Raw genomic sequence first — 144179 nt, forward strand, 5'->3', positions numbered from 1 at the left:
ATTCAAACACTACATGCATATACTTAGATACAAACTTACTACAACTTTCATTTGAATTAATCAACCTTCATTTTCATTCATTAGAAGTAAAAATAACTCAAGCTTAACAAAGGTTCATGGCTGCCCAAAAATGAAGCAACAACACAAATCTCCAATAATTGTTTCAAACCATAATTTAAATTTCTCAATTTAAAACAATTCAAGTCCTATCACTTCCCATACATATACCCATATCAAACATCATCTTTAAACTCATCTACATCATTTAAATACATCAAAATCCCATGAATTTCTTGGCTGCCAAAATGAAGTGCTCACAAAATATACATTAATTTATTCAATTTCTTCACAAATCAACTCACCCAAAGCTCAAAACAAGATCTAATGAAAGAAAATGGGGAGATTAAGCACTAACCTTAATTCAAGAACTTCCCAAGCTTGTGAAACTTCAAAATTTTCCTTTATTTTTGCTACCTACAGCTTTCCCATGATGTGAGGACCAATTTTGATGAAGGGAGTCTTGAGTTTTAAGTTGAAAATGATAAGTTTGGTGAGCTTGCATGGAACTCATCCATGGAGGAAAGGAAGAGCTCCATTTCAGCATTTTAGAGAATTGGAGAAGATGAAGTGAGTTAGTGGATTGTTCCTTGTCATCTTATGTGTTTTATATGCCCACTAACTTAGGTTTATTATTATTATAATTCAAAGTTTCAATCTTTGCAAATTCATCCCCCACTTTTCCTTTAATTGCATTTCATATTTAATTTCATTTTTCATTAAATTTTCAAAATATAATACAACTTATTTTTCATGGACATTTAAGTCAAAAGTCAACTCTAGGTTTCAATTGACCAAAATGCCCCTCTTCGGGTCAAGTTCGGACTTTTTCGGTAACACCAATTTACTCCTTGTACCGCTGATTTCTTTAATTTTTATTTTTCGTTTATACTAACTTTCTAATTTTTCTTTGACATTTTCTAAGTGTAATATCATTTATTTTTAATGGGGATTGAAGTCAAAAGGCAACACTATGTGTCAAATGACCAAAATAACCCACTTCGGGTTATATTCCCGATTTTTTGGTAACACCGATTTTTGTCTATTTCTCGATTTTTCATTTTTCTTTGTACTAATCTATTAATTTTTCTTTGATATTTCTAGTGTCAATTACATCTCAGAAAACCTTTAATTATGTCCCGAAAATATTTCTCGGGGTTCCCCGCATCCAAGGTTAGTCAACGATCCTCGCCGTAACTTCCCGGTGCGGTCACCCATCGCTACGGATTTGGATCGTTTAACTTAGTCACTTTTTCTCTCTTTCATTTTTGTTTGATTTTTCTTGTATTTTCTTTTTATTTATTTCATCATTATATGTCTGTTCACTATCACTCAAATGTAGTTCCAGACATCCTGACTTGCCTAGACTGTTATTTGACTACTGGAGCAATAGAACGTACAGAATACGTACAGTGGGGATGTTACATGAAAAATACAAGTTTATACCATTGAATTCAAAAATTTTCACCTAGGGTCACATGCATCATGCAAGATTTATTTTTATCTATTTGATTTCAATGATAAACAACATATTAAAACTTTTTTGATATGTTTTTGGATCTGTATTTGCCATTTAAGATTTTAAAATTAATTAGATTAATTTAAGAACCCTAGATTAAATCAAGAACGATTACACTAACCTCTTGATGCACTGTAGCGTGTCTGCGCCTTTGAGATTTGTCTTCAGGATACCAGATGTTGTCCCTCTAGTTTGTCCACACCAAGAACACCTATGGCAGCCCTTGAACAGCTTCTAAAGCTTTTTCTATTAATTAGAAATTTAAGTTCTGCCTTTTAAGAGATTAGAGATGTAAACAGGACACTAGAAATAATTTCTAGTGTTCTTAATTCAAGAGATTGATGGCTAATCTCTTTGAATTGATGCGAGATGAAGAAGAATAGATGGAGAGCCTAAAAATGGCGTGACAAAGGAGAGGAGTGGCTGCTGGTTGTTTTTCCTTTTCATAACAACACTTATATAGGTAGGTTAACACATTAAACCCTTGCCACATGTCACCCTTTGATTAGCTCTAGGTTTAAGTGACCCAATCACATTGTGCCACGTTTCAAACCTATATTTAATCTTGATTTTAATCATCTTACATGATTAAAAAACATTTGGCAAGCTTATGTGTAATCCCATGTGTCACCATCTCATGGTGCCACGTGTCACACTGTGAAATGACCAAAATGCCCATGTGTCTTAATTTTGAGTTCTTAACCCAAAATAATTATTTTTCTTCTTCTAATTTATATCAGATATAAATTAATTAATTAATCTCTATTAACTAATTTCTCATTAGTTAAATTCATATTTAAACACTTTAAATATAAATTTAACTTATACTATACATCTAATAATCTAGATTTGGTTTCAAGTCATGCTAGGGACTTTGCAATTTAATTGCAAACCAAACATATTTAATTAATCAATTAAACTCTTTAATTAATTAATTAAATCATATTTAAATAGGTGATAACTTGTGTATGTGTGTGACTTACTAGGCTCATCACTAATTGGCAATGAGATATGATATCAACTCTTAATATCATCAGAACTCTTTCTTACCATAAATGATTTCTCTAAATCATTTTATAAACCTCATAAACCATGGTTAACACCTAATATAGCATGCCATAGCCACCCAATTAGTAATAAGGTTTACCTTAAATGAACCTATAATCATATGTTACCATGCACTAGAATCTCTCTATTATAAAATCCCAACTCAAGCTAGAGTCATGGTTTATGTCAAACTCCATTTGCTATGAATATGATGTTCTCTTTTAATTCTAGTTCTTAATTAAAAAGATTTTCTCATCAGAAACTCTTTTCTGAATAAATCTATCTGTCCTAGCAAGGAACTTGAAACATCAAGAACAATTAAATGAACATAGGATTTTATCTCTATTTACTTAGAGGAACAGATTCCATCTTGATCAACACCTACCTCCATATATAACTAGTAGGAGCCAACAGATGCCCATATACCCATACACAGTACAAGTATGAAAGCAGTATCAAACTCAAACTACCTATATACAATATAACTATGCTATCTCAAGTCTAAAGATTATATACACTGATATAATTTATGACAAAACATTGATAAGAGTAAACTCCATGTGCTTGTCATAAGTGTCACTGGTTCGGCCTACTTATCATTTATAAGTGCCTATCATGTTTGTCATATGGCATGAGACTCACCATTCCATCTTATTTATATCTCATATAACTAACTTAGTAACAAACATGAATACAATCTTTCTGGATAAGTCATGTCCTTATTATTAAGTATCCTCGATTGTGAACCTGTTTATGATACTTTGTACTAGAAATATTATCACTCATATTCTTAACAACCTAAGAATAATATTTTTAACAAAATATCAATGGACCTTTTCTAATACACATAAATATATTATGTAAACGGAAAAGTGGAAATGCATTTTATTAATAAAAATATGTACAAGATACATACTAAATGATATGCTCTAGGGCATACTACTAACAATCTCCCACTAGCACTAGAGCCATTCATTACAATATCTTAGACCTATCTTCTCAAGATGTCGGTCTAGCTGAGTCTGTGACATAGGCTTAGTGAATGGATTAGTTGGATTTTCAGCTGATTCTATTTTCTACATGGCTACATTGCTTCGCCCAACTATTTCTCTGATAATGTGGTAGCGCCTTCTATGTGTTTGGATTTCTGGTGAGACCTTGGTTCCTTAGCTTGTATGACTGCTCCATTGTTGTCACAGTGTAGTGGAACTGCCAACTCAATGGAAGAAACTACTGTAAGTTCTGTCACAAACTTCTTTATCCAAACAGCTTCTTTTGCAGCATCTGATGCAGCAATATACTCAGCCTTTATAGTGGAATCTGCAGTCATGCTCTGTTTGGAACTCTTCCAACTGACTGCACCTCCATTACAAATGAACACATATCCAGAGGTAGACTTTCTATCATCGATATCTGCTTGGAAATCAGAATCAGTATAACCATCTAATTGCAAGTCTCCACCTCCATAAATCAAGAATAAATCCTTAGTTCTTCTCAAGTACTTAAGGATATTCTTGACAGCTAGCCATTGTTCCAAACCTGGATTGGATTGATACCTGCTAGTCAAACTAACAGCATATGTGATATCCGGCCTAGTACACAACATTGCATACATTAAACTTCCAATAGCCGAAGCATATGGAATCCTGGCCATCTTATCTCTTTCTTCAGGTGTCTTTGGAGACATCTCTTTAGAAAGGTGGATACCATGTCTCGCTGGTAACAATCCTCTCTTGGAATCAAGCATGTTAAACCTCTTTAACACCTTTTTCAAGTATAGACTTTGGGATAAAACAATTATTCTTTTCGCTCTATCTCTATAGATGCGAATCCCAAGAATATAGGTTGCCTCCCCTAAGTCTTTCATGGAGAATGTATTTGACAACCATACCTTTATAGTTGTCAACATACCTGTGTCATTACCCATCAACAGTATGTCATCCACATATAAGACAAGGAAAGTGATAGCACTGTCACTAACCTTCTTATATACATATGGCTCATCCTCATTTTTGATAAAACTAAAGGATTTAATGGCTTCATCAAAACGGATGTTCCAACTCCTCGAAGCTTGTTTCAACCCATAAATGGACCGCTTTAGCTTGCATACCTTGGAACCATCTTGGGAATCAAAACCCCTAGGTTGTTCCATGAAAATGTTTTCTTCAATGTATCCATTGAGAAAAGTTATTTTGACATCCATCTGCCAAATCTCATAATCATAGTATGCAGCTATTGCTAATAAAATCCTAATTGATTTAAGCATGGCAACAGGCGAGAAAGTCTCCTCATAGTCGACTCTTTGCCTTTGGCAAAACCCTTTCGCTACTAGCCTTGCCTTATAGGTCTCTACCTTTCCATCAGAACCAATTTTCTTCTTGAAAACCCATTTGTTCCCTCTAGGTACAATACCTTCAGGTGGGTTAATAAGATTCCAAACTTGATTTTTATACATCGAATCAATCTCGGATTTCATAGCATTAATCCATTTTGAAGAGTCTATATCTGATATAGATTCTTCATAGGTAAGTGGATCATCTCTATGATCTACTTCTTCATGAGTAGACAACTCTTGTTCTTCTTCATGAAGAAAACCATATCTCACTGGTGGGTGAGATACCCTGGTTGTTCTACGAGGAACAGCTGTAGATGTTTCATCAATGGGTATAGGTTGACTAGATGGATCTATATCTATCTGATCTGTTGGTTGGTCAGAATTCTCCAATTCTAATTCTATTTGCCTTCCTTTGCTTCCTTCTTGAACAAACTATTGTTCAAGAAATGTGGCATCTCTACTTATCACAACCTTTTGTGAAGTAGGCAAATAAAAATAATATCCAAAACTGTCTTTTGGATATCCAACAAATCGACCTTTTTCTAATCTGGTCTCCAATTTATCAGTGTTCAACTTTTTGATATAAGCTGGACAACCCCAAATCTTAACATGCTTAAGACTTGGTTTTCTTCCATGCCATATCTCATAAGGTGTGAAAGAAACTGATTTTGATGGAATCCTATTCAGAATATACAAAGCTGATTCTAATGCAAATCTTCAAAAGAAGATTGGCATATCAGTATAGCTCATCATACTACGTACCATATCCAATAGGGTACGATTTCTCCTTTCAGATACACCATTTAGCTGTGGCGTTCCTGGAGGAGTCAGCTGAGAAACAATGCCATGCTCTCTCAAGTATTCATCAAATTCAGTACTCAAATATTCACCTCCAAGATCTGATCGAAGAGCTTTAATACTCTTTCCAGTTTGATTTTCTACTTCAGATTTAAATTCTTTAAACTTTTCAAAGGATTCATGTTTGTATTTCATCAAATACAAATATCCAAATCTTGATTTATCATCAGTAAAGGTAATAAAATAATGAAAGCCCCCTCTAGCCATTTCTTTATTAGCTCCAAAATATTTTCAGCTTTTTACCCTTGTCCAACAAAGGGTGATCTAGTCATTTTTCCCTGAAGGCAAGATTCACAAGTTGGAGTAGGCTCAGAGCCCAATGAGGATAGAATCCCCATTTTCTCCAGTTTTGCAATCCTATCTTCTGCAACATGACATAACCTTAAGTGCCAAATATATTTTGAATTTGAGTTGGTTTTCACCATGGCATTGCATTCTTTTAGATCACTTGCATTCAATTTGTGTTTGTCATTATTATCCAAATAATAAAGACCATCATTCATATAACCCGAACCAACATATTTATTTCCAAAATAAATATTGCAAACATCATCTGTGAACTAAAATTTGTAGCCATTTCTAGTCAAACTAGATATAGAAATGATGTTCTTAAAAGCATCAGGTGCATATAAAATATTATCCAAACACAAAACATGTCTAAACATGTAAAAAGATTTAGATCATATGGCTAAAGCTTCAACAGTTGAGCCATTGCCAATCAAGACTCTAATATCTTGAGAACGCAAGTTGCTACTATTTGCTAGTTCCTGCATATCATTAGAAATGTGAGAACTGGCACCAGTATCTAAAACCCATGCTGTAGATGAACTATGAGTATCATAAGAATCTAAATAACAAGATGTGGACATACCTTCCGAAGGTGTATCCTTCTTGTCCTTCAGAGAAGCAAGATACTCTGGGCAGTTCCTTTTCCAGTGCCCATCCTTTTGGCTGTGGAAATACTTTCCTTTGCCTCCATCAGCTTTAGTCTTCCTTTTCTATTTAGCTATTTTTTTGGAAGGACCAGGAATCTAAGGTTTCTTTTTCTTATTGCCCTTTTTCTTGTTGGACTTTCCAGCAGAAGAAGATGCAATCAAAGCTACCACTTTTCCTTTCTTGCCCGGCATATTCTTTTGGGCAATAACCAGCATGTTGAGTAAACCAGCTAAGGTGCATTTGAAGGAACGGAAGCGTGAAAAACACAAGATTATACCATTGAATTCAAAAATTTTCACCTAGGGTCACATGCACCATGCAAGATTTATTTTTATCTATTTGATTTCAATGATAAACAACATATTAAAACTCTTTTAATATGTTTTTGGATCTGTATTTGCCATTTAAGATTTTAAAATTAATCAAATTAATTTTAGAACCCTAGATTAAATCAAGAACGATTACACTAACCTCTTGATGCCTCGCAATGTTCTGCGCCTTTGAGATTCATCTTCAGGACACCAAATGTTGTCCCTCTAGCTTGTCCACACCAAGAACACCTATGGCAGCCCTTGAACAGCCTCTAAAGCTGTTTCTATTAATTAGAAATTCAAGTTCTGCCTTTTAAGATATTAGAGATGTAAACAGGACACTAGAAACAATTTCTAGTGTTCTTAATTCAAGAGATTGATGGCTAATCTCTTTGAATTGATGAGAGATGAAGAGAAATAGCTGGAGAGGCTCAAAGTGGCGTGACAAAGGAGAGGAGAGGCTGCTGGTTATTTTTTCTTTTCATAACCACACTTAAATAGCTAGGTTAACATATTAAACCCTTGCCACATGTCACCGTTTGATTAGCTCTAGGTTTAAGTGACCCAATCAAATTGTGCCAAGTGTCAAACCTATATTTAATCATGATTTTAATCATCTTACATGATTAAAAAACATTTGGCAAGCTTATGTGTTATGCCATGTGTCACCATCTCATGATGCCACGTGTCACACTGCAAAATGACCAAAATGCCCCTGTGTCTTAATTTTGAGTTCTCAACCAAAAATAATTATTTTTCTTCTTCTAATTAATTTATATCAAATATAAATTAATTAATTAATCTCTATTAATTAATTTCTCATTAATTAAATTCATATTTAAACACTTTAAATATAAATTTAACTTATATTATACATCCAATAATCTAGATTTGGTTTCAAGTCATGCTAGGGACTTTGCAATCTAATTGCAAACCAAACCTATTTAATTAATCAATTAAACTCTTTAATTAATTAATTAAATCATATTTAATTAGGTGATAACTTGTGTATGTGTGTGACTTACTAGGCTCATCACTAATTGGCAATGAGAAATGATATCAACTCTTAATATCATCAGAACTCTTTCTTACCATAAATAATTTCTCTAAATCATTTTATGAACCTCATAGACCATGGTTAACACCTAGCATAGCATGCCATGGCTACCCAATTAGTAATAAGGTTTACCTTAAATGAACCTATAATCATATGTTACCATGCACTAGAATCTCTCTGTTACAAAATCCCAACTCAAGCTGGAGTCATGGTTTATGTCAAACTCTATTTGCTATGAATATTATGTTCTCTTTTAATTCCAGTTCTTGATTAAAAAGATTTTCTCATCAGAAACTCTTTTCTGAATAAATCTATCTGTCCTGGCCAGGAACTTGAAACATCAAGAATAATTAAATGAACATAGGATTTTATCTCTATTTACTTAGAGGAACAGATTCCATCTTGATCAACACCTACCTCCATATATAACTAGTAGGAGCCAACACATGCCCATATACCCATACATAGTACAAGTATGAAAGCAGTATCAAACTCAAACTACCTATATACAAGATAACTGTGCTATCTCAGGTCTAAAGATTATATGCACTGATATGATTTATGACAAAACATTGACAAGAGTAAACTCCATGTGCTTGTCATAAGCGTCACTGGTTCGGCCTACTTATCATTTATAAGTGCCTATCATGTTTGTTTTATGGCATGAGACTCACCATTCCATCTTATTTATATCTCATATAAATAACTTGGGAACAAACATGAATACAATCTTTCTGGATAAGTCATGTCCTTATTATGAAGTATCCTCGATTGTGAACCTATTTATGATACTTTGTGCTAGAAATATTGTCACTCATATTCTTAACAACTTAAGAATAATATTTCTAACAAAATATCAATGGACCTTTTCTATTACACATAAATATATTATGTAAACGGAAAAGTGGAAATGCCTTTTATTAATAAAATTATGTACAAGATACATACTAAATGATATGCTCTAGGGCATACTACTAACAGCATTCCTGTTTAGTCATATGGAAATTTGTCATAAAATTCCCAAAAGACTCAGAAAGGGACTGAAGGATCAAATCTGTCTGTAGTTAGAAATCCATGTTGAAGTCAAGATGTTCCAACTGCTCAATCAGCCGAATCATCTTGTGGACATGATCCCCAACATTCTGTCACTCAGACATCCTCATACGGAATAGCTGTCCAGATATCTCATACCTAGCATTCCTGCTGTGCTCACCATACAACTCTTGTTGGTGAAGGATGATCTCACTCGCACTCAACATGTTCTCATGCTGCTTTTGTAACTCATTACTCATGGAAGCAAGCATGTAACACTTAGCTCTCATATCATGCTCCTTCCACTTATCCAAAGTTTCATGTTCCTCTTATGTGGCCTCTGGAGGTAAGGGACCAGGAACATTTGAATCTAGAACATATCCTATATGTTCAAGGTTCAGGACAAGTTTCAAATTTCTTAGCCAATCAGACAGATTAGGTCCTGTCAACCTATTGTGATCAAGTATGCTTGCAAGGATATTGGATGGTGGTGGTTGTTCTGTGCTCATTTTTATCAGAAAATTAACTGCAAAAAATAGCCAGATTAATTAGTAAATGTATCATGTAATTAACCAAAATGATTATGGTCTTTTAATCAATTTGTTCCTCCCACTAACTTAGCAAATCCTACACTTCCAAAGTAGAAAACGGAAATCCTAGTTGGATGGATTTCTAGTGGGTGATTGAATTCTTATAATTCTATTGATCATCCTCAGGTACATCCATTATTGGAATTACAATAAACTATAAGTGAGCAACTCCTTGCCCATTATATCTTATGTGAGGTTCAATCCTTTACCTAGCCCCTAATGCTCAAAATCTCAGGTACATCCATTATTGACTTATCTTGCATTAGTTAAGTTGATCCCATTGAGCTAGTAATTATGAAAATAATTTTAATGTCCTCAGGTACATTCAATATTGGCCACCAAACCATTTACATATTTACAATATCTCATACTTAACAATTATTCTTAAGAAAATCTCTTAAATTAATTGCATCTTATGCAACTATTTAAAATTTCTTAAAATAATTGCCCCAATGGATGACCTATGTTATAATTACTTTAATTATAGCATTTCCAATTTAATTTCCAACTTAATCATTTGTTTGGAAGATTTTATGGTCGTTCTAATTACTATTAAGGTCTCACTTTGCACATTATCCATTTAGCATGCATATATCATATAATTGCATACATTCCCATATATCTCATGCATTCATGGATAAGCAGTAAATATGGTATGATTATGGACTTTCTAAGGGATTCAATTTTGAGCCACCAAGAATTGAATCAGGGCATTCCTAGGTGCATTTCATTCATTCATTTTACAAGAGTTGCTGAAGGAGTACATAATCAACACTTGATCTTGAATTCCTCCCACTGGTCCCACCAATGCTCTTGACCTCCTTGAACTTCTTGCAATCCAATATTACATAGTAATCCTTGGCATACCAAGGCGAATTTACAAGAACTTAAATAAATGAAATTACAACCCAAAAATTATTACAAACTTAATAATACATGCCCAAAATAAATTAATTAATTTACAATCCCAAAGAAACATAAAAGAAATAAATCCAATCACATTGGTCTTTTATAGTCCATGATCATCCATCATGCATATCACTATTTAACAATTAAATAAAATATACATACTTAAATTAAATTGAATATCTCATATTCAAATTAAAAATCTAGATTTGAATATGATTCAAATAAATTTAAAAATTCAGATTTGAATCTCATTCAAATAAATTTAAAAATTCAAATTTGAATCACATTCAAACAACTTTAAAAATTTAGATTTGAATCACATTTAAACATTTTTAAAAAAATCAGATTTGAATCACATTCAAATATTTTTTAAAAAATCAGATCTGAATTTTATTCAATCAATTTTAAAAAATCAGATTTAAATATGATTCAAACAACTTTAAAAATTCAAATTTGAATCACATTCAAACAACTTTTAAAATTCAGATTTGAAACACATTTAAACAAATTTTAAAATTCTGATTTAAATTATAATTTAATTGTGTGATAAAAATTCTAATTAAAAAATTTAATTAGACATAAAATGGATCTTAGATCATACAACAATTACACATTCACCATCCATTTACCTTTGAACACTATTATGGTGCATCAACCATGCGCACCATGGTGTTCATCATTTGTGCCGCCACGTTGGCTTTGCAACCAGAAATGAACTTTTGATCTCATAATCAAACACACAATTAAATCAAATAAACATCAATCTAAATGGAAAATATAGTGGCTCTGATACCAATTGAAAGAACGGAAGCGTGAAAAATACAAGTTTACACCATTGAATTAAAAAATTTTCACCTAGGGTCACATGCATCATGCAAGATTTATTTTTATCTATTTGATTTCAACGATAAACAACATATTAAAACTCTTTTAATATGTTTTTGGATCTGTAGTTGCCATTTAAGATTTTAAAATTAATCAGATTAATTTTAGAACCCTAGATTAAATCAAGAACGATTACACTAACCTCTTGATGCCTTCGCAGTGTTGCGTGCCTTTGAGATTTGTCTTCAGGACACCAGATGTTGTCCCTCTAGTTTGTCCACACCAAGAACACCTATGGCAGCCCTTGAACAGCTTCTAAAGTTTTTTCTATTAATTAGAAATTCAAGTTCTGCCTTTTAAGAGATTAGAGATGTAAACAGGACACTAGAAACAATTTCTAGTGTTCTTAATTCAAGAGATTGATGGCTAATCTCTTTGAATTGATGAGAGATAAAGAAGAATAGATGGAGAGCCTAAAAATGGCGTGACAAAGGAGAGGAGTGGCTGCTGGTTGTTTTTCCTTTTCATAACAACACTTATATAGGTAGGTTAACACATTAAACCCTTTCTACATGTCACCCTTTGATTAGCTCTAGGTTTAAGTGACCCAATCACATTGTGCCACGTTTCAAACCTATATTTAATCTTGATTTTAATCATCTTACATGATTAAAAAACATTTGGCAAGCTTATGTGTAATCCCATGTGTCACCATCTCATGGTGCCATGTGTCACACTGTGAAATGACCAAAATGCCCATGTGTTTTAATTTTGAGTTCTTAACCCAAAATAATTACTTTTCTTCTTCTAATTTATATCAAATATAAATTAATTAATTAATCTCTATTAACTAATTTCTCATTAATTAAATTCATATTTAAACACTTTAAATATAAATTTAACTTATACTATACATCCAATAATCTAGATTTGGTTTCAAGTCATGCTAGGGACTTTGCAATTTAATTACAAACCAAACCTATTTAATTAATCAATTAAACTCTTTAATTAATTAATTAAATCATATTTAAATAGGTGATAACTTGTGTATGTGTGTGACTTACTAGGCTCATCACTAATTGGCAATGAGACATGATATCAACTCTTAATATCATCAGAACACTTTCTTACCATAAATGATTTCTCTAAATCATTTTATGAACGTCATAGACCACGGTTAACACCTAGCATAGCATGCCATGGCCACCCAATTAGTAATAAGGTTTACCTTAAATGAACTTATAATCATATGTTACCATGCACTAGAATCTCTCTGTTACAAAATTCGAACTCAAGCTGGAGACATGGTTTATGTCAAACTCCATTTGCTATGAATATTATGTTCTCTTTTAATTCCAGTTCTTAATTAAAAAGATTTTCTCATCAGAAACTCTTTTCTGAATAAATCTATCTGTCCTGGCCAGGAACTTAAAACATGAAGAACAATTAAATGAACATAGGATTTTATCTCTATTTACTTAGAGGAACAGATTCCATCTTGATCAACACTTACCTCCATATATAACTAGTAGGAGCCAACAGATGCCCATATACCCATACACAGTACAAGTATAAAAGCAGTATCAAACTCAGACTACCTATATATAAGATAACTGTGCTATCTCAGGTCTAAAGATTATATGCACTGATATGATTTATGACAAAACATTGACAAGAGTAAACTCCATGTGCTTGTCATAAATGTCACTGGTTCGGCCTACTTATCATTTATAAGTGCCTATCATGTTTGTCATATGGCATGAGACTAACCATTCCATCTTATTTATATCTCATATAAAAAACTTGGTAACAAACATGAACACAATCTTTCTGGATAAGTCATGTCCTTATTATGAAGTATCCTCGATTTTGAACCTATTTATGATACTTTGTGCTAGAAATATTGTCACTCTTATTCTTAACAATTTAAGAATAATATTTCTAACAAAATATCAATGGACCTTTTCTATTACACATAAATATATTATGCAAATGGAAAAGTGGAAATGCCTTTTATTAATAAAAATATGTACAAGATACATTCTAAATGATATGCTCTAGGGCATACTACTAACAACAATTAGATTGCAAAGTCCCTAGCATGACTTGAAACTAAATCTAGATTATTGGATGTATAGTATAAGTTAAATTTATATTTAAAATGTTTAAATATGAATTTAATTAATGAGAAATTAATTAATAGAGATTAATCAATTAATTTATATTTGATATAAATTGATTAGAAGAAGAGAAATAATTATTTTGGGTTAAGAACTCAAAATTAAGATATAGGGGCATTTTGGTCATTTCACAGGGTGACATGTGGCACCATGAGATGGTGACACATGGAATTACACATAAGCTTGCCAAATGCCTTTCAATTATGTAAGATGATTAAAATTAAGATTAAATATAAGTTTGACACTTGGCACAATGTGATTGGGTCAATTAAACCTAGAACCAATTAAAGGGTGACATGTGGCAAGGGTTTAATGTGTTGACCTAGCTATATAAATGTTATTATGATAAGAAAGTATAACAACCAGCTGCTACTCTCATTGGTGCCGCCACCCAAGGCTCTCCCCTCTCTTCTTCTTCATCTCTCATCAATTCAAAGAGATTAGCCATCAATCTCTTGAATTAAAAATGCTAGAAATTGTTTTCTAGTGTCCTGTTTACATCTTTAATCTCTTAAAAGGCAGAACTTGATTTTTTAATTCATATAAAAAGCTTTAAAAGCTGTTCAAGGGATGTCATAGGTGTTCTTAGTGTGGACAAGCCAGAGGGACAACATCTGGTGTCCTGAAGACGAATCTCGAAGGCACAAATACACTGCAGTGCATCAAGAGGTTAGTGTGTTTGTTCTTGATTTTATCTAGGGTTCTGAAATTAATCTGATTAATTTTAAAATCTTAAATGGCAAATACAGATCCAAAAACATATTAAAAGAGTTTTAATATGTTGTTTATCATTGAAATCAAATAGATAAAAATAAATCTTGCATGATGCATGTGACCCTAGGTGAAAATTTTTTAATTCAATGGTATAAACTTGTATTTTTCACGCTTTCGTTCCTTCAAAAAATACCATGAAAATAAGAAATTGGGTATATAAAATAAATAGTGAAAGAATGGTGACAAAATTGCAAATTAAGGGACTTGGATTAATTAAATCTTTAATCCACCTTAGTGGAGCACTATGGGATTATATAAACCTAAGTGGAAAAGTGGATAGCCAAAACACCTTCTTCTTCCTCTCAATTCCATTCTTGGCTAATTGAAAATTCTCCCAAAGAAACCACCATGGATGGCTATGCAAGGAGCTTCACTCCACCATCATCAAGCCCTCATTTCTTCTAAGTTTCTTCGTTAAAGTTGCTCTACACACCTTGGGCAGATTGTAGGGAGCAAAAAGGAAAGGATTAGTTGAGGTTTGATCAAGCTCCATAAAAAGGTTAGTGCTAGTTTCTTTAAGTTTCCGTAAGTAAAAGTTGTGTTAAGCTTGAGACAAGTTAAATGGTTAAGAAATTTTAAGGAAATGCTTGAGTTTTGGTTCACCATGAATTTGGCAGCCATGGTGATGAAAGAGGTTTGATTTATTCTCACATTAAATTAGTGGGAATTGATGTTGAATGAAGTGATTAGAAAGATTAACAAGTTAATTATATGTGTATAATAATGTTAGTGTTGAATTTAGGGGTTTGAAAGGGGAATTAATTACCTTAAACTGCTATGGTTGGTAGCTTGTAAACTCATGATTTTATGTGTAAATTGATGAAAATTATTGATGAATTCTAGTGGTGATGATGTAAGGGCAGTATGTATAATTAATGATGAAAGTTATATGTAATGGTTAGGAGTGTTATGTGTATATAAATTGTTATAAATGGACTTTGTAAATTAGGATTTGTATTTGGTGTATTTAAGGTCATTATATTCTGTCCAAAGTGACTATAATATGAAGTGATAAATGGTTGCGGTATGATACAAATGCAGAATTTGATTTAGGAATGAAGTTATAACTAGTTGAATGTGTGATTGGTTTGGTGCTTAAAAATGTGTTAAGAGCAGTATATGTTTTAGGCTATAAATGGAATTGTGTGACTCCAATTGGTATGAAGCCAATTGGAGGAGAAAATAGGAACTAAATGTGCCAACTTTTATGTTGGAAGCCTATCTAAATTCTATCCAGAAGGTGACATGAAAATTGGCCAAATCTAGATTGGTGACATTGCAAACCTGAAAATTGACCATTTGAACAGCTGTCAGCATATTGGCCATAACTCACTCAAAACAGGTCCAAATGACCTGCAATTTATACCATGAAAATCTTAGACATAGAGCTACAACTCTTATGAAGACACCAAAGCCCAAAAATGACCAGAACCAAGTCAAAATGCTTGCACAATTTGGGTTATAAAAACTGGCCGAATTGACTTTGACCTAAAAATGACCTAGACTTTGCAATATAAGTGTAACTTGACCAGCATTAGTAAAATGACCATAACATGGTCCATAGAACTCTAAATGACATGAAATCAGTCCCAAAATTTCAATAAGACATAGATCTACAATATTGGTAATTTGACCAAAAGCCAAAAATCAAGGAAACTAGGTCAATTAACTTGATTAAGTTGGCACACTAAATCTGAAATTAGCACATTTGACCATAAAATCCAAAAAATTCAAATAAGCATATCTCCCACCAAAAGTTTCTAATTTAAATGAGCTATACCATTCTGGAAAGCTAAGAAAGAAACCTAAAACATTATTTCAGACAACTTCCTTAAATTATAAATGTATAAGGTTAGAATTTCAGGTCAAAGCCATTGACCTAATTGAAGACCATGCCAATATAGGACCTTTGAGTCCAAGTTAACAATTTGTCTATAAAGAATTCTATAAGACTTGAAAAATGGTACGCAAAATTTTTGGTTGTCCTTAAGACATAGGGCTACAATACATATGAAGAATGCTAGACCTCAATGTGATTACAAATAGTCCAAATGAATTAGTAAAATCAGAACCAAAAATGCCTAAAAAGGAAACTAAAACTTATATTTCACCTAGTTATGGTTAATTAACCATAACTTGAGCTATACAACTCTAAATGGAGTGATTCAAAAAGGAAATTAAAGAAGACACAATCAGAAACAATTTAATTAAGAGAAATCTGTTAAATTTACATTGTAGCCCGGTCCAATAGATAGTAAACATTGGCCATGAAATCTAGAAAATGGCAATAAAATGCAATAAGCTTTAAAATAAAATTGGTAACATATACCAACACTTAGAGACTATAAAATGTGACAAATTGGGAACATTAAAATTAATTCACCTAGTGTGTATTAATGGTCAACATTGCAGGTTGACTAATGAGATGAATTGAAGGGAATACTACCAAGAAAATTTAGATAATGGATTTTATTGTTAGAAACAATTTAACTGAGTACTAAAACACTTTAAATTGTGTGTTTTAGTTGAAAAGGATATTGAAAAGCATAAGGAACATTGAGTCAACGCCTAGAGGCGACTCAAATCAGGTCTGTGCACAATAATTTTTATATTCACTGCTTTTACTAGAAACTTTATTTGGAGAAATGAGTTATGAATAATTTTTTATTGTTTTGGCTTTGGGAATTTTATTTGAGAATTATTGTATTGCCTACTTTGTAAATAGAAATTTTGAGATAAAATGTGTTTATTGGCATTAGAACAAAGTAAGGACAATGATACGTAATGCCTATGATTTTTGGGAACTCTCACGCATGAACTATGGCGAAGCGTGGCTCTCCGCCCAGGAGCTTGCAGGGACGGCGATACGTAACGCCTGCAAGTGCTTTGATAAGTACACTATATTCCTCTTCCATTTATGGGATGAGTATGACTATATTCCTCCCTCTTTGACTTATCAGTCTGAGGTGAGTATGGATGTTCATTAGCTAGCTAGCCACCTCCCTCATTGATTTCGATTAGTGGGGTGAGTTTGCCTTATCGTGGTGTACAACACGACATGTTCGGAAAAGTTTGTGTTATGACCTAAGTTGTGTTATTGATTGGCAACACTGTGTTATTCAATTGTTTGATCAAATTTGTGTTATATGAGCTTCGAAAATTGTGAATTATTTGAATTGTAAATTATCAATAAAAGTTTTATATACCGCATTTTAAATTGTTATTATGCACCACTGAGTAAATTTTACTCAGCGATAGCTTTTTCATTACTGTCGCAGGTAGATAGACAGACAGAGCAGCAGAATAGGCTGCTTGTGCTACACTTTGGGATTTTGCCAGGTATATTGAGTATACCACCTTTTTATAATTTTTGTTGTAATGTATGTGCACAGTATGTATATATTGTACTTGGTCTTGAGTGGTTGTAAACTAAAGTTATAAATTGTTTTGCCCTGTAAAAAAGTTGTACTATAATTTTCTTACCTCAGCTTTGAAATACTTAGTCATTTTGCATTCTATTTTTGAAACTACTAAAAGTGATGTTGAATTGAGTTTGACTTATGTTTGAGAAATTTGATTTTTGTTGAGCCATATTGGAGTTTGGGACTGAAACAAATATGTTGGAAGTGTTTTCTATAGGTTTTTGAAGAACTGTTTTACTCATAATATAGACGGCACTCTGCCCAAATTTTTATAAAATTTGTGGCTATTTCAGACCCAATGTGTGATTTAACTTCGATTAAAAAGTTTTAATACCTGTCAAAAGTGCTCACCACTTTAAAAAGAATTAAGAAATTGTTTAAAATCTCTTGTAGTGTATTTAATGGGTTATCGGTAGGCGAAGTATGGTAATTCATTAGTTATACTACGGGATCATGTTACATCTTATGGAGGCATAGGGTGTGATAGTTTAACTGCCAGTAGTCAACACATAACCTCAGTGTCCCATCTTTCTTCTTTACAAACAGTACCAGAGCTCCCCACGGTGACACACTGGGGTGTATGAACCACTTGTCTAGTAATTCTTACAGCTGGATTTTTAACTCTTTCAATTCAGCAGGTGCCATCCTATACGGAGTAATTGAAATCGGAGCTGTACCCAACATAATCTCAATAGCAAATTCAACTTTCCTTTCTGGTGGCAAACTAGGCAATTTCTCAGGAAATATCTCAGAGAAATCCCTTACTATGGGTATGTCAGAAAAGTTAAGTTTACCCTGCCTAGTGTCAACCACGTGTGCCAGATAGGCTTCACACCCTTTTCTCAACCATCTCCTTACAACTGTAGCTGAGATGACATTGGACAAGAAATCTGTCTTTTCACCCATAACTGTTATTTCTTTGTTCTCAGCAGTTTTCAGAGAGATTCTCTTCAATTTACAATCTACTATTGCCTGATGATGGGATAACCAATCCATTCCCAAAATCACATTAAACTCATGGAAAGGCAATTCAATTAAGTCTACTGAGACCTCTTTCCCTTGAATCTTCAATGGACAACCCTTATATACCTTGTTTACTACCACACTGTGGCCTAACGGATTTGTGACCAGGATGTCTTGATCACTCTCCTCTACTGATATTCCCTTTTTTACGGGTAGCTTGATACAAATATATGAATGAGTAGATCCAGGATCCACTAATGCATGCACAAAAGTATTATAGAGGAGGAATGTACCCTTGATGACATATGGAGCATCCTGTTCCTCCTGTACCCTTATAGCATAGGCTCTGGCTGGTTTTCTACCTTCTGCTCTCCCCACAGACTCTGATACAGGTTTCTGTGAAGTACTGGCTACCTCAACCTTACCCGGCTTTCTACCCCTTAGAGCTGGAGGGGCAGGCCTATCAGTTGATACTAGAGTAGATGTAGTAGTTCTTGCATGGACAATCTCGGATTAGGTGGTCTATAGACTCACACCATAAACAAGCACCTATCATCCTCCAACATTCACCCTTATGCTATTTTGGAAATGTGAGCAAGAAACAAATACTATTGGGGCTGGTCCCCTGAACCCTGTCCCTGGAGAGCTAGCCATTGAAGGTGTGGACTGGCCTCTCCTCAGTGCAAACTGAGATTTGGGCCTCTGTGACTAACCCTGACTTGGTGCTTTACTGAAACTTTGAGTAGGCGAACCTCTAAATTTCTTACTAGGGGCAGAAGATGTACTCGTCTGACCCTGACCTCTTTTCTGTTGTCTGTCCCTTCAGTTCTTCTCATTCATTCTAACTTTTTCAACCTTTAATGCGGCTTCCACTAACTTGGCAAACTCTGTAACCCCCAAGGCTGTAATCATTACTTTAATGTTATCATTGAGTCCTTCCTCAAATCTCTTGCATCTCTCAGCCTCATTAGGGACTATTTCCCACCCATAGCGGCTCAGTCTGACAAATTCTCTTTCATATTCAGCCTCTGTCAACTGTCTCTGGCGTAGGGTAACAAACTCCCTTCTCTTTTCTTCCAGGTATACACTGTCCACATGCTTCTTTTCAAACTCAGTGAGAAAGAAATCCCAAGTTATTTATTCTGGTGACACCTCACTAGTCATTGTATCTCACCATTGGTATGCATCATCTTGTAGTAGTGATACAACAGCTTCCAAATTCTGCTCTGGAGTACAATGAAGTTGTTTCAAGACTCTTCCAGTTCTGTCCAACTAGTTTTCAACTGTGACAGAATCATCATCCCTTTTGCCCGAAAAATCCACTGCTCCAAACTTCCTGAGTTTCTCCATATGAGATTTTTGATGTGGAGGTGGTGGTGGTGGCATAACTCCTACCATCTATCTAAAGAACTCAACCATTTGCTGAAATGTGGTTGGTGCATCTGGTACTGGTGGAGCAGGTTCCCTCCTGTCTCTTGGTTCAGTCATAGATGGAGCATGACTCTCCACATCCTCATCGACCGCTTTCTGTGATGTGGAGTCCATATTTTGATCAAAACAATAAATCAAAAGATCTGCATTAGAGTCATTTTAACACTTACAATGCAATGCATGATATGCAATCTATCTAGGTCCAGAAATGCCTAAACTGTGTTCTAATACCACTAAATGTAACACCCCACGCCCGTCTACAGTATAGCTGAGCAAGGCGTGCTACACGGCATGCCGGAGCACCTAGTCTGTAATCAACTCATTTCCTAAAATCAATTTGATTTTAAGAAGTCTTTTATGTAATATTCATATTATGCTGATACTATTTTTATACTTTAATAAAATCAGTGTTTCAAAAATGGTAATAAAAATTTGGCAAGGTGCCGTCTATATTTCGGACAAACTGTCCTTCCAAACCTATTAAAAATAGTTCAATATGATAATATCAAAATCTCAACTATTTCACAGTCTCAATATTTCAACACAGTCTATTAATTTTTACAATATTTAAATAGTTTTAAAATACAATCCATTATAACTTAAATACATCCAGATATTCTCCATATAAAGTTATATGTAAAAATTATTACAAACCTTAAAGTTTTAGAATATATAAAATTACATAACAAAATGTCAAAATACAACTGATAATCATTACACAAGATTGTAAGTCCTACCATGTATGCAGTGTAGTGCAGATGACTCTGGACTCCTGTGTAGATCTGATGTCTCACCCGGTCATAGGTCTGTTGGGCTCCCCAACTGTGTGTCCAATACCTATGCGTTAAAAAAGCAATGCGCTAAGCAATTTTGCTTAGTGGTGCCAAATATAAAGAAATATACACTAAAATAAAGTAAATGAATTGTTTATGAATTTATGACATCGACATTCTTTGCAGTTGCTATTTCTACTTTTATTTGCTAACATTTCAATTTTTACTAATTTTGGTAGTGTTATATGTTAGTAGACTGGATTTAGCTATTTGAATTTAGTAGTGCTTAAATTAACTGCCCGTGTAACCTACACACTGACCAGACTGGATAAATGGATATACTGGCACTGGGTATCTAGTACCTTAGGCCGTTACACCATCGGTCACAAAGTGTCTCCCGGTGAGCAAATAGTGTGGCTAAAATGCCATATAGTCAATCTGGCGATAAGCCAAGTATAATAACACAATACGTATAGCCATAGGCTATTAAAGTCACAGTGCGGCATAATATGCCGTAAAAACACAGTATGATGTAAAGCCATTTACAGAACAGCTGTCAGAATCCTATTCGCATGCCAACCTATCCAAACTAGTCAACTAGGCAAACTAGGGCACATTACAAATCAATTGATTAATTCTTCATTTTTTTGGAGTTTACTAGTTATCATATAATTCACAAGCTAATGTAAATGTTGACCTTTCTAGGTAAAATGGATAAGTTGATTCTAGTATCAACATGTCACAAATTTTAATTCAATATGCTGCAAATATAGTGCAATTTACCATTTTTACAAGTTGGTGTTCAATGCCAAATTACTTCAAGCATTATTGTATATAAATGTTAAATTTTCAGTTTTAGTGTGCTAGATTGGTCTAGCTTAATGTCATATTCTCTTGGTTTTTAGCTTCTAGTCAAAGAAGAAAAAATGTAGCTCTATGTCTTATTCAAATTTTTGGCTAAATTTCAGGTCATTCTGATTTGTATAGTCCAAGATATGGTCAATTTACTAAAGCTTGACAGATTGCACCTTTAGTGCAAAATTTGGTCAATTTTAGGTCACATTTAGTTCTGGCAGTTTTGGTACCCGAACTTGTGCAAGCTAGTTGACTTGGTTATGGCCATTTATGGGCTTTGCTGTCTTCATAAGAATTGTAGCTCTATGTCTAAGCTATCCATGGTAAAAATTTCAGTTCAATTGGACCTGTTGTGAGTGAGTTATGGTCATCATAATGACTACTATTCATATAGTCAAAAATCTGGGTTTGTAAGGTTGTCATTCCGGATTTGGTCATTTTTAAGGTCAGTTTCTAGGCAGAATTTTGATAACATTTCTACATGAAAGTTGGCCTATTTGGTGTCTAGTTTCACCCTACATTGGCCTCATACCAATTGGGTTCACAGTTTTGCACTTATAACCTAATTTATGTACTGCCAACACACACAACCTGCATTTGAACATTACACTTTCAATTTTGACATTCCTCCTCCTCCCAATACTTCAACATTCAATCATGGCACTTCTATATATATTGTAGACAATTCCAGCAAAGTATTTTGAACAGAACACTCAAGTGCTCAATGCACACAATACACCATTCAAGTTCAACATTTACTTCCACCAAAATTCAATATACCTCAATATCAATATTACACATACACTTCCATGGCAACTACACATGCTGCCCACAATTTAACACCATGACATCTCATCAACAAATTACATAAACTCACATACAATTTCATGATATTATAGGCTGCCAAACATGGTAGTTTACCAAAGCATCAAAGTCCCATTTTCAAACCCTTAATTCAAGCATTAACATGCACATACTTGGACATTAACCTACTACAACTTCTATTTGAGTTAATCAACCTTAATTCTCATCCATTAGAGGTAAGAAAAACTCAAACACAACAAACCTTCATGGCTACCAAAAACAGACAAGTTCATATCTCAATATTTTCTTCCTTTCTCTTCACCAAATTACTCACCTCAACCTAAACACAAGGTTTACTAAAGCAAGGGAGAGGATTTGGACACTTACCACTTTTGCTGCTTATTAAAAACTTGATACTTTCTCTCCTTTTTGCTGCCTAGGTATTTCCCATGAAGTATAGACCAAGTTTAATGAAGAAACTTATAAGAAATTATGGCTTGATCATGCACCAATAGAGCTTTGCATAGGCGGCAATGGTGGAAACGGGAGGATCTTCATTTTGGCTGGTTGTTTGGGAGGAAGAAGATGGACTGAATTTCTATCCAAAATGACTTCAATAGGTGTCCCAAGACTTGATTTAGTGGAGCACAAACTTTAATTTAAATGTTTAAGTATTCAAAGTTTCCTAATTTGCACATTTATCTCAATTCTTTCACTATTTACATAATGTATCTTATTTTAATTTTTCATGACATTTTCAAAGTGTAATATCATTTATTTTTAATGGAAATTGAGGTCAAAAGGCAACTCTAGGTGTCAAATGACCAAAATGCCCCTCTTTGGGTTGTATTCCCAATTTTTCAATAATACCGATTTTTGTCTGTTTCTCTATTTTTCATTTTTCTTTGTACTAATTTATTAATTTTTCTTTGATATTTCTAGTGTCAATTATATTTCAATAAACCTTTACTTACATCCTAAAATTTAATTTTGAGGGTTCCCTGCGGTTCTAGGGTCAGTAACGGCTTTCCCGATGCAGTCACCCATCGTTGCGGTGCCTGCTCATTTAACATAGTTTCATTTTCTCTCTTTTATTTTTCTTTAATTTTTCTTGTATTTTCTTTTTATTTATTTCATCATTATATGTCTATTCACTGTCACCAAAGTGTAGTTCCAAACATCTTGACTTGCTTGGACTGATATTAGGCCACTAGAGCAACAGAACATACAGAATACGTACAGGGAGGATGTTACACAAACGATATGCCAAAGGACCCACTTTCTCCAGAACCTCATATGGCCCGATGAAACGAGGACTCAGTTTCCCATTTCTATCAAATCTCATAATTTTCTTCCAAAGGGAAACCTTGACGAATACGTTCTCACCCACTGCATACTCAATATCCCTTCTCTTTTAATCAATATAGGACTTCTGACGGTTTGATGCAGCTCTGAGTCGATCTCTGATCACCCTGATCTTCTTCTTGGTCTGCTGAACAATTTCGGGCCCAATCATCTTCCTTTCACCTACTTCATCCCAACACAGGGGAGTTCTACACTTTCTGCCATACAAAGCTTCATATGAAGGCATCCCAATGCTTGATTGGTAGTTGTTGTTGTAAGAAAACTCAATCAAAGGCAAGTGTGTGTCCCAACTACCCTCAAACTCAATCACACAAGCCCATAGCATGTCCTCCAAGATCTGAATTACCCTCTCACACTGGCCGTCTGTCTGTGGGTGGAATTCCGTGTTGAAGTTCAATCTAGTTCCTAGGGCTTTCTGAAGACTACCCCAGAATCTAGAAGTGAACCTAGGATCTCTGTCTGATACAATGGATTCTGGCACTCCATGTAGTCTCACAATCTCATCAATGTATAACTTGGCCAATCTTTCTAAATTGTAGTCCATCCGGACTAGCAGAAAATGAGTAGACTTAGTCAGTCTATCAATAATGACCCATACTGCATCATGACTCTTCTGTGTCCTTGGAAGTCTCATCACAAAATCCATAGATATTCTCTCCCATTTTCATTCCGGTATTGGTAGTGGATGTAACAAACCAGCTGGTACTTGATGCTCTGCCTTCACTTGCTGACAAGTTAGGCATTTGGAAACAAATTCTGCCACATCTCTTTTCATACCCATCCACCAGTAATGCTCCTTTAGCCCTCTATACATTTTTGTGCCACCAGGGTGCATAGCAAAAGGAAACTCATGTGCTTCCTTCAAAATGATCTGTTTCAAGTCAACATCATCAGGAACGCATATTCTGCCCTGGTGAAGCAATAGACTGTCATCTCTTATTAAGAATTCAGGTTTGTTGCCCTATCAGACTTCTTCTAACAGCTTCTGATACTTCTAATCATTATGAGCAACCATTCTGATCTGATCAATCAACACTGGCTGTACATGCCATGCAATTGCTGTCTGCCCCTCATCATTAATCTCTAAGCTGGCATGTAATGATCTCAAGTCATGTACCATAGACAAATGAGTAACCCGTAGACTTGCTATACTCTTGCGACTTAAGGCGTCAGCCACAACATTAGCTTTCCATGGCTGATGGTCTATCAGACAATCATAGTCTTTTATCAACTTTAACCATCTCCTCTGTCTCAAATTCAACTCTTTTCTGAGTGCCCAAATACTTCAAACTCTTATGATATATGTAGATGTAACACTTTTTGTCACACCTTATCCCTTGTAAGGCATGACATGTTCCCGTAGCATACCTAATGAATCACCGAACTCCACCTACTGATAACCCATTAGTTATGCTATAAAGGATTTTAAAACAAACCATAGCTTTTTATCTTATCAATTCTTTTGCGGAAAACTGTATGAGAATAGTTAAAATTCCATGTAAACATTCATTGGAAATATTGATAGACTAAATATTGCAAAAGTTATATTTTCATAAGTCTCAAAGTAAAATACAAAATAGTTATAAACTCAAAATGTGATAGCAATGCAATGCTTTTAAATACAAACTGCTCAATGTCCGTACATCAATGCATATAGGTGCAAAATACATCAAAAGGAAATTACAGGGGTATAACTACAACATATACCCACAAACAATACCAAAATGCTGCTTCCAAGTCTCTCACTCGGCAGCCTTCTCCTTTCCCTTACCTGCGACAGCATAAAGAAGCTATCGCTGAGTATATAACTCAGTGGTGTACAACTAATAACTTTAAAACTTAAGGTAAAACACAATTTTTCAAAGCATAATAAATCACATTTTTCTTAAGCATGAAAACTTTACAATAGTTCTAAGTTCATAAGAGCCATTTATTGGAATAACATTTCAAATGAGAAATCATACTTCATAAATCACAATTCGCAAAGCATTAGTGTTGCCAACATCAACACACAGTTCAGGCCATGACACAAAATTTCACGATCAGTGTCATGTTGTACACCACGATAAAGCAATCTCAACCTCACTAACCGTTATTAATGAGGGAAGGGCTAGCTAGCTAATGAGTACTCATGTAGTCTTACCCCACTAATCATTATTAATGGGAGATATGATCAATATCAATTATCAACCCCAAGTAGCAGTTACTACTGGGGAGTTTCGAAAGGGACTGTCATGCTAACTGTGGTTTCAAAATAGTTTCCAAAAATTTTTCACTCAACAATCACTTTTATAAACCAATAAACACATTTAAATTCATCATAATATCCAAATAAAGGTGGCAACACCCAAATTTCTTAAATACAAGACAAAAACCATATTTCAGTCAAAGTAAACTTGTTCAAAGCAAACTCATTCAAATAAATGCATTCCAAGCAATTTACAAGTTTAAAAATGAAGAAAATGTTAGTTGTGCACAAACCTTCAATGCTCTCCTTTCTTGTTACCTACTTCTCCTTGTCCGTTCCAACTTCTTTTTCTACTAAAAATACACAAATAGAATACCTCAATACCAATCTCAATTGCTGCCAAGAACTCATTACATGCACGTCTAATGCATCCTAAGTTAGCTTTGAAAATTTTAGAATATTTTAGTTTTGGGACAGCTTGGTGCCCCGATCTTCATTAACTTGTCATATTGTCTGGCTGGGGATGGTGGTTGCACTAGAGGTGCTTGCACAGGAGCTTGGACTGGTATATTACCAGCTATTTGCGGAAGTAGTGCACCATCTCACGAGCAACCGAGCAAGAAATCAGATGGGTGGGATGGGTGCACTGATCCATCGGCATTACGAGGAGCCGGGCTTGCCTCGCACCTCAGCTGCTACTAATTGCTCCACTGTGTGATCCCCCTCTTCCATATTGAATCACAAGGAATTCTACTGCCTGAACAACCAACACAAGGAGATTTCCCTCCATTAGTCCATATTTATGATGTAATGCACTTTATGTATCAATAATGACAATTGAGCAGTTGTACTTATAAAAAATTTTAAAACATGCAATTTTAAAACTTGTATAAAAACCAAAGCTCTGATACCACTAAAACATATCACACCCTACTCCCCCGTAAGATGTAACATGATCCCGTAGTATACCTAATGAATTACCGTACTTCACCTACCGATAACCTATTAGATATACTACAAGGAATTTTAAAACAATTTTCGTGAAATTTAAATCATCAATTAAAATCTGGTGTTATAAATTTTTTTTGCAAAATTTCGGCAAAGTGTCGGCTATATTTTGAGAAAATAGTTCTTCAAACCTAAAAAGGAAAACACTCCCTATATGTTTTCTCAAATACAACTCCAATAACTTCATTTCAACTCACAATTCAAATCTCAATAATCAAATCAATTCATTTTCAAACCAATCTCATCATAAAGAACATTTCATTGATTACAGGACTCAACATTTATATCATAATAATTTACATTTAATTATATGCCAAAATATTTTACAAGAGTTTTTATACAACTGCTCAAATAATTTACATATATATTATTATATGCATACATCAAAATTTGTGCACATGGGTAAACCTGGAGCTGATCTGAATGTGTCTTCAAAGAAGCTTACTCAATTACTCTATGCTCTTTTCACCTGCGACAGCATACAAAGCTATCGCTGAGTGGTGAACTCAGTGATGCACAACTATAATTTAAAATATAGTACAATATACATTGACAAAATTTACAGCAAATAATTTGGAAATCTGAATACTCATCAAATTCTAAAACTCAAAATATTCATTGCCAATAATATAAATCATTTGTATAAAATGACTTTAATCACGAAATTCAATTTATCAAATCATAACTGACCATTTAAGGTAATTCCAACAAAATCAATTATACATAAATCATAATTGAAATCACAAATCTTTACTATTAAAAAACCATTCTTTATCTCAAAAGCTATTCTTTATCTCAAAAACCATTCTTTATATCAAAAGCCATTCTTTATCTCAAAAGCTATTCTTTATCTCAAAAACCATTCTTTATCTCGAAAACCATTCTTTATCTCACTAACTATGCAAGACTAATATGAAAGAGCCATCTTCGGGGTGATTCAAACTCCCTATGGTCGGGAAGGTTGAATCAGATTCTAACTCCCTATGGTCGGGGAGGTCAAATCATCATGCACAGTACACAGACAATAATGAATCTTTCGAAAGGGCCATAACATAAAACTTAGATCTAACCTCTAATAATTGGAGAATCTAAGCCTATGCACGTACCATGGTAATCAAAACACAACTAACTCCATTGTCTTCTCGACAAATGAGAGAGACGGGTAATAACCTAGTTAAGCATCTATAGTGAGATATAAAACAATATCGCAATCCTTTTAGTGAGCATAAATCACAATACAATTTGATTCAAAGTCAATTCTAATATCCAATAATTTTTATGCTCATCACAATTCAAATCATAAATTTGCATTTTTCCATGCAAATTGCCCATCACAATTCAAAACATGTTCTATCACAATTTTCCAAAACATAATTTATTCAATTCACAACAATGCTTAATACTTGTGGAAATACCATTTCACAAAGCTAAATTCATACATACTATAACAATTTCAATAATCATTGAATTAAATCCAATGCTTATTAAACATAATACATAAGAAAAATATGTCATTTAATCATGTGAAATATTCAGAACAAAATTAGTTAAAAACTAGTTGTGCACAAACCTGATTTGAGTCGCTGCTAGGCCTTGACTCAATGTTCTTTATGCTTCTCAATATCCTTATTAACTGAAACACACAATTTAAAGTGTTTCAGTACTCAATGAATTTGTTTCCAACCATAAAATCCAATATCTAAATTTTATTGGTACTATTCCCTTCAATTCATTTCATTAGTCAACTTATAATGTTGACCCTTTATGCACTTTAAGTAAGTCAATTCTAATGTTACTAATATGTCACATTTTATAGCCCTTTAGTGTTGGTATATGTTACCAAATTCATTTTCAAGTGTATTGCATTTTATTGCAATTTACCGGATTTCGATGTACTATTTTGACCTAGCCGGACGACTTAGTTCTCTTGGTTTTCGGGTTTCGGTCCAAACTAAAAACTTGTAGACCTATATCTTATTGCACGCAGGGCAAAATTTCAAGTCATTCTGAGTTGTGTAGACCAAGATATGGTCAATTTACCAATGTTGGACAGAATACACTAAAATGGTAAGCTTAGGTCATTTTTAGGTCACTTTTGGTTCGGCCAGTTTTGGTACCCGAACTTGTGCAAGCTATTTGGCTTGGTTCTGGCCATTTCTGAGCTTTAGTGTCTTCATAAGAATTGTAGATATATGTCTAAAATATTCATGGTAAAACTTTCAGGCCATTTGGACCTGTTTTGAGTAAGTTATGGTCAAAATACTAACTACTACTCAAATGGTCAATTTTCAGGCTTTCAAGTCACTAATCCGGATTTGGTCATTTTTTAAGTTACTTTTTGGACAGAATTTAGGTAGGCTTTCTTCATGAAAGTTGGCACATTTTGTGCCTAATTTCACCTCCAATTGGCCTCATACCAATTGGAGCCACACACTTAGGGTTATAGGTCCATTTGCACACTGCCCTCTAAATGCTTTTCAAACACCAAACCAAACACATGTTTACCAATTACATTTTCACTTCCTATACCATTCTGCATTTGGCACTAACCAAAACCATTCCATTCTCTACATTTAGGTCAACTTAGACAGAATATAATCACTTCAAATACACCAAATTCAGTCACCATTCACAAAGTTCAATCCCAACAATATATACACATAAATACTTCTAATTATCACACAAACTTCCATCATCAAATTACATACCTATCACCACTATTCCACACACATATATGCTGCCATTCTTTTGTACAATATTTCAACAATAGTTCATGAATTTGAACCTTACCAATTTCCATTTTGAGGCTGCCCAAAAATTACACATACACATCAACTTCCATTTTCACTTTTCAAGCTTACAAATCAAACTTTATACATGGAATTCAACTTCAATACAAATTAAAAATTAAATCAACAGCCCAAATCACCAATTACATGAAGAAAACAAGTTACATATTAAACTTCCATGGCTGCCAAAGTGGAGCAGCACCCTAACTTACCAAACTTCAACTTTTCTTCCATATATCAACTTATCTCAACACCCACACAAACTTTAACAAAGAAAAGTTGAAGAAATGGATACTTACCCCTTGTGAGCTTGACCAAACTTCACCTATTCCTCTTGAAATTACTATCAAATTCTTGCTTGCAAGGTGGGGATAAACTTTAATGAAGACAAGTTGTGGAAAGCATGGCTTGATCATGGAGATTTGAGCTTGGGAAGTGGGTGGCCATAGATTGCATGGGAGGATTTTCGGCTGGTTTGTTTGGGAGGTTGAAGATGACAAATTTTTTGTCCCAATATACTATATTATATGTCCATTAACTTCACTTAGTAGAGCACTAAGTATGGTTAAAGTATTAATTAATCTAAAGTTTCCAATTTCCCACATTTTCCTCATATCTTTTACTAGTTAGATTATGTACCACCATTTTAATTTTTCATGACATTTTCCAAGTGCAATATCATTTATTTTTAATGGAAATTTAGGTTAAAAGGCAACTCAGGATGTCAAATGATCACAATGCCCCTATTCGGGTTGCATTCCCGATTTTTCGATAACACCGAGTTTTGTCGTTTTCTTGATTTTTCGTTTTTCTTTGTACTAATTAATTAATTTTTCTTTGATATTTCTAATAACATTTATACTTTAATAGACGTTTATTTATTTCTTAAAAATATTTTTCAGGGTTCTCCACAGTCCAAGGCTAGTCAATGGTCCACGCCGCAACTTCCCGGTGCGGTCACCTATCGTTATGGTTCTCGGCTCGTTTAACTTGGTTACATTTCATTGCTATTATTTTTCCTTTGTTTTCTTTTGTATTTTCTTTTCTTGTATTTCATTATTTTATATCTCCTCACTAACAATTAAATGTAGTTCTAGGCATCCTAGTATTAATCGACAGTCATCGGAACAAAGAGAACGCACTACCGAACATAGGGGTGTTACACTTTTCCCCATACAAATAGTGTCTCCAGATCTTAAGAGTGAACACAATAGCTGCAAGCTCCAAGTCATGTGTCGGATAATTCCTCTCATGCGGTGTCAACTGGCGTGATGCATAGGCAATGACATTCCAATCTTGCATTAGTACACAACCTAACCCATTATGAGAAGCATCACTATATACTATGCATTCTTTACCTGGGGTAGGTAAAGTAAGGACTGGATCCTCAGTCAAAAACCTCTTCAATTCATCAAAACTCTATTGGCATTTATCTGTCCACTCACATCTTTTCAAAGTAGCTTAGTCAATGGAGATGCCAACATGGAGAACCCTTTCACAAATTGATGGTAGTATCCAGCTAAACCTAGAAAACTGCGAATCTCCATGATATTTCTGGGTGGTCTCCAATTAAGGACAACTTCTATCTTACTTGGATCTACCTTGATGCCCTCTACCGATACTACGTGTCCCAAGAAGGATATTTTCTTTAGCCAAAATTCACACTTCGACAATTTGGCGTATAGCTGTTTCTCCCTCAAAGTCTGCAGTATAATCCGCAGATGTCTATCATGCTCTTCTGTACTCCTCGAATAGACCAATATATCATCTATGAATACCACAACAAACTGGTCGAGGTATGGTCTGAAGATAGTGTTCATCAGATCCATAAAAGCAGCTGGAGCATTAGTTAACCGGAATGGCATGACCAAGAACTCATAATTGCCATAGCGGGTTCTAAAGGTAGTTTTAGGAATACTCTGCTCTTGTACTTTCAGCTGATAATAACCTGACCTCAGGTCAATTTTAGAGAACACAGCTGCACCCCTCAATTGATCAAATAAGTCATCAATGTGGGGTAATGGGTAATTGTTTTTTATTGTCACCTTATTCAACTGCCGATAGTCGATACATAAGCGGAGAGTGCCATCTTTTTTTTTTAACAAACAATATTGGCACTCCCCAGGGTGACACACTAGGGTGGATAAAGCCCTTGTTGAGCAGCTCTTGCAACTGCACTTTCAACTCTTTCAATTCTGCTGGTGCTATTCTATATGGTGTTATGGAAATTGGATCCACACCAGGCATGACATCAATCTCAAATTACACTTCTCTTTCTGGAGGTAATCCTGGTAATTCATCAGGAAACACATCTGGAAAGTCACATACTGTAGGGATGTCCCTTAGTGTTGAACTCCCCACTTGGGTGTCTATCACATGTGCCAAGTATGCTTCACACTCCTTACTGATCATCCTTCCAGCTAGTGCAGCCGAAAAGATGTTTGATGGCAGTAAATGCCTCTCCTCATGTATTACCACATCACCATACAGAGGCAGACCAAAAGTGACTGTCTTCAGTCTACAGTCAATCATGGCGTAATGCCTGGCTAACCAATCCATGCCCAAGATAATATCATAATCTCTGAAGGGCATTTCAATCAAATCTGATAGAAAAATATGTCCTTGGATCACCAAAGGACAGTCTCTATAGATTCTGTTGACCCAAACCTCTTGTCTTAACAAACTAGTTACTAACACTTCAAAACCCATTTTGACACACGGAACAGCAAGTGAACTGACTATGCTAGCACTAACATACGAGTGGGTTGAACCCGGATCAAACAGTACAAATACATCTTGATCAGAGATAGAGAATGTACCGGCTATAACATCGAAAGACTCAGCCTCTTCTAGCTATCTCATCGTATAAACCCTGGCTGAAACACTTCCTTGTGCTGACTGGCTAACAATACCCTAACTGCTAGAAGCATTGCCTCTACCTCTGCCTCTTCCTTTGCTAACCGGTTGTGAACCTCTGATAGCAGGACTGTGAACAAACCCTTCTATAGTTGTAGGAGCTGGCCCAAATCTAGGGGTACTGGTGCAGTCCTTAGCATGATGGCCCTTACCTCCACAGTTAAAGCAAGCTCCTATTGCCCAATAACATTCTCCCCCATGAATTTTGCCACATGTCTTACAAAGGGGGGGGGGGGGGGGCCGGATATGAACCCCTGTCCACTGCTGACCACATCTAGGGGGTCTCTGTCCAAAGAATCTACCCCTTCCAAACCTTCCACCTCCACCTCTGCTTGGTCCCCTAAATTTTTTCTTTTTTCCAGATGTACCATTGGGATTTTGCTCTACTGATTTTTCCCCTTTTTCTCTCTCTGATTTCTTAATCTTTTTTGATTTCTCTTTTGCTGGTGTCACTTCTAATTCAATCCTTTCTAGCTCAAGTGCCTGCGAGATGAGCTCAGAGAACTTACTGTGTCTGAATCCCACTACTTCCATCCGCAGACTGGGCTTCAAACTGGTCTCAAATCTGTTGCACCTTTCCTTGCTGGTAGAAAGCAGACTCCCAGCATAGTGGCTTAAGCGGGAGAACTCCCTCTCATACTCTGCCACTGATCTGTTGCCTTGTTTCAGACTTAGAAATTCTTACAGTTTCTGTGAAGGAGCAGAAGCATGAAAAACACAAGTTTATACCATTGAATTCAAAAATTTTCACCTAGAGTCACATGCATCATGCAATATTTATTTTTATCTATTTGATTTCAATGATAAACAATATATTAAAACTCTTTTAATGTGTTTTTGGATCTGTATTTGCCATTTAAGATTTTAAAATTAATCAGATTAATTTTAGAACCCTAGATTAGATCAAGAACAAATACACTAACCTCATGGTGCACTGCAGTATATTCGTGCCTTTGGGATGCGTCTTCAGGACACCAGGTCTTGTTCCTCTAGCTTGTCCACACCAAGTTCACCTATGGTAGCCCTTAAACAGCTTCTAAAGCTTTTGCTATTAATTAGAAAAACAAGTTTTGCCTTTTAAGAGATTAAATATGTAAACAGGACACTAGAAACAATTTCTAGTATTTTTAATTCAAGAGATTGTTTGCTAATCTCTTGGAATTGATGAGAGATGAAGAAGAATAGAGAATGGGAGCTTCAAGGGTGGAGGCACAAAGAGGAGGCAGCAGCTTGTGTTATTTTTCTTTTCATAACAACACTTATATAGCTAGGTCACCACTTAAAACCCTTGCCACATGTCACCTTTTAATTAGCTCTAGGTTTAATTGACCTAATCACATTGTGCTAAGTGTCAAACCTATATTTAATCTTAATTTTAATCATCTTACATGATTAAAAGACATTTGGCAAGCTTATGTGTAGTGCCATGTGTCACCATCACATGGTGTCACATGTCACCCTGTGAAATGACCTAAATGCCCCCGTGTCTTAATTTTGAGTTCTCAACCCAAAATAATTATTTCTCTTCTTCTAATCAATTTATATAAAATATAAATCAATTAATTAATCTCTATTAATTAATTTCTCATTATTTAAATTCATATTTAAATACTGTAAATATAAAGTTAACTTATACTATACATCCAATAATCTAGATTTGGTTTCAAGCCATGCTAGGGACTTTGCAATCTAATTGCAAACCAAACCTATTTAATTAATCAATTAAACTCCGTAATTAATTAATTAAATCATATTTAAGTTGGTGATTACTTGTGTATGTGTATAACTTACTAGGCTCATCACTAATTGGTAATGAGACATGATATCAACTCTTAATATCATCAGAACTCTTTCTTACCATAAATGATTTCTCTAAATCATTTTATGTACCTCATAAACCATGGTTAACACCTAGTATAGCATGCCATGGCTGCCTAATTAGTAATAAGGTTTACCTTAAATGAACCTATAATCATATGTTACCATGCACTAGAATCTCTCTGTTACAAAATCCCAACACAAGTTGGAGTCGTGGTTTATGTCAAACCCCATTTGCTATGAATATTATGTTCTCTTTTAATTCCAGTTCTTGTTTAAAAAAATTTTCTCATCAAAAACTCTTTTCTGATTAAATCTATCTGTCCTGGCTAAGAACTTGAAACATCAAGAATAATTAAATGAACATAGGATTCAATCCATATTTACTTAGAGGAACAAATTCCATCTTGATCAACACCTACCTCCATATATAACTAGTAGGAGCCAACACATGCCCATATACCCATACACAGTACAAGTATGAAAGCAGTATCAAACTCAAACCACCTATATACAAGATAAATGTGCTATCTCAGGTCTAAAGATTATATGCACTGATATGATTTATGACAATACATTGACAAGAGTAAACTCCATGTGCTTGTCATAAGTGTCACTGGTTCGGCCTACTTATCATGTATAAGTGCCTATCATGTTTGTCATATGGCATGAGACTCACCACTCCATCTTATTTATATCTCATATAAATAACTGGGGAACAAACATGAATATAATCTTTCTGGATAAGTCATGTCCTTATTGTGAAGTATCATCGATTGTGAACCTATTTATGATACTTTCTACTAAAATACTGTCACTCATATTCTTAACAACTTAAGAATAAAATTTCTAACAAAATATCAATGGACCTTTTCTATTACACATAAATATATTATGTAAACGAAAAAGTGAAAATGCCTTTTATTAATAAAAACATGTACAAGATACGTACTAAATGATATGCTCTAGGGCATACTACTAACAATCTTTCACTAGCACTAGAGCCATTCATTACAATATCTTAGACCTATCTTCTGAAGATGTCGATCTAGCTGAGTCTGTGACATAGGCTTAGTGAATAGATCAGTTGGATTTTCAACTGATGCTATTTTCTGCATGGCTACATCGCCGCGTCTAACTATTTTTCTGATAATGTGATAACGCCTTTCTATGTGTTTGGATTTCTAGTGAGACCGAGGTTCCTTAGCCTGTATGACTGCTCCATTATTGTCACAGTGTAGTGGAACTACTGACTCAATGGAAGGAACTACTGCAAGTTCTGTCATGAACTTCTTTATCCAAACAGCTTCCTTTGCGACATCGATGCGACAATATACTCGACCTCGATGAGTGGAATCTGTAGTCGTACTCTATTTGGAACTCTTCCAACTGACTGCACCTCCATTACAAATGAACACATACCCAGAGGTAGACTTTCTATCATCGATATCTTATTGGAAATCAGAATCACTATAACCATCCAATTGCAAGTCTCCACCTCCATAAATCAAGAATAAATCCTTAGTTCTTCTCAATTACTTAAGGATATTCTTGACAGCTATCCAGTGTTCCAAACTTGGATTGAATTAATACCTATTAGTCAAACTAACAGCATATACGATATCTAGCCTAGTACATAACATTGCATACATTAAACTTCTAGTAGCCGAAGCATATGGAATCCTGGCCATTTTATCTCTTTCTTTAGGTGTCTTTGGAGACATCTCTTTAGAAAGGTGGATACCATGTCTCACTGGCAACAATCCTCTTTTGGAATCAAGCATGTTAAACCTCTTTAACACATTTTCCAAGTATAGACTTGGACAAACCAATTATTCTTTTCGCTCTATCTCTATAGATGTAAATCCCAATAATATAGGTTGCCTCCTCTAAGTCTTTCATGGAGAATGTATTTGACAACCATACCTTTACAGTTGTCAACATACATGTGTCATTACCCATCAACAGTATATTATCCACATATAAGACAAGGAAAGTAATAGCACTGTCACTAACCTTCTTATATTCACATGGCTCATCCTCATTTTTGATAAAATTAAATAATTTAATGGCTTCATCAAAACGGAGGTTTCAACTCCTCGAAGCTTGCTTCAACCCATAAATGGATCGCTTTAGCTTGCATACCTTGGAACCATTTTGGGATTCAAAACCCCTAGGTTATTTCATGAAAATGTTTTCTTTAATATATCCATTGAGAAATGTTGTTTTAACATCCATCTGCCAAAGCTCATAATCATAGTATGCAGCTATTGCTAATAGAATCCTAATTGATTTAAGCATGGCAACAGGAGGGAAAGTCTCCTCATAGTCGATTCCTTGCCTTTGGTGAAACCCTTTCACTACTAGCCTTGCCTTATAGGTCTCTACCTTTCCATCAGAACCAATTTTCTTCTTGAAAACCCATTTGTTCCCTATAGGTACAATACCTTTAAGTGGGTCAATAAGATCCCAAACTTGATTCTTATACATAGAATCAATCTCGGATTTCATAGCATCAATCCATTTTGAAGAGTTTATATCTGATATAGCTTCTTCATAGGTAAGTGGATCATCTCTATGATCTACTTCTTTATGAGTAGACAACTCTTATTCTTCTTCATGAAAGAAACCATATCTCACTGGTGGGTGAGATACCCTAGTTGTTCTACGAGGAATAGCTGTAGATGTTTCATCAATGGGTGTAGGTTGACTAGATGGATCTATATCCATCTGATCTATTGGTTGGTCAGAATTCTCCAATTCTAACTCTATTTGCCTCCCTTTGCCTCATTCTTGAATAAACAATTGTTCAAGAAATGTGGCATCTCTACTTATCACAACCATTTGTGAAGTAGGCAAATAAAAATAATATCCAAAACTATCTTTTGGATATCTAACAAATCGACCTTTTTCAGATCTGGTTTCCAATTTATCAGTGTTTAGCTTTTTGATATAAGCTGGACAACCCCAAATCTTAACATGCTTAAAACTTGGTTTTCTTCCATGCCATATCTCATAAGGTGTGGAATAAACTGATTTTGATGGAATCCTATTCAGAATATACAAAGCTGATTCTACTGTAAATCCCCAAAAAGAGATTGGCATATTAGTACAGCTCATCATACTACGTACCATATCCAATAGGGTACGATTTCTCCTTTTAGATACACCATTCAGCTATGGTGTTCTTGGATGAGTCAGCTGAGAAACAATGCCGTGTTCTCTCAAGTATTCATCAAATTCAGTACTCAAATATTCATCTCCACGATCTGATTGAAGAGCTTTAATACTCTTTTCTATTTGATTTTCTACTTCAGATTTAAATTCTTTGAACTTTTCAAAGGATTCATGTTTGTATTTCATCAACTACAAATACCCAAACCTAGATTTATCATCAGTAAAGGTAATAAAGTAATGAAAACCGCCTCTAGCCATTTCCTTAAATGGACCACATACATCACTATGTATTAGCTCCAAAATATTTTTAACCCTTAGCCCTTGCCCAACAAAGGGTGATCTAGTCATTTTGCCCTGAAGGCAAGATTCACAAGTTGGAGTAGGCTCAGAGCCCAATAAGGATAGAATTCCCATTTTCTCTAATTTTGCAATCCTATCTTTTGCAACATGACATAACCTTAAGTGTCAAATGTATTTTGAACTTGAGTTGGTTTTCACCATGGCATTGCATTCATTTAGATCACTTGCATTCATTTTGTGTTTGTCATTATTATCCAAATTATAAAGACCATCATTCATATAACCTGAACCAACATATTTATTTCCAAAATAAATATTGCAAACATCATTTGTGAACTGAAATTCATAACCATTTCTAGTCAAACTAGATATAGAAATGATGTTCTTAAAAGTATCAGGTACATATAAAATATTATCCAAACACAAAACATGTCCAAACATGTAAAAAGATTTAGATCCTATGGCTAAAGCTTCAACAGTTGAGCCATTGCCAATCCGAACTCTAACATCTTGAGAACGCAAGCTGTTACTATTTGCTAGTTCATGCATATCATGAGAAATGTGAGAACTAGCACCAGTATCTAAAATCCAAGTTGTAGATGAACTATGAGTATCATCAGAATCTAAATAGCAAGATATGGACATACCTTCAGAAGGTTTATCCTTCTTGTCCTTCAGAGAAGCAAGATACTCTGGGCAGTTCCTTTTCCAGTACCCATCCTTCTGGTAGTGGAAACACTTTTCTTTTCCTCCATCAGCTTTAGTCTTCCCTTTCTATTTAGCTATTTTCTTGGAAGGACCAGGAATGTGAGGTTTCTTTTTCTTATTGCCCTTCTTCTTGTTGGACTTTCCAGTAGAAGAAGATGCAATCAAAGCTACCTCTTTTCCTTTATTGCCCGGCATATTCTTTTGGGCAATAACCAGCATGTTGAGTAAACCAGCCAAGGTGCATTCCTATTTAGTCATATAGAAATTTGTCACAAAATTCCCAAAAGACTCAGGAAGGGACTGAAGGATCAAATCCGTCTACAGTTGGTAATCCATGTTAAAGTCAAGATGTTCCAGCTGCTCAATCTGCCGAATCATCTTGTGAACATGATCCCCAATATTCTGTCCCTCAGACATCCTCATGCGGAACAGCTGCCTAGATATCTCATACCTAGCATTCCTACTGTGCTCACCATATAACTCTTGTAGGTGAAGGAGGATCTCATTCGCACTCTGCATGTTTTCACGCTGCTTCTGTAACTCATTACTCATAGAAGCAAGCATGTAACACTTAGCTCTCATATCATACTCCTTCCACTTGTCCAAAGTTTCATGTTCCTCTTAGGTGGCCTCTGGAGGTAAGGGACCAGGAACATTTGAGTCTAGAACATATCCTATATGTTCAAGGTTCAGGACAAGTTTTAAATTTCTTAGCCAATCAGAAAGATTAGGTCCTGTCAACCTATTATGATCAAGTATGCTTGCAAGGATATTGGATGGTGGTGGTTGTTCTGTACTCATTATTATCAGAAATTAACTGCAGAAATAACCAGATTTATTAGTAAATGTATCATGTAATTAACCAAAATGATTATGGTCTTTTAATCAAATTGGTCCTCCCACTAACTTAGCGAATCCTACACTTCCAAAGTAGAAAACGAAAATCCTAGTTGGATGGATTTCTAGTGGGTGATTGAATTCTTATAATTCTATTGATCATCCTCAGGTACATCCATTATTGGAATTATAATAAACTATAAGTGAGCAACTCCTTGCCCATCATGTGTGGTTCAATCCTTTACCTAGCCCCTAATGCTCAAAATCTCAGGTACATCCATTATTGACTTATCTTGCATTAGTTAAGTTGATCCCATTGAGCCAGTAATTATACAAATAATTTTAATGTCCTCAGGTACATCCAATATTGGCCACCAAATTTACATATTTACAACATCTCATGCTTAATAATTATTCTTAAAAAAATCTCTTAAATTAATTGTATCTTATGCAAGTATTTAAAATTTCTTAAAATAATTACCTCAATGGAGGGCCCATGTTATAATTACTTTAATTATAGCATTTCCAACTTAATCATTTGTTTGAAAGATTTTATAGTCATCCTAATTACTATTAAGGTCTCACTTTGCACATCATCCATTTAGCATGCATATATCACATACTTGCATACATTCCCATACATCTCATGCATTAATGGATAAACAGTAAATATGGTATGATCATGGACTTTCTAAGGGATTTAATTCTGAGCCACCAAGAATTGAATCAGGGCATTCCTAGGTGCATTTCATTCATTCATATTACAAGAGTTGCTGAAGGAGTACATAATTAACACTTGATATTGAATTCCTCCCACTAGTCCCACCAATGCTCTTGACCTCCTTGATTTTCTTGCAATCCATTTACAAGAACTTAAATAAATGAAATTACAACCCAAAATTATTACAACATTAATAATACATGCCCAAAATAAATTAAAATAAATTAATTAATTTACAATCCCAAAGAAACATAAAAGAAATAAATCTAATCACATTGGTCTTTTATAGTCTATGATCATCCATCATGCATATTACTATTTAACAATTAAATAAAACATACATACTTAAATTAAATTTAATATCTCATATTCAACTTAAAAATCCAGATTTAAATATGATTCAAACAAATTTAAAAATTCATATTTGAATCACATTCAAACAAATTTAAAAAATTCATATTTGAATCACATTCAAATAACCTTAAAAATTCAGATTTGAATCACATTCAAACAATTTTTAAAAAATTCAAATTTGAATCACATTCAAACAATTTTTAAAAATTCAGATTTGAATATTATTCAAACAAATTTAAAAATTCAAATTTGAATCACATTCAAACAACTTATAAAATTCAGATTTGAATCACATTCAAACAATTTTTAAAATTTTGATTTGAATCAAAATTTAATTGTGTGATCAAAACTCTAATTAAACAATTTCATTAGACATAGGATGAGCTTTTAGATCATACAACAATTGCAAATTAAAAAGCCAAACCTTGCACCACCCATGAAGGCCAAAGATGGCGCACCAATGAAAGTGCTCTTCAAGCATGCCGCCACACATCCATTGCAACCAGCAATGGATAAATCATCTCATGATCAAAACACACAATTAAATCATATAATCAACAATCTAAATGGCAAATATAGTGGCTCTGATACCAATTGAAGGAGCGGAAGTATGAAAAACACAAGTTTATACCATTGAATTCAAAAATTTTCACCTAGGGTCACATTATCATGCAAGATTTATTTTTATCTATTTGATTTCAATGATAAAAAACATATTAAAACTCTTTTAAAATATTTTTGGATTTGTATTTTCCATCTAAGATTTTAAAATTAATCAGATTAATTTTAGAACCCTAGATTAGATCAAGAACAAATACACTAACCTCTTGATGCACTGTAGCGTATTCGTGCCTTTGGGATGCATCTTCAGGACACCAGATGTTGTCCCACTAGCTTGTCCACACCAAGTTCACCTATGGTAGCCCTTGAATAGCTTCTAAAGCTTTTTCTATTAATTACAAAAACAAGTTTTGCCTTTTAAGAGGTTAAAGATGTAAACAGGACACTAGAAACAATTTCTAGTATTTTTAATTCAAGAGATTATTTGCTAATATCTTGGAATTAATGAGAGATGAAGAAGAAGAGAGAATGGGAGCTTCAAGGGTGGCGGCACAAAGAGAAGGCAGCAGCTTGTGTTATTTTTCTTTTCATAACAACCCTTATATAGCTAGGTCACTACTTAAAACCCTTTCCACATGTCACATTTTGATTAGCTCTAGGATTAATTGACCCAATCACATTATGCCAAGTGTCAAACCTATATTTAATCTTAATTTTAATCATCTTACATGATTAAAAGACATTTGGCAAGCTAATGTGTAGTGCCATGTGTCACCATCACATGGTGTCACATGTCACCCTGTGAAATGACCAAAATACCCCTGTGTCTTAATTTTGAGTTCTCAACCCAAAATAATTATTTTTCTTCTTCTAATCAATTTATATCAAATATAAATCAATTAATTAATCTCTATTAATTAATTTCTCATTATTTAAATTCATATTTAAACACTTTAAATATAAATTTAACTTATACTATACATCCAATAATCTAGATTTGGTTTCAAGCCATGCTAGGGACTTTGTAATCTAATTGCAAATCAAACCTATTTAAATAATCAATTAAACTCTTTAATTAATTAATTAAATCATATTTAAGTTGGTGATTAGTTGTGTATGTGTGTGACTTACTAGGCTCATCACTAATTGGCAATGAGACATGATATCAACTCTTAATATTATCAGAACTCTTTCTTACCATAAATGATTTCTCTAAATCATTTTATATACCTCATAGACCATGGTTAACACCTAGCATAGCATGCCATAGTCACCCAATTAGTAATAAGGTTTACCTTAAATGAACCTATAATCATATGTTACCATGCACTAGAATCTCTCTGTTACAAAATCCCAACTCAAGTTGGAGTCATGGTTTATGCCAAACCCCATTTGCTATGAATATTATGTTCTCTTTTAATTCCAGTTCTTGATTAAAAAGATTTTCTCATCAGAAACTCTTTTGCTTATTAAATCTATATGTCCTGGCTAGGAACTTGAAACATCAAGAACAATTAAATGAATATAGGATTTTATCCCTATTTACTTAGAGGAACAGATTCCATCTTGATCAACACCTACCTCCATATATAACTAGTAGGAGCCAACACATGCCCATATACCCATACACAGTACAAGTGTGAAAGCAGTATCAAACTCAAACCACCTATATACAAGATAAATGTGTTATATCAGGTCTAAAGATTATATGCACTGATATGATTTATGACAATACATTGACAAGAGTAAACTCCATGTGCTTGTCATAAGTGTCACTGGTTCGGCCTACTTATCATGTATAAGTGCCTATCATATTTGTCATATGGCATGAGACTCACCATTCCATCTTATTTATATCTCATATGAATAACTTGGGAACAAACATGAATACAATCTTTCTAGATAAGTCATGTCCTTATTGTGAAGTATCATAGATTATGAACCTATTTATGATACTTTGTACTAGAAATACTGTCACTCATATTCTTAACAACTTAAGAATAGAATTTGTAACAAAATATCAATGGACCTTTTCTATTACACATAAATATATTATGTAAATGGAAAAGTGGAAATGCCTTTTATTAATAAAAACATGTACATGATACATACTAAATGATATGCTCTAGGGCATACTACTAACATTCTGATCCACTTATGCATCTGGGACATATTTCTATCTGAACTCTTTGATGAAGTCGTCCCAGGTCAGTACTGGTGGTTCTACCAAGCTTCGGGGAATAGTCTTCCACCAATCATAAGCATCCCTATGTAGTAGTGACACGGAGTATTTAAACTTCAATTCATCAGAGCAGTGCAATTTCTTGAATACTCTGTCCATTCTTTCTAGCCATTACTCTGCCTTTAGTGGGTCTACTGTACCCTTAAATTCCATGGCCCCATACTTCAACAGCTTGTCATACTATCTGACTGGAGCTTGAGGTTACACCACAGAAGTCTGGGGTGGAGCTTGAGTAGGCATACCCCCAGCCATTTGTTGGAACATCGTAGCCATCTGTTGAGTAAATTGTGCAGGAAACTGTGGCATTTGTGGGGCTGGTGCTACTGACCGACTGACATTTTGTAGAGCTGGGGCTTCCCCTTGTGCCTCAGCTTCAACAAATTGCTCAACAGAGCGATCCCCTTCTTCCATTTCAGTCTGGAGTTAGGATATCTTTTAAACAAATAACACAAGGAGATTTCCCTCCGTTAGTTCATATTCATGATGTAATACAATGTATGTAACAAATAAGGACATTGAGCAGGTATACTTATCAAAGAAAAGACACAAATTCAAAAATCAAAACATACTTAAAAAATTTTGCTCTGATACCACTAAAACATGTCACACCTTACCCCTCTGTAAGGCATAACATGATCCCGTATAATACCTGATGAACTACCGAACTTCACCTGCCGGTAACTCATTAAGTACACTACAAGGGATTTTAAAATCATTTTCTTACTTTTTAGAAGTGGTGAGCATTTTCTAATAGGTATTAAAACATTTAATTATAGTTTGAAAACTAGTTAAAATTTTTATCTCTTTTTATTTGTCCACAAATTTTAGAAAATTTTTGGCAGAGTGCCGTTTGTATTTTAATAAAACAGTTCTTTAAATACCTGTAAAAACACTTCCAATGATTTATTTCATCAACTCAACAACTACCACATCATTTCTCAAACTCCAAAATTCAAATCAATAATTTCCAATTCAAATATCATAAAAAATAATACTAAGTAATTTTGTTCAAATTAAAACAAAATAACTTCATTCATATTTCATTAAAGTTACAACAATTTACATTCATCAATCTAGAATTTACATTAGAAAAATCCAAACTAATATTATTAATATTATTACAAACTTTCTATAACTGCTCATGACCAGTTCTACATGTACATACATCTACATACATCAAAATAATTATTACAATCAGGGTATAAAATATACTAGATAGAACTTCAGAGAAGGTGGCTCCACGATCCTCAGCAGCTCACTTTGCTGCTCCTCTAGTATCTATATCTGTGACAGCAATAACAGCCATTGCTGATTACTATGACTCAGTGGTGCGCAACATACTAAAATACATTTATGCATAATTCAAAACACATTTATTCAAATACTAAACGGAATATGAGAAACAGATACAAAACATGATTTACAACTTTTAGTCCAAATAATTTCATTTAGGAAGTCTCAAAACAAATTTCATAAAAACACACAGTTATATCATGCCATTCGAAATAATAATCATCTCAATAGCCAGAGGCTTATGAGAAATCACATCACAAGGCTAGCTAGCTCAAATATATGGATATCCATTCAATTTCTTCTTCTACTGGCACACCTCAACACTTCAGCCAGAGAAGGAATCAAAATTCGAAACTAATTTCCCCCACTAGTCATGCTAGTGAGGCATTCAAATATATGGTCATGACACTGTGGTTTCAAAACTATCTTAACAATTTATCAAACTTTTATTGTCATTTCAAACACATACAAGTAAACTTTCAATAATTTAAGTCAAAAGCATAATACACATTTTGCAATATAAGTAATTCATTTCATGCACTTTGTAAGTGAATTTTAAATAATATTGATGTTGTTCACAAACCTTATGCGAGTCGCCTCTTGGCTTTGACTCGATGCCTCGGGTTCTTTCTTAGTATTTTTTTAACTGAAACACACAATTTTACAGTGTTTCAGTATCATAATTTATCATAAATCTAAAAATGAATTCAAATCTACTTATACCTAGCTTTAATATGCTAAACTTGACGTTCTTTAAAATTTGTATTTTGGGGTTACTATTCACGATACTATTCAAGTCAATTTGTTGACTTTCTAATGCTTAATAGGTATGGGAATTCTAATTTCACCCACATACCACATTTTGGTTACCCAATTTGTTGGTTTTGGTTGTTTTCTCAAATCTTAAGTCTTTTAGGCACAAATTTCAAATTTTCAATTTTGGTGTCCTTTGGTCATATTGCTGCTAGAATTTGGCTAAGTTTTCTTCATAAAAGTTGTTCCTTATTATCTTAACTTTATTTCCCTCTTTGAATCACTCCATTTAGAGTTTTGTAGCCCAAGTTATAGCCATTTGAACATGGCTGGCCAGATTTGGTTTTACCCAAAATTCTGGACAAATTCTGGGTTTTGGCAATTTTTGTGGTTGATTGCAGGTGGATATACAAATAGGTTATGATCAAAATTTGGGTTTATTTTCTTCATGACAGTTGTAGGGCTATGTCTCAGGTTTCTACTGGTAAAATTTCAGGACATTTGGACCTTTCTAGACCAAGTTATGGTCATTTGCGTAACTACTATTCATTTGGTCATTTTTGTACAGGTCAGTTTGCCTAATCCGGATTTGGCCAATTTGTTCACTAAGTTATGGTCACTTTCTGGGCATGATTCCTAAATGAAAAATGTGTCATTTTGTGTCTAGTTTCATTCCCAATTAGCCTCACACCAATTGGGTTGGTAAATTTTCAGTTTTTGTCCCTGAAAGGGACCAAGGTCATGCTGCCTGCAATTTGACCATAACCAATCCGAATTTAAACTTGGTTCCAACACTTCCTACACACCACAATTGGTCACACATGACCATTTCTCAACTCAAGCAAGGTTAACCACATCATTAGACCATTTCTCAAATTTTTCTTCAATTTTTCACGTAGGTCAAGAGCCCTAATCATGTAATTGATTAATTCATACCCAATTCACTACACTAATCACAAATTCAACCTTAATCAAGTTTAAATTCATGTCTAATTTAAATTGAACATATCAAAACTCCAAGGTATCATGGCTGGCCGAATTTCACTTATAGTCCACACCTTTAGTTTGTTTCAATTTTCTCATACTTTTCAAGCTATTTCACTACCTACACATGAATTAAATCTAGGAAGTGAAGAGTTAAAACACTAACCTTTGCTTTGGATTTCCAAAGCTTCAATTTCCTATCTTTCTTCCTTCTTCTTTCTTCTACTCTTCTTATCTAGGGTTCTTGAGAAGCTTTTTAGGGTTTAGGGTTAGATTTTGTGAATAAACATCAAGTTATTCAAGTTTGAAGAGTTCTTCAATGGTGGACGCACACATGGAGATGAGAGGGAGAGGGTTTAGGTTTTCCAGTGAGGGAACAAGATGAGAGCTTTTCTTTTTTTTTTATGTTATTTTGGTCTTTAATTATGATTTTAACTTAGTCAAAATTGGTAGGAAAAAAATAAATTCAATTATCACATCATAATTGATGTCATCCATGATGTAATATTCTTTTTCTTTTCTCTTTCTTTTTTTTTCATTTATTTTTCCTTAGTTCTTTAATTTAATTCTTGCTTCTGACATTTTCATTTCTCCGATTTTCTTGGACAGTTAGGTCAGGAGTCAGCTCTAGGGGTGAATTGACCAAATTGCCCCTCGGCGGTTCGATCCAGTTTGTAAGTAATTCAATATTTCTTCTGGATCCCTGATCTAATTATTTGACCTACTTAACAATTCTTTTTTGTGATTTTCTCTTTTCCACTATGTTCACAATAGTCCTAAGGACCGCGGTGTCACATTTTACTGTTCAAAATTTGAGTTTAAATCGACCTCGCAGTCTTTCCCGAGAAGGTCACCCATCGCTGTGACTCCTGGCTCATTTAACTTCTTGTGTTCTATTTTTCTTATTTATACTTAACTATTTGACAATTACTAATTATTTGTTTTCAAGGCTTATCTAGTTGTCTTAGATATGATTCTAATCCTCTTAATTGTCCAGATCAACACTGATCACCAGAACAGTGAAATATACTAGGCTATGCAAATAGGGGTGTTACACTATGTGTTTGGATTTCTAGTGAGATTGGGGTTCCATATATCCAAACAAATTCTTTTGCAGCATCTGATACAGTAATATACTCGGCCTCTGTAGTGAAGTCAGTAGTCGTACTCTGTTTGGAACTCTTCCAATTGACTGCACCTCCATTACAAATGAACACATTTCCAGAGGTAGACTTTCTATCATCGATATCTAATTAGAAATTAGAATCAGTATAACCATCCAATTGCAAGTCATCACCTCCATATATCAAGAATAAATTCTTAGTTCTTCTCAAGTTCTCAAGAATGTTCTTGACAGCTGTAACATCCCCATTATACGTGTTCTATACGTTCTGTTGCTATAGCGGCTAAATATTAGTCCAGGAAAGTCAGGATGTCTGGAACTACACTTCGATGATAGTGAACAGAAATATAATGATGAAATAAATAAAAAGAAAAATACAAGAAAAATTAAAGAAAAATGAAAGAGAGAAAATGAAACTAAGTTAAATGAGCCCGCACCGCAACGATGGGTGACCGCACTAGGAAGGCCGTTGCCGACCCCAGGACCACGGGAAAACCTCGGAATTTAATTTTAGGATGTAAGTAAAGGTTTATTGAAATATAATTGACATTAGAATTATGAAAGAAAAATTAATAAATTAGTACAAAGAAAAACGAAAAATCGAGAAAGCCTTTTGACCTCAATGTCCATTAAGAATAAATGATATTACACTTTAGAAATGACATGAATAATAAAAATAGGATATAACGTGTAAATAGTAAAAGAATGGAGCTAAATGAGCAAATAAGGAAACTTTAATTATTTAACCATTAAACCATTACCTAGTGCTCCACTAACTTCAGCCATGGAACACTTATCTAAGCCTTGGGACAACTATGTCATCTTCTTCTTCATCCCACTTCACCTTGCCAAAATGAAACTCACCATGGAAACCACCATGGCCGCCCCACATGCAACCTTCATGGGTGCATGATCAAGCCACCATTTCCACTTGGTTCCCTCATTAAAGCTTGCCTACTTACATTGGGGAAGATATTGGCAACAAGAAAAACAAGATTTGGTGAAGTTTTGATAAGCTTCAAAAGTGATAAGCGTCCAAAACCTCTCCCTTGCTTTAGTAAACCTTGTGTTTAGGTTGAGGTGAGCATTTTGGTGAAGAAAAATGAAGAGAATAGTGAGAAATGAAATGGTCCATTTTTCGCAGCCATGAATATGTGTTGTATTTGAGTTTTTCTTACCTCTAATGGGTGGAAATTAAGGTTGATTAACTCAAATAGAGGATGTAGTAAGTTAAAATCTAAGTATGTGCATGTAGTGCTTGAATTAAGGGTGTGAAATGGAACCTTAATGCTTTGGGCAAACTGCCATGTTTGGCAGCCTATTAAATCATGAAATTGTGTGTGAATATGAAGTTTATTAATGAAATATGCTAGTGTTAAATTGTGGGCAGCATGTGCAATTGATATTGAAGTATGAGTATATTGAAGTGTATGTATAATATTGATATGGAGATATGTTGAATTTTGGTGGAAGTGAATGTTGAACTTAATGATGAATTGTGTGCATTGAGCACTTGAATGTTCTGCTCAAAATTATTTGCTGGAATTGTATACAATATATATATATATATATATATATATATATATATATATATATATATATATATGGAAGTGCCATTGATTGAATATTGAAGTACTGAGGAGGAGAAGGAATATCAAATTGGAAGTGTAAGTATTTTGTGCAGGTTGTATATTGATGGTAGTACATAAATTAAGTCATAAGTGCTAGACTGTAAACCCAATTGGTATGAGACCAATGGAGGGTGAAACTAGACACCAAATAGGCCAACTTTCATGTAGAAATGTTGCCAAAATTCTGCCTAGAAACTGACCTTAAAAATGACCAAATCCGGAATAGCAACCTTGCAACCCAGATTTTTGACCATATGAACAGTAATCATTAGGATGACTATAACTCACTCAAAACTTGTCTAATTGACCTGAAATTTTTCCCATGGATAGCTTAGACATAGAGCTACAATTCTTATGAAGACACCAAATCCCAGAAATGACCAGAACCAAGTCAAATAGCTTGCACAAGTTCGGGTACCAAAACTACCAGAACTAAAAGTGACCTAAAATTGACCAAATTTTGCACTAAAGGTGCAATCTGTCCAGCTTTAGTTAATTGACCATATCTTGGTCTATATAACTCAGAATGACCTAAAATTTTTCCTCGCGTGCAATAAGACATAGAGCTACAATTTTGCTTCTTTGACTAGAAGCTAAAAACCAAGAGAAATAGGACTTTAAGCTAGACCAATCTAGCACACCAAAAATTGAGAATTTAACATTTACATACAATGATGCTTGAAGCAATTTGGCAATGAATGCCAACTTGTAAAAATGGTAAATTGCACTATATTGGTAGCATATTGAATTACAATTTGTGACATGTTAATGCTAGAAACAACTTATCCATAGTACCAAAAAAGGTTAACATATGCATTGACTTATGAATTACATAATAGCTAGTAAACTCAAAAAAATTAATGAATTAAACAATTAATTTATAATGTGCCCTAGTTTGCCTAGTTGACTAGTTTGGATAGGTTGGCATGCCAATAGGATTCTGACAGCTGTTCTGTAAATGGCTTCATACCATAATGTGTTTTTACGGCTCATTATGCTGCACTGGTACTTTAATAGCCTATGGCTATACATATTGTGTATTTATTATTGGCTTATCGCCAAATTGACTATATGGCTTTTTAGCCATGCTATTTGCACAATAGGATACACTTTGTGATCGATGGTGTGACGGCTCGAGGTACTAGGTACCCAGTGCCAGTATATCCGTTTATCCAGTCTAGTCAGTATATAGGCTACACGGGTAGTAATTCAAGTACTATTAAATTCAAATAGCTAAATCCAGTCTACTGACATATAGCACTATCAAAAATTAACAAATATTGAAATGTTAGCAAATAAAAGTAGAATAAGCAACTGCAAAGTATATCGATGTTATAAATTCATAAACACTTTATTTACTTTATTTTAGTGTATATTTCTTTATATTTGGCACCACTAAGCAAAATTGCTTAGCGCGTTGCTTTTGTAACGCGTAAGTATTAGAGACACAGCTGGGGAGCCCAAAAGACCTACGACCGGGAGAGACATCAGATCTGCACAGGAGTCCAGAGTCATCTGCACTACATTACATACATGGTAGGACTTAGAATATCTTATATTTTGTACTTTTGTTGTATTTTTTAAATTCGGCCTTGTACTTTGTAACATTATGAAAGCTCTAAAGTTTGTAATATCTTATACATATTAAATAACATGGAGATTTTCTGGATATATTTAAATTATTATGGACTGTATCGTGGAACTGTTTAATGAATGTAAAAGTCTATTGACTTTACTGAGAAATAGAGACTGTGAAATTGTAACACCCTCACTATAGCAATTCTGCACATTCTCCTGTTCCGATGACCGGTGTTGGTCTGGACAGCTAGAACGTTTGGAAAAATATTTGAACTAAAGTGAGGAACCATAATTAACCCAAATATTAATAAGAAAAATTTTGAAAAGATTTTAGAAATAAAATACAACCAAGTAAATGAGCCTGTGCCCTAGCGATGGGTAACCCAGTTGGAAGTTGCGGTCTTCACAGTTAGGAGCCCTAAACCAGGGAGAAAATTTAATGAAACAATTTTTCAGACTCCAGAGAAGAGTCATTGAGGGTTCTATGGCATTAGAATGCCAAGAAAAGGTTTAGAAAAATTTTTCAATAAGTACAGACAATTTTAGTCTGTTAAGCCAAATGGAGGGCATTTTGGTCATTTCGTCTTTAGAGATGATTTTTGGCCGACTTGTCCAGTTAATTAAATAATTATTATGACATAAAATTTAAATAAATATTGCTAAAAATATAATTGAAAATGAGTAGAAAAGAAAAGAAAAGAAAAGAAAAATGAAAGAAATTAGGAATTATGACATCATGTGATGTCATTAAACACTCTCTACCCAATCACAACTTGACAAACTAATTAAAAGGGATAAAAACTAATTAAAAAGGGACAAAATGAGAAACCAATCTGCACTCCCATCTTCATCCTTTGGGCAGCCAAAACATAGAAAGAGAGAGGAGAGGGTTTCCACCATTGTTTGGTCTTGCAAGCTTGATTTCCCCAAGTTTTTCACCCCAAAACCCTTAGGCCCCTTCACAAAAAATTATTCTACACCTTGAGGAAGTGTTTGGCTGCCAAGAAAAGCCAAGAAAGTGAAGGAAAATTAATGATGGGAAAATTCTGCTCACACAAGGGTTAGTGCCTATTTCTTCTCTTTTTCTTTAGATTTTGTGCTAGTAACATTATTTATGCTAGGAAATTGAGAAAATTGAATAAATATGTGCATGTTTGGGCCTCTACAAATTTTAGCGGCTGTATGGGGGAAGTAGTTATGATTATTTTGATGGATTAAAGTGGATTAGAGGTGGTGTTTGAAGTATATATGCATAGTGATAATGAATTAGTATGTTTAATTGATGTATGTGCATGAATGGACACTTGAGAATTAGGGTTTGTGAAAAATTAGAGTTTTGCTTATGAAATGGTATATTAACCTTGTAATGGTCAATTAGTGACCATTTGAATGTGTGTGAGGAGGAATTGAAGTGAGTAAGGATAATGGAGTTGAGTTTAGGCATGCTGCCCTCGGTGACCTGCGGGACTGGTTGTGAGTCCAGTAGGTTTGGGTAGCCATAAATGGAGTTGTATAGGTTCAATTGGTGCAAGGCTAATTGGACATGAAACTAGACACATAATGGCACAACTTTGGTGAAGAAACCCTGCCCAGAAAACCAAACTAAGTTGACCTAAAAATTGCCCTAATCTGGGTGACTTGCATTCTACCTGGGCAAAATGATCAAATAAATAGTGTTTATTCATTTGGTCATAACTTAGTGTAGAAAGGTCCAATTGACCTGAAATTTAACCAGAAAATAGCTGAGACATATACCTACAACTTTCATGAAGAATAGAAATCCAAATTCTGAACATATCCTAGTCAAATTGCCAACCAAACTTAGGTTACCAAATCTGGCAGAACCAAATTGCCTAGAAAATCTGGGTACAGGTCAATCCGGCCAGTTATAGCAAAATGATCATACCTTGAGATACAAAACTTCAAATGGAGTGATTCAAAAAAGGAAATGTAATTAGACACATTAAGGAACAACTTTCATGAAGACAATTTTGTCAAATTCCTACTTTATAAATGACTAATAGAATAGTAAACTTAGTGCTTGAAATATGAAAATTGTGAATAACTAATACTAAGCTAAGAAATGGTATTGGCAACCAATACCAATAACTTTAGAATGCAAAATATGGTATCTTGGTGAACTTAGGTTCAACAAATTTATTATGTATTAAAAAGTCAATAATTTGAGTGAATAGTAATACAAAGACACAAAGTATAAGAACTAAATTGGTAGAGGAAATTAAGGCATGAAATTTAAAATCCATGAAATGTTCATGGATTACTTGGAATAAGTAATTGAGATTTATACTCCCACACCAATGGAGTTCATAATATATTAGCAATACAACTTGAAGTATGAAATGTACTTGACATGAATAAATTGTTGAATGTATAAATGAGATAAAAGTGTCATTTGGGATTTAGGTTCCCATCAAGAGAGAAAGGAAAGATGATGAATGTAAATGGTACGTGAAACCAAATGAATGTGAATTGAAATTAGTATGAATATTATGATGAATGTATAAATCATGGAATTTGTCATGAAATAATGAAATCATAAAAGACAATATATTAATATTTAATGATATTATGTGCCCTTGTATTGCCTAGACACGTGTGTCAGATTGGATAGATTGGCATGCCAATAGGGTATTATTTTAGCAGTACTGCAAAAGGCTTTATGCCCGTATTCATGGCTTTATGCCCGCACTCATGGCTTTTATGCCTGATTATGTGTTATCATGACTTTTTAGCCATACTGACTGCATACGTGGTTGACGTTCTACGTTCCATGGTATGACAGCCCGAGGCACCGCGGTGTCCAGAGCCAACGACTCATTATCCAGTTTAGTCAACCTGTCATAGGTTACTTGGGCAGTTTAATTTATTAAAATAAGTTATGAATATTAGCAATTAAAAATGCTAGAAAGCCAATAAATGAGTAAGAAGTTCCGAAATAAATCAGATTAGCTCCAAAATTTTATTTCTTAGAATGATCTGAAGTAAATTAAACTAGTTCTAAAGATTTTAAATATTACGAAATGATTGTAAACAACTTAGAAAGTATCAAGGAAGTGATAAAAAGACTAGTAGAAGAATTATAATTTAAATAACATTACAAATGTGACTTTCATAAAAATATAAGTATAAGTATAAATTTTAGATTTATTTGTACATGATATAAATGATTATTGTAAACTTATGAAAGAAGTGATTCTAGAGAGCAACATAAATGACGAAAGATATATTGTATGGAAAATTTCAGATGAACCCAGTAAAATTCTTGAGTATAGAAAATATGCTCTAATTATTTTTCCTTGTTATATTATTGCACCACTAAACAACAATGCTTAGCACGATGGATTTGTTTCCTCGCGCAGGTACTGAAGTTAAAGCCCAGCGAATACCAACCAGAGATTTTGGAGTTCTAATCTGTAGTGTTAAAGGTTGTCACCTCCTCAGTAATGCATGTAGATAGGGCCCATATAGATCTATTATGTACATTATAATTAGTTATTAGTTGTAATGTAAACTATGAATTGTATGTTAAAATATAGATTATGGAACTGTAATTAATTTGTAGATCATGTAAATTATAAATTTATGTAATCAGTCTGTAAATTATGTAAATTAATGAAATTTGAGAATTTATATATATAAATTGTGCATGAATGGAAATGCATGGAAATGAATATGAAATTGAGATATATAAATGAGATGTGAATTATGAAAATAATTGATGAGATTTTTATTGTAAAATATTATCGAAAATTTCAAGCAGGTGAATAGTGAAGTACGCCAATTGATAATAAAATAGGGGAAATCTGCTAGTTTCTCTGTCTAAAAATAATTAACATTAAAATATAACGAGATCAAATTATTAAAGGAATAAAGTAAGATAAGATAGGGTGCTCCGGCACTGAATGTAGCACACCTCGCTCTGCTACACTGTAGTCGGGTGAGGGGTGTTATATTTATTGGTATCAGAGCGCGGTTTAGACGTTTCCATACCTAGATAGACTGCATATCATGCATTGCATTCATAAGAGTCGAGGTAACACTATTGTAGATATGTATTTCCCATTTATTTTAGGTTAAGGTATGGAATAAGAGAGTGAAGAGACAATGAGATAGCGAATGGAGATGAGAAGGAGACTGTATTTAAGATGAAAAAGAATGAGTACAAAACTATTTGAGGATAGGATTGAGACTAAGGAGAAAGTGAAGTATGATAACAAGGAAAGATGAAGAAATAAGGAGGTAGTAGTTCCTCGACTATTTACACCGGGTAAATTTCGAGGACGAAATTTTTATTAGAGGGAAGAGTTGTAACACTCTCACTGTAGTTATTCCGCACATTCTACTATTCCGGTGATCGGTGTTGGTTTGGACAGCTAAAAAGTTTGCAAAAATATTTAAACTAAAGTGAGGAACCATAATTAACTCAAATATTAATAAAAAAAATTTAGGAAAAATTTTAGAAATAAAATACAACCAAGTAAATGAGCTGGTGCCCTAGCGATGGGTAACCCTGTTGGAAGTTGCGGTCTTCGCAGCTAGGAGCCCTAAACCTAGGAGAAAATTCATGAAATAATTTTTGAGACTCCAGAGAAGAGTCATTGAGGGTTCTATGGCATTAGAATGCCAAGAAAAGGTTTAGAAAAATTTTTCAATCGATACAGACAATTTTAGTTTGTTAAGCCAAACAGAGGCCTTTTTGGTCATTTCGTCTTCAGAGATGATTTTTTGCTGACTTGTCCAGTTAATTAAATAATTATTATGACATAAAATTTGAATAAATATTGCTAAAAATTTAATTGAAAATCAGTAGAAAAGAAAAGAAAAATGAAAGAAATTAGGAATTATGACATCATGTGATGTCATTAAACACTCTCCACCAAATCACAACTTGACAAACTAATTAAAAGGGATAAAAACTAATTAAAAAGAGACAAAATGAAAAACCAATCTGCACTCCCATCTTCATCCTTTGGGCAGCCAAAACGTAGAGAGAGAGAGGAGAGGGTTTCTACCATTGTTTGGTCTTGCAAGCTTGATTTCCCTAAGTTTTTCACCCCAAAACCCTTAGGCCCCTTCACAAAAAATTATTCTTACACCTTGAGGAAGTGTTTGGCTGCCAAGAAAAGCCAAGAAAGTGAAGGAAAATTTATGATTGGATGAGAAAAAATTCTGCTCACACAAGGGTTAGTGCCTATTTCTTCTCTTTTTCTTTAGATTTTGTGCTAGTATCATTATTTATGCTAGGAAATTGAGAAAATTGAATAAATATGTGCATGTTTGGGCCTCTACAAATTTTGGCAGCTGTATGGGGGGAAGTAGTTATGATTATTTTGATGGATTAAAGTAGATTAGAGGTGGTGTTTGAAGTGTATATGCAGAGTGATAATGAATTAGTATGTTTAATTGATGTATGTGCATGAATAGACACTTGGGAATTAGGGTTTGTGAAAAATTGGAGTTTTGCTTATGAAATGGTATATTAACCTTGTAATGGTCAATTAGTGACCATTTGAATGTGTGTGAGGAGGAAATGAAGTGAGCAAGGATAATGGAGTTGAGTTTAGGCATGCTGCCCTTGGTGACTTGCAGGACTGGTTGTGAGTCTAGCATGTTTGGGCAGCCATAAATGGAGTTGTATAGGTTCAATTTGTGCAAGGCTAATTGAACATGAAACTAGACACATAATGGCACAACTTTGGTGAGGAAACTCTGCCCAGAAAACCAAACCAAGTTGACCTAAAAATTGCCCTAATCTGGGTGACTTGCATTTTGCCTGGGCAAAATGACCAAATAAACAGTGTTTATTTATTTGGTCATAACTCAGTGTAGAAAGGTCTAATTGACCTAAACTTTTACCAAAAAATAGCTGAGACATAGTCCTACAACTTTCATGAAGAACACAAATCCAAATTCTGACCATAACCTAGGCAAATTGCCAACCAAACTTAGGTCACCAAATCTGGCAGAACCAAATCGCCCAGAAAATCTGGGTACAGGTTAATCCGGCCAGTTATGGAAAAATGATCATAACTTGAGCTATAAAACTCCAAATGGAGTGATTCAAAAAAAGAAATATAACTAGACACAATAAGGAACAACTTTCATGAAGACAATTTTGTCAAATTCCTACTGTACAAATAACGAATGGAACAGTAAACTTAGTGCTTGAAATCTGAAAATTGTGAATAACTAACACTAAGCTAAGAAATGGTATTGGCAATCAATACTAATAACTTTAGAATGCAAAATGTGGTATCTTGGTGAACTTAGGTTTAACAAATTTATTATGTATTAAAAAGTCAATAATTTGAGTGAATAGTAATGTGAATAGTAATGTGAATAGTAATACAAAGACACAAAGTGTAAGAACTAAATTGATAGAGGAAATTAAGGCATGAAATTTGAAATCCATGAAATGTTCATGGATTACTTGGAATAGGTAATTGAGATTTATACTCCCACACCAATGGAGTTCATAATATATTAGCAATACAACTTGAAGTATGAAATGTACTTGACATGAATAAATTGTTGAATGTATAAATGAGATAAAAGTGTCATTTGGGATTTAAGTTCCCATCAAGAGAAAAAGGAAAGATGATGAATGTAAATGTTATGTGAAACCAAATGAATGTGAATTGAAATTAGTATGAATATTATAATGAATATATAAATTATGGGATTTATCATGAAATAATGAAATCATAAGCACAATGTATTAATATTTAATGATATCATGTGCCCTTGTATTGCCTAGACACGTGTGTTAGATTGGATAGATTGGCATGCCAATAGGGTATGTTTTAGCAGTACTGCGAAAGGCTTTAAGCCTTTATTCATGGCTTTATGCCCGTACTTATGGCTTTATGCCCGCACTCATGGCTTTTATGCCCGATTATGTGTTATCATGGCTTTTTAGCCATACTAACTGCATACATGGTTGACGTTCTGCGTCCCATGATATGACGGCCGAGGCACCGCAATGTCCAGAGCCAACGACCTATTATCCAGTTTAGTCAGCCTGTCATAGGTTACTTGGGCAGTTTAATTTATTAAAATGAGTTACGAATATTAGCAATTAAAAATGCTAGAAAGCAAAAAAATGAGTAAGAAGTTCCGAAATAAATCAGATTAGCTCCAAAAATTTATTTCTTAGAATGATCTGAAGTAAATTAAACTAGTTCTAAAAATTTTAAATATTACAAAATGATTGTAAACAACTTAGAAAGTATCAAGGAAGTGATAAGAAGACTAGTGGAAGAATTATAACTTAAATAACATTACAAATGTGATTTTCATAAGAATATAAGTATAAGTATAAATTTTAGATTTATTTGTACATAATATAAATGATTATTGCAAACTTATGAAAGAAGTGATTCTAGAGAGCAACATAAATGACGAAAGATATATGAAAAATTTCAGATGAAACCAGTAAAATTCTTGAATATAGAAAATATGCTCCAATTATTTTTCCTTGTTATATTATTTCCTTGTTATATTGTTGCACCACTAAGCAGCAATGCTTAGAGCAATGAATTTGTTTCCTCGCGCAGGTACTGAAGTTAAAGCCCAGTGAATACCAACCAGAGATTTTGGAGTTCTAATCTGTAGAGTGTTAAAGGTTGTCACCTCCTCAGTAATGCATGTAGATAGGGCCCATATAGATCTATTATGTACATTATAATTAGTTATTAGTTGTAATGTAAACTATGAATTGTATGTTAAAATATAGATTATGGAACTGTAATTAATTTGTAGATCATGTAAATTATAAATTTATGTAATCAGTCTGTAAATTATGTAAATTAATGAAATTTGAGAATTTATATATATAAATTGTGCATGAATGGAAATGCATGGAAATGAATATGAAATTGAGATATATGAATGAGATGTGAATTATGAGAATAATTGATGAGATTTTTATTATAAAATATTATTGAAAATTTCAAGCAGGTGAATAGTGAAGTACGCCAATTGATAATAAAATAGGAGAAACTCTGCTGGTTTCTCTGTCTAAAAATAATTGATATTAAAATATAACGAGATCAAATTATTAAATGAATAAAGTAAGATAAGATAGGGTGCTCCAGCACCGAATGTAGCACGCCTCGCTCGGCTACACTGTAGTCGGGTGAAGGGTGTTACAGAAATATCTGAGATTTTGATATTATCATATTAAACTGTTTTTAACAGGTTTGAAAGGACAGTTTGTCCGAAATACAGACGGCACCTTGCCAAATTTTTATTACCATTTTTTTTAACACTGATTTTATCAAAGTATGAAAATAGTATCAGCATGATATGAATATTACATAAAAGACTTCTTAAAATTAAATTGAGTTTAGGAAATGACTAGGTTCAAGATCCAAGTTAATTTTAATTTTTAGCATTTACTTTCCTGTTGTCAACCTCTAGGTTCAAGATCCAAGTTGATTTTAATTTTTAGCATTTATTTTCCTGTTATCAACCTCTAGGTTCAAGATCCAAGTTGATTTTAATTTTTAGCATTTACTTTCCTGTTATCAACCTCTGGGTTCAAGATCCAAGTTAATTTTAATTTTCAGCATTTATGTTACTGTTATCAACCTCAGAGTTCAAGATCCAAGTTGATTTTAATTTTCAGCATTTAATTTCCTGTCATCAACCTCTGGGTTCAAGATCCAAGTTAATTTTAATTTTTAGCATTTATTTTCCTGTTGTCAACCTCTGGATTCAAGATCCAAGTTGATTTTAATTTTCAGTATTTAATTTCTTGTCATCAACCTCTGGATTCAAGATCTAAGTTGATTTTAATTTTCAGCATTTAATTTCCTGTCATCAACCTTTTGGTTTAAGATCCAAGTTGATTTTAATTTTCAGCATTTATGTTACTGTTATCAACCTCTGAGTTCAAGATCCAAGTTAATTTTAATTTTCAGCATTTAATTTCCTATCATCAACCTCTAGGTTCGAAATTGAAGTTGATTTTAATTTTCGGCATTTAATTTCCTATTATCAACTTCTGGGTTCAAGATCCAAGTTGATTTTAATTTTTAGCATTTAATTTCCTGTCATCAACCTTTAGGTTCAATATCCAAATTGATTTTTGTTTTCAGCATTTAATTTCCTGTTATCAACCTATGGGTTCAAGATCCAAGTTGATTTTAATTTTCAGCATTTATGTTACTGTTATCAATCTCTGGGTTCAAGATCCAAGTTGATTTTAATTTTCAGTATTTAACTTCTTATCATCAACCTCTGGATTCAATATCCAAGTTGATTTTAATTTTCAGCATTTAATTTCTTATCATCAACCTCTGGATTCAAGATCCAAGTTGATTTTAATTTTCAACATTTAATTTCCTGTTATCAACCTCTAGGTTCAAGATCCAAGTTGATTTTAATTTTCAGCATTCAATTTCCCATCATCAACCTCTGCATTCAAGATCCAAGTTGATTTTTATTTTCAGCATTTAATTTCCTATTATCAACCTCTAGGTTTAAGATCCAAGTTGATTTTAATTTTCAGCATTCAATTTCTCGTCATCAACCTCTGTGTTCAAGATCCAAGTTGATTTTTAGCATTTAATTTCTTGTTATCGATCTTTGGTTCTCATATCCCAACCGCTCAAAATATGGTTCTAAATCTTTACATGATTCCTATACAAGTGAATTTCATTCTCTTTAATAGAAATTATGTAAAGAGAGGCAGCTGTCGACACCATATTTGTTAGTAGTATGCCCTAGAGCCTATCATTTAGTATGTATCTTGTACATATTTTTATTAATAAAAGGCATTTCCACTTTTCCATTTACATAATATATTTATGTGTAATAGAAAACATCCATTGATATTTTGTTAGAAATTCTATTCTTAAGTTATTAAGAATATGAGTGATAGTATTTTTAGTACAAAGTATCAGAAATAGGTTCACAATCGAGGATACTTTACAATAAGGACATGACTTATCTAGAAAGATTGTATTCATGTTTGTTCCTAAGTTATTTATATGAGATATAAATAAGATGGAATGGTGAGTCTCATGCCATATGACAAACATGATAGGCACTTATACATGATAAGTAGGTCGAACCAGTGACACTTATGACAAGCACATAGAGTTTACTCTTGTCAATGTATTATCATAAATCATATCAGTGCATATAATATTTAGACCTGAGATAGCATAGTTATCTTGTATATAGGTGGTTTGAGTTTGATACTACTTTAATACTTGTACTGTGTATACCTATATGGGCATGTGTTGGCTCCTACTAGTTATATATGGAGGTAGGTGTTGATCAAGATGGAATCTATTCCTCTAAGTAAACAGGGATAAAATCCTATGTTCATTTAATTGTTCTTAATGTTTCAATTTCCTGGCTAGGACAGATAGATTTAATCAGAAAAGAGTTTCTAACAAGAAAATCATTTTAGTCAAGAACTGGAATTAAAAGAGAACATAATATTCATAGCAAATGGGGTTTGACATAAAATATAACTCCAGCTTGAATTGGGATTTTGTAACAGAGAGATTCTAGTGCATGGTAACATATGATTATAGGTTCATTTAAGGTAAACCTTATTACTAATTGGGTGGCCATAGCATGCTATGCTAGGTGTTAACCATGGTTTATGAGGTGCATAAAATGATTTAGAGAAATCATTTATGGTAAGAAAGAGTTCTGATAATATTAAGAGTTGATATCATGTTTCATTGCCAATTAATGATGAGCCTAGTAAGTCATACACATACATAAGAATCACCAAATTAAATATGATTTAATTAATTAAAGAGTTTAATTGATTAATTAAATAGGTTTGGTTTGCAATTAGATTGCTAAGTCCCTAGCATGACTTGAAACCAAATCTAGGTTATTGGATGTATAGTATAAGTTAAATTTATATTTAAAGTGCTTAAATAGGAATTTAATTAATGAGAAATTAATTAATAGAGATTAATTCATTAATTTATATTTGATATAAATTGATTAGAAGAAGTGAAATAATTATTTTAGGTTAAGAACTCAAAATTAAGATACAGGCGCATTTTGGTCATTTCACAGGGTGACATGTGGCACCATGAGATGGTGACACATGGCACTGCACATAAGCTTGCTAAATGTCTTTTAATCATGTAAGATGATTAAAATTAAGATTAAATATATGTTTAACACTTGGCACAATGTGATTGGGTCAATTAAACCTAGAACTAATCAGAAGGTGATATGTGGCAAGGGTTTTAAGTGATGACCTAACTATATAAGTGTTGTTATGAAAGAACAAATAACACAAGCTGCTGCCTCCTCTTTGTGCCTCCACCCAAAGTCTCCTCTTCCTTCTCTTCATCTTCATCTCTCATCTATTCGAAGAGATTAGCAAACAATCTCTTGAATTAAAAATACTAGAAATCATTTCTAGTGTTCTATTTACATCTGTAATCTTTTAAAAAGAAAAACTTGATTTTCTAATTCATAGAAAAAGCTTTAGAAGCTGTTCAAGGGCTGCCATAGGTGATCTTAGTGTGGAAAAGCTAGAGGGACAACATCTGGTGTCCTAAAAATGCATCCTAAAGGTACATATACACTGCAGTGCATCAAGAGGTTAGTGTATTTGTTCTTTATCTAATCTACAGTTTTAAAATTAATCTGATTAATTCTGAAATCTTAAATGAAAAATATATATCCAAAAACATATTAAAAGAGTTTTAATATGTTGTTTATCATTTAAATAAAATAGATAAAAATAAATCTTGCATGATGCATGTGACCCTATGTAAAAATTTTTGAATTCAATGATATAAACTTGTGCTTTTCATGCTTCCGCTCCTTCAATTGGTATCAGAGCCACTATATTTGCTATTTAGATTGTTGATTATATGATTTAATTATGTTGAATAATCATGAGATGATAGATCCATTACTGGATGGATAAAGAAGTATGGCGGCATGCTTGATCTCACCATTAATGGTACGCCATCTATGGGCATCATGGGTGGCACAAGGTTTGGTTTAAAATTCTGCAATTATTGTATAATCTAAGGCCTATCCTATGACTAATTAAAGTGTTTAATTAGTAGTTTTAATCACACAATTAAATTGTGATTCAAATCAGAATTTTAAAAAATATTTGAATGTGATTCAAATCTGAATTTTAAAAGTTGTTTGAATGTGATTCAAATCTGAATTTTTAAAGTTGTTTGAATCATATTCAAATCTGAATTTTTAAAATTGCTTGAATAACATTCAAATCTGAATTTTAAAAATTGTTTGAATGTGATTCAAATCTGATTTTTAAAAATTGTTTGAATGTGATTCAAATCTGAATTTTTAAATTTGTTTGAATGTGATTCAAATCTGAATTTTTAAATTTTTTTGAATCATATTCAAATCTGGATTTTTAAGTTGAATATGAGATATTCAATTTAATTTAAGTATGTATGTTTTATTTAATTGTTAAATAGTGATATACATGATGGATGATCATGGACTATAAAAGACCAATGTGATTGGATTTATTTCTTTTATGTTTCTTTGGGATTGTAAATTAATTAATTTATTTTAATTTATTTTGGGCATGTATTATTAAGATTGTAATAATTTTGGATTGTAATTTCATATATTTACATTCTTGTAAATTCGCCTTGGTATGCCAAGGATTACTGTGTAATTGGATTGCAAGAAGATCAAAGAGGTCAAGAGCATTGGTGAGACCAGCGGGAGGAATTCAATATCAAGTGTTGATTATATACTCTTTCAGCAACTCTTGTAATATGAATGAATGAAATGCACCTAGGAATGCCCTGATTTAATTCTTGGTGGCTCAGAATTGAATCCCTTAGAAAGTCCATGATCATACCATATTTACTGTTAATCCATGAATGCATGAGATGTATGGGAATGTATGCAAGTATGTGATATATGCATGCTAAATGGATAATGTGCAAAGTGAGACCTTAATAGTAATTAGGATGACCATAAAATCTTCCAAACAAATGATTAAGTTGGATATGCTATAATTAAAGTAATTATAACATGGACCCTCCATTGGGGTAATTAATTTAAGAAATTTTAAATAGTTGCATATGATGCAATTAATTTAAGAGATATTCTTAAGAATTATTGTTAAGCATGAGATGTTGTAAATATGTGAATGGTTTGGTGGCCAATATTGGATGTACCTGAGGACATTAAAATTATTTGCATAATTACTGGCTCAATGGGATCAACTTAACTAATGCAAGATAAGTCAATAATGGATGTACCTGAGATTTTGAACATTAGGGGCTAGGTAAAGGATTGAATCTCACATGAGATGTGATGGGCAAGGAGTTTCTCACTTATAGTTCATTGTAATTCCAATAATGGATGTACCTGAGGATGATCAATAGAATTATAAGAATTCAATCACCCACTAGAAATCCATCCAACTAGGATTTCCATTTTTCACTTTGGAAGTGTAGGATTCGCTAAGTTAGTTGGATGACCAATTTCATTAAAAGACCATAATCATTTTGGTTAATTACATGATACATTTACTAATTAGTCTAGTTATTTTCTACAGTTAATTTTCTGATAATAATGAGCACAGAACAACCACCACCATCCAATATCCTTGCAAGCATACTTGATCACAATAGGTTGACAGGACCTAATTTGTCTGATTGGCTAAGAAATTTGACACTTGTCCTGAACCTTGAACATATAGGATACATTCTAGACTCAAATGTTCCTGGTCCCTTACCTCCAGTGGCCACTCCAGAGGAACATGAAACTTTGGACAAGTGGAAGGAGCATGATATGAGAGCTAAGTGTTACATGTTTGCTTCCATGAGTAATGAGTTACAGAAGCAGCATGAGAACATGCAAAGTGCGGGTGAGATCCTCTTTCACCTACAAGAGTCATATGGTAAGCATAGTAGGAATGCTAGGTATGAGATATCTAGGTAGTTGTTCCGCATGAGAATGTCTGAGGGACAGAATGTTGGGGATCATGTCCATAGGATGATTCGGCTAATTGAGCAGCTAGAACATCTTAACTTTAACATGGATTTCCAACTGCAGACAGATTTGATCCTTCAGTCCCTTCCTGAGTCTTTTGGGAAATTTGTGACAAATTTCCATATGACTAAATAGGAATGCACCTTGGTTGGTTTACTCAACATGCTGGTTATTGCCCAAAAGAATATGCCAGGCAATAAAGGAAAAGAGGTAGCTTTGATTGCATCTTCTTCTACTGGAAAGTCCAATAAGAAGAAGGGCAATAAGAAAAAGAAACCTCAGATTTCTGGTCCTTCCAAGAAAATAGCTAAACAGAAAGGGAAGACTAAAGCTGATGGAAGCAAAGGAAAGTGTTTCCACTGCTAGAAGGATGGGCACTGGAAAAGGAACTGCCCAGAGTATCTTGCTTCTCTGAAGGACAAGAAGGATAGACCTTCGAAAGGTATGTCCATATCTTGTTATTTAGATTCTTATGATACTCATAGTTCATCTACAGCTTGGGTTTTAGATACTGGTGCCAGTTCTCACATTTATTATGATATGCAGGAACTAGCACATATTAGCAGCTTGCGTTCTCGAGATGTTAGAGTCTGAATTGACAATGGCTCAACTTTTGAAGCTTTAGCCATAGGATTTAAATCTTTTTACATGTTTGGACATGTTTTGTGTTTGGATAATATTTTATATGTACCTGATGCTTTTAAGAACATCATTTCTATATCTAGTTTGACTAGAGATGGCTATGAATTTCAGTTCACAGATGATGTTTACAATATTTATTTTGGAAATAAATATGTTGGTTCGAGTTATATGAATGATGGTATTTATTATTTGGATAATAATGACAAACACAAAATGAATGCAAGTGATCTGAATGAATGTAATACCATGGTAAAAATCAACTCAAGTTTATAATATATTTAGCACTTAAGGTTATGTCATGTTGCAGAAGATAGGATTGCAAAACTGGAGAAAATGGGGATTCTATCCTCATTGGGCTCTGAGCCTACTCCAACTTGTGAATCTTACCTTCAGGGCAAAATGACTAGATCACCCTTTGTTGAACAAAGGCTAAGGGCTGAAAATATTTTAGAGCTAATACATAGTGATGTATGTGGTCCATTTAAAGAAATGGCTAGATGTGGTTTTCATTACTTTATTACCTTTACTGATAAATCAATGTTTGGGTATTTGTATTTGATGAAATACAAACATGAATCCTTTGAAAAGTTCAAAGAATTTAAATCTGAAGCAAAAAATCAAATAGGAAAGAGTAGTAAAGCTCTTCGATCAAATCGTGGAAGTGAATATTTGAGTACTGAATTTGATGAATACTTGAGAGAACACGGCATTGTTTCCCAGCTGACTCCTTCAGGAACACCATAGCTGAATGGTGTATCTGAAAGGAGAAATCGTACCCTATTGGCTAAACTGATATGCCAATCTCCTTTTAAGGATTTGCATTAGAATCAGCTTTGTATATTCTGAATAGGATTCCATCAAAATCAGTTTCTTCCATACCTTATGAGATATGGCATGGAAGAAAACCAAGTCTTAAGTATGTTAAGATTTGGGGTTGTCCAGCTTATATCAAAAAGCTGAACACTGATAAATTAGAAGCCAAATCAGAAAAGGGTTGATTTGTTGGATATCCAAAAGATAGTTTTGGATATTATTTTTATTTGCCTGCTTCACAAAAGGTTGTGGTAAGTAGAGATGCCACATTTCTTGAACAACAGTTTGTTTAAGAAGGAGGTAAAGGAAGGCAAATAGAGTTAGAATTGGAGAATTCTGACCAACCAATAAATCAGATGGATATAGATTCATCTAGTCAACCTACACCGATTGATGAAACATCTACAGCTATTCCTCGTAGAACAAGTAGGGTATCTCACCCACCAGTGAGATATGGTTTCCTTCATGAAGAAGAACAAGAGTTGTCTACTCGTGAAGAAGTAGATCATGGAGATGATCCACTTACCTATGAAGAAGCTATATCAGATATAGACTCTTCAAAATGGATTGATGCTATGAAATCCAAAATTGATTTCATGTATAAGAATCAAGTTTGGGATCTTGTTGATCCACCTGAAGGTATTGTACCTATAGGGAATAAATGGATTTTCAAGAAGTTGGAAAGGTAGAGACCTATAAGGCAAGGCTAGTAGCGAAAGGGTTTCGCCAAAGGCAAGGAATCGACTATGAGGAGGCTTTCTCGCCTGTTGCCTTGCTTAAATCAATTAGGATTCTATTAGCAATAGCTGCGTACTATGATTATGAGATTTGGCAGATGGATGTCAAAACAGCTTTTCTCAATGGATACATTGAAGAAAACATTTTCATCGAACAACCTAGGGGTTTTGAAGCCTAAGATGGTTCCAAGGTATGCAAGCTAAAGCGATCCATTTATGGGTTGAAGCAAGCTTCGAGGAGTTGGTACTAGGCCGGATATCGCATATGCTATTAGTTTGACTAGCAGGTATCAATCCAATCCAGGTTTGGAACATTGGATAGCTGTCAAGAATATTCTTAAATACTTGAGAAGAACTAAGGATTTATTCTTGATATATAGAGGTGGAGACTTGCAATTGGATGGTTATACTAATTCTGATTTCCAATCAGATATCGATGATAGAAAGTCTACCTCTAGGTATGTGTTCATTTGTAATAGAGGTGTAGTCAATTGGAAGAGTTCCAAACAGAGTACGACTGCAGATTCCACTACCGAAGCTGAGTATATTGCTGCATAAGATGCTGCAAAGGAAGCTGTTTGGATAAAGAAGTTCGTGATAGAACTTGCAGTAGTTCCTTCCATTGAGTCAGCAGTTCCACTGCACTGTGACAATAATGGAACAGTCATACAAGCTAAGGAAACCCGGTCTCACTAGAAATCCAAACACATAGAAAGGCGCTACCACATTATCAGAGAAATAGTTGGACGAGGCGATGTAGCCATGCAGAAAATAGCATCAGCTGAAAATCCAGCTGATCCATTCACTAAGCCTATGTCACAGACTTAGCTAGACCGACATCTTGAGAAGATGGGTCTAAGATATTGTAATGAATGGCTCTAGTGCTAGTGGGAGATTGTTAGTAGTATGCCCTAGAGCATATCATTTAGTATGTATCTTGTACATGTTTTTATTAATAAAAGGCATTTTCACTTTTCCGTTTATATAATATATTTATGTGTAATAGAAAAGGTGCATTGATATTTTTTTAGAAATTTTATTCCTCAGTTGTTAAGAATATGAGTGACAGTATTTTTAGTATAAAGTATCATAAATAGGTTCACAATTGAGGATACTTCACAATAAGGACATGACTTATCCAGAAAGATTGTATTCATGTTTGTTCCTAAGTTATTTATATGAGATATAAATAAGATAGAATGGTGAGTCTCATGCCATATGACAAACATGATAGGCACTTATACATGATAAGTAGGTTGAACCAGTGACACTTATGACAAGCACATGGAGTTTACTCTTGTCAATGTATTGTCATAAATCATATTAGTGCATATAATCTTTAGACCTGAGATAGCACAGTTATCTTATATATAGGTGGTTTGAGTTTAATACTGCTTTCATACTTGTACTGTGTATGGGTATATGGGCATGTGTTGGCTCCTACTAGTTATATATGGAGGTAGGTGTTGATCAAGATGGAATCTATTCTTCTAAGTAAATAGGAATAAAATCCTATGTTCATTTAATTATTCTTGATGTTTAAGTTCCTGGCCAAGACAGATAGATTTAATTGGAAAAAAGTTTTGATGAGAAAATCTATTTAATCAAGAACTGGAAATAAAAGAGAACATAATATTCATAGCAAATGGGGTTTGACATAAACCATTACTCCAGCTTGAATTGGGATTTTGTAACAGAGAGATTCTAGTGCATGGTAACATATGATTATAGGTTCATTTAAGGTAAACCTTATTACTGATTGGGTAGCCATGGCATGCTATGCTAGGTGTTAACCATGGTTTATGAGGTGCATAAAATGGTTTAGAGAAATCATTTATGGTAAGAAAGAGTTCTGATGATATTAAGAATTGATATCATGTCTCATTGCCAATTAGTGATGAGCCTAGTAAGTCACACACATACATAAGTAATCACCAAATTAAATATGATTTAATTAATTAATTAAAGAGTTTAATTGATTAATTAAATAGGTTTGGTTTGCAATTAGATTGCAAAATCCCTAGCATGACTTGAAACCAAATCTAAGTTATTGGATGTACAGTATAAGTTAAATTTATATTTAAAGTGTTTAAATATGAATTTAATTAATGAGAAATTAATTAATAGAGATTAATTAATTAATTTATATTTTATATAAATTGATTAGAAGAAGAGAAATAATTATTTTGGATTGAGAACTCAAAATTAAGACACAGAGGCACCATGAAATGGTGACACACGATACTACACATAAGCTTGCTAAATGTCTTTTAATCATGTAAGATTATTAAAATTAAGATTAAATATAGGTTTGACATTTGGCACAATGTGATTGGGTCAATTAAACGTAGAACCAATCAGAAGGTGACATGTGGCAAGGGTTTTAAGTGATGACCTAACTATATAAGTGTTGTTATGAAAGAACAAATAACACAAGTTTCTGCCTCCTCTTTGTGCTGCCACCCAAAGGCTCCTCTTCCTTCTCTTCTTCTTCATCTCTCATCTATTCCAATAGATTAGCAAACAATCTCTTGAATTAAAAATACTAGAAATCGTTTCTAGTGTTCTGTTTACATCTGTAATCTCTTAAAAGGCAAAACTTGATTTTCTAATTTATAGAAAAAGCTTTATAAGCTGTTCAAGGGTTGCCATAGGTGATCTTAGTGTGGACAAGCTAGAGTGACAATATTTGATATCCTAAAGACGCATCCCAAAGGTACAAATACACTGCAGTGCATCAAAAGGTTAGTGTATTTGTTCTTTATCTAATCTAGGGTTCTAAAATTAATCTGATTAATTCTAAAATCTTAAATAGAAAATACAGATGCAAAAACATATTAAAAGAGTTTTAATATGTTGTTTATCATTGAAATCAAATAGATAAAAATAAATCTTGAATGATGCATATGACCCTAGGTGAAAATTTTTGAATTCAATAATATAAACTTGTGTTTTTCATGCTTCCGCTCCTTCAATATTTTGGTCGACCTTCGAATGCAAGGTTCTTTTAAAATTGAAACCTCATTGTGTTATCCATTCTCGAACGATGTCCCGATCACAGGTAGCTTTTCTGAACTCACCAACGGCTCGTCTCTGGAACAAATCGATCTCACTCTCAAGTTAGATTGCTTTTTGATCCCTTGGTTTTTACCCGATGAGTTCGAGTCAATATTGAATCTCCAGACCATTCAATCTTGCCCGTTGTTGTTATCTGATCTCTCTATGTACAAATACCGTAAAATTCCATTTGACTAATGTTGTGATCGGATTTCTAGCTTGAATTGCTTAGATATTCCTCAAATGAAGTTAAGGTTTTATCCGGTCTCTAAATAATGGTTCTGACCTTAAAAAGTGTTAGTAGTATGCCCTAAAGCATATCATTTAGTATGTATCTTGTACACGTTTTTATTAATAAAAGGCATTTTTACTTTTTCATTTACATAATATATTTATGTGTAATAGAAAAGATCCATTGATATTTTGTTAGAAATTCTATTCTTAAGTTGTTAAGAATATGAGTGACAGTATTTCTAGCACAAGGTATCATAAATAGGTTCACAATCGAGGATACTTCACAATAACGACATGACTTATCCAGATAGATTGTAATCATGTTTGTTCCTAAGTTATTTATATGAGATGTAAATAAGATAGAATGGTGAGTCTCATGCCATATGACAAACATGATAGGCACTTATACATGATAAGTAGGTCGAACCAGTGATACTTATGACAAGCACATGGAGTTTACTCTTGTTAATATATTGTCATAAATCATATCAGTGCATATAATCTTTAGACTTGAGATAGCACAGTTATCTTGTATACAGGTGGTTTGAGTTTGATACTGCTTTCATACTTATACTGTGTATGGGTACATGGGCATGTGTTGGCTCCTACTAGTTATATATGGAGGTAGGTGTTGATCAAGATGGAATCTATTCCTCTAAGTAAATAGAGATAAAATACTATGTTCATTTAATTGTTCTTGATGCTTCAAGTTCCTAGCCAAAATAGATAGATTTAATCAGAAAAGAGTTTCTGATGAGAAAATCTTTTAATCAAGAACTGAAATTAAAGGAGAACATAATATTCATAGCAAATGGGGTTTGACATAAACCATGACTCCAGCTTGAGTTGGGATTTTGTAATAGAGAGATTCTAGTACATGGTAACATATAATTATAGGTTCATTTAAGGTAAATCCTATTACTAATTGGGTAGCCATGGCATGCTATGCTAGGTATTAACCATGGTCTATGAGGTACATAAAATGATTTGGAGAAATCATTTATGGTAAGAAAGAGTTTTGATGATATTAAGAATTGATATCATATCTCATTGCCAATTAGTGATGAGCCTAGTAAGTCACAAACAAACACAAGTAATCACCAAATTAAATATGATTTAATTAATTAATTAAAGAGTTTAATTGATTAATCAAATAGGTTTAGTTTGCAATTAGATTGCAAAGTCCCTAGCATGGCTTGAAACCAAATCTAGGTTATTGGATGTATAGTATAAATTAAATTTATATTTAAAGTGTTTAAATATGAATTTAATTAATGAGAAATTAATTAATAGAGATTAATTAATTAATTTATATTTAATATTAAATGATTAGAAGAAGAGAAATAATTATTTTGGGTTGAGAACTCAAAATTAAGACACAGGGGTATTTTGGTCATTTCATAAGGTGACATGTGGCACCATGAGATGGTGACACATGGCACTAGACATAAGCTTACCATATGTCTTTTAATCATGTAAGATGATCAAAGTCAAGATTAAATATAGGTTTGACACTTAGTACAATGTAATTGGGTTAATTAAAACCTAGAGCCAATCAGAAGGTGACATGTGGCAAGGGTTTTAAGTGGTGACCTAGCTATATAAGTGAAGGATGAAAGAACAAAATACACAAGCTGCCATTCATCTCTTTATGCCACCACCCTTGGCTGCTCTCCCTTCTCTTCTTCTTCATCTCTCATCAATTCAAAGAGATTAGCAAACAATCTCTTAAATTAAAAATACTAGAAATTGTTTCTAGTGTCCTGTTTACATCTATAATCTCTCAAAAGGAAAAACTTAATTTTCTAATTCATAGAAAAAACTTTAGAAGCTGTTCAAGGGCTGCCATAGGTGATCTTAGTGTGGACAAGCTAGAGGGACAACATCTGATGTCCTAAAGACGCATCCCAAAGGTGCCAAACACACTACAGTGCATCAAAAGGTTAGTGCACTTATTCTTGATCTAATCTAGGGTTCTAATGGATTAATCTATTAATTATAAAATCTTAAATGGCATATGTAGATCCAAAAATATATTAAAAGAGTTTTAATATGCTGTTTATCATTGAAATCAAATAGATAAAAATAAATCTTGCATGATGCATGTGACCCTAGATGAAAAATTTTGAATTTCAATGATCTAAACTTATGTTTTTCATGCTTCTGCTCCTTCAATTGGTATTAGAGCCACTATATTTGCCATTTAGATTGTTGTTTATATGATTTAATTGTGTGGTATGATCATGAGATGATAGATCCATTGTTGGTTGCAAAGAAAGGTGGCGGCTTGGTGATGAACACCATTGGTGCGCATACTTTGTTGTCACCAATGGTGTGCGCAAGGTTTGGGTTTTTAATTTACAATTGTTGTATGATATAAAAGTTCATCCTATGTCTAATTAAATTGTTTAATTAGAGTTTTAATCACACAATTAAATTTTGATTCAAATCAGAATTTTAAAAATTGTTTGAATGTGATTCAAATCTGAATTTTTGAATTTGTTTGAATGTGATTTAAATCTGAATTTTTAAATTTGTTTAAATGTGATTCAAATCTGAATTTTTAAATTTGTTTGAATCATATTCAAATCTAGATTTTTAAGTTGAATATGAGATATTCAATTTAGTTTATACATGTATGTTTTCTTTAATTGTTAAATAGTGATATGAATGATGGATGATCATGAACTATAAAAGACCAATGTGATTAGATTTATTTCTTTTATGTTTCTTTGGGTTATAAATTAATTAATTTATTTTAATTTATTTTTGGACATGCATTATTAAGGTTGTAATAATTTTGGGTTGTAATTTCATTTATTTAGTTCTTGTAAATTCGCCTTGGTATGCCAAGGATTACTATGTAATTGGATTGCAAGAAGATCAAGGAGGTCAAGAGCATTGGTGGGACCAGTGGGAGAAAATCAAGATCAAGTGTTGATTATGTACTCCTTAAGCAACTCTTGTAAAATGAATGAATGAAATGCACCTAGGAATGCCCTGATTCAATTTTTGGTGGCTCATAATTGAATCCCTTAGAAAGTCCATTATCATACCATATTTACTATTTATCCATGAATGCATGAGATGTATGGGAATGTATGCAAGTATATGATATATGCATGCTAGGATGACCACAAAATCTTCCAAACAGATGATTAAGTTGGAAATGGTTTAATTAAAGTAATTGTAACATGGGCCCTCCATTGAGGCAATTATTTTAAGAAATTTTAAATACTTGCATAAGATGCAATTAATTTAAGAGATTTTCTTAAGAATAATTGTTAAGCATGAGATTTATAAATATGTAAATGGTTTGGTGGCTAATATTGGATGTACCTGAGGACATTAAAATTATTTGCATAATTACTCGCTCAATTGGATCAACTTAACTAATGCAAGATAAGTCAATAATGGATGTACCTAAGATTTTGAGCATTAGGGGCTAGGTAAAGGATTGAACCTCACATGAGATGTGATGGGCAAGGGGTTGCTCACTTGTAGTTTATTGTAATTCTAATCATGGATGTACCTGAGGATGATCAATAGAATTATTAGAATTCAATCACCCACTAGAAATCTATCCGACTAGGATTTCCGTTTTCTACTTTGGAAGTGTAGGATTCGCTAAGTTAGCAGGAGGACCAATTTGATTATAAGACCATAATCATTTTGGTTAATTACATGGTACATTTACTAATTAATCTGGTTATTTTCTGCAGTTAATTTTTTATAACAATAAGCACAGAATAACCACCACCATCCAATATCCTTGCAGGCATACTTGATAGAAATAGGTTGACAGGGCCTAATCTATCTAATTGGCTAAGAAATTTGAAACTTGTCCTGAACCTTGAACATATAGGATATGTTCTAGATTCAAAGGTTCCTGGTCCCTTACCTCTAGAGGCTACTCCAGAGGAACATGAAACTTTGGACAAGTGGAAGGAGCATGATATGAGAGCTAAGTGTTACATGCTTACTTCTATGAGTAATAAGTTACAGAAGCAGCATGAAAACATGCAGAGTGCAAGTGAGATCCACCTTCACCTACAATAGTTGTATGGTGAGCACAGCAGGAATGCTAGGTATGAGATATCTAGACAACTGTTCTGCATGAGGATGTCTGAGGGACAGAATATTGGGGATCATGTCTATAAGATGATTCAGCTGATTGAGCAGCTGAAACACCTTGACTTTAACATAGATTTCCAACTGCAGACGGATTTCAACCTTCAATCCCTACCTGAGTTATTTGGGAATTTTGTGATAAATTTTCATATGACTAAACAGGAATGCATCTTAGCTGATTTACTCAACATGCTGGTTATTGCCCAAAAGAATATGCTGGGAAATAAAGAAAAAGAGGTAGCATTAATTGCATCTTCTTCTGCTGGAAAGTCTAACAAGAAGAAGGGCAATAAGAAAAAGAAACCTCAGATTCCTGGTCCTTCTAAGAAAATAGCTAAACAGAAAGGGAAGACTAAAGCTGATGGAGGCAAAGGAAAGTGTTTCCACTGCCAGCAGGATGGGCACTGGAAAAGGAACCGCTCAGAGTATCTTGCTTCTTTGAAGGGCAAGAAGGATACGCCTTCGGAAGGCATGTCCATATCTTGTTATTTCGATTCTGATGATACTCATAGTTCATTTACAGCTTGGGTTTTAGATACTAGTGTTAGTTCTCACATTTCTTATGATATGCAGGAACTAGCAAATAGTAGCAGCTTGCGTTCTCGACATGTTAGAGTCCGGATTGGCGATGGCTCAACAGTTGAAGCTTTAGCCATAGAATCTAAATCTTTTTATATGTCTTGACATGTATTGTGTTTGGATAATATTTTATATGTACCTGATGCTTTTAAGAACATCATTTCTATATCTAGTTTGACTAGAAATGGCAATGAATTTCAGTTCACAGATGATGTTTGCAATATTTATTTTGGAAATAAATATATTGGTTCGGGTTATATGAATAATAGTCTTTATTATTTGGATAATAATAACAAACACAAAATTAATACAAGTGATCTAAATGAATGCAATACTATGGTGAAAATCAACTCTAGTTCAAAATATATTTGGCACTTAAGGTTATGTCATGTTGCAGAAGATAGGATTGCAAAACTAGAGAAAATGGGGATTCTATCCTCATTGGGCTCTGAGCCTACTCCAACTTATGAATCTTGCCTTTAGGGAAAAATGACTAGATCACCCTTTCTAGGACAAGGGTTAAGAGCTGAAAATATTTTTGACCTAATACATAGTGATGTATGTGGTCCATTTAAAGAAATGGCTAGAGGTGGTTTTCATTACTTTATTACCTTTATTTATGATAAATCAAGGTTTGGGTATTTGTATTTGATGAAATACAAACATGAATCCTTTGAAAAGTTCAAAGAATTTAAATCTGAAGTAGAAAATCAAATAGGAAAAAGTATTAAAGTTCTTCGATCATATCATGGAGGCGAATACTTGAGTACTGAATTTGATGAATACTTGAGAGAGTATGGGATTGTTTCCCAGCTAACTCCTCTAAGAACACCACAGCTGAATGGTGTATCTAAAAGGAGAAATCGTACCTTATTAGATATGATACGTAGTATGATGAGCTATACTGATATGCCAATCTCTTTTTGGGGATTTGCATTAGAATCAGCTTTGTATATTCAGAATAGGATTCCATCAAAATTAGTATCTTCCACACCTTATGAGATATGGCATGGAAGAAAACCAAGTCCTAAGCATGTTAAGATTTGGGATTTTCCTGCTTATATCAAAAAGCTGAACACTGATAAATTGGAAACCAGATCAGAAAATGGTCGATTTGTTGGATATCCAAAAGATAGTTTTGGATATTATTTTTATTTGCCTACATCACAAAAGGTTGTGATAATTAGAGATGCCACATTTCTTGAACAACAGTTTGTTCAAGAAGGAGGCAAAGGAAGGCAAATATAGTTAGAATTAGAAAATTCTGACCAACCAACAGATAAGATGGATATAGATCCATCTAGTCAACCTATACCTATTGATGATATATCTACAGCTATTCCTCGTAGAATAACCAGGGAATCTCACCCACCAGTGAGATATGGTTTCCTTCATGAAGAAGAACAAGAGTTGTCTACTCATGAAGAAGTAGATTATGGAGATGATCCACTTACCTATGAAGAAGCTATATCAGATATAAACTCTTCAAAATGGATTGATGCTATTAAATCCGAGATTGATTCCATGTATAAGAATCAAGTTTGGGATCTTGTTGGCCCACCTAAAGGTATTGTACCTATTGGAAACAAATGGGTTTTCAAGAAGAAAATTGGTTCTGATGGCAAGGTAGAGACCTATAAGGCAAGGTTAGTAGCGAAAGGGTTTCGCTAAAGCCAATGAATTGACTATGAGGAGACTTTCTCGCTTGTTGTCATGCTTAAATCAATTAGAATTCTATTAGCAATAGTTGCATACTATGATTATGAGATTTGGCAGATGGATGTCAAAACAGCTTTTCTCAATAGATAGAAGAAAACATTTTTATGGAACAACCTAGGGGTTTTGAATGTTAGTAGTTTGCCTTAGAGCATATCATTTAGTATGTATCTTGTACATGTTTTATTAATAAAAGGCATTTTCACTTTTTTGTTTACATAATATATTTATGTGTAATAGAAAAGGTCCATTGATATTTTGTTAGAAATTCGATTCTTAAGTTGTTAAGAATATGAGTGATAGTATTTCTAGCATAAGGTATCATAAATAGGTTTACAATTGGGGATACTTCACAATGAGGACATGATTTATCCAGAAAAATTATAATCATGTTTGTTCCAAAGTTATTTATATGAGATGTAAATAAGATGGAATGGCGAGTCTCATGTCACACAACAAACATGATAGGCACTTATACATGATAAGTAGGTCGAACCAGTGACATTTATGACAAACACATGGAATTTACTCTTGTCAATGTATTGTCATAAATCATATCAGTGCATATAATCTTTAGACCTGAGATAGCACAGTTATCTTATATATAGGTAGTTTGACTTTGATACTGTTTTCATACTTGTACTGTGTATGGGTATATAGGCATGTGTTGGCTCCTACTAGTTATATATGGAGGTAGGTGTTGATTAAGATGGAATTTATTCCTCTAAGTAAATAAGGATAAAATCCTATATTCATTTAATTGTTCTTGATGTTTCTAGTTCCTGGCCAGAATAGATAGATTTAATCAGAAAAGAGTTTCTGATGAAAAAATCTTTTTAATCAAGAACTAGAATTAAAAGATAACATAATATTCATAGCAAATGGGGTTTGACATAAATCATAACTCCAGCTTGAATTGGGATTTTGTAACAGAGATAAATGTAACACCCCTCACCCGTCTACAGTATATCCGGGTAAGATATGTCACACGGTGTACCGGCACACTTTATTTTTTTCCTTAATTAATTTTTTTGTCATAGTTTTGAATATAGTTTATGGAATATAATTTATTTAAGCCATTTATCAAAATTATTATTTATTTGAGGTTCTGAAAATTTTAAAGAAAATCGTGAGTCTAGGTTAAAAATGGAGAAAACAGTTCTTCGGAACCTGTGAAAAACACTTCCAATATTTATATCTCATCACTCTCAAACTCCAATATCAAATCTCAACATTTTTCAATTTCATTTCTCAATCATTCATCTCATAATTCACTTCTCATTCATATATCTCAATTTCATATTCATTTCCATGCATTATCTATATATTTCAAATCTGTCTTCGAATCCATACAATCTCATTCATGCTCAAATCACATAAGTAACATTTTCAAATTTCTTTAATTTACATAATTTCATAATTTACATGATATATAAATTAGTTACGTATAAAAAAGCTAATTTATTAAATTACATTACATTTCTATTAATTACCTGCTCATAATCTACATTATAATACAATATCTAGCATTTTATACTAAATACAAAATATGATCTATATGGGCCCTATCTACATGCATTGCTGAGGAGGTGACAACCTTGAATACTCCAGCCATTTCTGCAGATCAAAACTCCAAAATCTCTGTTTAGTATTCGCTAGGCTTTAACTTCAGTACCTGCGCGAGGAAACAATTCCATCGCGCTAAGCATTGCTGCTTAGTGGTGCAATAATATAACAAGGAAATAATATATAAATAAAGATAGAAACAAAACATAATTCAAATAAGTAAGGTTTATTTATACTTCACATGCGGTTTCTAAAATTTAATATGGTTTATCCTAATTTAGTCTTTTTTTTGAAAGTGTTTGTTTCGCCAATGTACAGTAATAATGTACAAAGAAAAATGATCTAAAAATAATAAATATATGCTTATTTTATCACGTAAGTCACATTTGCAATATTTATGTGTGTTATAATTTTTAACATTTTCTCAATACTTTCTAGGTTGTCTCAGATTATTTCATAATAAGTAAATTTTGATATCGGTCCAGTTCATTTCGATTCTTTTTAATAAATAACTATTCTAATTTATTTTAGGTCATCTTACTCATTTCTTTTATTTAATATCTAATATTTTTAATCGCTAATATTCTTAACTTATTTCAATAAATTTCACTGCCCAAGTAACCTATGACAGGCTGATTAAACTGGATAACGGGTCGTTGGCACTGGACATCGCGGTGCCTCGGGCCGTCATACTATGGGACGCAGAACGTCAACCACGTATGCAGTCAGTATGGCTAAAAAGCCATGATAACACATAGTGGGGCATAAAAGCCATGAATGTTGGCATAAAGCCATGAATGCGGGCGTATAGCCATGAATACGGGCATAAAGCCATGAATACAGGCATAAAGCCTTTCGCAGTACTGCTAAAACAATACCCTATTGGCATGCCAAACTATCCAATCTGACACACATGTCTAGGCAACACATGGGCACATAATATCATTAAATATTAATATATTGTATTTTATGACTTCCTTATTTCATGATAAATTTCAACTATAATTCATACATTCATTTGATCATTTATATGATCACAATTCACATTAATTATCCTTTTATACCATTGTACTCAAAATACTTCTCCTCTCTACAATAATGAGAACTAATGTCTCATTCATACATTAATATGGTTCATTTATTCAATCATTATGTTATTCATATTAATCACAATTCTAAACAATGGTTCACATGTACCATTGTATTCAAAACCTTTTCCCTTTTCTCATTTATACATTCAAGAATCTACTTATGTAATTACAAATTTTATATTTCAAGTTGAGTTATTAATATTTTATGAATTCTATTTGTGATGGGCATATAAGCCCTAACTAATTATTCACATCAATTTGGTGACTTATTTTTCATGTTTCAAGTAATCCATAAATATTTCATGGATTTCAAATTTATGGCCTTAATTTCTTTTTAACAATTTTGACTAGGATGCATAGTCCACATTTGTCATACAATTCTAAGCAATTAAGCTTAGAATTGGTTCTAGGTCTTCATCTTAATTTACTAATCATTTTGGTTACTATTCACCTTACTAGTCAACCCAAAATGTTGACCTTTTTATACTTAATGGATATATTAATTCTAATTACACCAAGATCCCACATTTTTAGTTTTACATTTGCTAGTATTAATTGCCAATTGCAATTTAAAGTCCCCTAGATGCATTTCTAATATCAAATTTTGAATTTTCAAGTTTTGGTGTCACTATTCACCTTATTGGTCAACAAAAATGTTGACTTTTAGATAGAAAATAGGTACATTGGTTTTAACACACCCAACATACCACATTTTGCATTGAAAACTTGTTGGCATTAAGCATTAATACCATTTCTAAACTTAAACCAAGGGAAGCAGAATTTTCAGTTTTTGAAGCCTAACTTTACTGTTCCATTAAGCATTGTTGCAGTGGGAATTTGAGGAATTAGTAAACATGAAAGTTGTTCCTTATTTTGTCTAGTTGAATTTCCTTTTTTGAATCACTCCATTTGGAGTTTTTTAGCTCCAGATATGGTCCAAAAACCACAGCTGGCCGGATTTCAATTCTGCAGAATTTACCAAATCTGATACCATGAGCGATGGATTGTGACTGCCATTTTGATTAAGTTCTGGTCATAATTTGGGGTAGGTTTCTTCATGAAAGTTGTTTTTCTATGTCTTAACTTGTTGCTGTAAAAATTTCAGGTCAATTAACCAAATATACAGTGAATTATGGCCAAATGAACAGTCATTTGGTCATTTCTGCAGGTGCTGTTGCAGGGTATCCAGATTGGGGCCAACTTTTAGTCCTCTTGCTTTGGTCTTTTGGGCATGGTTTCTTCAGCAAAAATGTGCCATTATAAGCCTAGTTTCATGTCCAATTGGCCAAACACCAATTGAACCTACACAGCCAAAGTTATGGCTGTCCAAGTGGGCTGGAATCACAGCCACCCTGCTGCTGTCACTAGGCAGCCTATCAATTCAGTGTGTAACACTCTAATGCACTTCAATTTATGGTCAACTTCCCTCAAATGGTCACTAATTGACCATTAAAATGTTCACTCACCATTTCACAAGCAAAGTCCAAGTTTCTCTCCCAAAACCCTAGCTCAAATTCAAGGTTCACACAACACACACCAATTAAACATACTAATCACACTTCTCATCATAATCAAGCAAGTTATCCATTTTATTTGCAATAAAACACTTCAAATCCTACTCCTACACAAGCTGGCTGGATTCTTAGTCTAACATATATCCATCAATTTCATCATTTATCATGTAATTCTAGTGTAACTCACTTTATTTTCATCATTTATCATGTAATTCTAGTGTAATTCACTTTATTTTCATCATTATAAGAGGAAGAAGTAAGAATTTAGCACTAACCTTAGGAGGGAAGAATTTTCTCTTAGCCAAACTTTAATTTTCCTTTACTTTCTTAGCAGCCAATCACTTACTCAAGATGTAATATTAAATTTTTATGAAGGAAGGTAGGGATTTTATGGTGAAAAATTCAAAGTTAGCAAGGTGTAATGAAGGATAACAATGGTGGAAATGGGAGAGGTGGCTGCTGGCTGGTTTTGGGAGAGAAGATGCAGATTTTGTTTTCAATTTTTGTCTCAATTATCTCCTTTTTAAAGTGCTTGTTGAAATTTGATTGGTGGAGGGCATTGCAATGACATCATGTGATGTCATTATTCTCAATTTCTTTTATTTTTCTTTTCTTTTCTTTTCTACTCATTTTAATTCAATTTTTAACAATATTTATTCATATTTTAGATTATAATAATTATTTACTTAATTGGACAAGTCGGCCAAAAATCACCTCTGAAGGCGAAATGACCAAAATGCCCTCTGTTTGGCTTAACGGGTCAAAATTGTCTGTACCGATTGAAAAATTTTTCTAAATATTTTCTTGGCATTCTAATGCCATACAAACCTCAATGACCCTTCTCTAGAGTCCCAAAAATTATTTTATGAATTTTTCCCCGGGTCTAGGGCTCCTCGTTGCGAGAACCGCAACTTCACTCTGGTTACCCATCGCTTGGGCACCAGCTCGTTTAACTTGGTTGTATTTTATTTCAAAAATTTTTCCTAAATTTTTCTTATTAATATTTGAGTTAATTATGGTTCCTGACTTTAGTTAAATATTTTTCTGGATGTTCTAGCTGTCCGGACCGACACCGGTCACCGGAACAGTAGAATGTACGGAGTTACTACCGAGAGGGTGTTACAGATATTCCAGTGCATGGTAACATATGATTATAGGTTCATTTAAGGTAAATCTTATTACTAATTGGGTGGCTATGGCATGCTATGCAAGGTGTTAACCATAGTCTATGAGGTGCATAAAATGATTTTGAGAAATCATTTATGGTAAGAAAGAGTTCTGATGATATTAAGAGTTGATATCATGTCTCATTGCCAATTAGTGATGAGCCTAGTAAGTCACACACATACACAAGTAATCACCAACTTAAATATGATTTAATTAATTAATTAAAGAGTTTAATTAATTAATTAAATAGGTTTGGTTTGCAATTAGATTGCAAAGTCCCTAGCATGGCTTGAAACCAAATCTAGCTTATTGGATGTATAGTATAAGTTAAGTTTATATTTAAAGTATTTAAATATGAATTTAATTAATGAGAAATTAATTAATAAAGATTAATTAATTAATTTATATTTGATATAAATTGATTATTTTGCACCCTACCCCTCTGTAAGGCATAACATGATCCCGTAGTATACCTAATGGATTACTAAACTTCATCTACTGACAACCCATTAAATATACTACAAGGGATTTTAAAACTTTTCTTACTTCTTTTTGCAATGGTGAGCACTATTGACAGGTGTTAAAAATTTTCTTTTACTGAAGTGAAATCAAATAACAAATTTGAGTATCAATAATTTCTGTAAAAATTTTGGCAAAGTGCCATCTATATTTTGAATAAAACAGTTATTCAAAAACCTGTAAAAAGCACTTCACATATATAATTCCTCAATCCCAAACTCCAATAATTTGTTCAACACAATAAATTTCTCAACGTTATTAACTCAGTTCAACAATCAATTTTTCAGTGTTTCCAAAAGCTGAGTGTAACACCCCAATTTGCATAGCCTGGTATATTTCACTGTTTCGGTGACCGGAGTAGGTCCGGACAATTAAGGGGATTGGAACCACACTTAAGACAACTAGATAAGCCATAAACACAAATAATTAGTAATTGTCAATTAGTTAAGTATAAATAAGAAAAACAAAACATAAGAAGTTAAATGAGCCGAGAGTCATAGCGATGGGTGACCTTCTCGGGAAGGACTGCGAGGTCGATTTAAACTCAAGTTTCGAACCGCAAAATGTGACACTGTAGTCCTTAGGACCATTACGAACACAGTGGAAAAGAGAAAATCACGAAAAAGAACTGTTAAGTCAATCAAATAATTAGGTTAGGGAGCCGGAGGAAATATTGAATTATTTGCAAACCGGGTTGAACCGGTGAGTGGCAATTTGGTCAATTGACCCCGAGAGCTGAGTCCTGACCTAACTGTCAAATAAAATCGGAGAAAAGAAAATTTCGGGATCAAGAATAAAATTAAAGAATTAATAGAAAAATAAATGTCAAAGAAAAAGAAAATTGAAAAAGTTTATTTATATCACTTGGATGACATCATCATGATGTCAAAATATAATTTTAATTTCCCTACATAATTGACCAAGTCAAAAGCAATTTTTAATGACATAAAATACTTTAAAAAAGGAAAGAAAAATCAATTTTCTTCTTCTTTCTTCATATGTGCCGCCCACTCTCTCTTCCCTTTCTCATCTCTTCCATTTTTTCCACCATGAAATCTTGTTTTAAAGCTTTCTAAACCAAAATTCAGCCATAGATTTTGAGGTTTCCTTGGTTAAAACTTGTCCTTGGGTCTTGATTTGAAAATTGAAAGTGAAAAAGAAAGGAAAATTGGGGAGTTTGAGAAGATAGAAAAAGCTCCATATGAGGTAAATCTCTCTCCTAACTTAAATTGATTTATGCCTATAGAATTAACATTGAACAAGTGAAAATAACTTAGAAATTGTGTAAAATCAAATAGAAAGCAATTGTTGGAGGACTAGAGGAAAATTTGGACAACTAGGGTTTTGATATATGTTTGCATGAATTTGGTGGATTTGAAAGTGTATGTGAGCTTAATTGTGTTGAATAATTATGATTAAATGCATTGAATGGGTTAAATGCAATAATTTAGTGAGTTAGAGTTTTGGACACCTAGGGTTTAGAGGCAAAAATGTGGAGAAATGGTGAAATGATGTGGTTGACTTAGTTTGAGGTGAGAAATGGTCATTTTTGACCAAATGAAGTGTGTTGGAATGGTTGGAGTTAAGGCCAAATTCGGATTGAGTGTGGTCATGCTGCTGGCAGCATGACCAAGGTCCCTTTGAGGGACCAAAAATGAAAATTTACAAGTCCAATTAGTATAAGACCAATTGGGAATGAAAATAGACACTAAATGACACAATTTTCATTTGGGAACTATGCCCAAAAAGTGACCAAAACCTAGTGAACAAATTGACCAAACTTGGAAAATCTCAATCTGCCCTGTACAAACTGACCAAATGAACAGTGTTTGTTTATTTGGCCATAACTTGAGCTAGGCAGGTCTAAATGACATGAAATTTTACCAGTGGACAGATGAGATATAGACCTAAAACTTTTATGACGAACACAAATCCAAATTATGCCATTAACCAAGTCACTTGGCCACCCAAAGTTGGTGACCTAAAACTGCCAGAACCAAAATTTGCCCAGAAATCTGGGTTAAGTCCAATCCGGCAGCCATGGTTCAAATGGCTATAAATTGGGCTACAAAATCTAATTGGAGTGATTCAAAAAGGAGAATAAACTTAAGACAATAGGGAACATTTTCTATGAAGAAAGTTTTGCCAAATTTCAACAGTAAAATGACCAATGGAACAGTGCAACCTTAGACACCAAAACTGAAAATTTATCAAATTTGCCTAAAAGACTTAAGTTTTGAGAAAACAACCAAAACCAACAAATTAGGGAACCAAAATGTGGTATGTGGGTGAAGTTGAAGTTCCCATACCTATTAAGCCTTAGAAAGTCAACAAATTGACTTGAATAGTACCATGAATAGTAACTCCAAAATGAAAATTTCTAAGAATGTTAGTTTAGGCATATTTGGGCTAGAATTAAGTATTTATGAATTAATTATTGGATTTATGGTGAAATAAGATACTGAAAAACTATAAATTTTATGTTTCAGCTAAAAAAGACCCGAAAGGTGTAAGGGACTGAGTCAAGGCCTAAAGGCGACTCACGTCAGGTTTGTGCACAAAAATTTTAAATTATAGTTTTCATAATGGAAATTGATTTATTATACATTGTGAATGTGTTTGTTCATTATGAATTTCGAGAATGTTGTGTTGCCTATTCTACAATGGAAATTTGGAAGGAAAATTAATTATTGATTTGTATGAAATATTTGAACAATATGGTTTTGAATTTAGTTATGGTTTTGAAAATCTTATTTGAAAAATAGTGTGTTGCCTACTTTATAAATGAAAAGTTTGGAATGAAATATGATTTGTAAATTGTATGAAATGTTTGAATAACTTGATTTAAATTATTTTTAATTCACACTTGGCATGGCAATACTAATATGTTCCTCCTCCACTTGTGGGGTGAGTATGATATTTGATCACTTTCCTCCCTCTCTTGTTTTCTAGCATGAGGGGCGAGTTTAGATGAGCACTCATTAGCTAGCTAGTCACCTCTCTCATTGATTTTGATTAGTGGAGTGAGTATGCCTTGTCGTGATATACACACGACATGTTCGGAAATTTTGTGTCATGGCCTAAGTTGTGTTTTTGTTTGGGAACACTATGTTTATTAAATTGTTTGATCAAGTTGTGCTGTATTAAGCTTTGAAAATTATGATTTGTTATAAATGTGATTTGAAAAAAAAAAATTTGTGAAATGCAATTATGAGATTTTTGAATGACGATTTGTTCATAAATGTTTTATATTATGCATTTTATGCTTTATTGTGCATCACTGAGTATTTATATACTTAGCGATAGCTTTAATGTAACACCCCTAAGTTTGGTAGTGCGTTCTACTGTTCCAGTGACCAGTGTTGTCCGGACAGCTAGGATGCCTAGAACTACACTTCAATATGAGTGAGAAGACATAAAATAATGAAATACAAGAAAAGAAAATACAAGAAAAACAAAGGAAAAATAATAGAAAAGAAATGTAACCAAGTTAAGCGAGCCGAGAACCTTAGCAATGGGTGACCGCACCGGGAAGTCACGGCGTGGACCGTTGACTAGCCCTAGACGGTGGGGAACCCTGAAAAATATTTTTAGGACTTAAAGAGACATCAATTGAAGTACAAATACCATTAGAAATATCAAAGAAAAATTAATTAATTAGTACAAAGAAAAGTGAGAAATTGAAAAACAGACAAAACCCGGTGTTACCGAAAAATCGAGAATGCAACCCGAACAGGGGCATTGTGGTCATTTGACATCCCGAGTTGTCTTTTGACCTAAATGTCCATAAAAAATAAATGATATTACACTTAGAAAATTTCATAAAAAAAATAAATTAGTGGTATCTAATGTAAATAGCAAAAATGGAGAGTTAAAAGTGGGAAAATGAAAGTTAAGATTAAATTAATATTAGATTAAGGTTAGTGCTCCACTCACCCATCAAAGTGGACCATTATCTCTTTATTTGGACAGCAGATCACCTTCTTCCTCACTTCTTAAAATTCCAGCCGAAATTCTCTTCCATGGAAGCATCCATGGTGTCCACCATGCAAGGGCAAAAACACCACCTTCAAGCCATGATCTTCACAAGTTGTCTTCATTAAAGTTGCTCTACATAGCTTGGGCAGTAGATAGGCAGCAAGAAGACCAAGTTTTGGAGAGATTTTGAAGAGTTTCCAAAGTGGTAAGTTTGAGTTTTTGGTTAGTGCTTCATTAAAGTTAGTAAGGAGGTTATGAGTACTTGAATTGTGAGAAGAATTTTGGAGTTTAATGTTCTAAGGGAGATGTTTATTTTTGGCAGCCATGAAAACTCTTTAAGGGCAGTTTATTTTTGCTTGTATATGGTGGATTAAAGGATTGATTAAATGTTTATGTGTGTAGGAAATTATTTGGGTGATGTATACTTAGTATATGTGAATGTGTATTGAAATTTGAATGCTTGGAAATTATGGGAATGTAATGCATGAATTGGCAGCCTGGTTAGGTGAACCATAAGGATGTTAATTCATGTTTGGATTATGGAATATTAATGTTGAATTGTGTAACACCCCCGTTTACATAGCCTGGTAGATTTCACTATTCCGCTGACCGGTGTCGGTCCGGACAGTTAAGGGGATTAGAACCACACTTAAGACAACTAGATAAGCCACAAACACAAATAATTAGTAATGTTCAATTAATTAAGTATAAATAAGAAAAACAGAACATAAGAAGTTAAACGAGCCGAGAGTCACAGCGATGAGTGACCTCCTCGGGAACTATTGGAAGTCATTTTAAACTCAAATTTCGAACCGTAAAAAGTGACACTGTGGTCCTTAGGACCCTTATGAACACAGTGGAAAAGAGAAAATCACGAAAAAGAACTGTTAAGCCAGTCAAATAATTAAGTCAGGGAGCCGAAAGAAATATGGAATTATTTGCAAACCGGGATGAACAGGCGAGGGCCAATTTGGTCAATTGACCCCGAGACCTGACTCCTGACCTAACTATCAAATAAAAACGGAGAAAAGAAAATTTTGGAATCGAGAATTAAATTAAAGAACTAATAGAAAAAAATAAATAGAAAAAAAAAGAAAGAAGTTAGAAAAGTCAAAGGTGATGACATCATGAATGATGTCATAAAAGATTAATTAACTTATTTTTATTAATTTGGGAATTTAGGTCTTCAAAAAGGGATAAGATTAAAGGAAACAAAAGAAGAAAAAAAATTAGAAAAAGTCTCCTTCTTCCTTGTTGTGCCGCCCCACCTTCTCCCTCTCTTCTCCATGAAAGTTTCTTCCATTAAACTTACACTTAAGCTTAATTTGCTCCACTTTATCTTCATAAATCCCCTAAAAACCTTGTTAGAACTTGCAATCTCAACTTAAGCACAAGGATTACAAGAAGAAAGAGGAGTTAAAGATAGGGTTTGGAGGATTTAAGAAACGTTAGTGTACTAACTTTCAATTTTCTACTTCAAATGCATGTTTAGGTATTTAAGTGAGCTTAGAACTTGATTAAATAAAACAAATATGGGGAAGGACCATTGCTAAAATTTCGTCCAGCTTAGAGGGAGTATGATTTTGTATGGCTTGAGGGTTTTGAATGAGTTTAGGAACCTTACTTAGTTGATTGATTAGTATTAAAACCATTAGATGTAGTTAATTGCATGAAATGTATGAGTTAGGGTTTGAATGCTAGGGTTTGTGAACCAAATTTTTGAAGAAATGCTTAAATGATATCTTTGACCACTTATGAACTGAAAAATGGTCAATAATGACCAAAGGAAATGTGTGGGAATTGTTGGAATGAAAACCAAATTCGTAGGTCCAATGGTCATGCTGCTGGCAGCATGACCAAACCCACTTTGAAGGACCAAAACTCAAATTTTACAAGTCCAATTGATATGCCACAAATTGGGGATGAAAATAGACATGAAAGAGCACAATTTTCATTAAGGAACCATGCCCAAAAACTGACCAAAACTGGGTGAACAAATTGACCAAAGTGAAATGAGAGCAGGCTGCCACTGCACCAAACTGACCAAATGAATAGTAACTGTTCATTTGGTCATAACTCGAGCTAGGAAGGTCAAATTGACCTGAAATTTTACCTGCAATTAGATAAGGTATAGATCTAAAACTGTTATGAAGAACACCACCCCAAATTATGCCATTAACCCATTCAAATTATTGAGCAAAGTTGAGTTACCAAACCTGCAACTCTGCAGAATTTCTATTGAGCAGTAATGTTTGAAGGGCTATAACTTTCTCTAGGAAACTCGGATTTAGGTGATTCTTGAACCGATGGAAACCTAAGACATATTAGAACATTTTATATGAAGAAAGTTAGACCAAATTATGAACTTAACTTGATCAAATTACTAAACAAAATTGGACAAAAAATCTGCCAGAACCAAAATCTCAGCATGAACAGTGCACGCGAACAGTAATTGTATTTTGGCTATAACTTGAGCTACAAAACTCCAATTGGGGTGATCCAAAAATGAGAATATACTTAAGACAATAAGGAGCATTTTCTATGAAGGAAGTTTTGTCAAATTCCAACAGTAGATTGACCAATGGAATAGTGCAACTTAGAACTCCAAAATCGAAAATTGGCAATTTTGCCAAAATGACCTAAGCTTTGAGAAAATGACCAAAACCAACAAGTTTAATGACCAAAATGTGGTATGTGGGTGAAGTTGGAGTTCCCATACCTATTAAGCCTTAGAAAGTCAACTATTTGACTTGAATAGTGAGTGAATAGTAACCCGAAACACAAAATTTCAAGGACGTCGAAATTAGCACGTTAGAGCTAGGTATAAGTGAAGTTAAATTTATTTTTGGATTTATGTTAAATTATGGTACTGAAACACTATAAAATTGTGTGTTTCAGTGGAAAAGAATACCGGGACAGAACCCGAGGAGTCGAGTTAAGGCCAAAAGGCCACTCATTTGAGGTTTGTGCACAACATCTTCATGCTTTAAAATTCATTGATAAAGTGAACGAAATATGTATTTTACTTGTAATTTGGAATTGTTGAAAGTTTATTTGTGACATTATTTATGATGTTTTGATTAAACTGTGAAAGTTATTATGTATATTTGAAATAGCAATGTTTAGCAAATTGTTAGGATAAGTTTTGAAACCACAGTGTCAAGACTATATGTTTGAACACCTCACTAGCACGACTAGTGGGGGTAATTAGTTTCGAATTTTGATTCCTTCTCTGGAGAAGTGTTGAGGTGTGCCAGTAGAAGAGGATGTGAATGGATATCCATATATTTGAGCTAGCTAGCCTTGTGATATGATTTCTCTTTAGCCTCTGGCTATTGAGATTCTATTTGTTTTGAATGGCATGATCTAACTGTACGTTTTATGAAATGTGTTTTGATACTTTGAAATGAACTTGGTTTGCATTAAAATCTCATAATTCATGTTTTGTGTTTAATGCTTATGTTTAGTCAAATTTTTGAATAAATGTGATTTTATTTTTGCATAAAGATTATTTTAGTATGTTGTGTACCACTGAGTCCTAGTACTCAGCGATAGCTTCTATTCTTGTCATGAGATCTGAGAGACTAGAAGAGCAGCGTGAGTCTTTGAGGTGTGAGGAGCTATCATCTTGAAGTCTTCGGGTATAATTTATACCCTGCCTGTAAATATTTATTTTGATGTATGTATTGCATATAAAGGTATGGACATGTAAATGGGTCTTGAGCAGCTTGTACAAAATTTGTATGAAGTTTGTAATAAAATTTAGTTTGTATTTCTTTTGATGTGAATTTTGTAAGGACGTATATAAATTGTTTTGTCTCAAATGAAATGATTGTGGAATTGTTGAAATTGATAGAGTTTGATTGTGAAATTGAAGTTGTGGTTGAGAAAAATATTTAGAAGTGCTTTTTACAGGTATTTGAAGAACGGTTTTCTCAAAATACAGAGGAAACTCTGTCAAAATTTTTATAAAATTTGCGGAAAAATAAAATGGGCCAAAATTTCCAACTAGCTTTTCACTTAAGTACATGTTTTAAATACTTATTAGAAATGCTCACCACTTACCAAAAGTAAGAAATTGTTTTAAAATCCCTTGTAGGGTGCTTAATGAGTTATCGGTAGGTGAAGTTCGGTAGTTCATTAAGTATTCTACGGGATCATGTTATGCCTTACAGAGGGGTAAAGTGTGACATGTTTTAGTGGTATCAGAGCAAATTTTTGAAGTATGTTTTAACATATAAATTTGTGTCATTCTTGTTAAGTACAGCTGCTTAATGTCCATAATTGTTACATACAGTGCATTACATCATGAATATGAACTAACGGAGGGAAATCTCCATGTGTTACTTGTTCAGGAGATACCCTAACTTCAGCCTAAAATGGAAAAAGGGGATCGCTCAGTTGAGCAGTTTGTTGAAGTTGAGGCACAAGGGGAAGCCCCAGCTTTGCAGAATGTCAGTGGGTCAGCAGCACCAGCCCCACAAATGCCGATTCCTGCCAGATTTGCAATGCAGATGGCGTGATGTTTCAACAAATGGTGAGGTATGCTCGCTCAAGCTCCACCCCAACCACCTGTGGCACAACCACTGCCTCCAGCCAGACAATATGATAAATTACTGAAGTATGGGGCTGCAGAATTTAAGGGTACAGTGGACCCTTTAGAGGCAGAGCAATGGCTTGAAAGAATGGACAGAGTATTTAAGAAGTTGCACTGCCAAGATGAGCTGAACTTTGAGTACTCTGTGTCGATACTGCAAGGGGATGCGTATGATTGGTGGAAGACCATCCCCCACAGCTTGGCTGAACCACCAGTGCTAACCTGGGATGACTTCATCAGAGAGTTTAGACAGAAATACATCTCAGATGCATATGTTGATCAGAAACTGCAATAATTTTTGAGCTTAAAACAAGGAAATTGATCAGTGGCAGAGTATGAGAGGGAGTTCTCCCGCCTGAGTCACTATGCGGGGAGTCTCCTTACTACCAGCAAGGCAAGATGCAAGAGATTTGAGACGGGTTTGAAGCCTAGCATAAGGATGCAAGTTGTGGGATTCCGACACAACAACTTCTCAGAGCTCATGTCTCAAGAACTTGAGTTGGAAAGAATAGAATCAGAAACAACCCCAGTGAAAGAAAAATCAAAGAGAGCTGAGAAATCAGAAAAAGATAAAGGGGAAAAGTCAGTAAAGCCGAATTCTGGTGGGACTTTTGGGAAAAAGAAGAAGTTTAGTGGACCCAGCAGGGGTCGAGGTGGAAGATTTGGTAGGGGCCGATTCTCCGGACAGAGACCCCCTAGGTGCAGTCGTGATCGGCGAGGGTTCACATTCTGCCCGCCCCTGTGAGACTTGTGGTAAGATTCATGGGAGGGAGTGCTACTGGGCCACTGAAGCCTGCTTTAACTGTGGTGGCAAGGGCCATATAGCTAAAGACTGTACTAGTGCTCCGAGATATAGTCCAGCTCCTACTACTGCCGAGGGATCTATTGCAGTCTGCTCTCAGAGGTTCACGATCGGTTAGCGAGAGGAAGAGGTAGAGGTAGAGGCACTACTTGATGATCGAGCCTGATTGGTCAGTCAGGACAAGGAAGTGCTTCAACCAGAATCTACACAATGAGACAGCGAGAAGAGGCTGAGACTTCTGATGTGGTAGCTGGTACATTCTCTATCTCTGATCAAGAAGTATTTGTGTTGTTTGATCCGGGCTCAACCCATTCATATGTTAGTACTAGCATAATTAGTTCACTTGCTGTTCCATGTGTGCGAATGGATTTTGAAGTGCTAGTAACTAGTCCGTTAGGACAAGAGGTCCGAGTCAACAGAATTTATAGAGACTGTCCTTTGGTGATCCAAGGACATATTTTCCTGTCAGACTTGATTGAAATGCCCTTCAAAGAGTATGATATCATCTTGGGCATGGATTGGTTAGCCGGGCATCATGCCATGATTGACTGTAGACTGAAGACAGTCACTTTTGGTTTACCTTTATACGGTGATGTGGTAATACACGGGGAGATTCATTTATTGCCATCAAACATCATTTCGGCTGCACTAGCCAGAAGAATGATCAGAAAGGGGTGTGAAGCATACTTAGCACATGTGATAGACACCCAAGTGGGGAGTCCAATACTAAGGGACATCCCTACTGTATGTGATTTTCCGGATGTGTTTCCTGATGAATTACTAGGATTACCTCCAGAAAGAGAGGTGCAGTTTGATATTGATGTTATGCCTGGTGTGGACCCAATCTCCATAACACCATATAGAATGGCACCAGTGAAATTAAAGAGTTAAAAATACGATTCTGAGGAGTTGCTTGACAAGGGCTTTATCCGCCCTAGTGTGTCACCTTGGGGAGTGCCAGTGTTGTTTGTAAAAAAGAAGGATGGCACTCTCCGATTATGCATTGATTATCGACAGTTGAATAAGGTGACAATAAAGAATAGATATTCATTGCCCCACATTGATGATTTGTTTGATCAGTTGAGGGGTGCAGCTGTATTCTCCAAAATTGACCTAAGATCAGGGTATTATCAGTTGAAAGTACAAGAGCAAAGTATTGCCAAAACTGCTTTCAGAACCCGCTATGGCCATTATGAGTTCCTAGTTATGCCATTCGGGTTAACAAATGCTCCGGCTGCTTTTATGGATATGATGAACACTATCTTCAGACCATACCTCAACCAGTTTGTTGTGGTATTCATAGATGATATATTGGTCTATTCGAGGAATGCAGAAGAGCATGATAGACATCTGCGGATTGTACTACAGACTTTGAGAGAGAAACAGCTATATGCTAATTTTCGAAGTGTGAATTTTGGTTGAAGGAGATATCCTTTTTGGGGCATGTAGTATCCGAAGAGGGCATTAAAGTAGATCCAAGTAAGATTGAAGCTGTCCTTAATTGGAGGCCACCCAAAAATGTCACAGAGATTCGTAGTTTTCTAGGTTTAGCTAGATACTACCATCGATTTGTGAAGGGATTCTCCATGTTGGCATCTCCATTACCAAGCTGCTTAGAAAAGATGTAAAATTTCAGTGGATGGACAAATGCCAGCAGAGTTTTGATGAATTGAAGAAATGTTTGACTGAAGCTCCAGTCCTGACTTTACCTTCTCCGAGTAAAGAATATACAGTATATAGTGATGCTTCTCACAATGGGTTAGGCTGTGTATTGATGCAAGATCGAAATGTTATTGCCTATGCATCACGCCAGCTAAAACCGCATGAGAGGAATTATCCAACACATGATTTGGAGCTTGCAGCTATAGTGTTTGCTCTTAAGATCTGGAGACATTATTTGTATGGGGAGAAGTGTACATCTATACAGATCATAAGAGTTTGAAGTATTTGGGCACCCAGAAAGAGCTGAATTTGAGATAGAGGAGATGGTTAGAGTTGATAAAAGACTACGATTGTCTGATAGACTATCAGCCAGGGAAAGCTAATGTTGTGGCTGACGCCCTAAGTCGCAAGACTATGGCAAGTCTACGGGTTACTCCTTTGTCTTTGGTACATGAGTTAAGATTATTGCATGCCAGCTTAGAGATTAATGATGATGGGCAGACAGCAGTTGCATGGCATGTACAGCCAGTGTTCATTGATCAGATTAGAATGGCTGCTCAGAATGATCAGAAGTATCAGAAGTTGATGGAAGAAGTCCAACAGGGCAAGAAACCAGAGTTCTCAATCAGAGATGATGGTTTACTATTACACCAGGGCAGAATGTGTGTTCCTAATAATGTTGATTTGAGGCAGATTATTTTGAAGGAAGCACATGAATCTCCTTTTACCATGCACCCTGGTAGCACAAAAATGTATAGGGGGCTAAAGGAGCATTACTGGTGGATGGGTATGAAACGAGATGTGGCAGAGTTTGTATCCAAATGCCTAACTTGTTAGCAAGTGAAGGCAGAGCATCAAGTACCTACTGGGTTGTTACATCCACTACCCGATGCGAATGGAAATGGGAGAGAATAACGATGGATTTTGTGATGGGACTTCCGAGGACACAGAAGAGTCAAGATGCAGTTTGGGTCATTGTTGACAGACTGACTAAATCTGCTCATTTTCTGCCAGTCCGGATGGATTATAGTTTGGAAAGATTGGCCAAGTTATACATCGATGAGTTGTGAGACTGCATGGAGTGCCAGTATCCATTGTGTCAGACAGAGATCCTAGGTTCACTTCTAGATTCTGGGGTAGTCTTTAGAGAGCCCTAGGAACCAGATTGAACTTCAGTACTGCATTCCACCCACAGACAGATGGCCAGTCTGAGAGGGTAATTCAGATCTTGGAGGACATGCTACGGGCTTGTGTGATTGAGTTTGCTTACAACAACAGCTACCAATCAAGCATTGGGATGCCTCCACATGAAGCTTTGTATGGCAGAAAATGTAGAACCCCGTTGTGTTGGGATGACGTGGGTGAAAGAAAGATGATTGGACCTGAAATCATTCAGCAAACTGAAGAGAAAATCAGGGTGATTAGAGGTCGACTTAAGACTGCATCAGACCGTTAGAAGTCCTACATTCATCTGAAAAGAAGGGATATTGAGTATGCAATGGGTGAGAAAGTTTTCCTCAAGGTTTCTCCTTGGAAGAGAATTATGAGATTCGGTAGAAAGGGGAAACTGAGTCCTCGTTTCATTGGGCCATATGAGGTATTGGAAAGAGTGGGTCCTTTGGCATATCGGTTGGCACTACCTCTAGAGTTGGAGAAGATACATAATGTTTTCCATGTGTCTATGTTGAGGAGGTACCGATCAGACCCATCTCATGTATTACCAGTAAAGGAAATTGAAGTGAATCCAGACCTCACATATGAAGAAGAACCCATAGAGATTCTGGCTTATGAGGTGAAGCAGCTATGGAACAAGTAGATACCGTTGGTAAAAGTGCTGTGGAACCATCATTCGGGCCAGGAGGCTACTTGGGAACGAGAGGAGGACATGAGGAGACAGCACCCACAGCTGTTCAGAGATTGATACCAGGTAAAATTTCGAGACGAAATTTATTTAAGGGGCGGAGAATTGTAACACCCCCGTTTACATAGCCTGGTAGATTTCACTGTTCCGCTGACCGGTGTCGGTCCGGACAATTAAGGGGATTAGAACCACACTTAAGACAACTAGATAAGCCACAAACACAAATAATTAGTAATGTTCAATTAATTAAGTATAAATAAGAAAAACAGAATATAAGAAGTTAAACGAGCCGAGAGTCACAACGATGGGTGACCTCCTCGGGAACGATTGCGAAGTCATTTTAAACTCAAATTTCGAACCGTAAAAAGTGACGCTGTGGTCCTTAGGACCCTTATGAACACAGTGGAAAAGAGAAAATCACGAAAAGAATCATTAAGCTACCAAATAATTAGGTCAGGGAGCTGGAAGAAATATGGAATTATTTGCAAACCGGGATGAACCGGCGAGGGGCAATTTGGTCAATTGACCCCGAGAGCTAACTCCTCACCTAACTGTCAAATAAAAATGGAGAAAAGAAAATTTCAGAATCGAGAATTAAATTAAAGAACTAATAGAAAAAAATAAATAGAAAAAAAAAAGAAAGAAGTTAGAAAAGTCAGAGGTGATGACATCATGAATGATGTCATAAAAGATTAATTAACTTATTTTATTAATTTGGGAATTTTGGTCTTCAAAAAGGGATAAGATTAAAGGAAACAAAAGAAAAAAAAATTAGAAAAAGTCTTCTTCTTCCTTGTTGTGCCGCCCCACCTTCTCCCTCTCTTCTCCATGAAAGTTTCTTCCATTAAGCTTACACTTAAGCTTAATTTGCTCCACTTAATCTTCATAAATCCCCTAAAAACCTTGTTAGAACTTGCAATCTCAACTTAAGCACAAGGATTACAAGAATAAAGAGGAGTTAAAGATAGGATTTGGAGGATTTAAGAAAGGTTAGTGTGCTAACTTTCAATTTTCTACTTCAAATGCATGTTTAGGTATTTAAGTGAGCTTAGAACTTGATTAAATAAAACAAATATGGGGAAGGACCATTGCTGAAATTTCATCCAGCTTAGAGGGAGTATGATTTTGTATGGCTTGAGGGTTTTGAATGAGTTTAGGAACCTTACTTAGTTGATTGATTAGTATTAAAACCATTAGATGTAGTTAATTGCATGAAATGTATGAGTTAGGGTTTGAATGCTAGGGTTTGTGAACCAAATTTTTGAAGAAATGCATAAATGATATCTTTGACCACTTATGAACTGAAAAATGGTCAATAATGATCAAAGGAAATGTGTGGGAATTGTTGGAATGAAAACCAAATTCGTAGGTCCAATGGTCATGCTACTGGCAGCATGACCAAACCCACTTTGAAGGACCAAAACTCAAATTTTACAAGTCCAATTGATATGCCACAAATTGGGGATGAAAATAGACATAAAAAAGCACAATTTTCATTAAGGAACCATGCCCAAAAACTGACCAAAACTAGGTGAACAAATTGACCAAAGTGAAATGAGAGCAGGCTGCCACTGCACCAAACTGACTAAATGAACAGTAACTGTTCATTTGGTCATAACTCGAGCTAGGAAGGTCAAATTGACCTGAAATTTTACCAGCAATTAGATAAGGTATAGATCTAAAACTGTTATGAAGAACACCATCCCAAATTATGCCATTAACCCATTCAAATTATTGAGCAAAGTTGAGTTACCAAACCTACAACCCTGCAAAATTTCTATTGAGCAGTAATGTTTGAAGGGCTATAACTTTCTCTAGGAAACTCGGATTTAGGTGATTCTTAAACCGATGGAAACCTAAGACATAGTAGAACATTTCATATGAAGAAAGTTAGACCAAATTATGAACTTAACTTGATCAAATTACTGAACAAAGTTGGACCAAAAATCTTCCAGAACCAAAATCTCTGCATGAACAGTACACGCAAACAGTAATTGTATTTTGGCTATAACTTGAGCTAAAAAACTCCAATTGGGGTGATCCAAAAATGAGAATACACTTAAGACAATAAGGAACATTTTCTATGAAGGAAGTTTTGTCAAATTCCAACAGTAGATTGACCAATGGAATAGTGCAACTTAGAACTCCAAAACCGAAAATTGGCAATTTTGCCAAAATGACCTAAGCTTTGAGAAAATGACCAAAACCAACAAGTTTAATGACCAAAATGTGGTATGTGGATGAAGTTGGAGTTCCCATACCTATTAAGCCTTAGAAAGTCAACTATTTGACTTGAATAGTATAGTGAATAGTAACCCGAAACACAAAATTTCAAGGACATTGAAATTAGCACGTTAGAGCTAGGTATAAGTGAAGTTAAATTTATTTTTGGATTTATGTTAAATTATGGTACTGAAACACTATAAAATTGTGTGTTTTAGTGGAAAAGAATACCGGGACAGAACCCGAGGAGTCGAGTTAAGGCCAAAAGGCGACTCATTTGAGGTTTGTGCACAACATCTTCATGCTTTAAAATTCATTGATAAAGTGAACGAAATATGTATTTTACTTGTGATTTGGAATTATTGAAAGTTTATTTGTGACATTATTTATGATGTTTTGATTAAACTATGAAAGTTATTGTGTATATTTGAAATAGCAATGTTTAGCAAATTGTTAAGATAAGTTTTGAAACCTCAGTGTCATGACCATATATTTGAACACCTCACTTGCACGACTAGTGGGGGTAATTAGTTTCGAATTTTTATTCCTTCTCTGGAGAAGTGTTGAGGTGTGCCAGTAGAAGAGGATGTGAATGGATATCCATATATTTGAGCTAGCTAGCCTTGTGATATGATTTCTCTTTAGCCTCTGGCTATTGAGATTCTATTTGTTTCGAATGGCATGATCTAACTGTGGGTTTTATGAAATGTGTTTTGATACTTTGAAATGAACTTGGTTTGCAGTAAAATCTCATAATTCATGTTTTGTGTTTAATGCTTATGTTTAGTCAAATTTTTGAATAAATGTGATTTAATTTTTGCATAAAGATTATTTTAGTATGTTGTGTACCACTGAGTCCTAGTACTCAGTGATAGCTTCTATTGCTGTCGCAGATACAGAGACTAGAAGAGCAGCAGACTAAGCTGTTGAGGTGTGAGGAGCTATCATCTTGAAGTCTTCGGGTATAATTTATACCCTGCCTGTAAATATTTATTTTGATGTATGTATTGCATATAAAGGTATGGACATGTAAATGGGTCTTGAGCAGCTTGTACAAAATTTGTATGAAGTTTGTAATAAAATTTAGTTTGTATTTCTTTTGATGTGAATTTTGTAAGGATGTATATAAATTGTTTTGTCTCAGATGAAATGATTGTGGAATTGTTGAAATTGATAGAGTTTGATTGTGAAATTGAAGTTGTGGTTGAGAAAAATATTTAGAAGTGCTTTTTACAGGTATTTGAAGAACGATTTTCTCAAAATACAGAGGAAACTCTGTCAAAATTTTTATAAAATTTGCGAAAAAATAAAATGGGCCAAAATTTCCAACTAGCTTTTCACTTAAGTACATGTTTTAAATACTTATTAGAAATGCTCACCACTTACCAAAAGTAAGAAATTGTTTTAAAATCCCTTGTAGGGTGCTTAATGAGTTATCGGTAGGTGAAGTTCGGTAGTTCATTAAGTATTCTACGGGATCATGTTATGCCTTACAGAGGGGTAAGGTGTGACAAATTGTGTTAGTTTTGATGGAAGTTTGGGTATATGTGTGATGGTGTGAAGTTGGACATCTAAATGAGCATGAATAGGTGACTAAATTGTTGTAATTGATTTTGACAAATTCTGCACTTAATGGTGTATGTTGAATGTGATTGTAAGCTGCCAAAATGATCAATAAAATGTTGTGAAATATGTTTAGGTTAGGGTACAAACCAGAAATGGCATGAAGGTGCAGTTTGGTAAGGGTTAAAGGTGATCTTTGATGAGTATGAATAAAATGCAATAGGGCAGTTTGTGTTTTGGGCTTAGAACCTTAAGTGTGTGGCTCCAATTGGTATGAGACCAATTGGAGGTGAAACTAGGCATAAAATGTGCCAAATTTCATGAAGCAAGCTTGCCAAAATTCTGCTTGCAATGTAGCTTGAAAAATGACCAAATCCGGATTAAGTGCAAATAAGGTCTGAAAATTGACCATTTCGGCAGCAGTTAGTATTTAGGCCATAACTCACTCAATACAGGTCCAGTTGACCTGAAATTTTGACCATGAATAGTTAAGACCCATATCTACAAGTCTTATGAAGACACCAAAGCCCAGAAATGACCATAAGCAAGTCCAAAAGCTTGCACAAGTTTGGGTCCAAAAACTGGCCGAACCTAAAATGACCTAAAATGACCTAAAGTGACCAATTTTTATGCATTTTGACCAGCAATAGTAAAATGACCATAACTTGGTCTACATAACTCAGAATGACCTGAAATTTTTCCCCGCGTGCAATAAGACATAGATCTACAAGTTTGTAGTTTTGACCGAAACTCAAAAACCGAGGGAACTAGGTCGTCCAGCTAGGTCAAACTAGTATCCCGAAATCCAACAAATTGCAAGAAAATGCAAGATATATAGAAATGAATTTGGTAACGTGTACCAACCCTAAGAGACTATCGAATGTGACATATTAGTAACATTAAAACCTAATTTACCTAGAATGCATCGAGGGTCAACATATTAGGTTGACTAAGGAAATAATAGAATTCGATAAATTAATTATTGAACCTTATTCTTAGAGACTGTTTAAATGAGTACTGAAACACTTCAAATTGTGTTTCTCGATTATAACGACTTCGAGGGAAAGGGAAGGAAACATTGAGTCAGAGCCAAGAGGCATATATCAAAGGTTTGTGCACAATAGTTATTTCTTTTGAATTTTTCAATTGAAATAAATTATGATTATTTGTATGTAATTGTTTTAAATTATGTTTGTGCAAAATAATTTTGACTTCTCATTTTCTACTTAAAAATTTAATTGAACATTATAGTTTTAAATTATGTCCGTGCACAATACTTTTATATTCACTGCTTTTACTAGCAAATTTATTTGGAGAAATGAGTTATGAATAATTTTTGATTGCTTTGGTTTTGGGAATATTATTTGGAACTTATTGTATTGCCAACTTTGCAAATGGAAATTTTGAGATAAAATGTGATTTATGGTTTGTATGAAATATTGTGATTTGAAATTGTTTTGATTCACACTTGGCATGACACTGTTACTATGTTCCTCCTCCATTTATGGGGTGAGTGTGATATATTCCTCACTCTTTGACTTATCAGTCTGAGGTGAGTGTGATTATGTTCCTCCCTCTTTGACTTCCCAGTCTGAGGTGAGTGTGGATGAGTACTCATTATATAGCTAGCTTCCTCCCTCATTGATTTCGATTATTGGGGTGAGTGTGTCTTGTCGTGGTGTACAACACGGCATGTGTGGAAAAATTGTGTCATGGCCTAAATTGTGTTATCGATCGGCAACACTGTATTATTCAGTTATTTGATCAAATTGTGTTAATTCAATTATTTGATCAAATTGTGTTATTGATTGGCAAAACTGTATTATTCAGTTATTTGATCAAATTGTGTTATTGATTGGCAAAACCGTATTATTCAGTTATTTGATCAAATTGTGTTATGGATTGGCAAAACCGTGTTATTCAGTTATTTGATCAAATTGTGTTATGGATTGGCAAAACCGTGTTATTCAGTTATTTGATCAAATTGTGTTATGGATTGGCAAAACTGTGTTACTCAGTTATTTGATCAAATTTATATTATATGAACTTTGTAAATTGTGAAATGGAATTGTGAACTATTTGATTTGTGAATTGTCAATAAAAGATTTATATATCGCATTTCAAATTGTTATTGTGCACCACTGAGTAAATTTTACTCAGCGATAGCTTTTCATTCTTTATCGCCGAGTAGACAGATCGACAGCAGACTAGGCTGCTAGTACTACACTGAGAGATCATCGGGTATATTGAGTATACCATATTCTGCATTTTATATTGTAATGTATGTTCACTGTATGTATATAGTGTTCTTGGTTTTGAGCAGTTGTAAATTAAAATTGTACATTGAAGTTGTAAAATAAATTATGAGTTATTTTGACTTGTAAAATTTGTATTATATTTCTTTTATCTCATTCTTTGAAAAATTATTGCGGATTTGACTTGAAAAATATATTGTGTTGTTTAACTGTTGGAGTCGAGATTGAGAAATCTATTTGAAGTGCTTTTTACAGGTTTTCTGAAGAACTGTTTTGTTCAAAATATAGATGGTACTCCGCCAAAATTTTTACAGATATTATTAATTCTTAAAATGTGTTAGTTGTTTTACTTCAGTTCAAAAATTTTTTTTTAACACCTGTAAATAGTGCTCACCACTATAAAAAGAAGTAAGAAAAGTTTTAAAATCCCTTGTAGTGTATTTAATAAGTTATCAGTAGACGAAGTTGGTAATTCATTAGGTATACTACGGGATCATGTTATGCCTTACAAAGGGGTAGGGTGTGACATGTTTTAGTGGTATCAGAGCTAGTTTTTAAATGCTATTTTCACATGTTATTTGAATATTCTTTCTTCATAGTACAACTACTCAATATCATTGTTTGATACATACAGTACATTACATTATAAATATGCACTAACGGGAGGAAATCTCCTTGTGTTATTTGTTCAGGAGATCTAGGATCCTCGCATTGACCATGGAAGAGGGTGATCATTCAGTCGATCAATCTATAGAGGCTGAGGTGCAAGGGGATGCCCCAGCCCTACACAATGTTAGTGGTTCAGCAGCACCAACCCCTGCAATACCGCAGTTTCCTGCTCAGTTCGCTCAGCAGATGGCTGCAATATTCCAACAAATGGCTGGTAATGCGCCTACTCAAGTCCCAATACAGACACCAGTGGTACAACCATAGTCTTCTGCAAGGCAGCATGATAAATTAATGAAATATGGGGCTACAGAGTTCAAGGGGACAGTATATCCTCTAGAGGCAGAACAATGGTTAGAGATGATGGATAGGGTATTCAAGAAATTGCATTGCACGGAGGAGCTCAGATTTGAATACTCAGTATCTTTGCTACAGGGGGATGCTTATGACTGGTGGAAAACCATTCCCCACAGTCTGGTAGAACCTGCAGTGCTAACATTGAATGACTTTCTCAGGGAATTTAGACAAAAATATGTCCCCAATGCTTATGTAGACCAGAAGCTACAAGAGTTCCTAAGTCTGAAACAGGGGAGTAGATCGGTGGCTGAATATGAAAGGGAATTTTCCCGCCTAAGCCATTATGCAGTAAGTCTACTTTCTACCAGTAGAGAGAGATGTAAGAGGTTTGAAACCAGCTTAAAGCCTAGTATCAGATTACAAGTGGTCGGATTCAAACATAACAACTTCTCTGAACTTATTTCTCAAGCACTAGAATTAGAAAGAATTGAATCTGAAGTGGCTCCTGAGAAAAAGAAATCAAAGAAGATAGAAAAAGAGGGAAAGTCAGTAGAACAGAGTTCTAGTGGTCCTACTGGAAAGAGGAAAAACTTTGGGGGATACAACCGAGGTAATAAGAAGTCCGGTAGAGATAGATCTTCTGGACAGAAACCACCTCGATCCGATCAGCAAACTCAACAGAAACCCAGAAATGCGCTGTCAGATCGACTTTGTGAAACTTGTGGCAAATCACATAGTGGGGTATGTTATAGAGTCGTAGGAGCATGTTTTAATTATGGAGAGACTGGTCATTTTGCTAGGGATTGTGTAAATCCATGTCGTTCTGGATCATTTACTACACCAAAGGGATCAACCTAAGTTTATACCCCAAAGAGTTCACCATCAGTTAGTAGAGGCAGAGGTAGAAGTAGTACACCTAGAAGTCAGAGTACTGTGAATCAGCCAGAACAAGGTGATGCTTCAGCTAGAGTATACACTATACGGCAGAGAGAAGAGGCTGAGACTTTTGACATTGTTGCTAGTACTTTCTCAATTAGTAACTAAGATATATATATATATATATGTATTGTTTGACCTGGAGTTTGCATACTTTTATGTTAGTGTTAGAACTATATGTTCTGTTGTTATTCCTTTACAGGGGGAATAATTTTTGATGCATTAGTGATTAGTCCTTTAAGATAAGGATTGTGATAATAAGTGAAATGAGTTTTGAAAGAGTTTAGCGGCGAAAAGTATGTTCTAACACACCATAAATTATAAAGCTAAACGGCAAGCCTACTTAATGTAAGGCAAGAGGACGTAAAAGTAAGTTACAGTAATAGAATTGCTCTAGATGAGGGCAAGGATGTTACTGTTAGTAATTGTTAATGGATATTGTAATCATAATAAGTTCGAGATATTAGTGAATTCGAAAAGGATAAAAGATAGGAAAGTTTGATCTATTGGGATGTATCGTAGTAACTATGCAATATTCTTGATGTTTATACTATAAGCTGTAGATTACAGTACTGACTTGAGATTATTGTGCAGAGCTACGTACTACTCGATAGTACACCAAGATGAGAATAGTTGCCAACGGCATATGTTTTGGTATAGTTACGCCAGAACATAATTTAATTGTTGGAAATAAGTTTGAAAATCCTACTTAGGGAGTTAAAACTCAAAAGTTAGAATATTGAAAGGTTATAGTTTAATACAAAAGGAAGTAAGTTATAGAATATTAATAGATAAAAAGAATCGGGGAAGTAAAAATTTGAACAGTTGGTTCAGATATAACAAAAAAATGTTACGAATGTGAGGAAGACTATTGACTAGAATGGTCAGAGGACTAACGACTAGGTAAATCATTCTAACATGACCTCAAGGGTCATTCAAGAAGGAACATGAACTGAAATATTAGACAGCACAATAGTAAGAGAAGATTGGTGTTATACAAACAAATTAAATATTGTATTAGATTGTTAAAAGTCTTATACAAATTCGAGAGAAAGAAGATTATACAATCATATAGAAAGGAGAAAATAAACGTATGACTATTGTAAGATGGCTATTAGGTAAAATTTCGCGGACGAAATTTATTTAAGGGGGGGAGAATTGTAACACCCCTAAGTTCGGTAGTGCGTTCTACTGTTCTGGTGACCAGTGTTGTCCGGACAGCTAGGATGCCTAGAACTACACTTCGATATGAGTGAGAAGACATAAAATAATGAAATAGAAGAAAATAAAATACAAGAAAAACAAAGGAAAAATAATAGCAAAGAAATGTAACCAAGTTAAGCGAGCCGAGAACCCTAGCGATGGGTGACCGCACCGGGAAGTCACGGCGTGGACCGTTGACTAGCCCTGGACCGCGGGGAACCCTGGAAAATATTTTTAGGACTTAAAGAGACATCAATTGAAGTACAAATACCATTAGAAATATCAAAGAAAAATTAATTAATTAGTACAAAGAAAAGTGAGAAATCGAAAAACGGACAAAACCCGGTGTTACCGAAAAATCGAGAATGCAACCCGAACAGGGGCATTGTGGTCATTTGACATCCCGAGTTGTCTTTTGACCTAAATGTCCATTAAAAAAAATAATATTACACTTGGAAAATGTCATAAAAAAATAAATTAGTGGTACCTAATGTAAATAGCAAAAATGGAGAGTTAAAGGTGGGAAAATGAAAGTTAAGATTAAATTAATATTAGATTAAGGTTAGTGCTCCACTCACCCATCAAAGTGGACCATTATCTCTTTATTTGGACATCAGATCACCTTCTTCCTCACTTCTTAAAATTCCAGCCGAAATTCTCTTCCATGGAAGCATCCATGGTGTCCACCATGCAAGGGCAAAAACACCACCTTAAAGCCATGATCTTCACAAGTTGTCTTCATTAAAGTTGCTCTACATAGCTTGGGTAGTAGATAGGCAGCAAGAAGACCAAGTTTTGGAGAGATTTTGAAGAGTTTCCAAAGTGGTAAGTTTGAGTTTTTGGTTAGTGCTTCATTAAAGTTAGTACAGAGGTTATGGGTACTTGAATTGTAAGAAGAACTTTGGAGTTTGATGTTCTAAGGGAGATGTTTATTTTTGGCAGCTATGAAAACTCTTTAAGAGCAGTTTATTTTTGCTTGTATATGGTGGATTAAAGGATTGATTAAATGTTTATGTGTGTAGGAAATTATTTGGGTGATGTATACTTAGTATATGTGAATGTGTATTGAAATTTGAATGCTTGGAAATTATGGGAATGTAATGCATGAATCAGCAGCCTGGTTAGGTGAACCATAAGGATGTTAATTCATGTTTGGATTATGGAATATTAATGTTGAATTGTGTTAGTTGTGATGACAGTTTGGGTATATGTGTGATGGTGTGAAGTTGGACATTTAAATGAGCATGAATAGGTGACTAAATTGTTGTAATTGATTTTGACAAAATCTGCACTTAATGGTGTATGTTGAATGTGATTGTAAGCTTCCAAAATGATCAATAAAATGTTGTGAAATATGTTTAGGTTAGGGTACAAACCAGAAATGTCATGAAGGTGAAGTTTGGTAAGGGTTAAAGGTGATCTTTGATGAGTATGAATAAAATGCAATAGGGCAGTTTTTGTTTTGGGCTTAGAACCTTAAGTGTGTGGCTCCAATTGGTATGAGACCAATTGGAGGTGAAACTACGCACAAAATGTGCCAACTTTCATGAAGGAAGCTTGCCAAAATTCTACTTGCAAGGTAGCTTGAAAAATGACCAAATCCGGATTAAGTGCAAATAAGGCTTGAAAATTACAATTTGGGCAGCAGTTAGTGTTTAGGCCATTACTCACTCAATACAGGTCCAATTGACCTGAAATTTTGACCATGAATAGCTAAGACCCATATCTACAAGTCTTATGAAGACACCAAAGCCCAAAAATGACCATAAGCAAGTCCAAAAGCTTGCATAAGTTCGGGTCCAAAAACTGGCCAAACCTAAAATGACCTAAAATGACCTAAAGTGACCAATTTTGATGCATTTTGACCAGCAATAGTAAAATGACCATAACTTGGTTTACATAACTCAGAATGACCTGAAATTTTGCCCCGCGTGCAATAAGACATAGATCTACAAGTTTTTAGCTTTTACCGAAACCTGAAAACTGAGGGAACTAGGTTGTCCGGCTAAGTCAAACTAGTATCCCGGAATCCAGCAAATTGCAAGAAAATGCAAGATACATAGAAATGAATTTGGTAACGTGTACCAACCCTAAGAGACTATCGAATGTGACATATTAGTAATATTAAAACCTAATTTACCTAGAATGCATCGAGGGTCAACATATTAGGTTGACTAAGGAAATAATAGAATTCGATAAATTAATTATTGAACCTTATTCTTAGAGACTGTTTAAATGAGTACTGAAACACTTCAAATTGTGTTTCTCAGTTAGCAACGACTCAGGGAAAGGGAAGGAAACACTGAGTCAGAGCCAAGAGGCATATATCAAAGGTTTGTGCACAATAGTTATTTCTTTTGAATTTTTCAATTGAAATAAATTATGATTATTTGTATGTCATTGTTTTAAATTATGTTTGTGCACAATAATTTTGACTTCTCATTTTCTACTTAAACATTTAATTGAACATTATAGTTTTAAATTATGTCCGTGCACAATACTTTTATATTCACTGCTTTTACTAGCAAATTTATTTGGAGAAATGAGTTATGAATAATTTTTACAGAAATTATTAATTCTTAAAATGTGCTAGTTGTTTTACTTCAGTTCAAAATTTTTTTTTAACACCTGTAAATAGTGCTCACCACTATAAAAAGAAGTAAGAAAAGTTTTAAAATCCCTTGTAGTGTATTTAATGAGTTATCAGTAGACGAAGTTGGTAATTCATTAGGTATACTACGGGATCATGTTTTACCTTACAGAGGGGTAGGGTGTGACATTTAACTTTCTATCGCATATAGGGAAAAGGACATAGCAGCAGAGCGAGCTGCTACAGTTAGAGAAGAGCACAATTGAAGAATTTTTGTACGGGTATTTGTCTATACCCTGGTAGTTTAGTTTGATGTAAATATGATAGTATGCATATGTATCTCTGTAATTTGGGCAGTTGTACAGATAAAATTGTAATAATATTATTTTTGAGATTTTGCATCTGTAAATTAACTTATAATTGTAAATTAATGATTTAAAATGCGATGTGCATGAGTTATGAAATGTTTTGAGATATTCATTCTTGATTTGAAATTTGGATTCTAAATTGAAGTGTTGCTATTGTTGTTGATTTGAAGTTTGGTGGTTGCAAATGGAGTTGTGATTAAGAGATATATTGGGAGTGTTTCTATTTTCAGGTTTTGAAGAACTGTTTTCTCAAAATATAGACGTCACTCTGCCGAAATTTTTGTAAAAATTGCAGAGATTTTAAATAACTAAGAATTTAATTTATGTTGGGACTTTAAATAAAGGTTTTTAAAATTTGAAAAAACATTTTACCCACCAATTCCAAAATGAATGAAAATTGTTTTAAAATCCCTTGTAGTATATTTAATGGGTTACTAGTAGGTGAAGTATGGTAATTCATTAGGTATACTACGGGATCATGTTACATCTTACGAGGAGTAGGGTGTGACATGTTTAGTGGTATCAGAGCAAGGTTTTAAAATAAATTTTGAACTGTGAATTTGAAATATTTTGTCGGTAAATACAACTGTTCAAATGTTTGATATATATGACATATTTACATCATGAATATACACTAACGGAGGTCAACCTCCTTGTGTTTGTTATCAGAGAGTAGAAAATTTCTGGAAAACGGAATGGAAGAGGGAGATCATTTTGTAGAGCAATCTGTCGAGGCTGAGGCCTGAGGAGAAGCCCCAGCACTCCAGAATGTGAGTGGGTCAGCCACTCCAAGTCCTTCTCAAGCACCGCAGTTCTCTGCTCAGTTTGCACAGCAGATGGCTGCATTCTTTCAACAAATGGCGGGAAATGTGCCACCTCAAGCACAGACACAAGCACCTGCTGCACAACCACATCCTCCGGCTTGGCAATACGAGAAACTAACGAAATTTGGGGCTACATAATTCAAAGGAACAGTGGATCCACTAGAAGCAGAACAGTGGTTAGAGAGGATGGAACGGGTTTTGAGAAAACTACAATGTGCTGAAGAGTTGAAGTTTGAATATTCAGTATCACTTCTGCAAGGGGATGCATATGAGTGGTGGAAGACCATCCCCTACAATCTGGTAGAGCCACCAGTCCTCACATGGGTAGACTTTTTAAGGGAATTTCGATAAAAGTGGGTCCCCGATACTTATGTAGACATGAAGCTGCAAGACTTTTTAAGGTTGAAGCAAGGGGATACAACTATAGCAGAGTATGAGCGGGACCTTTCAAGGCTAAGCCATTATGCTGGAAGCTTAGTCTCCACCCCTAGAGATCGGTATAAAAGGTTTGAGGCTAGGTTGAGGCCTAGCTTAAGAATGCAAGTGGTAGGGTTCCGACACCATAATTTTTCTGAATTGATTTCACAAGCCCTAGAACTGGAAAGGATAGAATCAGAATGGGCAGTGAAAATAGTACACAAGAGAAAGAGAAAATTGAAAAGATTACTGGTCAAGCTACTGAGAGTGGCTCTAGGAAAAGAAAATATTTTAGAGGATCTAGCTTGCGTGAATCGGGTAGAGGTATATCTTCTAGACAGAAACCATCCCAATCCGATCAGCAAACTCAACAGAGACGCAGAAATACGCTATCGGATCAACTTTGTGAGACTTGTGGTAAACCGCATAGTGGAGTATGTTATAGAGCTATAGGAGCATGTTTCAATTGTGGAGGAACTGGTCATTTTGCTAAGGATTGTGTAAGTCTACGCCGTTATGGATCATTCACCACGTCAGAAGGATCAGCCCAAGTTTTTACCGCGAAGAGTTTACCAACAGTTGGTAGAGGCAGAGGCAGAGGTAGGGGTAGTACACCTGGAATTCAGAGTATTGTGAATCAACCAGGATAAGATGATGCTCCAGTGAGAGTATACACTATGCGACAGAGGGACGAGGATGAGACTTCTGGTATGGTTGCTGGTATTTTCTCAATTCTTAATTGAGATATGTATATGTGTAGAAAAAAAAATCAATTTTGATATGTTAGTGATTAGTCTTTTTAAAATTAATTTTGGAAGAATTTGTTAGTGAAAAGTATTTGCTAGCACACAAGAATTGGTAAAGTTAATTAGTAAGCCTAATTATGTAAGGAAAGAGAACCTAAAAGTAAGTTATAGTAATATAGCTACCTTAGATGCGGGTAAGAGTATTGCTGCTGATAGATGTCAGTGGGTACCATAATCCAAATAAGTTTAAGATATTAGTGAATTTAAAAGAAATAAGATATAGGGAAGTTTGTTCTATTGGGATGTATCGTAGTAACTATGCAATATTCTTGATGTTTGTGCTGTAAGCTGCAGATTACAGTACTGACTTTGGATTTATTGTGTAGAGCTACGTACTACCCAATAATACACAAGAATAAGAATAGTTGCAAACGGCATCTATTTTGGTACAGTTATGATAAGATAAAGTTTTCTTATTGGAAAGGAGTTTGAAAATCCTAACCTAGGATTTAACACTCTAAAGTTAGAATATTGAAAGGTTATAGTTCAGTACAAAGAAAAATAATGACTACACATCAGTGCAAAATAAGCTATAGAATATCGATAGATAAAAATAAATAGAACAGTAAGAAATGAGAAAAATACTAGATAAGGAATTGCCACCAAGGTAAGCAATTTACTTAAGATGCGTAACGATATTCCGAATTATTTTATCAAGAAAGAAATAAGTTAAACCAAAGCAAACAAGATAGTGCAAAACGGCACATAGACCTTGGTCATAAATGAAGATGGTAAGATAATGGTTATGGACCTATGGCCAAGAAAGAAATGACCACAAAAGAAAATAATTACTAAAACAACAACAAGAAAAGACTAAAATATTCTAAACTAAACTGAAAGTTACATCAAATGATTAAGAGATTTGATAAGAAAAGAGTAAAACTAAGTTCTCACCCATAGGATCACACGAGGTCCTAGAAAAGCGGATCCACTAGTACACGAATTTACTTACCTCTAAAATTGAAATGAATTTGAATCTAACTTATGACAGAAGCTCATAAGAAACTTAGCACACGAGGTAAGCAATCGATGAGTAAATAATATTGGTCAAAGTACTAAGGAACCATCATTCAGGCCAGGAAGCTACTTAGGAGCGTGAATAGGTTATGAGGAGACAGCACCCACAACTGTTCAGAGACTGATACTAGGTAAAATTTCGAGGGTGAAATTATTTTAAGGGAAGAGAATTGTAACACCCCTATTTGCATAGCCTAGTATATTTCACTGTTCCGGTGACCGGAGTAGGTCCGAACAATTAAGGGGATTGGAACCACACTTAAGACAACTAGATAAGCCATAAACACAAATAATTAGTAATTGTCAATTAGTTAAGTATAAATAAGAAAAACAGAACATAAGAAGTTAAATGAGCTGAGAGTCACAGCGATGGGTGACCTTTTTGGGAAGGACTGCGAGGTCAATTTAAACTCAAATTTTGAACCGTAAAATGTGATGCCGTAGTCCTTAGGACCATTACGAACACAGTGGAAAAGAGAAAATCATGAAAAAGAATTGTTAAGTCAGTCAAATAATTAGGTCAGGGAGCTGGAAGAAATATTGAATTATTTGCAAACCGGGTTGAACCGGTGATGGGCAATTTGGTCAATTGACCCCGAGAGCTGACTCCTGACCTAACTGTTAAATAAAATCTGAGAAAAGAAAATTTCGGGATCAAGAATTAAATTAAACAATTAATAGAAAAATAAATGCCAAAGAAAAAGAAAATTGAAAAAGTTTATTTACATCACTTGGATGACATCATCATGATGTCAAAATATAATTTTAATTTCCCTACATAATTGACCAAGTCAAAAGCAATTTTTAATGACATAAAATACTTTAAAAAAGGAAAGAAAAATCATTTTTCTTCTTCTTCCTTCATATGTGCCACCCACTCTCTCTTCCCTTTCTCATCTCTTCCATTTTTTTCCACCATGAAAGCTTGTTTTAAAGCTTTCTAAACCAAAATTCAGCCATAGATTTTGAGGTTTCCTTGGTTAAAACTTGTCCTTGGGTCTTGATTTGAAGATTGAAAGTGAAAAAGAAAGGAAAATTGGGGAATTTGAGAAGATAGAAAAAGCTCCATATGAAGTAAATCTCTCTCCTAACTTAAATTGATTTATGCTTATAGAATTAACATTGAACAAGTGAAAATAACTTAGAAATTGTGTAAAATCAAATAGAAAACAATTATTGGAGGACTAGAGGAAATTTTGGTCAACTAGGGTTTTGATATATGTATGCATGAATTTGGTGGATTTGAAAGTGTATGTGAGCTTAATTGTGTTGAATAATTGTGATTAAATGCATTGAATGGGTTAAATGCAACAATTTAGTGAGTTAGGGTTTTGGACACCTAGGGTTTAGAGGCAAAAATGTGGATAAATGGTGAAATGATGTAGTTGACTTAGTTTGAGTGAGAAATGGTCATTTTTGACTAAATGAAGTGTGTTGGAATGGTTGGAGTTAAGGCCAAATTCGAATTGAGTGTGGTCATGCTGTTGACAACATGACCAAGGTCCCTTTGAGGGACCAAAAATGAAAATTTACAAGTCCAATTGGCATGAGACCAATTTGGAATGAAAATAGACACTAAATGACACAATTTTCATTTAGGAACCATGCCCAAAAAGTGACCAAAACCTAGTGAACAAATTGACCAAACTTGGAAAATCTCAGTCTGCCCTGTACAAACTGACCAAATGAACAGTGTTTGTTCATTTGGCCATAACTTGAGCTAGGCAGGTCTAAATGACCTGAAATTTTACCAATGGACAGATGAGATATAGACCTAAAACTTTCATGAAGAACACAAACCCAAATTATGCCATTAACCAAGTCATTTGACCACCCAAACTTGATGACCTAAAACTGCCAGAACCAAAATTTGCCCAGAAATCTGGGTTAAGTCCAATCTGGCAGCCATGGTTCAAATGGCTATAACTTGAGCTACAAAACTCCAATTGGAGTGATTCAAAAAGCAGAACAAACTTAAGACAATAGGGAACATTTTCTATGAAGAAAGTTTTGCCAATTCCAACAGTAAAATGACCAATGGAACAATGCAATCTTAGACACCAAAACTGAAAATTTATCAAATTTGCCTAAAAGACTTAAGTTTTGAGAAAACAACCAAAACCAACAAATTAGGGAACCGAAATGTGGTATGTGGGTGAAGTTGAAGTTCCCATACCTATTAAGCCTTAGAAAGTCAACAAATTGACATGAATAGTGAAGGAACGGAAGCGTGAAAAACACAAGTTTATACCATTGAATTCAAAAATTTTCACCTAGGGTCACATGCATCATGCAAGATTTATTTTTATCTATTTGATTTCAATGATAAACAATATATTAAAACTCTTTTAATATGTTTTTGGATCTGTATTTGCCATTTAAGATTTTAAAATTAATCAGATTAATTTTAGAACCCTAGATTAAATCAAGAACGATTACACTAACCTCTTGATGCACTGCAGCGTGTCTGCGCCTTTGAGATTCGTCTTCAGGACACCAGATGTTGTCCCTCTAGCTTGTCCACACCAAGAACACCTATGGCAGCCCTTGAACAGCTTCTAAAGCCTTTTCTATTAATTAGAAATTCAAGTTCTGCCTTTTAAGAGATTAGAGATGTAAACAGGACACTAGAAACAATTCCTAGTGTTCTTAATTCAAGAGATTGATGGCTAATCTCTTTGAATTGATAAGAGATGAAGAAGAAGAGATAAAAACCCTCAAAGTGGCGTGACAAAGGAGTGTGGCTGCTGGTTGTGTTTTATTTTCTCATAACAACACTTAAATAGCTAGGTTAACACATTAAACCCTTGCCACATGTCACCCTTTGATTAGCTCTAGGTTTAAGTGACCCAATCACATTGTGCCAAGTGTTAAACCTATATTTAATCTTGATTTTAATCATCTTACATGATTAAAAAAACATTTGGCAAGCTTATGTGTTATGCCATGTGTCACCATCTCATGGCGCCACGTGTCACACTGCAAAATGGCCAAAATGCCCCTGTGTCTTAATTTTGAGTTCTTAACCCAAAATAATTATTTTCTTCTTCTAATTAATTTATATCAAATATAAATTAATTAATTAATCTCTATTAATTAATTTCTCATTAATTAAATTCATATTTAAACACTTTAAATATAAATTTAACTTATATTATACATCCAATAATCTAGATTTAGTTTCAAGTCATGCTAGGGACTTTGCAATCTAATTGCAAACCAAACCTATTTAATTAATCAAACTAACTCTTTAATTAATTAATTAAATCATATTTAAATAGGTGATAACTTGTGTATGTGTGTGACTTACTAGGCTCATCACTACTTGGCAATGAGACATGATATCAACTCTTAATATCATTAGAACTCTTTCTTACCATAAATGATTTCTCTAAATCATTTTATGAACCTCATAGACCATGGTTAACACCTAGCATAACATTCCATGGCCACCCAATTAGTAATAAGGTTTACCTTAAATGAACCTATAATCATATGTTACCATGCACTAGAATCTCTCTGTTACAAAATCCCAACTCAAGCTGAAGTCATGGTTTATGTCCAACTCCATTTGCTATGAATATTATGTTCTCTTTTAATTCCAGTTCTTGATTAAAAAGATTTTCTCATCAGAAACTCTTTTCTGAATAAATCTATCTGTCCTGGCCAGGAACTTGAAACATCAAGAACAATTAAATGAACATAGGATTTTATCTCTATTTACTTAGAGGAACAGATTCCATCTTGATCAACACCTACCTCCATATATAACTAGTAGGAGCCAACACATGCCTATATACCCATACACAGTACAAGTATGAAAGCAGTATCAAACTCAAACTACCTATATACAAGATAACTGTGCTATCTCAAGTCTAAAGATTATATGCACTGATATGATTTATGACAAAACATTGACAAGAGTAAACTCCATGTGCTTGTCATAAGTGTCACTGGTTCGACCTACTTATCATTTATAAGTGCCTATCATATTTGTTATATGGCATGAGACTCACCATTCCATCTTATTTATATCTCATATAAATAACTTGGGAACAAACATGAATACAATCTTTCTGGATAAGTCATGTCCTTATTATGAAGTATCCTCGATTGTGAACCTATTTATGATACTTTGTGCTAGAAATATTGTCACTCATATTCTTAACAACTTAAGAATAATATTTCTAACAAAATATCAATGGACCTTTTCTATTACACATAAATATATTATATAAACAGAAAAGTGGAAATGCCATTTATTAATAAAATATGTACAAGATACATACTAAATGATATGCTCTAGGGCATACTACTAACAATCTCCCACTAGCACTAGAGCCATTCATTACAATATCTTAGACCTATCTTCTCAAGATGTCGGTCTAACTGAGTCTGTGACATAGGCTTAGTGAATGGATTAGCTGGATTTTCAGCTGATGCTATTTTCTGCATGACTAAATCACCTTGCCCAACTACATCTCTGATAATGTGGTAGTGCCTTTCTATGTGTTTGGATTTTGGGTGAGACCTTAGTTCCTTAGCCTGTATGACTACTCCATTGTTGTCACAGTGTAATGGAACTGCTGACTCAATGGAAGGAACTCTGTAAGTTACATCACGAACTTCTTTATCCAAAGCGACTTCCTTTGCAACATCGATGCAAAGAATATACTCACCTCTGTAGTAGAATCTGCGATCGTGCTCGCTTGGAACTCTTCCAACCGATCGCACCTCCATTACAAATGAACACATATTCAGAGGTAGACTTTCTATCATCGATATCGATTGGAAATCGAATCGTATAACCATCCAATTGCAAGTCTCCACCTCCATAAATCAAGAATAAATCCTTAGTTCTTCTCAAGTACTTAAGAATATTCTTGTGACTATCCATGTTCCAAACCTGGATTGGATTGATACCTGCTAGTCAAACTAACAGCATATGCGATATCCGGCCTAGTACACAACATTGCATACATTAAACTTCCAATAGCCGAAGCACATGGAATCCTGGCCATCTTATCTCTTTCTTCAGGTGTCTTTAGAGACATCTCTTTAGAAAGATGGATACCATGTCTCACTGGTAACAATCCTCTCTTGGAATCAAGCATGTTAAACCTCTTTAACACCTTTTCCAAGTATAGACTTTGGGATAAACCAATTATTCGTTTCGCTCTATCTCTATAGATGCGAATCCCAAGAATATAGGTTGCCTCCCCTAAGTCTTTCATAGAGAATGTATTTGACAACCATACCTTTATAGTCGTCAACATACCTGTGTCATTACCCATCAACAGTATGTCATCCACATATAAGACAAGGAAAGTGATAGCACTGTCACTAACCTTCTTATATACACATGGCTCATCTTCATTTTTGATAAAACCAAAGGATTTAATGGCTTCATCAAAACAGATGTTCCAACTCCTCGAAGCTTATTTCAACCCATAAATGGATCGCTTTAGCTTGCATACCTTGGAACCATCTTGGGATTCAAATCCCCTAGGTTGTTCCATGAAAATGTTTTCTTCAATGTATCCATTGAGAAAAGCTGTTTTGACATCCATCTGCCAAATCTCATAATCATAGTACGCAGCTATTTCTAATAAAATCCTAATTGATTTAAGCATGGCAACAGGCGAGAAAGTCTGCTCATAGTCGATTCCTTGCCTTTGGCGAAACCCTTTCGCTACTAGCCTTGCCTTATAGGTCTCTACCTTTCCATCAGAACCAATTTTCTTCTTGAAAACCCATTTGTTCCCTATAGGTACAATACCTTGTGTGGGTCAACAAGATCCCAAACTTGATTCTTATACATGGAATCAATCTCGGATTTCATAGCATCAATCCATTTTGAAGAGTCTATATCTGATATAACTTCTTCATAGGTAAGTGGATCATCTCCATGATCTACTTCTTCATGAGTAGACAACTCTTGTTCTTCTTCATGAAGAAAACCATATCTCACTGGTGGGTGAGATACCCTGGTTGTTCTACGAGGAACAGCTGTAGATGTTTCATCAACGGGTATAGGTTGACTAGATGAATCTATATCCATCTGATCTGTTGGTTGGTCAGAATTCTCCAATTCTAACTCTATTTGCCTTCCTTTGCCTCCTTCTCGAACAAATTGTTGTTCAAGAACTGTGGCATCTCTACTTATCACAACCTTTTGTGAAGTAGGCAAATAAAAATAATATCCAAAACTATCTTTTGGATATCTAGCAAATCGACATTTTTCTGATCTAGTCTCCAATTTATCAGTGTTCAGCTTTTTGATATAAGCTGGACAACCCCAAATCTTAACATGCTTAAGACTTGGTTTTCTTCCATGCCATATCTCATAAGGTGTGGAAGAAACTGATTTTGATGGAATCCTATTCAGAATATACAAAGCTGATTCTAATGCAAATTCCCAAAAGGAGATTGGCATATCAGTATAGCTCATCATACTACGTACCATATCCAATAGGGTACGATTTCTCCTTTCAGATACACCATTCAGTTGTGGTGTTCCTGGAGGAGTCAGCTGAGAAACAATGCCATGCTCTCTCAAGTATTCATCAAATTCAGTACTCAAATATTCACCTCCACGATCTGATCGAAGAGCTTTAATATTCATTCCTGTTTGATTTTCTACTTCAGATTTAAATTCTTTGAACTTTTCAAAAGATTTATGTTTGTATTTCATCAAATACAAATACCCAAACCTTGATTTATCATCAGTAAAGGTAATAAAATAATGAAAGCCCCCTCTAGCCATTTCTTTAAATGGACCACATACATCACTATGTATTAGCTCCAAAATATTTTCACTCTTAGCCTGTCAACAAAGGGTGATCTAGTCATTTTGCCCTGAAGGCAAGATTCACAAGTTGGAGTAGGCTCAGAGTCCAATAAGGATAGAATCCCCATTTTCTCCAATTTTGTAATCCTATCTTCTGTAACATGACATAACCTTAAGTGCCAAATATATTTTGAACTTGAGTTGTTTTTCACCACGGCATTGCTTTCATTTAGATTGCTATACTCTGGCCAGTGGAAACACTTTCTTACTGGTAATGGAAACACTTTCTTATTGGCAATGGAAACACTTTCCTGTTGGCAGTGGAAACATTTTCCTTTGCCTTCATCAGCTTTAATCTTCCTTTTCTGTTTAGCTATTTTCTTAGAAAGACCAGGAATCTGAGGTTTCTTTTTCTTATTGCCCTTCTTCTTATTGGACTTTCCAGTAGAAGAAGATGCAACCAAAGCTACCTCTTTTCCTTTATTGCCTGGCATATTCTTTTGGGCAATAACCAAACATGTTGAGTAAACCAGCTAAGGTGCATTCTGTCTAGTCATATGGAAATTTGTCACAAAATTCCCAAAAGACTCGGGGAAGGGATCAAGGATCAAATCCGTCTGTAGTTGGAAATCCATGTTAAAGTCAAGATGTTCCAACTGCTCAATCATCCGAATCATCTTGTGGACATGATCCCCAACATTCTGTCCCTCAGACTTCCTCATACGGAATAGCTGTCTAGATATCTCATACCTAGCATTCCTGCTGTGCTCACCATACAACTCTTGTAGGTGAAGGAGGATCTCACTCGCACTCTGCATGTTCTCATGTTGCTTCTGTAACTCATTACTCATGGAAGCAAGCATGTAACACTTAGCTCTCATATCATGCTCCTTCCACTTGTCCAAAGTTTCATGTTCCTCTTGTGTGGCCTCTGGAGGTAAGGGACCAGGAACATTTGAATCTAGAACATATCCTATATGTTCAAGGTTCAGGACAAGTTTCAAATTTCTTAGCCAATCAGACAGATTAGGTCCTATCAACCTATTGTGATCAAGTATGCTTGCAAGGATATTGGATGGTGGTGGTTGTTTTGTGCTCATTTTTATCAGAAAATTAACTGCAGAAAATAACCAGATTAATTAGTAAATGTATCATGTAATTAACCAAAATGATTATGGTCTTTTAATCAAATTGGTCCTCCCACTAACTTAGAGAATCCTACACATCCAAAGTAGAAAACGGAAATCCTAGTTGGATGGATTTCTAGTGGGTGATTGAATTCTTATAATTCTATTGATCATCCTCAGGTACATCCATTATTGGAATTACAATAAACTATAAGTGAGCAACTCTTTGCCGATCACATCTCATGTGAGGTTCAATCCTTTACCTAGCCCCTAATGCTCAAAATCTCAGGTACATCCATTATTGACTTATCTTGCATTAGTTAAGTTGATCCCATTGAGCCAGTAATTATGCAAATAATTTTAACGTCCTCAGGTACATCCAATATTGGCCACTAAACCATTTACATATTTACAACATCTCATGCTTAACAATTATTCTTAAGAAAATCTCTTAAATAAATTGCATCTTATGCAACTATTTAAAATTTCTTAAAATAATTGCCCCAATTGAGGGCCTATGTTATAATTACTTTAATTATAGCATTTCCAACTTAATCATTTGTTTGGAAGATTTTATGGTCATTCTATTTACTATTAAGGTCTCACTTTGCACATTATCCATTTAGCATGCATATATCATATAATTGCATACATTCCCATACATCTCATGCATTCATGGATAAGCAGTAAATATGATATGATCATGGACTTTCTAAGGGATTCAATTCTGAGCCACCAAGAATTGAATCAGGGCATTCCTAGGTGCATTTCATTCATTCATTTTACAAGAGTTGCTGAAGGAGTACATAATCAACACTTGATCTTGAATTCCTCCCACTGGTCCCACCAATGCTCTTGACCTCCTTGAACTTCTTGCAATCCAATATTACATAGTAATCCTTGGCATACCAAGGCGAATTTACAAGAACTTAAATAAATGAAATTACAACCCAAAAATTATTACAAACTTAATAATACATGCCCAGAAAAAATTAAAATTAATTAATTAATTTACAATCCCAAAGAAACATAAAAGAAATAAATCCAATCACATTGGTCTTTTATAGTCCATGATCATCCATCATGCATATCACTATTTAACAATTAAATAAAACATACATACTTAAATTAAATTGAATATCTCATATTCAACTTAAAAATCCAGATTTGAATATGATTCAAATAAATTTAAAAATTCAGATTTGAATCTCATTCAAACAAATTTAAAAATTCAGATTTGAATCACATTCAAACAACTTCAAAAATTCAGATTTGAATCACATTCAAACATTTTTTTAAAAAATCAGATTGGAATCACATTCAAACATTTTTTAAAAAATCAGATCTGAATTTTATTCAATCAATTTTAAAAAAATCAGATTTAAATATGATTCAAACAACTTTAAAAATTCAGATTTGAATCACATTCAAACAACTTTTAAAATTCAGATTTGAATCACATTCAAACAATTTTTAAAATTCTGATTTGAATCATAATTTAATTGTGTGATAAAAACTACTAATTAAACACTTTAATTAGTCAAAGAATAGGCCTTAGATCATACAACAATTGCAGAATTAAAAGCCAAACCTTAAACCACCCATGGAAGCTAAACCATGCGCACCATTGATGGTATTTTTTCAAGTATGCCGCCAACTTGCTTTGCAACCAGCAATGAACTTTTGATCTCATGATCAAACACACAATTAAATCATATAATCAACAATCTAAATGGCAAATATAGATGCTCTGATACTAATTGAAGGAACGGAAGCGTGAAAAACACAAGTTTATACCATTGAATTCAAAAATTTTCACCTAGGGTCACATGCATCATGCAAGATTTATTTTTATCTATTTGATTTCAATGATAAACAACATATTAAAACTCTTTTAATATGTTTTTGGATCTGTATTTGCCATTTAAGATTTTAAAATTAATCAGATTAATTTTAGAACCCTAGATTAAATCAAGAACGATTACACTAACCTCTTGATGCACTGCAGCGTGTCTGCGCCTTTGAGATTCTTCTTCAGGACACCAGATGTTGTCCCTCTAGCTTGTCCACACCAAGAACACCTATGGCAGCTCTTGAACAGCTTCTAAAGCCTTTTCTATTAATTAGAAATTCAAGTTCTGCCTTTTAAGTGATTAGAGATGTAAACAGGACACTAGAAACAATTCCTAGTGTTCTTAATTCAAGAGATTGATGGCTAATCTCTTTGAATTGATAAGAGATGAAGAAGAAGAGATAAAAACCCTCAAAGTGGCGTGACAAAGGAGTGTGGCTGCTGGTTGTGTTTTATTTTCTCATAACAACACTTAAATAGCTAGGTTAACACATTAAACCCTTGCCACATGTCACCATTTGATTAGCTCTAGGTTTAAGTGACCCAATCACATTGTGCCAAGTGTCAAACCTATATTTAATCTTGATTTTAATCATCTTACATGATTAAAAAAACATTTGGCAAGCTTATGTGTTATGCCATGTGTCACCATCTCATGGTGCCACGTGTCACACTGCAAAATGACCAAAATGCCCCTGTGTCTTAATTTTGAGTTCTTAGCCCAAAATAATTATTTTCTTCTTCTAATTAATTTATATCAAATATAAATTAATTAATTAATCTCTATTAATTAATTTCTCATTAATTAAATTCATATTTAAACACTTTAAATATAAATTTAACTTATATTATACATCCAATAATCTAGATTTGGTTTCAAGTCATGCTAGGGACTTTGCAATCTAATTGCAAACCAAACCTATTTAATTAATCTATTTAATTAATCAATTAAACTCTTTAATTAATTAATTAAATCATATTTAAATAGGTGATAACTTGTGTATGTGTGTGACTTACTAGGCTCATCACTAATTGGCAATGAGACATGATATCAACTCTTAATATCATCAGAACTCTTTCTTACCATAAATGATTTCTCTAAATCATTTTATGAACCTCATAGACCATGGTTAACACCTAGCATAGATTCCATGGCCACCCAATTAGTAATAAGGTTTACCTTAAATGAACCTATAATCATATGTTACCATGCACTAGAATCTCTCTATTACAAAATCCCAACTCAAGCTGGAGTCATGGTTTATGTCAAACTCCATTTGCTATGAATATTATGTTCTCTTTTAATTCCAGTTCTTGATTAAAAAGATTTTCTCATCAGAAACTCTTTTCTGAATAAATCTATCTGTCTGGCCAGAACTTGAAACATCAAGAACAATTAAATGAACATAGGATTTTATCTCTATTTACTTAGAGGAACAGATTCCATCTTGATCAACACCTACCTCCATATATAACTAGTAGGAGCCAACACATGCCCATATACCCATACACAGTACAAGTATGAAAGCAGTATCAAACTCAAACTACCTATATATAAGATAACTGTGCTATCTCAGGTCTAAAGATTATATGTACTGATATGATTTATGACAAAACATTGACAAGAGTAAACTCCATGTGCTTGTCATAAGTGTCACTGGTTCGGCCTACTTATCATTTATAAGTGCTTATCATGTTTGTTATATGGCATGAGACTCACCATTCCATCTTATTTATATCTCATATAAATAACTTGGGAACAAACATGAATACAATCTTTCTGGATAAGTCATGTCCTTATTATGAAGTATCCTCGATTGTGAACCTATTTATGATACTTTGTGCTAGAAATATTGTCACTCATATTCTTAACAACTTAAGAATAATATTTCTAACAAAATATCAATGGACCTTTTCTATTACACATAAATATATTATATAAACAGAAAAGTGGAAATGCCATTTATTAATAAAATATGTACAAGATACATACTAAATGATATGCTCTAGGGCATACTACTAACAAATAGTACCATAAATAGTAACTCCAAAATGAAAATTTTCAAGAATGTTAGTTTAGGCATATTTGGGTTAGAATTAAGTATTTATGAATTAATTATTGGATTTATGGTGAAATAAGATACTGAAACACTATAAATTTTGTGTTTCAGCTAAAAAAGACCCGAAAGATATAAGGGACTGAGTCAAGGCCTAAAGGTGACTCAAGTCAGGTTTGTGCACAAAAATTTTAAATTATAGTTTTCATAATGGAAATTGATTTGTTATACATTGTGAATGTGTTTGTTCATTATGAATTTCAAGAATGTTGTGTTGCCTATTCTACAATGGAAATTTGGAAGGAAAATTAATTATTGATTTGTATGAAATATTTGAACAATATATTTTTGAATTTAGTTATGGTTTTGAAAATCTTATTTGAAAAATAGTGTGTTGCCTACTTTGTAAATGAAAAGTTTGGAATGAAATATGATTTGTAAATTGTATGAATGTTTGAATAACTTGATTTAAATTATTTTTAATTCACACTTGGCATGGCAATACTAATATGTTCCTCCTCCACTTGTGGGGTGAGTATGATATTTGATCACTTTCCTCCCTCTCTGGCTTTCCAGTCTGAGGGGTGAGTTTGGATGAGTACTCATTAGCTAGCTAGCCACCTCCCTCATTGATTTCGATTAGTGGGGTGTGTATGCCTTGTCGTGATATACACATGACATGTTCAGAAATTTTGTGTCATGGCCAAAGTTGTGTTTTTGTTATCAATACTATGTTTATTAAATTGTTTGATCAAGTTGTGCTGTATTAAGCTTTGAAAATTATGATTTGTTATAAATGTGATTTGAAAAAAAAAATTTGTGAAATGCGATTATGAGATTTTTGAATGATCATTTGTTCATAAATGTTGTATATTATGCATTTTATACTTTATTGTGCACCACTGAGTATTTATATACTCAGCGATAGCTTTAACTTGCTGTCGCAGATAGGAAAAAAGACATAGCAGCAGAGTGAGCTGCTACAGTTAGAGAAGAGCACAATTGAAGAATTTTTGTATCGGTATTTGTCTATACCTTGGTAGTTTAGTTTGATGTAAATATGATAGTATGCATATGTATCTCTGTAATTTGAGCAGTTGTACAGATAAAATTGTAATAATATTATTTTTGAGATTTTGCATCTATAAATTAACTTATGATTGTAAATTAATGATTTAAAATGCGATGTGCATGAGTTATGAAATGTTTTGAGATATTCATTCTTGATTTGAAATTTGGATTCTAAATTGAAGTGTTGCTATTATTGTTGATTTGAAGTTTGGTGGTTGCAAATGGAGTTGTGATTAAGAGATATATTGGGAGTGTTTCTATTTTCAGGTTTTGAAAAACTGTTTTCTCAAAATATAGATGTCACTCTGCCGAAATTTTTGTAAAAATTGCAGAGATTTTAAATAACTAAGAATTTAATTTATGTTGGGACTTTAAATAAAGGTTTTTAAAATTTGAAAAAAAATTTTACCCACCAATTCCAAAATGAACGAAAATTGTTTTAAAATCCCTTGTAGCATATTTAATGGGTTACTGGTAGGTGAAGTACGGTAATTCATTAGGTATACTACGGGAACGTGTTACATCTTATAAGGAGTAGGGTGTGACGCTGAGATAAGATAAATATATCACAATATTTTTACAAGCCAAAATAATTTACAATTTTAGTTTACAACTGCTCAAGACCAAGTACAATATATACATACAGTGCACATACATTACAACAAAAACTACAAAATATGATATACTCAATATACTCGGCGAAATCTCAAAATGTAGCACAAGCAGTCTACTCTGCTGCTTTGTCCGTCTGTCTACCTGCGATAGCAATGAAAAAGCTATCGCTGAGCAAATATCTCAGTGGTGCACAACATTAAGAAAATATAATTTAAAAACCATAAGCCATAAATTATATAAACAATGGATACTTAAAATCATAGTTAAATTCAAAAGACAGTGAATGTCATAAAGAATTTAAACTCTATTTCACAATATCATAATAAATATCAATAAATCACACTCACAGCTTAATCATGATTCCATAGTCCAATTCATCCCAAAAGTCGATGGCTAGTGAGGAATAACATAGCTAGCTAGCAATAATATGAGTACTCATCCTATTCATCCTCAACAGGCACACACCTCAACACTTCAGCTAGAGAGGGAATTCAAAGTCAATTCATCCCACTAAACAAGCTAGCGAGCAATTCAATCAATATACATGATAGCTGTGGTTTCAAACCATTTACAATGTTTTTCAAGCAATAAGTATCCATGAAATATCATTCAAACAATTTTTCACAATTTAAACAATAACAAACAAATAGTCATAATTTATTTCAATTGAAAAATTCAAAAGAAATAACTGTCGTGCACAAACCTCTGATAAATTCCTCTTAGACCTGACTCAGTGTTTCCTTCCCCTTCCCTGAGTCTTTGCTAACTGAAACTCACAATTTGAAGTGTTTCAGTACTCATTTAGACTGTCTCTAATGTTATAAGGTTCAATAATTAATTTATTTAATTCTATTGTTTTCCTTAGTCAACCTAAAATGTTGACCCTCGATGCACTCTAGGTGAATTAGGTTTAATGTTACCAATATGTCACATTTTGCATTTCAATATGCTACCAATATAGTGCAACTTACCATTTTTACAAGTTGGCATTCATTGCCAAATTATTTCAAGCATCATTGTATGTAAATGTCAAGTTCTCAATTTTTGTATGCTAGATTGGTCTAGCTTAAAGTCCTATTTCTCTTGGTTTTTAGCTTCTGGTCAAAGAAGCAAAATTGTAGCTCTATGTCTTATTGCACTTGGGGCAAAATTTCAGGTCATTCTGAGTTGTATAGGCCAAGATATGATCAATTTACTAAAGCTGGACAGATTGCACTAAAATGGTAACTTTAGGTCATTTTTAGGTCATTTCTGGTTCTGGCAGTTTTTATATCCGAATTTGTGCAAGCTATTTAACTTGCTTATGGTCATTTCTGGGTTTTGGTGTCTTCATAAGAGTTGTAGCTCTATGTTTAATCTATTCATGGTAAAAATTTCAGGTCATTTGGACCTGTTTTGAGTGAGTTATGGCCAAAACACTAACTGCTACCCAAATGATCAATTTTCAGGCTTTCAAGTCACTAATCCGAATTTGGTCATTTCTCAAGTCACTTTTTGGACAGAATTTAGGTAGGCTTTCTTCATGAAAGTTGGCACATTTTGTGCCTAGTTTCATTTCCAATTAGCCTCATACTAATTGGAGCCACACACTTAAGGTTATAGGTCCATTTGCACACTGCCCTCTACATGCTTTCCAAATACCAAACCAACACACATTCACCAACTACCTCCTCACTTCTCCATACCATTCTGCATTTGGTACTAACCAAAACCATTCAATTCTCTACATTATAGGTCAACTTGGATATAATATAACCACTTCCAAAATACACCAAATGCAGTCATAATTCACAAGTTCAATCCCAATAATATATACACATAAATACTTCTAATTATCACACATACTTCCATTAACAATTTGCTTACCTTATCAATATTGTCCACACACATATATGCTGCCATTTTTTTGTACAATATTTCAACAATATTTCATGAACTTAAACACTTTAATCTTCATCATGAGGCTACCAAAAATTTACACATACACATCAACTTCCATTTTCACTTTTCAAGCTTAACATTCAAACTTCACGCATGGAATTCAACTTCAATACAATTAAACATTTGAATTGACATCCCAAACTATCATTTACATACAAAAATAAGCTGTACATGGTGAGGTTCCATGGCTACTGAAATGGTCCATCCCCAACAATTCATCAAACCTCAAACTTCTTCTATAATTCAACTACCCACAACCTTAGTTATACTTTTAATGAAACAAGGATTGAAAATAACCACTTACCTCTTTGGACTTCTTCAAAACCTCACCAAAACTTATCTTTCTTGCTCCAAGTATGCTGCCCAAGGTATGGTGGTCAAGTTTAATGAAGACAAGTAGAAGAAATTTGGCTTGAACATAGGTGGAGTGTACCTTGCATGTGGGCGGCCATGGATAACCCTTGGGAGAATTTCGGCTGGTGTGGTTTCTGAAGGTTGAAGATGAAGTTTAACCTGCCCAAATGTTTAATAAGGTGTCCCACAACGTAAGTTAGTGGAGCACTAACTTTAGGAAATGGTTTATTTATTCAAAGTTTCCAAATTCTCACATTTACCTTATTTCTTTGACTATTTAATTTATGTACCACCCTTTTAATTTTCATGACATTTTCGAAGTTTAATATCATTTATTTTTAATGAAAATTTAGGTCAAAAGACAACTCAGGATGTCAAATGACCACAATGCCCCTATTCGGGTTGCATTCCTGATTTTTCGGTAACACTGAGTTTTGTTGTTTTCTTGATTTCTCGTTTTTCTTTGTACTAATTAATTAATTTTTCTTTGATATTTCTAATGAAATTTATACTTCAATAAGTCTTTAATTATGTCTCGAAACTAAATTTCGAGGGTTCCCTGCAGTCCTGCAGTCGGCTATTACCCGCGCCGTAACTTCCCTGTGCAGTCACCCATCGCTACGATTTTTGACTCGTTTAACTTGGTTACATTTCATTGCTATTATTTTTCCTTTCTTTTTCTTATATTTTCCTTTCTTGTATTTCATTATTTTATGTCTCCTCACTAACAATTAAATGTAGTTCTAGGCATCCTAGCTGTCTGGACAGACACTGGTCACCGGAATAGTAGAACGCACTACTGAACATAGGAGTGTTACAATTCTCCCCCCCTTAAAATAAATTTCATCTTGAAATTTTACTTAGCATCAGTTTCTGAACAACTGTGGGTGTTGTCTCCTCATATCCTCTTCACGTTCCCAAGTAGCTTCCTGTCCTGAATGATGGTTCTCAGCACTTTAACCAGGTGTACCTGTTTGTTCCTCAGCTGCTTCACCTCATATGCCAGAATCTCTATAAGTTCTTCCTTATATGAGAGGTCTGGATTTATCTCAATCTCTTCAACTAATAGAACATGAGATGGGTCAGATCTATACCTCCTTAACATGGATACATGGAAGACACTGTGTATCCTTTCTAGCTCTGGAGGTAATGCTAACCGATATGCCAAAGGACCCACTCTTTCCAGAACCTCATATGGTCTGACGAAATGAGGACTCAGTTTCCCCTTTCTGCCAAATCTCGTAATCCTCTTCCAAGGAGAAACTTTAAGGAATACCTTATCACCCACTACATATTTAATATCTCTTCTCTTTAGATCAACATAGGACTTCTGATGGTCTGATGTAGCCTTGAGTCGATCTCTGATCAATCTGATCTTTTCCTCTGTCTGCTGAATAATTTCTGGCCCAATCATCTTCCTTTCACCTACTTCATCCCAACATAAGGGAGTTCTGCACTTTCTGCCATACAAAGCTTCATATGGAGGCATACCAATGCTTGATTGGTAGCTGTTGTTATAAGCAAACTCAATCAAAGGCAAGTGTATATCCCAACTACCTTCAAACTCAATCACACAAGCCCGTAGCATATCCTCCAATATCTGAATTACCCTTTTAGACTGGCCATCTATCTGTGGGTGGAATGCTGTGCTGAAGTTCAATCTAGTTCCTAGGGCTCTCTGAAGACTACCCCAAAATCTAGAAGTGAACCTAGGATCTCTGTCAGATACAATCAATACTGGCACTCCATGCAGTCTTATAATCTCATTTATGTATAATCTGGCCAATCTTTCTAGGCTATAGTCCATCCGGACTGGTAAAAAGTGAGCAGACTTGGTTAGTCTATCAACTATAACCCATACTGCATCATGACTATTATGTGTCCTCGGAAGTCCCATCATAAAATCCATAGTTATCCGTTCCCATTTCCACTCTAGTACTGGCAATGGATGTAACAAACCTGCTGGTACTTGATGTTCTACCTTCACTTACTGACAAGTTAGGTATTTGGAAACAAAATCAGCTACATCTCTCTTTATACCCATCCACCAGTAATGTTCTTTCAGTCCTCTGTACATTTTAGTTCCACCAGGGTGCATAGCAAAAGGAGACTCATGTGCTTTCTTCATAATGATCTGTCTCAATTCCACATCATTAGGAATGCACATTCTGCCCTGATGTAGCAATAAACCATCATCTCTCATAGAGAATTCAGGTTTCTTGCCCTGCTGGACTTCTTTCAGTAGCTTTTGATATTTTTCATCACTCCGAGTAGCCATTCTGATCTGATCAATCAACACTGACTGTACATGCCATGCAACTACTGTCTGTCCCTCATCATCAATCTCCAAACTGGTATGCTGTGCTTTCAACTCATGTACCATGGACAAAGGAGAAACTCTGAGACTTGCCATAGTCTTGCGACTTAAGGCGTCAGCCACCACATTTGCTTTCCCTGGCTAATAGTCTATTAAGCAATCATAGTCTTTAATCAGTTCTAACCATCTCCTCTGCCTCAAGTTCAATTCCTTCTGGGTGCCCAAGTACTTCAAGCTCTTATGATCTGTGTAGATGTAACATTTTTCCCCATATAAGTAATGTCTCCAGATCTTCAGAGCAAAAATAATAGCTGCTAGCTCCAAGTCATGTGTCGGATAGTTCCTCTCGTGTAGTTTCAGCTGGCGTGATGCATAAGCAATGACATTCCGATCTTGCATCAGTACACAGCCTAACCCATTGTGAGAAGCATCACTATAACTGTGTATTCTTTACCCGGGGTAGGTAAAGTAAGGACTGGAGCTTCAGTCAAACACCTCTTCAACTCATCAAAACTCTGCTGGCATTTATCTGTCCACTGAAATTTTATATCTTTCCGAAGCAGCTTGGTCAGTGGAGAAGCTAACATAGAAAACCCTTTCACAAATCGATGGTAATATCCAGCTAAACCCAGAAAACTGCGAATTTCTGTGATATTCCTGGGTGGCTTCCAATTAAGGATAGCTTCTACCTTACTGGAATCTACCTTGATCCCTTCAGCTGACACAACATGTCCCAAGAAAGAGATTTTTTTCAGCCAAAATTCACATTTTGTTAATTTGGCGTATAGTTATTTCTCCCTTAAAGTCTGTAGTATAATCCGCAGATGGCTGTCATGCTCCTCTGCATTCCTCGAATATATTAAAATATCATCAATAAACACCACTACAAATTGATCGAGATATGGTGTGAAGATAGTGTTCATCAGATCCATAAAAGTAGCTGGAGCATTAGTTAACCTAAATGGCATTACAAGAAACTCATAGTGGCCATATCGAGTTCTAAAAGCAGTTTTTGGAATACTCTGCTCTTGCACTTTCAATTGAAAATAACCAGATCGCAAATCAATTTTGGAGAATACAGCTACACCCTTCAACTGATCAAACAGATTATCAATGAGAGGAAATGGATATCTGTTCTTTATTGTCACCTTATTCAACTGTCGATAGTTAATACATAAGCGAAGAGTGCCATCTTTCTTTTTAACAAGCAATACTGGCGCTCCCCAAGGTGACACACTAGGGCGGATGAAGCCCTTTTCAAGTATTTCTTGCAACTGTACCTTCAACTCCTTCAACTCTGCTGGTGCCATTCTGTATAGTGTTATGGAGATTGGATCCACACCAAGCATAACATTAATTTCAAACTGCACTTCTCTTTTTAGAGGTAATCCTGGCAATTCATCAGGAAACACATCAGGAAAGTCATATACTGTAAGGATGTCCCTCAATGCTGGACTCCCCACTTGGGTGTCTACCACATGTGCTAAGTATGCTTCACACCCCTTTCTGATCATTTTTCTGGCTAGTGCAGCCGAAATGATGTTTGATGGCAATAGCTGCCTCTCCCCATGTATTACCACTTCACTGTATTGAGGGAGACCAAAAGTGATTGTCTTCAGTCTACAGTCAATCATGGCGTGATGTCTGGCTAACTAATCCATGCCCAAGATGATAACATAATCTCTGAAGGGCATTTCAATGAGATCAGACAGAAAAGCATGTCCTTGGATTACCAAAGGACAATCCCTATACATTCTATTGACCCTGACCTCTTGTCCTAGTGAACTTATTACTAGCACCTCAAAGTCCATTTTCACACATGGAACAGCAATGCAATCAATGATGCTAGTACTCACATAGGAATGGGCAGAACCCAGATCAAATAACACAAAGAAATCTTGATTAAAAGTTGAGAAGCATAATGTCGGATGTCTCAGCCTCTTCTCTCTGTCTCATTGCATAGACTTTGACTGGAGCACTGCCTTGCTCTGATTGATTCACTGTGCCTTGGCTGCCTACTGGACTACCTCTACCCCTGCCTCTACCTCTGCTAGGTGGTTATGAACCTCTGGTGACAGGATTCTGAACTGACCCTTCAACAGTAGTAGGAGGTGGCCCAACTCTACGGGCACTGGTGTAGTCCTTGGCAAAGTGTCCTGTGCCTCCAAAGTTATAATAGGCTCCTATGGCCTTATAGCATACCCCACCATAGCTTATACCACAAGTTTCACATTGGCAGGGAAGGTAGAAACTTCTGGTACTCTGCTGACCAGATGGAGGAGGTTTCTGTCCTGAATATCTTCCCCTACCGGACTTTTTACCACCTCTGTTGTGTCCCCCAAAGTTCTTTCTCTTCCCAGTAGGACCACTGGAACTCTGATCTACTGACTTCCCCTCTTTCTCTTTTTCTGTCTTTTCTTATTTCTTTTCCTCTGAGGCCGCTTCTAACTCAATTCTTTCTAATTTCAGTGCTTGAGAAATAAGCTCAGAGAAGTTAGTATGCTTGAATCCAACCACTTGTAGTTTGAGACTGGGCTTCAAGCCTGTTTCAAACCTCTTACAACTTTTCCTGCTAGTAACAAGGAGAATTCCTGCATAGTGGCTCAGACAGGAAAATTCCCTTTCATATTCTGCCACTGACCTACTTCCCTGTTTTAGACTTAAGAACTCCTATAGCTTCTAGTCCACATAGGCATCTGGGACATATTTTTTTCTGAACTCTCGCAGAAAGTCATCCCAAGTTAGTACTGAAAATCCAGCTGATCCATTCACTAAGCCTATGTCACAGATTCAGCTAAATTGACATCTTGAGAAGATGGGTCTATGATATTGTAATGAATGGCTTTAGTGCTAGTGGGAGATTGTTAGTAGTATGCCCTAGAGCATATCATTTAGTATATATCTTGTACATGTTTTTATTAATAAAAGGCATTTCCACTTTTCCATTTACATAATATATTTATGTGTAATAGAAAAGGTCCATTAATATTTCGTTAGAAATTCTATTCTTAAGTTGTTAAGAATATGAGTGACAATATTTCTAGTACAAAGTATCATAAATAGGTTTACAATCGAGGATACTTCATAATAAGGACATGACTTATCCAGAAAAATTGTATTCATGTTTGTTCCCAAGTTATTTATATGAGATATAAATAAGATAGAATGGTGAGTCTCATGCCATATGACAAACATGATAGGCACTTATACATGATAAGTAGGTCGAACCAGTGATACTTATAACAAGCACATGGAGTTTACTCTTGTCAATGTATTGTCATAAATCATATCAGTGCATATACTCTTTAGACCTGAAATAGCACAGTTATCTTGTATATAGGTGGTTTGAGTTTGATATTGCTTTCATATTTATACTATGTATGGGTATATGGGCATGTGTTGGCTCATACTAGTTATATATGGAGGTAGGTGTTGATCAAGATGGAATCTGTTCCTCTAAGTAAATAGAGATAAAATCCTATGTTCATTTAATTGTTCTTGATGTTTCAAGTTCCTGGCCAGGACAGATAGATTTAATCAAAAGAGAGTTTCTGATGAGAAAATCTTTTTAATCAAGAACTGGAATTAAAAGAGAACATAATATTCATAGCAAATGGGGTTTAACATAAACCATGACTCCAGCTTGATTTGGGATTTTGTAACAGAGAGTTTCTAATACATGGTAACATATGATTATAGGTTCATTTAAGGTAAACCTTATTACTAATTGGGTGGCCATGGAATGCTATGTTAGGTGTTAACCATGGTCTATGAGGTGCATAAAATGATTTTGTGAAATCATTTATGATAAGAAAGAGTTCTGATGATATTAAGAGTTGATATTATGTCTCATTGCCAATTAGTGATGAGCCTAGTAAGTCACACACATACACAAGTAATCACCAACTTAAATATGATTTAATTAATTAATTAAAGAGTTTAATTGATTAATTAAATAGGTTTGGTTTGCAATTAGATTGCAAAGTCTCTAGCATGTCTTGAAACCAAATCTAAGTTATTGGATGTATAGTATAAGTTAAATTTATATTTAAAGTGTTTAAATATGAATTTAATTAATGAAAAATTAATTAATAAAGATTAATTAATTAATTTATATTTGATATAAATTGATTAAAAGAAGAGAAATAATTATTTTGGGTTGAGAACTTAAAATTAAGACACAGGGGTATTTTGATCATTTTACAGGGTGACATGTGACACCATGAGATAGTGACACATGGCACTACACATAAGCTTGCTAAATGTCTTTTAATCTTGTAAGATGATCAAAGTCAAGATTAAATATAGGTTTGACACTTGGCACAATGTGATTGAGTCAATTAAACCTAGAACCAATCAGAAGGTGACATGTGACAAGGGTTTTAAGTGGTGACCTAGCTATATAAGTGTTGTTATGAAAAGAAAAAAAAATTACAATCAGCTACTGCCTCCTTTGTGCCGCCACCCTTGAGGCTTCCATTCTCTCTTCTTCCTCATCTCTCATCAATTCCAAGAGATTAGTAAACAATCTCTTGAATTAAAAATACTAGAAATTATTTCTAGTGTCCTGTTTACATCCTCAATCTCTTAAAGGGCAAAACTTGATTTTCTAATTAATAGAAAAAGCTTTAGAAGCTGTTCAAGGGCTACCATAGGTGATCTTGGTGTGGACAAGCTAGAGGGACAACATGTGGCATCCTAAAGATGCATCCCAAAGGTACAAATATGCTGCAGTGCATCAAGAGGTTAGTGTATTTGTTCTTGATTTAATCTAGGGTTCTAAAATTAATCTGATTAATTCTAAAATCTTAAATGGCAAATACATATCCAAAAACATATTAAAAGAGTTTTAATATGTTGTTTATCTTTGAAATCAAATAAATAAAAATAAATCTTGCATGATGCATGCGACCCTAGGTGAAAATTTTTGAATTCAATGGTATAAACTTGTGTTTTTCATGCTTCCGCTCCTTCAATTGGTATCCAAGCCACTATATTTGCCATTTAGATTGTTGTTTATATGATTTAATTGTGTGTTTTCATCATGAGATGATTTATCCATTGCTGGTTGCAATGGATGTGTGGTGGCATGCTTGATGAACTCCAACATGGTGCGCATGGTTGTTATTAAATTCTGCAATTATTGCATGATCAAAGGTTCATCATATGACTAATTAAAATGTTTAATTAGGAGTTTTAATCACACAATTAAATTTTGATTCAAATCAGAATTTTAAAAATTGTTTGAATGTGATTCAAATCTGAATTTTAAAAGTTGTTTGAATGTGATTCAAATCTGAATTTTTAAAGTTGTTTGAATCATATTTAAATCTGAATTTTTAAAGTTGTTTGAATGATATTTAAATCTAAATTTTTTAAAAATTGTTTGAATGTGATTCAAATCTGATTTTTAAAAATTGTTTGAATGTGATTCAAATCTGAATTTTTAAATTTGTTTGAATGTGATTCAAATCTGAATTTTTAAATTTGTTTTAATCATATTCAAATCTGGATTTTTAAGTTAAATATGAGATATTCAATTTAATTTAAGTATGTATGTTTTATTTAATTTTTAAATAGTGATATGTATGATGGATGATCATGGACTATAAAAGACCAATATGATTAGATTTATTTCTTTTATGTTTCTTTGGGATTGTAAATTAATTAATTTATTTTAATTTATTTTGGGCATGTATTATTAAGGTTGTAATAATTTTTAGGTTGTAATTTCATTTATTTAAGTTCTTGTAAATTCACCTTGGTTGTAACACCACTATGTTCGGTAGTGCGTTCTATTGTTCCAGTGACCAGTGTGGTCCGGACAGCTAGGATGCCTAGAACTACACTTAGATATAGATGAGGAGACATAAAATAATGAAATACAAGAAAAGAAAATACAAGAAAAACAAAGGAAAAATAATAATAATGAAATTTAACCAAGTTAAACAAGCCAAGAACCCTAGCGATGGGTGACCGCACTAGGAAGTTGCAGTGTGGACCGTTGACTAGCTCTGGACCGCGGGGAACCCTGAAAAATATTTTTAGGACTTAAATAAATGTCTATTGAAGTTTAAATACCATTAGAAATATCAAAGAAAAATTAATTAATTAGTACAAAAAAAAAGTGAGAAATCGAGAAAACGGACAAAACCCGGTGTTACCGAAAAATCAGGAATGCAACCCGAACAGGGGCATTGTGGTCATTTGACACCCCGAGTTGTCTTTTGACCTAAATTTCCATTAAAAATAAATGATATCACACTTGAAAAATGTCATGAAAAATTAAATTGGTGGTACCTAATGTAAATAGCAAAAATTGAGAGTTAAATGAGGGAAAATGAAACTTTAGAATAAATAAATAATTAAACTTTCACATGGTGCTCCACTAACTCACTAAGTGAACCACTACATCTTCATTTAGATAGCATATTGTCATCTTCCTCACCTCTCAAAGAACTAGCCAAATTGCTCCCAAGAAAGAACCTCCATGGCCGTATGGTTTATAAGCTTCATGCAAGCATGATCCAAGCCTCTTTCCTTGCACTTTCCTTCATTAAAAGTTGTCCATACACCTTGGGCAGTAGATAGGCAACAAGAAGATCAAATTTAGTCAAGGTTTTGAAGAGTTTCCAAAGTGGTAAGTAGGTATTTTTTATGCTTGCTTCATTAAAGTTTGTGTGGATGTTATGGTTAGATGAATTGTGGAAAGATTTTTGGAGTTTGATGTTTTAAGGGAAATGTATATTTTTGACAGCCATAGAAACTCTATAAGAATAGTTTATCCTTGTATGTAAATGGTAGATTAAAGTGTTGATGAAGTATTTATATGTGTAGGAATTAATTTGGGTGATGTACATTAAGTATATGTGAATGTACACTTGATTTTGGAAGCTTGAAAGTTAATTGAGTGAGATGTATGAATCGGCAGCTTGAATTGTGAACCAAAATATGTTATTTCATGGTTTGGTTTATGGAATATTATTGTTGAATTATGGTGCTTGTTATGGCAGCTTGTGTATGTGTATAAGGGTTTGAGTTTGGACATGTAAATGAGCTAGGTTATTTGGTTAAATTGTTGTAATTTAAACTTGGAAAATTTTGGACTATAATGTGCATATTGAGTGTGGTTATAAGCTGCCAAAATGACCAACAATGTGAAGTAAAATGTGTTTATATTATGGTACAAAATAGAAATGGTATGAATGTGTAACTTGGTAAGTGTTAAATGTGTAATTGATGAGTGATGAATAATGTGCAATAGGGTAGTGTGTGTTTTAGCTTAGAACCTTAAGTGTGTGACTCCAATTAGTATGAGACCAATTGGAGGTGAAACTAGGCACAAAAAGTGCCAACTTTTATGAAGGAAGCTTACCAAAATTCTGCTTAGAAGGTAACTTGAAAAATGATCAAATCCGAATTAGTGCATTTAAGGCTTGAAAATTTACCATTTGGGCAGTAGTTAGTATTTTGGCCATAACTCACTCAAAACAGGTCCAATTGACCTGAAATTTTTACCATGAATAGTTGAGACATATATCTACAAGTATTATGAAGACACCAAAGCCCAAAAATGACCATAAGCAAGTCAAATAGCTTGCATAAGTTCGGGTCCAAAAACTGGCCGAACCAAAAGTGAACATTTTGATGCATTTTGACCAGCATTAGTAGATTAACCATAACTTGGTCTACATAATTCAGAATAACCTGAAATTTTGCCCCGCGTGCAATAAGACATAGATCTACAAGTTTGTAGTTTTGACCGAAACCCGAAAACCAAGGGAACTAGGTCATCCGGCTAGGTCAAATTAGTATACCGGAATCCGGCAAATTGTAATAAAATGCAACATACATGAGAATGAATTGGGTAACATGTACCAACACTAAAAAGCTATCAAATGTGACATATTGATAACATTAAAACCTAATTTACTTAGAATACATCGAGGGTCAACATCTTAGGTTGACTAAGGAAATAATAGGATTCAATAAGTTAATTATTAAGCATTATCGTTAGAGACAATTTAAATGAGTACTGAAACACTTCAAATTGTGTGTTTCAGTTAGCAAAGACTCAGGGAAGGGAAAGGAAACACTGAGTCAGAGCCAAGAGACAGTTATTAGAGGTTTGTGCACAACTAGTTTTTAACTGATTTTGTTTTGAATATTTCATATGATTAAATGACATATTTTTCTTATGTATTATGTTTAACAAGCATTGGATTTAATTCAATGATTATTGCAATTGTTATAGTATGTATGAATTTGGCTTTGTGAAATGGTATTTCCACAAGTATTAAGCATTGTTATGAATTGAATAAATTATGTTTTGACAAATTTTGATAGAACATGTTTCAAATTGTGATGGGCAATTTGCATGGAAAAATGCAAATTTATGATTTGAATTGTGATGAGCATAAAACTTATTGGATATTTGAATTGACTTTGAATCGAATTGTATTGTGATTTATGCTCACTAAAAGGATTGTGATATTAGTTTATATCTCAGTATAGATGCTTGACTAGGTTATTACCCGTCTCTCTCATTTGTTGAGAAGATAATGGAGTTAGTTGTGTTTTGATTACTATGGTACATGCACAGGCTTAGATTCTCCTCTTATTAGAGGTTAGATCTAAGTTCTTATTTGTTATGGCCCTTGCGGAAGATTCATTATTGTGATGTGTACTGTGCACGATGATTCGATCTCCTCGACCATAGGGAGTTAGAATCCGATTCGACCTCGCTGACCATAAGGAGTTAGAATCACCCCGAAGATGGCCCTTTCGGATTAGTCTTGCATAGTTAGTAAGATACGGAATGATTTTTGAGATACAGAATGGTTTTTGAGATACAGAATGTTTTTGAATAGTAAAGAATTGTGATTTCAATTATGATTTATGTATAATTGATTTTGTTTGAATTACCTTAAATGGTTAGTTATGATTTGATAAATTGAACTTCATGATCAAAGTCATTTTATACAAATGATTCATATTATTGGCAATGAATATTTTGAGTTTTGGAATTTGATGAATATCCAGATTTCCAAATTATTTGCTGTAAATTTTGTCAATGTATATTGTACTATGTTTTAAATTATAGTTGTGCACCACTAAGTTCACCACTCAGCGATAGCTTTGTATGCTATCGCAGGTGAAAAAAGCATAGAGCAATTGAGTAAACTTCTTTGAAGAGACATTCAGATCAGCTCCAAGTTTACCCATGTACACAGGTTTTGATGTATGCATGTAATAATATGTATGTAAATTATTTGAGCATTTGTATAAAAACTCTTGTAAAATATTTTGATATATAATTAAATGTAAATCATTGTAATATAAATTTGAGATTTCATTTACCTGTATAGTTTTGTAAGATTAATTTTTGAGTCTTGTAATCAATGAAATGTTTCTTTTATGATGAGATTGGTTTGAAAATGAATTGATTGTTTATTGAGATTTGAATTGTGAGTTGAAATGAAGTTATTGGAGTTGTAACTGAGAAAACATATTGAGAGTATTTTATTTTATAGGATTGAAGAACTATTTTCTCAATATATAGCCAGTACTTTGCCAAAATTTTGAAAAAATTTTATAACACCAGATTTTAATCAATGATTTAAAATTCACGAAAATTGTTTTAAAATCTCTTGTAGTATATCTAATGGGTTATCGGTAGGCGAAGTACGGTAATTCATAAGGTGTACTATGGGATCATGTTACATCTTACAGAGGAGTAGGGTATGACATTGGTATGCCAAGGATTACTATGTAATTGGATTGCAAGAAGTTCAAGGAGGTCAAGAGCATTGGTGGGACCAGTGGGAGGAATTTAAGATCAAGTGTTGATTATGTACTCCTTCAGCAACTCTTATAAAATGAATGAATGAAATGCACCTAGGAATGCCCTGATTCAATTCTTGGTGGTTCAGAATTGAATCCCTTAGAAAGTCCATGATCATACCATATTTACTGTTTATCCATGAATGCATGAGATGTATGGGAATGTATGCAAGTATGTGATATATGCATGCTAAATGGATAATGTGCAAAGTGAGACCTTAATAGTAATTAGGATGACCATAAAATCTTCCAAACAAATGATTAAGTTGGAAATGCTATAATTAAAGTAATTATAACATGGACCTTCCATTGGGGCAATTATTTTAAGAAATTTTAAATAGTTGCATAAGATGCAATTAATTTAAGAGATATTCTTAAGAATAAATGTTAAGCATGAGATGTTGTGAATATGTAAATGGTTTGGTGGCCAATATTAGATGTACCTGAGGACATTAAAATTATTTGCATAATTACTGGCTCAATGGGATCAACTTAACTAATGCAAGATAAGTCAATAATAGATGTACCTGAGATTTTGAGCATTAGGGGCTAGGTAAAGGATTGAACCTCACATGAGATGTGATGGGCAAGGAGTTGCTCACTTATAGTTTATTGTAATTCCAATAATGGAAGTATCTGAGGATGATCAATTGAATTATAAGAATTCAATCACTCACTAGAAATCCATCCAACTAGGATTTCCGTTTTCTACTTTGGAAGTGTAGGATTCGCTAAGTTAGTGGGAGGACCAATTTGATTAAAAGACCATAATCATTTTGGTTAATTACATGATATATTTACTAATTAATCTGGTTATTTTCTGCAGTTAATTTTCTGATAATAATGAGCACAGAACAACCACCACCATCCAATATCCTTGCAAGCATACTTGATCGCAATAGGTTGACAGGACCTAATCTTGTCCTAAACCTTAAACATATAGGATATGTTCTAGACTCAAATGTTCCTGGTCCCTTATCTCCAGAGCCCACTCCAGAGGAACATGAAACTTTGGACAAGTGGAAGAAGCATGATATGAGAGCTAAGTGTTACATGCTTGCTTCCATGAGTAATGAGTTACAAAAGCAGCATGAGAACATGCAGAGTGCGAGTGAGATCCTCCTTCACCTACAAGAGTTGTATGGTGAGCACAGCAGGAATGCTAGGTATGAGATATCTAGGCAGCTGTTCCGCATGAGGATGTGTGAGGGACAGAATGTTGGGGATCATGTCCACAAGATGATTTGGCTGATTGAGCAGTTGAAACATCTTGACTTCAACATGGATTTTCAACTACAGACGGATTTGATCCTTCAGTCCCTTCCTGAGTCTTTTGGGAATTTTGTAACAAATTTCCATATGACTAAATAGGAATACACCTTGGCTAGTTTACTCAACATGCTGGTTATTGCCCAAAAGAATATGCCTGGCAATAAAGGAAACGAGATAGCTTTAATTGCATCTTTTTCTACTGGAAAGTCCAACAAGAAGAAGGGCAATAAGAAAAAGAAACCTCAGATTCCTGGTCCTTCCAAGAAAATAGCTAAACAACAAGGAAAGACTAAAGCTGATGGAGGCAAAGGAAAAAGTTTCCACTGCCAGAAGGATGGGCACTGGAAAAGGAACTGCCCAGAGTATCTTGCTTCTCTGAAGGACAAGAAGGATAGACCTTCGGAAGGTATGTCTATATCTTGTTATTTAGATTCTAATGATACTCATAGTTCATCTACGGCTTGAGTTTTAGATACTGGTGCCAGTTCTCACATTTCTCATGATATTCAGGAACTAGCAAATAGTAGCAGCTTGCGTTCTCAAGATGTTAGAGTCCAGATTGGCAATGGCTCAACTATTGAAGCTTTAGCCATAGGATCTAAATCTTTTTACATGTTTGGACATGTTTTGTGTTTGGCTAATATTTTATATATACCTGATGCTTTTAAGAACATCATTTCTATATCTAGTTTGACTAGAAATGGCTATGAATTTTAGTTCACAAATGATATTTGCAATATTTATTTTAGAAATAAATATGTTAGTTCGGGTTATATGAATGATGATCTTTATTATTTGGATAATAATAACAAATACAAAGTGAATGCAAGTGATCTAAATGAATGCAATGTCATGGTGAAAAGCAACTTAAGTTCAAAATATATTTGGCACTTAAGGTTATGTCATTCTGTAGAAGATAGGATTGCAAAACTGGAGAAAATGGAGATTCTTTCCTCATTGGGCTCTGAGCCTACTCCAACTTGTGATTCTTTCCTTCAGGGCGAAATGACTAGATCACCCTTTGTTGAACAAGGGCTAAGGGCTGAAAATATTTTGGAGCTAATACATAGTGATGTATGTGGTCCATTTAAGGAAATGCTAGAGGCGATTTTCATTACTTTATTACCTTTATTGATGATAAATCAAGGTTTGGGTATTTGTATTTGATGAAATACAAACATGAATCCTTTGAAAAGTTCAAAGAATTTAAATCTAAAGTATAAAATCAAACAGAAAAGAGTATTAAAGCTCTTCGATCAGATCGTGGATGTGAATATTTGAGTACTGAATTTGATGAATACTTGAGAGAGCATGGCATTGTTTCCCAGCAGACTCCTCCAGGAACACCATAGCTAAATGGTGTATCTGAAAGGAGAAATCGTACCCTATTGGATATGGTATGTAGTATGATGAGCTATACTGATATGCCAATCTCCTTTTGGGGATTGGTATTAGAATCAGCTTTGTATATTCTGAATAGGATTCCATCAAAATCAGTTTCTTTCACACCTTATGAGATATAGCATGGAAGAAAACCAAGTCTTAAGTATGTTAGGATTTGGGGTTGTCCAGCTTATATCAAAAAGTTGAACACTGATAAATTGGAAACCAGATCAGAAAAGGGTTGATTTGTTGGATATCCAAAAGATAGTTTTGGATATTATTTTTATTTGCCTACTTCACAAAAGGTTGTGGTAAGTAGAGATGCCACATTTCTTGAACAACAGTTTGTTCAAGAAGGAGGCAAAGGAAGGCAAATAGAGTTAGAATTGGAGAATTCTAACCAACCAATAGATCAGATGGATATAGATCCATCTAGTCAACCTACACCCATTTATGAAACATCTATAACTGTTCCTCGTAGAACAACCAGGGTATCTCACCCACCAGTGAGATATGGTCACCTTCATGAAGAAGAACAAGAGTTGTCTACTCATGAAGAAGTAGATCATGGAGATCATCCACTTACCTATGAAGAAGCTATATCAGATATAGACTCTTCAAAATGGATTGACGCTATGAAATCTGATATTGATTCCATGTATAAAAATAATGATTGGGATCTTGTTGACCCACTTGAGGTATTGTACCTATAGGGAACAAATGGGTTTTAAAGAAGAAAATTGGTTCTGATGGAAAGGTAGAGATCTATAAGGTAAGGCTAGTAGCGAAAGGGTTTCGCCAAAGGCAAAGAATCGACTATGAAGAGACTTTCTCGCCTGTTGCCATGCTTAAATCAATTAGGATTTATTAGCAATAACTGCATACTATGATTATGAGATTTGGCAGATGGATGTCAAAACAGCTTTTCTCAATGGATACATTGAAGAAAACATTTTCATGGAACAACCTAGGGGTTTTGAATCCCAAGTTGGTTCCAAGGTATGCAAGCTAAAGCGATCCATTTATGGGTTGAAACAAGCTTCGAGGAGTTGGAACATCCATTTTGATGAAGCCATTAAATCATTTCGTTTTATCAAAAATGAGGATAAGCCATGTGTATATAAGAAAGTTAGTGACAATGCTTTCACTTTCCTTGTCTTATATGTGGTCGACATACTGTTGATGGGTAATGATATAGGTATGTTGACAACTATAAAGGTATAGTTGTCAAATACATTCTCCATAGAAGACATAGGGGAGGCAACCTATATTCTTGGGATTCGCATCTATAGAGATAGAGCGAAAAGAATAATTGGTTTATCCCAAAGTCTATACTTGGAAAAGTTATTAAAGAGGTTTAACATGCTTGATTCCAAGAGAGGATTGTTACCAGTGAGACATGGTATCCACCTTTCTAAAGAGATGTCTCCAAAGATACCTAAAGAAAGAGATAAAATAGTCAGGATTCCATATGCTTCGGCTATTAGAAGTTTAATGTATGCAATGTTGTGTACTAGGCCGGATATCGCATATGCTGTTAGTTTGACTAGTAGGTATCAATCCAATCCAGGTTTGGAACACTGGATAGCTGTCAAGAATATCTTTAAGTACTCGAGAAGAACTAAGGATTTATTCTTGATCTATGGAGTTGGAGAAATGTAATTGAATGGTTATACTAATTCTGATTTCCAATCAGATATTGATGATAGAAAGTCTACCTCTGAATATGTGTTCATTTGTAATAGAGGTGCAGTTAGCTAGAAGAGTTCCAAACAGAGCATGACTACAGATTCCACTACCGAGGCTGAGTATATTGCTGCATCATATGCTGCAAAGAAAGCTGTTTGGATAAAGAAGTTTGTGATAGAACTTGCAGTAGTTCCTTCCATTGAGCCGACAGTTCCACTACACTGTGACCATAATAAAGGAGTCATACAGGCTAAGGAACCCTGGTCTCACCAAAAATCCAAACACATAAAAAGACGCTACCACATTATCAGAGAAATAGTTAGACGAGGCGATGTAGCCATGCAAAAAATAGCATTAGCTGAAAATCCAGCTGATCCATTCACTAAGCCTATGTCACAGACTCAGCTAGATCGACATCTTGAGAAGATGAGTATAAGATATTGTAATGAATGGCTCTAGTGCTAGTGGGAGATTGTTACTAGTATGCCCTAGAGCATATCATTTACTATGTATCTTGTACATATTTTTATTAATAAAAGGCATTTTCACTTTTCCGTTTACATAATATATTTATGTGTAATAGAAAAGGTCTATTGATATTTTGTTAGAAATTCAATTCTTAAGTTGTTAAGAATATGAGTGACAGTATTTCTAGTACAAAGTATCATAAATAGGTTCACAATTGAGGATACTTCATGATAAGGACATGACTTATCCAGAAAGATTATATTCATGTTTGTTCCCAAGTTATTTATATGAGATATAAATAAGATAGAATGGTGAGTCTCATGCCATATGACAAACATGATAGGCACTTATAAATGATAAGTAGGTCGAACCAGTGACACTTATGACAAGCACATGGAGTTTACTCTTGTCAATGTATTATCATAAATCATATCAATGCATATAATTTTTAGACCTAAGATAGCATAGTTATCTTGTATATAAGTGGTTTGAGTTTGATACTGCTTTCATACTTGTACTGTGTATGGGTGTATGGGCA

Source organism: Hevea brasiliensis, chromosome 1 (assembly GCF_030052815.1).
Source record: "Hevea brasiliensis isolate MT/VB/25A 57/8 chromosome 1, ASM3005281v1, whole genome shotgun sequence".
Lineage (NCBI taxonomy): Eukaryota > Viridiplantae > Streptophyta > Magnoliopsida > Malpighiales > Euphorbiaceae > Hevea > Hevea brasiliensis.